The sequence below is a fragment of the Chaetodon auriga genome, chromosome 23 (assembly GCF_051107435.1).
Source record: "Chaetodon auriga isolate fChaAug3 chromosome 23, fChaAug3.hap1, whole genome shotgun sequence".
NCBI lineage: Eukaryota > Metazoa > Chordata > Actinopteri > Chaetodontiformes > Chaetodontidae > Chaetodon > Chaetodon auriga.
In genome coordinates, this window is record NC_135096.1 from 14,636,690 (window position 1) to 14,750,390 (window position 113,701).

At 44.9% G+C, this 113,701-nt stretch overlaps 5 protein-coding genes and 2 long non-coding RNA genes across 28 annotated transcripts; 2 read left to right on the plus strand and 5 right to left on the minus strand.

Annotated features, from left to right (window-relative positions):
- Positions 1 to 32,455: 32,455 nt before the first annotated feature.
- On the minus strand, positions 32,456 to 51,488 carry LOC143315787 (uncharacterized). The gene is made up of 3 exons (XR_013076184.1): positions 51,384 to 51,488; positions 51,178 to 51,234; positions 32,456 to 34,308 (listed from the first exon to the last, which is right to left on the minus strand). It is a non-coding gene; the product is annotated as an uncharacterized LOC143315787 (long non-coding RNA).
- Positions 51,489 to 52,051: 563 nt separating this feature from the next.
- LOC143315786 (uncharacterized) lies at positions 52,052 to 57,596 on the minus strand. Of its 2 annotated transcripts, XR_013076183.1 has the most exons (6): positions 57,279 to 57,596; positions 56,879 to 56,969; positions 56,567 to 56,691; positions 56,263 to 56,362; positions 55,207 to 56,007; positions 52,052 to 55,174 (listed from the first exon to the last, which is right to left on the minus strand). It is a non-coding gene; the product is annotated as an uncharacterized LOC143315786 (long non-coding RNA). The 2 variants fall into 2 exon arrangements; XR_013076182.1 differs by having other exon boundaries at positions 52,052 to 56,007.
- Positions 57,597 to 57,608: 12 nt separating this feature from the next.
- Positions 57,609 to 65,047, minus strand: LOC143315785 (nuclear receptor subfamily 0 group B member 1-like). Its single transcript, XM_076723207.1, has 2 exons — positions 58,655 to 65,047; positions 57,609 to 58,433 (listed from the first exon to the last, which is right to left on the minus strand). Exons 1-2 carry the CDS (start codon positions 59,277 to 59,279, stop codon positions 58,192 to 58,194), a joined length of 867 nt encoding a protein of 288 aa, XP_076579322.1. The 5' UTR covers positions 59,280 to 65,047; the 3' UTR covers positions 57,609 to 58,191.
- Positions 65,048 to 65,216: 169 nt separating this feature from the next.
- Positions 65,217 to 103,887, minus strand: LOC143315782 (peripheral plasma membrane protein CASK-like). Of its 17 annotated transcripts, none has more exons than XM_076723189.1 (28): positions 102,993 to 103,887; positions 92,978 to 93,090; positions 88,986 to 89,091; positions 87,761 to 87,838; positions 87,560 to 87,632; positions 82,505 to 82,607; positions 81,325 to 81,500; positions 80,548 to 80,670; positions 80,018 to 80,101; positions 79,679 to 79,778; positions 78,667 to 78,684; positions 76,919 to 77,040; positions 76,639 to 76,716; positions 76,351 to 76,431; positions 74,706 to 74,894; positions 74,451 to 74,529; positions 74,035 to 74,120; positions 73,697 to 73,765; positions 73,542 to 73,625; positions 73,190 to 73,225; positions 72,601 to 72,639; positions 71,567 to 71,763; positions 71,257 to 71,372; positions 69,629 to 69,709; positions 69,285 to 69,365; positions 68,752 to 68,954; positions 68,316 to 68,399; positions 65,217 to 67,125 (listed from the first exon to the last, which is right to left on the minus strand). In XM_076723189.1, the coding sequence occupies exons 1-28, from the start codon at positions 103,055 to 103,057 to the stop codon at positions 66,949 to 66,951; spliced, it is 2,841 nt and encodes a 946-aa protein (XP_076579304.1). In that variant the 5' UTR covers positions 103,058 to 103,887; the 3' UTR covers positions 65,217 to 66,948. The 17 variants fall into 17 exon arrangements, with proteins under 17 accessions (XP_076579304.1, XP_076579303.1, XP_076579307.1 ...); XM_076723188.1 differs by having other exon boundaries at positions 76,919 to 77,043; XM_076723192.1 differs by having other exon boundaries at positions 73,542 to 73,610; positions 102,993 to 103,886.
- Positions 84,235 to 88,350, plus strand: gpr34a (G protein-coupled receptor 34a). Its single transcript, XM_076723206.1, has 2 exons — positions 84,235 to 84,626; positions 85,049 to 88,350. The coding sequence occupies exon 2, from the start codon at positions 85,076 to 85,078 to the stop codon at positions 86,354 to 86,356; it is 1,281 nt and encodes a 426-aa protein (XP_076579321.1). The 5' UTR covers positions 84,235 to 84,626; positions 85,049 to 85,075; the 3' UTR covers positions 86,357 to 88,350.
- Positions 103,888 to 106,664: 2,777 nt separating the features above from the next.
- Positions 106,665 to 109,045, plus strand: cenpl (centromere protein L). 2 transcript variants are annotated; one of them, XM_076723211.1, is made up of 5 exons: positions 106,665 to 106,698; positions 107,612 to 107,774; positions 107,887 to 108,141; positions 108,249 to 108,824; positions 108,902 to 109,042. In XM_076723211.1, exons 1-5 carry the CDS (start codon positions 106,679 to 106,681, stop codon positions 108,974 to 108,976), a joined length of 1,089 nt encoding a protein of 362 aa, XP_076579326.1. In that variant the 5' UTR covers positions 106,665 to 106,678; the 3' UTR covers positions 108,977 to 109,042. The 2 variants fall into 2 exon arrangements, with proteins under 2 accessions (XP_076579326.1, XP_076579325.1); XM_076723210.1 differs by having other exon boundaries at positions 108,249 to 109,045.
- A 681-nt stretch (positions 109,046 to 109,726) lies between these two features.
- LOC143315789 (FUN14 domain-containing protein 1) lies at positions 109,727 to 113,190 on the minus strand. 4 transcript variants are annotated; one of them, XM_076723215.1, is made up of 5 exons: positions 113,136 to 113,190; positions 112,548 to 112,713; positions 112,365 to 112,440; positions 111,570 to 111,698; positions 109,727 to 111,120 (listed from the first exon to the last, which is right to left on the minus strand). In XM_076723215.1, the coding sequence occupies exons 1-5, from the start codon at positions 113,158 to 113,160 to the stop codon at positions 111,043 to 111,045; spliced, it is 474 nt and encodes a 157-aa protein (XP_076579330.1). In that variant the 5' UTR covers positions 113,161 to 113,190; the 3' UTR covers positions 109,727 to 111,042. The 4 variants fall into 4 exon arrangements, with proteins under 4 accessions (XP_076579330.1, XP_076579328.1, XP_076579329.1 ...); XM_076723213.1 differs by having other exon boundaries at positions 111,564 to 111,698; XM_076723214.1 differs by having other exon boundaries at positions 112,548 to 112,716; positions 113,136 to 113,178.
- Between the last annotated feature and the right edge of the window lie 511 nt (positions 113,191 to 113,701).

A 113,701-nucleotide genomic window follows, 5' to 3' on the forward strand; every position in this document is an offset into this window, starting at 1 on the left:
CACAAAGCCTGAAGCTGCTCTGTCTCTAACCGGCAGTGTGGGAACGCACATTATAATTGTTTGTTCAATTATTTTTCTTGGACGCCGCACCTGCACTTCACCAAGTGAACTCCTGAGACCGAAGCGCAATTAAGGCCCGCAGAGCAGCGCTGACGCCTGTTTAAACAGCGGGGAGGGAGTCAGATAAATACCTTTTTAGTGCTCAAGGTAACAAGCAAAGGGTGACAGTGAGAAGGCTCGCAGGGAGCAATTTCCTATTTATTTGTCTTCTGATTTGACCTCTCTCTTGACAAGGTTCCAGGGCTTATTACCGTATCTGTCCTGCGCTCCGTTCGAGGCCCATTACAAATGTTCAGCAGCCTGGAAGTGCCAGATGTGGGCGAAGGATAAAGGAGGCAGCTAGTCCCCCTGACCGGCGTGGACGCCCTCTGAAATGTTTCGTGAGGTTCGAAATTTCACGGATAAGTAGCTCAGATGTTTGCAGAAATTGTAAATTGTGTTTTCTGACCCCAGCCGGCCATTTTAATGAGAGTTTCTGCAAAGTGAAGTGCAGAGGTGTGAAGTTGTTTCGCAGGAAAGAGAAAAAGTTTACGCTTTCTGCTTCTGTGAGAAGTCCTGCAAAGCTTAAAGCACAAGAAAACATGGTGTGTTTCATGTTAACTGTTCAAGGCTTTGAGCGGCTGCAGTCAGAACTGGGTCACAAATGCAGTGAAGTTTCCAGAAGTTTTGCGATATGAGACCAGAAGCTATCCTGAAATAGACAGTTTCATCTAGTTCAGTTGTATTTTATCTGCTAAACTGCACCTAAAGGCAACTTTCTGTCAATAGAGTCATCCATGCTGACATGATTCCACTCCAGCATGGACCTTAATGAGCAGCTGGCGGGACAATCTCCTACTTTGCTCCCAGAAAAACCAAAATACTGCGACCTGCCTCTGCGCTAATCTGATCTGAGAGTCGCACACAGGTGGAATTTAAACATTAAGATCGATGCTCACAGATAAGAGCACAGAACCAGTGACGGGGTGAACAAACAGGAATTCATATGTTCTTATTCGAGGCCTTGACTCTGCTGCTTGACAAGCATGATCATTTAATGCACATTTTGCATCTTTTTGGCCATAAAACAGGTTAAACTCAGGTATTCAATGGCTGCTTCCATCAACTATAAAATGATTAGTTAATTGACAGAGAACAAATGTGGAACATTGTCTTCTTGGAGCCTCTTAAATCAGACAAGATTAGCGATTTGAAGATTTCATACTTGCTTGTTTTTCTTATTTTTTCACTTTTTATAGACTGAATAATCATTCAGGTGATTAAAAACATATTAGCATGAGTTGCAGCCCTGCCAATCAAGACCTTTCATGATATTCTGAGCTAAAGTTTTTGACGTTGTGCATTAAAAACAGTCACTTTTATTTCGCCAATCAATCGCAGTACAGGGGACGTTCAAACTGCGTCGCGCTGATGTCTGGTGGTGTCGTTGGGACTGACCGTTGACATTCACAGCGTATTCGCTGCTGGCAGTCAGCTCTTTATGCACGTAGATGCCAGTCAGTGTTTTCCAGCTTGCTCTGCTTTACACTGCCTCTGTCTTCAGTCACACAGCTATCATCCCAGCCATGCATACCTCCCTCTACGCTTTCCATGCTCACAGCCCTCCATGCATTATTCACAGCCAAATTAAAATACCGGGCCGAGAGTGAGAGTTGCATGTTAAGGCAGCTGAATCGGGGAGGTGCCGTCACAACAGCTGAAAGTGTCTGTCACAGAGTTATAACTTTTTTTTTTTCCCCATAGTTCCCCGGCAGTGCAGCTGCCTAAATGAGAGGGATTAAGTTAACTCCCTGCTTAGAGGAAGAGCAGGCCCTGGATTAGGGCACTGGGCATGGACACAGAGAGCATTCAAGCAAGAGCCCCAGCTTTTTAAAAAAGAGACGTGGGGGAGAGAGGAGGCAGCGGTGCACGGCCCTCGCAGGGGCTGACGGCCGAGTTGCTTGAACAAATACATTGACAAGTGTAACGCCGCGCCCGCGACATGGAAAAGTGTGTCGGGGCAAAGAGGGGGAACACTGGCGGACACGCTGGCAATCACAAATGCTTTTTTTTTTTCTTCTTCTTCTTCTTCTTCCTGCCTCCCTCCTCCACCCCGCTCACTCCTCCATCTTCTGTCATAACCTGAAACACTGGCCCTTGAAGACACACAAGAAATATCTCCTCTGGTCCACAGCCAGGAAATAATAACTACTAATTACACGAGACCCCTTCAGGTGCTTTGATACACACAAACTGAGCCCATTTTAGTTGTTTTTGCCTAGTTTGGGGGTTTACGGACAACTTGTAGTCATTCCTGCAAGTCTGCAGACAAATGAAAGCAAACTGCAGCGTCTGTTCTCAGGAGTTACCCTGTTCTGGCAAAATCACACCAAATATTCAGATTCAGCTTCAGTGCAATGAGCTGTGTTTTCACTGTAATGTGTTCAATCAGGCACATTTTTTCAGTCCTTTGAACAGTAATATTGCAATGCCAAAGTTTTTTGGGTTTTTTTTTTGGTTTTCTGTCTGTGATATAGTTCAGTTTGAGACACGTATTCATCTGCAGCAGGACAAAAAAACATGAATAAAAACAGAATTCAATAATTAGCAGTGACCATGCAGTGACACATGCAGTGTGTCACGTTACAGTGCTGAAATAACGCTCGTGCAACACTTCATCTGTCAGTGGTGACTTTTAAGTGTCTAAAATCTTGAATAACTGTTGAGTTGTGGGGTCAACAGGGGCCCTCTGCGTAGGCTAATCAGGCCCCTGGTGAAAAGGAATGCAGGGAAAGATCAGCTGTAGCCACTTTTTCTTAGCAGAAGGGAGTGGATGTCCTGCAGTCTTTGAATGCATCGCAAAATCTTTTGCTCCAAAATGAAATCAGGATTTAAAAATCTTCTTCTCCAGCTTCCCAAAGATGCTTTCATCTGATTTTTAACTGCTGCATTTGGTCAAATTGTGCAATCATCGTCCTTCATTATATTTTTAAAAGGGAAAGAGCAAAAAATGTTTTCAAATGTAATAAATGTAAAACTGATCTCTTCGATCTCCTCTTGTTTCACGTCATTACATCGTTTTTCCCTCTAATTCCAGTCCACCTGATACAGTCATAATCAAAGCGAAATGTGTGCACATCCTGTTTGCTGAGGTCTGAGAAGCTCTTCACAGAGAGAGAGGGGAAAAAAAAAAAAAAAAACCTGGGACGGAGTAGAGATGAGAACAGGTGGCGAAACAGTGTGAGAAACACGAGGGAGAAAAACAACAGACACCTGCTCGTGAAACCCAACCTGGTGCCTCCATCACATTCCAGCAGAGCTGAGCTCAGACAGCGGCTGGAGAGGATGCGTTCAGGGTGCTGCTCAGAGTGACGCTGCTCACTGTCACACACGAGCCAAAGAGCTTCTGTAAGGCTGATGAGTCTGTATACACTGACGACAGACACACCGCTTTCATAGCTGTGACTAAATACCTTTATGAAGTGGCTTTTAGGCGATCCATGGACGCTGAAACCTTTGGTAATTTACAAAATGATATAATTCAACGCATTTTACTCCAGTGACCTTTTTATAAGAGGCATATTTACAGTGTTATCTGAGTAATTTTGCATCTTAAAATCAGAAAAATCTCCCAGATACAATGTTGAGTCATATGAGTTTGTCCAAATGTAAAATGTGAAAATTAAAAGATTGCAGTGCCAGAAAGTACAAATTCACAAAAGTAACAAAACTGATATTAAGGAAGGTGTTTGATGAAGAAACAGAGGAATTTAGGCCATTATAGCAAAACAAAGGATGACAGAGTATGATGGAAAGGAGTTTCAGAGACTTGAAGTCAGATGAAAAGGACGATTTTGGTGTCACTTTCCCAAAAACCCGGCGTGTGTTTTCCGCCTGAGTGGCATCAACCTGGATTTTGGAGTAAATAATTAACGGCCCCTGATACTGTCTGTCTTGTTCTGGCTGCAGGGAGAAGAACCAGGCCTCGGTCACGTCAGCTCCGTGACATCAAAGCGACCGTGACACCGCGGCAAACCGGCGATGACGGATGCCTTTTTGTCTTCCGCAGTCAGGCCGGATCGCGCGGCCGACGGACGGCTGTAATTGCACCGACAGGTGACACATCTGTGGAAACCAGAAGATGATGGGGGAGACTACTCGGATCATGTGACCTGCACCTCACATGCCTCCTCCAAGTACTGTAAGTGCCCGAAGACTTTCACTGTGACGCAAGGTGACATTTATGGAGGAAAGGGTCTCCTGAAACTGCTTGGTTTCCACAGCATGCTGCATGTTGAATGAGAAGGAAGCAAATGATTAAATACCACTGAAGGTGTGCCGCGCAGGCATGTTCAAAACGGTTTTCAGGACTGTGTCTGCCATTTCTGTAGCATCCTCTTTTTAATGTGTGCTGCTTACAGTCTGGCACCTCTTTGCTGTCTTATAAAGGCTGGACCTCACCTGTGAGCTGGTATTGGCCGGGGGCTGCACACCCACCGCCCAGAAATGTCCTGAACGCAGTAAAATAAGAAGAAAATCCCGACAGACTCTAAACACAGCACTGCACACATCTCGCACCTCCTTGTGCCGACAGTCAAGTTCATCTTTATCTGATTTAAGACCACATTACCCATCAGCCTCGCTGCTTCCTGTCTCCTCATTACCCACATTAACGTTTGTTTCTCATCTTCCACAAAGCAATCCGGCAGATTTACTGTAGATTCTGAGCCGTTACAGAGTGCAGCATGAAGGCCATGACAGGCTCGTTTATTGTAATATCACTGCTGCATCACAGCGAACGTGATGACTGATCCGTCAGTCCATCCTCTGAACTGCTCAGTGACGCCCAAACAAAATGAAGGTGCAGGTTTAGTCTCAGGTGTGATGTTTTCTTGACAGTGAAACACAAGGAGCCCTCAGCAGAACGCTAACTGTGTCACAAATGTGGCAGCAAGACGGTTTTTAAAGGAAAAAGTTCACTTTTAATTTGTCCTTAAAACATTTACTGGTGACAGAGTTCATTTAGAAACAGCCAGTAAAGTCTTGTGTACTGGCTACGTTAAAAATAAACGACTGGAGCGACAGAGAGTCGTCACTGATGTAAAATGCAGAACTGTCACTTTATTATTGAAACTGTGATTCTGTCTGATTTCTATCAAATCTGTGTGGTTTTCATATGAAGCAGATAATATAATGTTCTACTGTTATAGAACATAGAACATGTATTTTCAAAGAAAGCAGTGTTGCATTTATTGTTCAAAGTACAAAGTAAAGTAAAAGTATTTGGATAATGTAATCAGTGTCTGTACACATTAGATATTACTGAGTGTATACAAATACTGTAGATGAAGGTATCAGACTACACATTCTACAGTATTTAGTCGGATGTGCGTACTGCTGCATACGTGGACAGCAGTAGAATACACATACTACATGGCCAAAAGTATGAAGACACCCAAAATTGACATATCTGCTGCTGTAAAAACCCTCCAGTTCATCCCAAACCTTCAACAAACTGGAACCAAGAGGCCTGAACCAGGAAACCGAAGGCTGCAAACACAAAGGGGTGTCCACACACTTTTGGCCATATAGTGTATTAGTGCAGTAGTGTATTAATCTGCAGCTGCTGTGCAAGGATTGAGGTTTACTTCCTGGGTGTTTCCAGGTGGATTCAATGCCCGAACAGTGTTTTGGACGTTAAACCGCTGCCGTCACGGCTCGCTCCAGCTGACTCTGATCTCCGAGGAGTATCTCCCTCACAGTGATCAACGAAGTATCACATTTATGAGCTCGGTGCACCTAATTATGACCAGTTCCCCTTCAATTATTGTTTGAACCTCGACAGCGGGGCGGCGGTGCAGAAGTCCGCTGTTTGAAGCAGCTTTTTGGATTTTGCTTGACAAACTTCACAGAAACTTTGTCGAGCTCTTCGTCATCTGTGGCCCAATTAGCAAACAAATTTCCCAGCAAAGGGCGAGAGTGAAAAAACACATTGTTCGAGGTAGATCATTAGCTGGAAATAAATGAAAATCCCCCTCAATGCTGCGTCCTCACACCCCGACTGTTACAAAGAGCAGCCGCTTGTTTTGTTCTGTCGAATCCCCTCGTTGTTTATTAGTCGGGGCGTCCTCGATGGGCGCCGCGGAACCGAATCTCAAAATCTTTGCCCCGGCTTCTCGTCTCAAACGCATCTAAGCCGGCGAAGCTTGTGATAGCCCCTCTCTCCCTTTAAACAGAGCAAAAGACCCACAGGCCGAAGAACGAGACGCGGCTCGGCCTGAGCCCAGGGGAGGCGGGATCCGGTCCTATTTGTCAGAGCTTTCCATCGTCACTTCTCATGGACGGGCGGGCGGGCGGGCGGGCGGGGAGGCGGCGGGGGGCTCTAATGTACTCACGCCGTCTTCTTCCCCGCATGAGTGTTTTCTGTTTGGCTGCTGTCACTGAGAAAAGACACATAAGCACTCGCTCTGTATCTTCTCACACACACTTTCTCTCTCAAACACACACTCGCTGGGCTCTCCAGGGCTGAGAATTTTCCCCTCTCTGTCTTTATCTGCTGGTAAATGTTGACAGACCACTGAACCTTGATGTCGGACTGTGACAGGCTTAGCTGTTTGTAAAGTGTTGGGGTGAGGAAAGAGGGAAACAAAGGGGCCTCTGGTGTGGTGGTTAGCCATCATGGCTGCTCAGCTCGCAGTGAAAGGACCTCTAACACCATCCCCGCTCCACCACGGAGGCGAGCGCTCGGCTGCGCCCGGGTCGGCCGGCTCGCAGACCATTAGGGAAATGGCTGAAGGGTTCTCGTGTTTCAGACCCGGCTGCACCGTTCAAATTAATGAGGGGATTGTCAGCATATCAGAGTTGATGGGTGTGACGAGCGAGGCCCCAGTACGGATCCTGAAAACAAGAACGCTCAGGACAAAATCAGTGAAAAGCTGAAGTGACTGCTGTCTTTGGCCTAGTTTGTGAGAAAGTTTGCAGCTTCGGATGCAGAAGAATGCTGTTTTTTAACTAGTTTGCTGTCCTATTTCACACCTGACTGTGTTTTAGATGCTGATGGAGGGACTTTATCTGCACCTGCTTTGCACAGAAAGTTACAGAAACGTGAAGTTCAATGACATTTGTATTGCTCAGATTTATTAGGGAAAAATCAAGGTGATATGAAGCTGACTGTGGGGCTTTAGATCAGCTTTTTACGGCAGATAATCATATCTGCAAGGTAGAAAACTTTGCATCCAAAAGCAAACATGTTTCGCTCACAGCTTTAAGTGAGGGGAAATCTATATGTGTGTTATTGTAGGTCAGTGATTGGTTGAATATTTTTTGATGTGTTGGCAAATGATAGAGGCAGAGCTGCTGTCAACAAACCAGGTGAAGGGAGGCCGTGCTGGCATGAGATGAGCTGAGGAGGGGGATCATAAGTAGACACTCCCTCGTTTTTAAGGGGTCAGGAGCGACAAAGCTCTGGTCTGAGAGAGTAAACCATTCCGCTTCCAGATGAGCGACATCTCCCTGACCCCCTGAAGCAGCAGGACAAAGCTCACGCACACAAATCAAGTTCAACACGAAACAAGTGCGTTGAGACTGAGGATCTCATTATTTTCCTTTTTTAAAGCCACCAGCTGCAGTTCAGCTGCTGGAAGTGTCACGGGCGCTCACCTCTGCTTGTTTGATATGCTCCCCCCGCATCTTTCCCCCCACCCGTCGTCTTCCTGTGGGAACAGCGTTTGTCGAGCGGCGTTTCCCCCGACGAGCCGGAGCGGGTCACGTCTGAACGACCCGCCGATGCGACGGTCTGTGAAGACACAAAGACACAAAGGTGAGGACAGACAATGAGGTGCGTCGCTGGCGGGGCCTCGACCCGCCGGGGCAGCGAGCTTTGACGCTGACAGGGTCTTCCGGCGAGGATGTCGCCCTGACACATGCGGAGGAACAATGGAGGCCGAGCCGGGAGGATGTAACTAAGCAAATTAAAACGGAGTCACCGGGGCTTCTTTGAATGAAGATGAAAATGTGTCACACCTCTGGATTGTGTCTCTGTGCCACTAACACAGCCCACAGGGACCGAGGAGAGAAAATTGGATTTCAGCTCTGATGGACAATTTCAGCGTGTCCTTGGTGTCCATCCCTGCCCACGTGCCCTTCAGCAAACCCTGCCTGCTTAAACTGTCAAGAGTTTCCCAGTGAGAAAACGCTCAGAAGAAGCAAACCTCGTTCAACATCTTCTTTAACTGTATTAAACAAAGTCGAGCCAAACAGCATTTGCGGATGTGTTCAGGCGCTCTGCTGGGTTCCTTTATCCACACTTGTGTGTTCTTTACTGAATTCGTCTTCTTTCCTCTGTCAGAATCTGCCACCTGTTGTTTCAGTAGGGATTCGAGTCGGGCTCACTGTCTGTGAGCGCCGTCTCCTGTGTGCGCTGTGCTGTAGTCATCAAACTCACAGTTGCAGAAATACAAGTGAACGCACCACAACCACCGACAACGTCATGAACAGACCCTGAGCGCACCACGGCCGACAACATCAGCTGACACCGAATGCACCACGACCACCAATGACATCATCAGTGGAACCTGAACACACCACAATCACATCATCATCAGCTGACTTCATGATTCACGAGCTGTCGTCTGATTATAGTCACATGCAGAAGAATGTGATTACACCGCTTTGCATCCACTTGTCAGCCACTCTGTGGCTTTCGTGTCATGTCCACGTGAACTGCTGAAAGGAAGAAGACAGGAAGGATGAATCAGGCTCTTTGTAAAAGAGTCTCATCGCCATCTTTAAATAGTTCAGCTGAGGATTGTTTCAGGTTTCGGTTGACATCAGGAAGCGTCCTCCCAGGAGAAAATGTCTGCTCGTTGAAGGCAGGTGATTAGAGACAGTGAAATGTGCAGTAATGACTCGTGACCCTGTTTGATCTGAACTCTCGCAGTGGAAAAACATCCAGGTCTTTAGAAAGCGTTCACTGCGCTGATGAAACTAAAGCTGAGCTCATCGTTTCTCCTTCCTGAAGGAAGCTGTTTTCTCTCCTCGTCCAGGCCTGTCCGCCTGTTTTTCCTTTTTTCTGCCGCTCTCTCTCTCTCTCTCTCTCTCTCCCCCTCCATCTCAGGGAATTCACTTCACTTTAATTGTTTGACAGTCTTTTCCTGCCTTTATGCCACGGCCGCAGAAGGTGCCGAGGATTTTTTCCTCCTTTTTTGAGGCATTAATAACATTCCGCTCGACTGATTCCCCGGGGCACAACCTCATTATGGCTTATAGGCAGAAAAAATAAACTGTCTGTAGCGCCTGGCAGCTTTTTTCCCTCCTTTTCTCCGAGAAATGAGGAGTTGGTGTAAAGTGCCTGCTTATAAAACAGTCTTCTTGTCGCTAACTAAAACACATGTCCAGGCTGTTATCTGCTTCCATGACAGGAAGTGACTGGCTGCTGAGAGACGGCTGCTGTTGACGGCAGTCTGCACTGGGTGGCAGCACTGTGGGTGAGATTGCAGAGGAGATGGGCTCAGGGCTACTTTCACTGAGGGAATCTGTGAGCCAGCGTGTAAAATGGGCACATTTTAAAGGGAAACCTTTATTGGAGTTTGGTGCTAAAGCTTAGCTTGACCCTTCCTCCCCTGTTTAGCATTTGGAAAAACATTTTAAACACACTTTAACCTTCTGTAATGTCGATGCAAGCATATTTTATGCGTGAATATATTTGTCAACAGTTATATTTTGCTCATATCAAACAGGTAGAACGGCTATAATCACATTCAGTGATTGATTACACACATGCACAGATCTTTAGAATGTATTAGAAAACGTTTTTGAACTTTTAGGACACGAATAATTCAGACTGGTCTAAAAGAAATGTGTTCAAAACTAAAAGAGATTTTTTCCCAGTGTGGAGAAATATGCTGTTTAATAGCTGAATGAATATTGTGTGATACCTTTGAAAGCTCTGGGAAAAGCTAGTAAGTGGAGCTTTTGTCAAACTGGTGTTTACTGCGTCTCGACTGATGTTTTGAAGGTCAAGGATGAACTTTCATGCTTCCGAAATACAAAAAAATACATCACTCATCAGGCTGAAAACCACACAGCCTTCCTGAATTTCTAATTCATTTTGAAGATAAGATATGAGCACGCAGTTGGGGTTTTAAAGTGTGAAACAGGACTAATGCATAAATTAGCCGGACTTTCAAAAAAGGGCATTGTATCCAAACGTCTCCCAGATGTAAAGTGAGTCTTCAGTAAAGACAAATGAACAATTTTAAAAGCATCAAATCATCTGAGGGTCGAAAAAACTCATCAGTATTTTCATCTCCTGGAGTTTATTCAATCTGGAAGCCGGCCAGTCCTCTGCTGCTGGACACACAGCAGCCTGAGGTCAAGTGCCTTGCCCAAGGGCAGCTGGGCAGCAGCAGATTGAGTCAGAGAGTACGTCCTCATTGACACAGAGCAGGAAATATGCTGATTTAACACTAGAAAGGCCAAACGTGCTGGTCGGCTGACAGCGGCTTTGAATTTTACAAGTGAAGTATTTCAACTTTCAAAACGTCACCTCCGTGACTTTTTGGAGAAACCGCCGACATCCATTGACCTTCACTGCGACCCTCTGGTCAGAAACCTGCATCTTTATAAACTCAAGTTCGAACAGCTTTATTAAACAAAAAGCTTTTCCTTGTTTGAGTTTAAGAGCGTCAGGAATTTCTGCACGTTGTTAGAGAAAATGAAGTTTCATCACGCACCAAATTCCAATTATAAAACAGCTTTTTTATGATAGAACGTCAGTCAAAGAAGGATTAAAATAGCAAACACCTTAATTATACTATCAATAATAAATATCAAAGATCCCTTAAATGACTCTATGTAGGAGAGAGAGGCAGCCAGAGATGGTTCTCTTATGACATGACCGAAGTTTATCAGTCACACATGAGGGCAGATGGGACCCCTGTGTCTGTCCAAAGATTTCTTCTGGTGTTGGTTGTGAATGTTGATGACCTTTGACCCCTTTTTAGTTATCTCCCAGAAACTGAATGATGCAGTTTATTTTGGTCTCCTTTGCATGATAAATCCCTCCAGAATGAGGAGATTATTTTTCCTAATTTATGAATTCTGAATGAGAAACTTTAGTGCTCAGAATTGAAGCGAAATGCACCCTAATAGTCCATAAAACAGCATCAAAATGGAGAATTTAACCAGATACGTGCCGCTTAAAGATGAAACTTAACATGTTTTGAGGCGCTGACTTTATTTTCATCCACGTTTCCACCCGACAGCACTAACACAAAATGACTGATCCGATGCGAAGCGTAGAAGTCTGAACTCTGCAAACCCTCCTCAGCGGCGGCAGCAGCCACAGTTTGTTGCTGCCTGAATGCACACAGTGATTGAATATTCAATATAAAGCAGATTTATCATATATATGCTATATGAGCCGCGTGCAGTCTGCGGCTGTACGGTCCGGCCTCTGGAGGGACATTGTTTGACTTGTCAGTGTTCCTGCTTCTTGTTCACTGAGACAAATTCGTGTACGCTAAATGTAGATTCTGTTTCTAAAAGCTTTTCTTACACTCAATTTATATTCATTCAGTTAAATTAAGGGTTTGGTTTTTGGAGAGGAGTTAAGCGTCAATACGACTTCAATCAGCCCGCATGAATTTGAGGCAGCATCCAGGCAAGGTCTGCATCAAATCCCACTAATGTGCCTCCCAAACAGATTTTAGTGTTGCTCTTATTGAGTGAAGGGTTGTAATTAAAGGCAGGTTCCCATCGATGAATATGGGTTATTTAGCTCAGAAGATAATTTCTGGTGATGCTTTACATAATCCTTTAAAATACACAAGGAAGCCCTGCTCTTGAGGAAAAAATATAAATTAATGGAAAAGCTAATGGACATGTTGATGGCATTTGGGCAAACCTAATAAGAATTGATTCTTGGTTGTGAGAACATTTTCATTCCTCAGACCTCCCCCGTGCTTTACATGTGTAATGAACCTGCCTGAGCATTGATCAAAAACAAAAATTGGAGGAGTAAATCTGCTTAAAAAGCCCGTCTCCCCCTCGTCTGCCTGGGCTTTGTCCTGGCAGCAGGCTGGCCAGCACTTACAGAGGTGCTATATGTCTCTTAAATTACTAAATTGCCTTCTGGCCCCCGTGCTTTTCTCCCCCTACGATGGTTTGCGGGCATTAGTCGAAAGTTTTTCCCGCAAATATTTAATCCTTGCCGTGACTGACAATGTTGTCAGACCTCCGGACGGGTTTTACGCCGTTATTACAAGCGCTCCTCCGTCCGTGGCACTTTGGATTATTCAAGATTATGTTGTAATCCCTTTAATCCTCATTGCATTAAGATTTCAGTCAAAATACGGCAACAGTAAAGTAGCACTCAGAAGCAATGAGGTCTTAAGCATGCGTCATGATTGGGCAGCCGCCTTCATTTCCTTCCTTTTTCTCTTTATTTATTCTCCGGTCTCTCCACATTGTCAATAAGCTGAGCAACAGATACGTATTTGCTTTTCAGAAGCGACAATGATTTATTCCAGGCGGTGAAACCCATCTCCAATCACTGCAGAGGAAAACACATATTTACCAGCTCGCGGTGTCAAGGCGAGGCAAAGACAAACTGAGGGCGTTCACAAGCACACTGAGCATCCGAGTCTCCTCCAGCCTCTATCTGAGAACTTTTCTGATGAAATATTTGTCTCCGGCGGTGCGTCCTGCGGTTCCTGTTCAACTATTTCTCCCCCATCTGATGTTCTCCTGCTGCTCTATACAGCCCTTATCTCTCCTCGCTTGACTTCCCGCCATGCCAGAGAGCTTCCATCAGACTCCTCTGTCTGCGTCTTGAAGCTACATGAATAAAAGAACCTCCCAACTTTGAAACTATGGCTTGTTTTGCCGTGTCTTTATACAAATAAAATCCGCATCATGCAGCTGTGTGAGTCTTTGCAGGATGCAAATCCATGCAAATACGCCCGCTTTTGGAATGAGTTGAAGCCACTTTATTTACAAATCACAAGGAAAGCATGTGGCTCCTGATCGAATATTCAACAAATGAGCTCCTACCAAGCCTGATCAGAGGCGGAGGTTTGGCTCCGTCACCTCCCGGCGTCTCAAATAAATACCAGAGGACGTTCAACTGCTGTCACCATTTCTACCGTCGGACTTGAAACACCTTTATCTTCCACCTCTTCTGTGCATGTCACGGTCTGCACGCCGTTGTGTTTTTTGTTGGTTTTTACAGACTCAACAGAAACTGGTTGTGACAAACATTCTTGGCTCTGGTGCTCAGGGGGCCTCGAGGTGCCGAACATGAACCACAGCGACCACAGCTGGTCTGTCCCTGGCAGACATTTGCATTTCTCTGTACTTAAACTGACAAAGGCAGAACAATGGTGCCCAAAAATGATTGAAAATATATATATGACCTAAGTGGTGGTCCACTGAGCGGCCTCTCTCGTCTTCAACAGCAGTTGGAGAGAACGTTCTAGCGAAAGCTTGTGAGGAACCTTGTGTAAAGTTTTTTTTTTCCTTCTCAAACTGAAGAACTTTAACCTTCAACTTCTTCTAACAAAAAAGTTTGAACCATAAAGCACCAAACACCAAATACACCAGATTGAACTGTAGTAAATATTAAAGAATGCAAGAAATTGCAGCTTTATCTTTAAGTAGGTGTACATGTTTAGTGGAGAGTTGGAACAGCAAAAAAGTTTGAATGCCAGGGGAAATTAAAAAGAAATAATAGGATAAAGTAAAGTACAACCACAGTTGATGGACATTTGACCCGGTTCATAGCTGTATGGGATGGAAGATAATGGCATACTGAAGTGGAAAAGCTTGTGAAAAGTTAAAAATGGCTCATTTCAAAGGCAAGAAAGTTAAGTAACAGCTTCTTTATTTATTAATGTTAGAAAAGGCAGCACTGAATGAGAAGAGCTTTATCAATAACGCTAAAGGAAATTCCAATAAGATTTAATTGAATTTCTTCAGATTACAGGAAACACTGTCAGGTCGCTCTTCGGTCGCCCTCGCCGACTGACCACCGGCTGCAAGCGGCTCGTCAGTTTCTGATGCATGTGCACAAACTAGAAAAAGATATGAGCAGTAAGTTGTTTTTTTTTATTTCTATCTGTGCTGACATGTTTTTACCGGTATAGAAGAGCTTCAAGGCCCAAGAAAGAGTCTGATCAGGTCTGAGGGAGATTTTTAACAGCATCATCCTTAATGTGATCACTGACGCTCCACTGATCCTCACCAACCACAAAAAGAAACCGTTTTTGCCTCCTGGAGATGCTCTGTGTTTTTCCTTCCTCCTGCTTGATCTGGAAGATACTTGACGATTTTGTTGCTTTGTTTCTGGGGGTATGAAGCGCTTCGAGGTGAAAGGAGAAGCGGGTACTTGTCGGTGCCGCGGCCCTCGACTTCAAACCCTGTAAGATCTCTAACGCGCCTCAGAGTCAGACTTCAAACTAGCAGCGAGTCGTCGAGAGAAGACGAGCGGGATGATCCTGAGTGGAGCAGATCTCGGTGCTACGGGCCAGTCGTGTCTCTGTGTGTGTTCGTGTTGGTGAGTTTTCTTCGTCTAGATGCTGCACTGAGGTTAGCGGGAGGGTCGGCGGCCTGCGGGGCAGCAGCAAGGCGCCACGCACTACAGAGACGGAACAACCTTGTCTCTTCCAAAGTGCTTTTATATTCTGCTAATTTCCTTTGCCAGATGTGTTTTGGAAGAGAACTAACTGCTGCCTGGACAACTCTCGACCCAAACCAGGACGTTCTTGTCCCACACAGAAGTCTTCAGGAGGTGGTTGGACGTACAAATGTCAGGACCAGAGTTTACGTCCTGCGGCCACATTTCGTTGGTACTGAAAAGAAAGGCCGTTGATTTTGTTCAACACAGAAATAGTTTGATGGCGGGATCAGACGTTGGGTGCAGGACCTGGGATCCCTCGCGACAGTCCGGACTAGCGTGCCATATCTTTTTTGCCTTCTTTTGCCCAATTTGCTGACTTCTTTGACACACTCTGACGTTGGCCAACACAGAGCAGAAGTTACGAAAGATGGCGAGCTGTGTGGTGATTGGTCAGGGTCCAACATGTGGTCTGTGATGTCCCTCAGCCAAGGCTTTGCAACTGAATGATCACCAAATCTGACAGAGAGACCAGCTCCGCGTCGTGTGGGCATAACTTAAGATCAGCGTGAAGCTTGAGAGCGAGGACAGTTCAAAGACGATCAGTAGAAATGTTTCCTCACCCAAGTTCTTGATAAACATTTTCTGTTTTCCTCCTCTGCTGCTGAGATTTATAAAGCTGGACATTTCCCATGCAGAGAGGGTCTAATGAAAGATGCAGTTGAGTTGCATTGTGGGAAGTGTAGGATTGAGTGTTTTTGGAGCCTTACCACCAATAATAGGGACTCAAATTCAGATTATCTGCATCTGCTGCTTTGTTTTTGACCAGTCCCTCTACTTTTTGATAGTTTAATGTTAAATCAGTGGAGTTCTCCTTTTGAAAAGTATCAGAATTAATTAAATCTGTTTTGGGACATGAGGTGTCACTTTTCTGAGCTCTTCAATCTTTCCCCTAAATGCAAATAAGGCGATTTTCAAACTTAAAATCGAATCCATCGTGTAACACCATCATCGTCTTGCTATGTGAAATGTATATTTTAGCTGCAGTTATGCAAATGACACCAACACTGCGGGCCTGAGGGATTGGAGCCACCCACACTGACACCAACGGCACTCTGGGAACTGTGAGGCACTTTGGTCGATGCCCCAAAGTTTGGCCAACTACCTCTTCTCACTTGTGGCCTTTTGACTTTGCAAAACAGACAGAACGTCAAAAGTGGACTTCGTGGCAGGATGTCTGACTGGCTCACTGCAGCGTGTGTGTGTGTGGTGTGTGGGGGGTGAAAGTAGGTTACTGTTTGCTTTTAGGACATGTAGCTAACCCCCTGACCCTGGCTTGGATCCCGCTCACAGACCCCTTCAGCAGCAACACAAGCAGACTTCTCCCTGACGGTCGAGGCCTCCAGGACTTGGCTACCGGTGTCAAAGTGCACGGGCAGCCCGGAGAAGCTTTCACATAGTGGCAACACTCAAACAGCCGCCCGTCCCTTCCTCCTCTTCCTCCAACCTCCACCCTACAGATGTGGTTTTTCTCCAGCTTGTCCCCAAACGCCATCCTCATAAAGATCATCATCGTTGTCGTCTCCGCAGATGAGCGGCCGCTCTCGGCCGGTTGAGGCCGAAAAGGTTTGAGTTTCGTTGAGTCAGAGCTGCAGCGACGCCTCCTATGCCCCTGACGTTTTGCCTTCGGATGACCCCGTATCGTGTTGACAAAAACAACCGCGGCAGTTGCACCTCAGAGACACATAAGTCACTCTGAAAATGTCCCTGTGATTACGCTGAAGGGTTAAACTGACATGAAGACAATTATAGAGTGTGTTTGTGCCCAATGTGTCCAACTGTATACAGTGGTAGCTTCCATTTTGTAATGCATTGTGCCACCTTTCATGAAAGTCATGCCTTGTGTATTCATCCTGAAACTTGTCCAGTTCAGCCACCTGCAAGTTTGTGTGAGATGTGAAAAAAATCTGGCAGTGAAATGAAATGATGTTGTTATGTTTCCAAATGAGTTTCACAGATTTCTTAAATCAAATTCTTCCTCTTTGTGTAATTTTGGCCATGCACAGATGGTCTGTTTTGACCTTTAAAGCCAAGTAGATGCAGAAATTCTAAACAATTATAAACTAGGTCAGAAAGTCACAAACGCTAATTTCTTTAAGTTTTGGAACAAGTTGATTACAATAGCAGAGATCATTTCTATTAAGAAAACAAGGTTTGAAGGCTCAATGTGAGGCAGAAAAGACTCAGTAAACCTCAGTCAGTGTGCTGCTGGTCACCACCTGGGCTCTGTCTATCACCTGGACAGTAGGTGCAACTTTAGGTAAAGTCTCACTTCATGTATTTTTTTCCTAAATCCAGCCCAGATTTCAAGAACACTTTTTGACATCTACTCACTTGAAAACAGCACCAAGACAACGTATTTAATGTTTGACCGACTCAGCTGGTAAAACTGTGAGAAATGGCTGATTTCTCAAAGTCTTGAAATGCAGTGATTGATGTATTATCCTGATCAAATTAGCACTTGCTAATTCTTGTCTTCCCTGGTTGTTTCTCGACAGCTTTCACCTTTAAAGGGGTCAAATCTGACTCTCTGAGACTCGTCTGTCGGAGAGCGGAGCAGAAGCGCAGCACTGCTGCCGTAACTTTGGACTGAAGGTAAGACTTGATTTCTGCCTGAGGCTTGCAGTGAAGGGAAACACAGGTGGTCAGTGTTTTTAAGCTGGTATCCGGAGAGCTTTCCAGGGAGTGCTTCCATGAAATGGGCGAGATGTTCCCGCCAGCGCACTCGTGTTTCTTTTCCAGTTTACACGAGTCCCAGTATACACATGCCATAACACAGAAATATTTTGTCAATAGGCATATACAAAGCACTCTTTGGGCCACAGGAGAGCCATGAGAGAGTGTCCAATGTTTTTAAGAGGTTGATTCTGTGTTAAAAACAATGGGCAGTAAAAAAATCCCCTCGCCGGAGGAAAATAGCCACTTTCACCGCGGCTCCCAGGATGAGTGTTTACACATGCTCAGCTGGATCCGTCGGACCCCACCTCACTGCCGACCTGCGCCGCCGTACAAATAAACAGGAAGGCCGCAGGCACTTGGATGAAGGCCACACTCATAATTCACCAAAAGCAGTATATTTTACAGAGGAGCGGGGCGCTTTGGTGTGGCTCCAGCAAAAGGAATAAACTGTTAATCCATAAAAAGGCACGCTGGTTATGCGATACAGCACTTAGGTGCCATCTGAAAGCTCCATATCCTTTTAGCACTGGCCCTCTGTGAGCAGCGCCAGTTTATTTGGATGGAAGTTAAAAGAGAACTGTTAACAATAGGGATCGTATAACATGGATGTTATGGTTGTTTGTTAAAGCATATTTATGTGAAAGGGGAAAACTGCAGTTATGAAAGAAGCTGGGCATTTTATTGCCGGGTTCAGAAAATGCATGAATGTAAAAATGTCCAAAACAGCTGGCAGCTCAATGAAGTTCTCTCCACAAAATTACTATTTCCATCAAGCACCGACTGTTGCCACATGTAATTTTGCTCGATGTTGAAATGTGTTACCTTTTGGAAGACGCTCTGATTGACAGAAAGTGTTTATCTCGTTAGTGAGAAACAATAGCAGGAAATTGCCTCTAAAGCCGCCGTTTTCAGACGCTTCAAGTTGTCTCAGAGCCGAGTGACTTCTTTTTTTTCCCTCCGTTGAAGAAGCCGAAATGTGCCACAAAAGAGAAAACCGACCAGATCTTCTCCGCTACACTTAGACGCTCAGACAAACGCAGCGAACATGAAAAGCAATCTTCAAAAGCTATCTTTATCCCTCTGCGGTTTGAAGTGCTGAAATTAAAGTTGCATATGGATGCCATCGAGACGCGAGCCACTCGGGGAGATTAACGACAACACGAGGCATCTGTGCATTCCTAAAGCATGTGTGTCCTGGTCGTATCCGCACACAGCTGACAGTGACGAGGGCCGACACATCCGCGCAGATCAGGCCACGATAATCTGAAATTGCCTCTTTTCAAAGATCTCTAAGTCCAGACTGGGTTACAGTGGAGAGTCACAGCAGCGGCGTCATATGGTCAGCGTTACACGGAGGCTCTGTGAATAATCCCGCCAATCAGTATCAAAGCCGCTTCCTTCTGAACAAAGTAAAGGCCGTAGAAATAAATCTTCAGGATCCCTTTTGATAAAATACCACCGTTTAAAAGAGCGTAGTTTGGAGGGAGTCTGTAAGCTGTAAATGGTGTTTTAGTGGGTTTAAAATTAATGTTGAGAGATTATTTTTCAACTTTATAGATCAGTAATCATTTGCAAGGAAAACTTGGGGGTTGCCAGGTCTTCAGCTTCTGTTACTGTGCTGGAAGAGTCCTTAATTAATGACAGAACAATTATTGATGAAAGGCTTATTGATTGAAAACTGTCTGTCATGGCTTTGTAATAGCAACACAGGTGTCTGACTTTCTAATTTTTCTGATTTTTCTGATCTTTCTTATCCATAGCCGTCGTATTACCTGCAGTTGACGGAGGTTGGCTCACTCCCAGTCTGGAGAAGCCGTGTAGGAAGTTAAGCGATGTGCTGCTGTGGACGAAGTCAGCAGCAACGTGAGTTTCAGCCACCAAAGAAACGTCCCAGAAACAACATCTGTTTAAGTAAATGCTATATTTAGGATATTTTCCCCTCTTTGCCTCGCCATCAGACAGCCCTTTGTGGCCGAAACTGAAATCATAATGTATCCATCTATGCTAACTTCAAAGCCACCAGACTCCTTTGAGAAAAACAGCAATTTTACCTCGCAGAATGTGGGAGCTTCTGCGTCAGTTGGCTGGTTTGTTTGTGTAACTTTGCTGTTTTCAAGGGTTAGTTCAGGTTCATAATATTCATGATAACTCATACGGATCTTCTTAGGGGGCTTTTTCTAGGTCGCTGAATTTGCCACAGCAGTACACTGCTTCTCCAAACTGGAAGTGAGACAGCCTCCATCTACTGTAGGTAATACACTGACATTTTTAACTTGTTAGAAAGTAATGACAGATCTGTAATAAGCCTTTAAGAATAGTTCTGTCACCACAATAACAAAGTCTTGGGAATATTAAGAAGCTGAAGAATATACACTTGGCAACGGCCGAGTTTTGCTTACAAATGAAGACTGAACTGCACCGACACTCCTGTCTGCTTCTCTAAAACTGTGCCGACCACCATCTAATGTAGGTAAGACACTGACTCTGTGTGTACTTCATAAAACCTGAACTGTCCCTTTAAGTAGTCAAAACGTCCATTGGGGGTGTTTTAAAGATGAATTAAAGAGCAAAGTCAAAAGACAGTTACGCTCAAAAGCAGAACTTCAATACAGGCTGTAAAGTTGTGTATGTATCCAATCAGATGAGACATTAGACAGACATTAGCTCAACCTGCGCATGGATACTTTGAGATTGAGATCAGACAAATCAGTTTTATTTATACAGCCCAAAAACACATAATATGTGTGCAGCATATGACAGTCTGAGAGTCAGGAAAATTAATAATGTCAATACATGTGAAAAAATTAGACCCAATCCAAAATATGGGGGACACAAACAGAGAGAGCACAGCAGGACTGACAGCAGCACGATGATCCACCAAATAACAAGCAAAAAGACAAGTTTAAACTCTCCGTCTGGCCTCTAAAAACACAGAACAGACCCTGCTAGACCCAATTACACTGGATAGAATTTCGACGTAGCCTGACTCTGGTCCTGGGTCAGTTCTTAGCACACTATTCCTACAAATTATGTCCGGCTGAATCATTTTACACCTGCGTGATTTACACCTGATGCCAACAGGAAGGTGAGGTTGAGGATGTCGGGGTCATAGATGGACGTGTGGCGTGTTGGACAAATGCCAAAGTGAGTGTTTCCTGTTCCTAATCATTACCAAGTTATTTAACCCCTAATGATCCAAAACATACATACTGCACGCAAGTCACAACACACAAGCTGATATGTATTTTGATGAATACATCTGTGCACATGAAACAATCTGAACTAGATAATTGGAATTATTTCTGCATTTTTTCAGGTAACATCTTATTTGTGCTACATGTTTTAATTCATGCACCATAACCACAGTCTTTACTATCATTGTTGTTATGCAAAGACTTTAAAAAAGTTTTGCCCCTGAACGCAACCTGAGATTGAACAGGGTTGCAGATCTCTGTTATCAGGAGCCGAGTGGATCTGCAGAGACCTCTGAGCACGGCCAGGTAATTAATTCAAAAAGGTTTTTCTTTCAAAAAAGACCTAAAACGCCCCGCTGTTAGCGTTAGCTTTGAAAGGAGTCAAGGTTAAGATAAATATATGAGCAATGGGCACGATGACTTCAGCAGCAGCCTTGTAAGAGGCCAAACGTATCTGATTTAAAAATCATATGAATGATTTATTAACCATTAATAAATCCATAACTCATGACCTAAAGTACACCTTATTAGAAAGCTGTACCCAATGTTCCGACATATAAATCCACAGCTGAAGGTGCATTCTGGGATATATTCGTCTGTCAGGACATACCGGCCGAGCCGCGACGGGGCAGCAGGAAATATTTCACAATTAAATATACAACAGGATGGAGGAAAAAGGCTTACAAAATACACCTCTTTTGCAATATAAACAGGATTTTCATCTAAATTGTGTACACAGCCGCAATAGTTCAGCTGGAGAGCCTCAGGTCTTAGCTCACTAATATGGCAAACAGCATCGATGCGGATATCACTCACGCAGACCCCAAAGTAAATACAACCCGGCGATTCATCCAAGGTAACAATTGAGGTTGTGTACGATATGATGGAATGCACAAAACCCCCCCATTAAACGCTAGTTCAAATATTTATATTTCTTTTTGGTGTAAATATAACAGAAAGTTTCACAGTTCTGGCATTGTTTGGAAGGCCAAGGAACCCGCTCGCGTTATAAATGAGAGCTCGGTGACAGGTGGCGATGCGAAAATGAAGAGCGTCGGGGCCTGAAGGTAAACAGAGCGCTGTAACAATACGGACTGATGTGTTTGGAAGCGGGGCAGCGGACCGCGGCGACGCGGCAGCATATTTCACGAGACTGAGTCAGAGTTTTATTGCCTCGGTCAGGCTGTGGAGGAGAGGTCCACACACTGAGGGAGCGGCTCTGGTATCCCCCACGTCCACACATTTCAACACTTCCAAAGGCGTAAATGGGTGTGTGATAGCTTGTAGTGTAAGGTCTACACACACTTCTCGCCCTCACTGGCACACAGATATATTTTCAATTCTAGATTTATGGGGGTCTTTACAAACTGCACCAATCCTCCAAGTCTGAACTCAAGCCACAACCCTGCATAACTTTAACTTCACCAAACCTGAAACGCATAAAAACTTTTTTCGCATTCAGCTCGTCTCCAGCAAAACTCCAATTTGGCAACTGAAAACTCGACTCTAAACGTCAGATTTGAGTGTTAATCCTTCCAAACAAAAACAAAGACTTCTGCAGCTATTTCCCAGATGTTCCTCAGTCATAAAACACAGACTGTATTGTATAAAGAAACACAGAGACCATTTTTTTTAAGACATAAAAGAGCAGAAATGGACCAGAATGCAATGCTGCTGCGACAAGCTTGTCGTGTCCCAGTTCAGGTCGACGAGGCCTGTTGAAATCCCTCCGTTCCTCCAAATGCTCACAAACGCAGCCTCCTTTTGCTCAAATTAGCTGCTTTCAGTATCCCATTATCCAGTGTGCAGCTGTGCATTGTTTACATGCTGTTAATCACAGCTTGTTACAGGAAAATGAAAGTTACATGAATCTATTTGCCCTTTATGTCGAATAGTTTGCCACTGTCATGGCGCAGGTGGTACTGGAAAAATGATTTGTTATTTCGAGGGGAATTAATTAACGCTAAGCCTCGCAGCTTATACGAGGTATTAACAGGCCATCGGTGGCCTCATTTCAGTTCAGACAAAAACCAAAAGTTCTTCAGGGATGAGGGTTCTCGGTCATGTTTCTCCAGCCTGCCAACCTTCTGGTTCTCTCTCTCTGTCCCCTTAGTAGCTCATGTTAGATAAGACCCGCCTTCTTGATGTTGGGTAACCAGTTAATTGGCACATTGACAGACATGTGACAGACACACCAGTCATCCTTCATGTGGTGAACTCGTCCTGTAAACTAGTCCCAGTTCACCAGGCAGATTTAACCTGCGTTGCCCTAAATTGATCCCTGAACTCGGACCTAAAACCTGTAAATCCTTAAAATTCCCCTAAAAGAAGCCAGAACTGTTGACCTCTCCTCACTTCTCTCACCTTTAAACCCTTATGTGAAGTTTTTGACCTTTTAAATTACAAACGCACAGATCTCTCCTCCCTTGAATCGGGGGAATAACCACGGCGAATGAGCGCAGGCGACATCCTGACACGCGTTTTCATGGTGCCTGGTCCCCATAATGAACCGGGGCTGAAAAAGTGACTTAAAAAGCCGGTGCCTGACTGGCCAACCCCGCACGAGAGCGAGATCAATAAGAGGCTGCTTTGATAATTGCTCAGCGCTTCATTAAAAGCACGGCGAGCTCGTGGAGGATGCCCCTTCTTCCCGCCAATGACGGGGCCACGTCACATCAGAGGCCAGATTAAAAAAAAAAAAAAAAAAAGCCAAACACACACATATACACACACTTACAACTTCTCCCCTTCTCTGGCCGTGATGGTAAACATGTTCTGATTGGCTTTAGGAGGAGCTGAGCGAGGTATCAAAGCCAGTTAATTTGCCCAGTTAGGAAAATCTGTCAGCGCTTAGAAAACCTTAAGGAGGAGGAAACACTGTCGGCTTAAATGCGACGTGACGCGTCCAAAAGCCATGACCGACCATCTCCATCTCGCAGAGCGGCACACGCGCCGGAGAGATTGTCTTTTTGTGGCTCAAACACAGCAGCATCGCTTTAATCAGCTCTCTAAAGAAAATTTAGATTTCATGTGTTAGATTAAAAAAAGGAAAAAAAACTCAATCCTGCGAGCTGCGAGTGAAATGAGCTTCATTAAGGTTTTGATGTGACTGGATAATCACCCCTCAAAATATAAGCAGCGCTGGTAAACATGAATTATCAGGGGAGGGGGGGGGGAGCCAAGAGCAGCAGGACCTCATTGGTAATGCAAAACTTTAATACTCAGGACTGAAGAGGCTTGACGTGCCGAGGTGTAATGTCAGCTATCGATTGATCGGCGCTCGGGTGTCTCGGTGTCAGGCCCCATTGACATTCTCTCATCTTACGATGGAGGGAACCTGTTATATCTGTTTACGGCCACGTGGATGTGCCGGGAATGCCTCGTCTCAGCGGCAGCTCACTCTTCTTCTTCTCCCCTTCTTCTGGGAAGGAATCGTAACGGATCTTATGGCGTGTTAGCCGCGGCTCGGGCTGTTGACTGTAAGTGCAAAGACAATTGATCACCCTGCTCTCCCTCCGCGACACACACACCGAACGCTCGTAATCACATGTACAAACATGCACAGCAGTTTCCCCTGACAGAGCAGCAGACCTTTAAGAGCCAATGAACCTGAAGACTCTCCCAGGGACCAGTTTCTCTGCAGGTTTTGGAAGGTCAGAGCTGATGTTTTAGGGCTTTGGTCCTGCAGCGTCTTTGGATTTTGAACAGTCTGATGCCAAAAAATGACAGATATTCACTCGTTTTCCCCCGATTTTTATTCAGCTTTACGTATGAGTTAAGATAGATCATAGATATGACTTTTCATTTTGAATTTTGAATCCCATCAGTCAAGCTCCAAAATCCTACATTTCCCATGATGCATCTCGATCTTTGTCTCGACACCTGGCTCCAAAGCCAGTCAGAAATGTGACTTTCTATTTAAAAGTATGAAAAAGATGTTCTGTTCTGATTTCGTTTTCTCTCTTTGGTCAAAATTGAAGCAGAAACATCAGAAACACTGAATCCAACACTTCCCATAATGCATCTCTGCAGCATGGCATCAGATGCTCTCTCCAAAAAATTTTAGATGAGCGATTGTTTAAGTGATCATTTTGATTGATTTTTTTGTTTCCTCTGCTTTGACTTTAGGTTTCTTTGAACTCTAAAACAAACATATTGTCCCAATCAATTCCCAGAACTTTACTTTCAGCATATTCAGCTTTTTTTCTTCCAAAAGGGCGGTATCGTTCAGAAATATCACTGTAAACATTTTCTCATTGTTTCATCAATACGTCTCTGTATCCAGTTTTGTTTAAATGCAGCAGTGGATCCGACCTTTTGGCCTGTGACACCTTCACACTTTCCATCTATGAGTTGCGGCATTTCAAGTAAAGAGTTCTCAAACAAAGATATAGAAGTGAAACTATCTGGGATCACATCCCCAGCAGCCAGGCCTGCTGCTCTGTTCCTCCTCTATCTTGTTCCCTCCCCACCTCTCTCGCCCCAGACGCTGACCTACAGTTCGTATCACACCTCCGAAACTCGCTCTTCATGCATGCATGCACGCCTGCACACGGCGCATATGTATTTTCTCAAAACAAACTCCCAAACACCCGCAGCGAGCGCATGTTGTTAGGTGACAACGCCACCACCCTCCCCTGCCACCACGCCTTCCCCCGCTGTACAAAAATAAAAACAGAGACGTGGGGGGCGTCTACACCCCCCCAGTCCATCGCTCTCAGCAGGGGTTATTGATTGTGACGTGCGCTCGCAGTGCACCTTCCCAGTCGCCTGTCAGCCAGATGCATGCTGGCAGGTCCAGTCCTCCCCCCCTTGACAGCTCCCGCGCGGCAGGGAGGTTGCAGGGGTGGCGATGGTGTTGGAGGGAGGAGGCGTTTGTCAGACAGCAAAACAGAGGGAGAAAAACAGCTGGCGGGGGCCCGGCCCTTCATTTCTCCTCTCTCTGATCTCCCTGAGCCCGCAGAAGGTGAACCCCGACCCCTCAACCTCTCTCTCGATTGCGTCGCGGTCGCTGCGACGTGAGTGGAAATGCCTGCGTGGGTTAGCCTCCGTTTGGGGATACCCAGGTCTGTCACACTGCATTTTTTCCGCTTTTTCTCCCCATAAAACCCCCCCAGGAGGAGGATGAACCGTTTCAGTCCGTGCCCTGCATTACTGTCGCTTTTCACCGCCACGTTTAGCACAACAGATCCTCCCCTCCTCCTCTTCCTGCCCTCCCTCTAACAACCAACCAACCCCCCACCTGCGCAGCTTGTTTAACGCCAGCGTCTCCAGAAGGTGCATCCTGTGCACGCTCGGCGGCTGAGACAGGTAATGAGTTAGCTCGGGGGAGGCCGACATGACTGCACGCGTGTGAGAGTGTGAAATTACCTGACACAGCTTTCATCGGCGCAAGGTGCTTCCCCCGTCTGTGTGTTCGCAGCCGTGGGATTTGTACACACATGTTCACACAGAGAGAGAGTGCAGGGAAGGAGCTGGGAGAACATAACATATGCCATTTGGTGAACGCTTTAATCCAAACCGCCTAATGGCGACATTAGTGCACCAGGCTCTAGTGGCAATGTGAAAAGGGCCCCGTAAAATCTCCAGAACGCTGCCGCTAAACAAGTCACACTATGATTCATCACTGTGCAAACCCCCCCTCTTTAAAACTTGAATTGAATTACATGCAAATTCTCCATTGTTGTTCCTGCGTTGAGAGATAGCTGCGAGATAGAGTCGAGGATATTTATTCAATCAGGTGTTCTCATCACAATTATGTCTTCTGCAAAACAGACCTGAACACAGCAGGGGAAGTAAGCAGCGCTGCACAGAGGAAACAAGCAGCCAGTTCAGGCCAACGTGTTTTACACAGAGAGCACGAACCTCTGAATCCAGGACGAGTGGCGTGGAGTCGTTTTCTGCAAACTTCTCAGCTCCTGTTGCGTCCGTTAAAGCTGCTCAGCATTAAATCTGCTGTGCAGCATCAAAGTGCTTCACAGAAAGGTGAAGAAGCCGCGGTGGACTCAGAGTAATAACCAGCACGCGTCAGGACAAGCCCCAAATACTAAATGGATCATAAGTAATAATCACCCCAGGGTTGCAGACAATAAGCCCCCCTCCCCCCTCAGTATCTCAATCCATTCGTCTTGGGAAAGGAAATTACTAAATCCAATACAGTTCGATAAAAATCTGGCCTGTCTGGATCGGCTGCTGGAGGATAATGCGGCCTGATAAAGGTGCTCGTTTCCGGCTGCGCGCCATCCGTCATCCGGGGGTTGCACCCCTGGTCAAGCTGTCTGCTGCTCCAATAGATGACTGCAGCAGTTCAGCTGCTCGCCCGGCCGCCGCTCGGCCTCCGCCGCCGAGGTTACAAAGTTTAGTTGTTTGTTAAAGGCCGCTCTGCGCTGTGCAGACCGGAGGAATGATTTAGCTGCTTCTCACAGCGCTGGCATGGCCCGGATCACAGTAACAACCTGCTTTTTGAAAAATGAGTCACACCCCAAACAGGGTCACTTTCTAAAATGCATTAAAATCGTGACACAAGAAATACGTAAAAGCCTAAATCATAGATGAAAAGGACATAAAACTTCAAATATAAAAGCAGATATAAATAGACGCTGGGTCAAATGTCAGTGCGAGGCGGATCATGATGCTGTCAGTGCTGTCATACGTCGTTTCTGGACGTGAATCTTTTGATTCCTCGTGCAGTTTTCATACGTTTTGTCATCGATCTGCTCGGTTCATGATTCTGGTTTGGTGTTTGGTTCAATCCTCGCTTCTTCCCCTGTTGTGGTCGTTGCTCGTGATGCACTAACGTGGACTCAGCGGTCTGAATCAGTGCATGTTGTGAGCAGTCAGTTAGCATGGTTTGATCTGGTCTTGAGAATCACCTCGTAAGCGTTTGTCGGGGGCTCGATCTGCAGGGTGGGAACCGCTGAACTGATGTCCTGGAATGTAAATGTTCTCAGAGACTTCCAGTAATCCCTGGTGTTATCCTTTATTGCTTTTTGTTGGCTATATTTTGCTTGACTACACTGTATTGGATAGTCCTGCGACCTCTGACCCTTCTAGGTCTCATTACTGCCTTGTTTTTACGGTTTACATTCCAGAAATCTGAGCATATTTCACTGTTCCAGCAGTTTGAAGTGGCTCTGGACGAGCGCTTCAGCTGAATACCTGAGATGTAATGTAATCCAATGTGCTGTGCGTCCTGCAGTCCTGACCTCCGAATCCTCGTGGCTGTATTCATGTGCTGCTGGCAGGAGATCCACTTTCAATCATCACTGGATGTTTTTGCCGAGGAACCTGTTAAGTCCTGAGAAGCACTTTGAAATCACACTAGGATTCAGCTTGTAGAAACAGGACACAGAAATGAATACTAATCGCCCATTACGATGCAGATTAGCTTAACGAGTCGCTCTGGATGGCCTGAGGGGGAACAGGATGTGTCGTCTTTTACTTAAGGTGCTGCGTGACCTCGGTGCGACCCGCTGTTAAAGGGGGACAAATGTTGCTGCTGTTAATGAGCAAAGAGCAGCGGAGCTCATAAAAAGGTGCAAATATTGGGACACTATCACAGACGGAGGGAAGGAGAGGAGGAAGTGTAGCGTTAGCAAATTGCGGCTTCACTGTATGGAATTAAGGAGTAACCAGCACTTCATTATAATATAATTCATCCACGTGGAGTACAGTACGCTCTACACTGAGTTTCATCATTTCGTTAGCCTAATAGCATAATTGCCTAAGTCATATTTTAAGGTTTTCGGGAAAGAAGAAAAAACACATTTTTCAGCAAACGTGTAAAACTTTTTTATTAATACTGTTATAATTAGTTCGACCAGATGTGTGAACACATGTGCAAAACAAAAAAAAGGCACAACAACGATTGCATAATAAATAAAAGTGACTTAGGCAAATCTTGCAGATAATATGCCATGACTTAGGCATTTTTTTCTCTTACACACATACAAAAATAAGTTGTTTTACATGACTAAATTCAGCACAGACAACAACCAATCTGGCCCAACTATATTATCTCAAAACAAATATTAAATGATATCAAACAAAACAAACTGTATAGGTCACAGTGACATTACCTGACTGCTGAGACCGATAGAAAACTGAGAAAAATGTACAACAGTTTAATTTTTCTCATTGGAGATCATTTCTTTGTGCACCAATAATAAAAAAAACCTGCTGCTTTTTGTCAACAACAGAAGGCAAGGCTTGTGTCTGCCTTACATTTAGTCAATGCAATATCATGTACCAAAGTTGTTTGACTTTCCTAAACATAACCAAGTTTTTGAACTTGCCTAACCATAACCAGGTTGTTTTGCTTGTCTCACCTCAACCAAAATCCCACTCAGGTGCTGTGTGAGCTCATTTTCACACTGTTCATGAGGGAGGTTGTCATAGTACTGGTGGGCCACTCTTGGTAGTACTGGCTTCATTGCCTGCAAGTCATTGAATTTCCTGAGAGTAATTGGTAATTGGGCAGGAAAGAGCCGGACCCACTGGAACGGTTCTTTGGGGATGCTGACTTGCTGAGGCAGGTCTTCCCAGTCAGACTCAAAGCCTAACTTGTACCGAATTCTACCATCTGCCAAGTACTGGAGAGCCTGAAGGTCACTGACTGTGGGGTCACCAACCTTTCTACCTGGCCGGATGTTGGTGACATAGGCCCCAGATGACTTCATGAAATTGTTGTGGTATACCTGGGTGACCTTGTATGGGGATGGATGCAAACGTGCAGTCTCAAAGATGACAATGTAGTCACGTGGAGTGTGAATTTCTTTCACGTTACGCCGTGCAATGAGGCTATGCATGGAGTCACACTCCATTTGTGTGTGCCCTGCAACCAGAAATTTTTGTTCTATGGTTACACCATGCTTTATGGCCAGATCTTGGTACGCGTTTGTAATGGTACAACATCTATTTTGATACCCGCAGCCATCACTCCAGACTATGACTTAGGTTTTGGTTGGCCCCTAGGACTGACTCAAAGTGTTTGAACTGCAGATGGAGAAGAGCTAATGCTTCACTTGTAGACAGCTGAGCCCTGTTTTTCGTCAGGGCCGCCATCTTTGTATGTAGCGTCAAAAATGCCTAAGTCAAAGAGATGACTTAGGCAGATTGTGATTTTGGAATGTAACAAGCTTTCTGATAGGCTGAGGACATAGGCGATAAGGCAGGATGAAGCAGCAGTGTCAGGAGAGTAGAGTTAGGCAGATATGTCAATTTGGCCAAAAAATGACTTAGGCAATTATGCTATGAGGCTAACGATTTGCTCACGTCCATGGGGCTTTATTATGGCTGCCTCTGATTGGCTCACCCTGATAGTCTTACCCAAACCAGTCTCACTGAGTGAGCGTCCAAAACATCTGTGCAGGTGCCGCTTTTCTTGATTCTCGTGCAGCTTTCTGCAGTTTTCTTGCTTCTTTCTAGATAAACACGCAAACCGTCCGGAGTCTCAGGCCTGTCGTCCATGTCTGCTGTCGTTCGACATGCCTTCACTGCAAGTAGAGGCGTATTTGTGTGGGTCAGGGTCAAAAAAACAACCCAAACATGTGCTCTTGTTTCGAGGTGTCAAACTGGGCGTTTTCATGCAACGCAAATACTCTTGAAGGTTTTGTAAGATGTTTTCTAAGCTGTTTGGTGAATTTCCTGTTTTATGCCACTGACCGTGGAGAGTCAAAAAAGTTGGAAACAGGTTGAAATCACGTCCCTGCTCTGGCAGATTTCTCACTTTTAGGCCTCAGTAATGGACGACAGATGTCCAACAGGTATTCAGTGTGTTTTCATCCATAACATTTGTCTGTATTTTAATAACTGAGGATAAAAACACTCCTGAAGTGTCTGAGATGAGGCCAGACTTCATCATATTTACAGCAGTTCTTTCACAGAGGTGCTGCTCCTCTTTCTTTCAGTCAATGTGGACCAACTCTGAGTGATTTGACTCGAGAGGCCACTCTGGCCGCCCGCCCGCCCTCCTGAAGCCCACCATGGCCGAATAATGTGAGCGTCTCAATTCGATTCACGTCCCTGCCGCGGCATTTCAAAAGACACTTAATTTCATACTTGTTTACGGCTCTCTCCAGAGATCTAAAGTTCAAAATCGCATGCATTTTTAATTCCAAATTAAGCCAGGAAAGGAGGAGGAGGAGGAGGGGGAAAATTCCATGTTCACGTCGCCACATTTTGACAAACATGACCTCCCCTCGCTGGGGTGGAGGGATTATGTGGAACAAAAGTTGGCCCACTCGCCGTACCAGGGCTTAAGGCTATTGGGGCGACAGATTAGAATATCTTTCACCCTCCCAAAGGAGATAAGAGAGACACGAGCATCAGAAAACGGTGCAAAACATAATGAACTGGTGATCTCCCACCACCAAAGAGCATGTGTGAAGTTGAGATTCATAAATCTTGCAGATTTGTGGGTTTTCTTCGCTGCTTATGCGTCTCCTAATGCTTAAAACATGATCTGGGTTATCAAAGGTTGGAGAAATCTTCCTGCTCATTGTCTTTTCCTCGAGGAGTCCACTTCCAGCCAAAACTATCACCCTCAGCTCGGCTGTTTTGTTGCCGCATTTCGTTTCTTATTATCCCAGATAATTACAAATATGTCAGGCGTGTCACCGCGTGACGTGTGCCGACGCCAGCGCGTCGGGAGCCGAGCGGCTGAAATGGCACGGTGATATATCTCAGCCTCTCCGCTCTCAATTAGCTCCCGGTGCTCCAGGTTAATGGAACTTTTGATTGGGGAAAACTCGGGTTTCCCGGACGCCCGGTTTCCTTGTAGATGGCGCGAACGGGGGGTCGACCCCCGTCCTTATCTGCCGTTGCAGAAAGCCCAGTTGCTGCGCTGCTCTTATTTTCCACTTCACCTAAGTGTACTCAACCATAATGCTTTTTATTTGGCCTCCTTTATGTTTTACTTGGCTGTTTGTGTCAAGAAGGCAACCTGGAAGTGCGCTGCAGAAGCGAACGTGGTAAGAACTATTAGGTAATGCAGCTGATTTGACAAAATGGGTCAAAAACGTAATAAACCTGCTTCAGTAAGAGATTTAAAGGTGATCTAATGAGCACTCACAATGTGTTAACAGACGAGCTCATGATTTAAAGATACTGATATCAGTGTTTGTCTCCAACTAGCAGATATAACCTATGATGTAACAACGGCTTCGTGATGTGACAATAACATATTGACGATGTGATTATATGCGGGTGCACATATTCACCATTAAGTAGTTTCTTATTAGCAGCAGATTGGGTCTTTCTTATTCATTAGAAAGCAGATGTTGATGCCTTATTCTCCATGAGCATTAACCAAGAGCTTTAACCAAACCCTCAGATTACTTCAGGTTGCTTGTGCACCTTTTCCAACCACACTTTGCCTTCCAGTCACCTTTCCTTGAACATGCCTTGAGCCTTTTCAGCAGCGATCTTCTGTGGCTTGCCCTCCTCATGGAGGGTGTCAGCGGGTGTGTTCTGGACAACTGTCAAGTCAGAAGTTCCCCCCATGATCGCCGTAGTGTGTCCTGAACCTGACTGAGTATTTATGCAGCAGAAATAGTGATAGACTCAAATTTCAAAGGAAATATTCAAATTTTCTGAGATGTTGAGGTTTTCTGAGTTTTCGCTTATATTAATATTTATATTATTTTTTTAGATGCACAGCATTCAACTATACCGATGGATATAATAATAATAATAATAATAATAATAATGTAGTAAAACTAATTTTAGATAAAACCTGAGCACTTTGAACCAAATATCCTGGTTTTTGGTCCGTCTGAGCTCCACTGAACGACCAGCAGAGTCTGGGCCTCGCACCGCGCCTCCTCCGGCCAGATTACTGGACACACAGTCAGCCTCGCGCTCAGCATCCCCTGCACAAACCTCCTCCGGCCAAACAAAAGCCGCTATCAGAGGATGACACGAAACACCAGCCCGCCGGGCATCCTCCTCCTCCTCCTCCTTCTTCCTCCACCGCTCTGGAGCAAACGCATCAGTGAGTTTCACTTCAGCTTGTTTGCGGCCATGTTGGAGGCAAGGTGACAAGAGCAGTACAAGAGAAACATTCCTGCAATTTCCAAAAAAGAGCTTAAGGTGGAATTGTTCTCCAAAGGGAGAAAGCTGCCACCTCTTTCTCCTTCCCCTCAGTTTACCTAACTCTCCCCAAAAAAAAAAAAAAAAAAAAAAAAGGCGGGGTGGGGGGATTTATCCTCACAAACACACACACAACCCTCCTGAGGAATGGCTGGCGAGCAGAGAAGAAATGCGCCCTGACAATCTCCCCTTCCCTCCGGCGGCTGGATGCCAGAAACGAGCGCTGTTTCTTCTGAGAGATCTTTTACTGAAGATGCCAGGGATTAAGAAAGAAAAGACTGCAGGACACTGCTGTGTCACCTAGCATTAAACAGCCCTAAACTCTCTGGTTATGAGATACTCTGCACAAAATAGGTCAGGCCGGGCAAAAGGAGAGAAAAAAGAGAGGTTTGATTTCTTAGCTTTTTTTTTTATAAGCGGCGGTTTGTTTTCCTTTTCCTTCGAGCCGCGATGCCTCTGCACTGTGATGTGTTGGTGGTCGTGCCTTCTCGCACACCATCACGCACATACATGCAAATCACAATCAGTGTTTCTGGTGAAGAGGAACTGGGCCGATTGAATTAGTTTTGTGAAAGAAGAGAATCTAACTCTTAAAATGTGACGGTGCCAAACTGATTTATTCATATAAACTGTGAAGCTTTGAACGTGTCTGATGTGGAGTTTTGTTCTCTTCACAGGTGTCAGAAGTTAAGGGGAATATTTTGGCGCTTCAAGGCATCAGGACTGGAGTGAAGGTGGGTCAGAAAGGAGGCCAGTGTGCAGCTCTGTGCCTCCGAAAGCATCTTCACAGGATCAAATCCAGATTGTTTTCATAATTACAGAAGAGAAATTCTGCTTCCTGTGTGTGTTTGTGTCAGGTTTGCAGCAGAATCTTCTGATGCAGTCAAACATACTATTCTGCTTTGGTACTGACAAAGGTGCACAGTCACACAGATTTCTTGATAAGTTTCATTTTGTGATTTGATATTTCAAGAAGCAGCTGCAACTTAAAGCTGCAACTAACAATTATTTAGATGACAGATTGGAAAACTGATTGTTGTCTTTCCTACAGTCAAAGCTAACGTCACCGAACATCTCCCCTTTCCCACCATCAGTGCAAAGAACATCATTTCATGAGAAAGTAAGAGCATTAAAAGCAGGAAATAGTCAAATTGGATCACATTCTGTGGGGGGAAAAAGGATTAGCAACCCCTATTGTTGAAATCTGCTCATTCTGAGTTGAGGTCAATGAAAGGTTTAAATATCTGATATTCACCTACTGCTTGAGCGCCTCCCTCCTCCCTCCAGCTATTTTGGGATTGGGTCAAACTTTTTTCCAAAATGTTTGCTGGAACAATGGTGCTTTGATTTTTCTGTGTGTAATTCCAGGTCCAGGTGAAGTGTCCTCTTGAGAATGACCTTGTGAGTTTAGATTTGAAAACTTATCATTTAAACATGTCAGACAAATGTCCCCTGCAGGACTTGACCTGCTGGGCCTTCATTGCATGTCTCTGAGCCCCCTCACAGGCCACCAGGATGCCCTAAAAAGCACGTGCTCGTCACCGCCGTCTGGTCCTGCATGCAGAAAGGAAAGCGGCCCGTCTTCTTTGTCATCTCTGCTGCTCGGCCCGTTCTGAATAATTCAGCTGCCGCCTGGTCGAATGCAAACAAACGGAATAAAACATAGATAGTTATGAGGCATAAATATGAAGAAACAGCATCTAAAAGCATTAAGGAAACACAGAGCGTCGGGCTTTGGAGCGACAGATGAGGACAGTGTGTTTGACTGGCTGGACGGAGCTGTTCCCCCCCCCCCCACATCTCATTCACCCCCCTAATGATGTGTGGCCTGTCAGAGAGACGCAGCCAAATTACATTCAGGACTACAAAGCCTTCGTCCGAGGTTTTCTCTTCCTGAGCAACACCCTGCAAAACAATAACTGGGATTCAGCAGCTGCAAATTGCACTAAAATTTCCCATTCTCTCTCTGTGAATTATTAATGAGAGCCCAACCAAAAAAGACAAAAAAGAGGTGGGGGGGAGAAATATCTCCAGCATGCCCGAGCGGTGGAGAATGCTATAAAGCCATAATTATGCCAGAGAATGAGAAATGGAACAAAGTTGTTGGAGCCAGAAAAGGAGAGGCAGAAACTGAAACTAAGAGCTGGAAATTTAGAGCTCAGAGGGTAAAAAAGAGAAGTCGTTTTATTACATATGCAGAACGGCAAAGCCGCAGGATCGACACACAATTAAAGCGCGGATGAACAACAGTATTTGCATTCGTCTGTCGAGTTTGTTCTGTGCTGAAGTGGAGAGGAGAGAAGAGGAGGGTGAAATGTCCATCATCAGTATGGAACCCCAAATATGTTGACTTTTTAGGAAATGTGAATTCATGGCAACATGCTACCTGCTGCTGGGAAATCCAGCGTCTGAGCGAAGGTGAAACAGCAGCTTTAAGTGGCGTTTCATCCCAAGTTAATCAAAATACTAAATAGTTAATGCACATTTTGGTCCTTTAATCTGCAGCAGTGTGCAGGAGTTAAGAGCTGATCGCATGTTCAGATCATTGAAGGCTGGAGTTCAGGACAAGTACCTCAAAGTTGTATCTGAGGACAGTAATGGAGTATTTAAAGGCAATAAGTTGCTTTGAAAAGTAGCTTTTTTTGTTGAGTGTACTCTTTAATTTTCAGTGAGACATGATTTAAAAGTCATAGTAGCAGAATTTGAGGAAAACCTTGCATGTTTTTTGTCAGTTTTACTGTTTTTTGCACTGTTTTTCATCAGTTGGAGCCTCTCAGGATATCGAGGCCACAGTTTTCCCGACAGTGAATGCAGCGTAGTTCAGATATATTCATGTACTGATGCGTCGTATGTGCATGAACATAGACTTTAAACCTCATTTATATCAGAGTGAGCATTACGATTCATATTTCTTATTGTTAAAGTTGGCTTGGCTGCTCTCCCTGATGCGCTGATATACTGAAACCACACACTGTTCTGTTGTCTTTGGGCGCATGTTTGAGAAATTGCCAGCCAGAGTATCTCCCTCTGTCACACACACACACACACACACACACACACACACACACACACACGGCTCGACCGAGGGCCTGGCATGGATCCTCTGCACACAGGAGGCAGCGGCGTCCCTCAGGGATCCATAACCAACCAAATAGCTCCGAGAGAGCAGCTCGCTCGCCCAGCTGGGCCTCGGCACTCTCTCACTCTGCGTGTGACCAGATGACACCGTGGACTCCCAGCGTACTGTGGCCGAAATGAGGTCGACCTGATCTGGAGACACAAAATCAGCATTTTGATTGTGAAATGTGAGTGTCTATATATGGCCAAAAGTATACGGACACACAATCATTTTGTTTAAGAAGTGTTGAGAAGAGATAATTAAAAGATGATTAACAGTTTATTTTTCCCTCATGTGACTCTGGAATCATTTGTAATGCAAATATTTGACTTGAAATGGTTGAAACTGAGCTCATTTCAAGTAAATATGACGTGGACTTTCATCACATGTGCTTCAGCTAAATATGTAAAAGGCACTTTGTGACATTTGACCCAATAGGGCTCCTGTTAACTCCATCCAGTCGGGGTTAAAGGCCACCATGACAGTGTGTTTGTGACTCAGGATTTCAGTCAGCCTGTGCTGGATGCTGAGACACACTCACGTCTTTCCTGATGCTGTTCTGCCCTCTACTGGCTGCTGAGTGGAAGTGTGACCGGCTGAGTTCCAGCAGGAGGAAGTGGTGTTTATTTTAAAGCTGCACGGAATCACGGCTATTTGTTCAGAGCACAAAGCGTGTTGTTGTTGTTTTCTTTGCGCCTGGTCTGGTTTGCAGGTTTTTTAAATGTCTTGTGTGCTCTCGCATGTGTCTGTAAGTCAGTCTGAAGCCTGCTGACACAAATGTTTTGGAGAAGAGTTTTGTGAAAGTGTCACCGTGGATGTTTAGATTTCCCCAGGGTTGTACAGGACTTTGTAATGGGAATTCTTGTTAGTCATCTTCTCTTTTACTCAATCATAAGCATTCGCTCTTTCGTAGCAGTAAAAATAGGCATCTGCCCGACCATACACACACTTTTTGAGCTTCCACAATGTTCCTACAGTCTCAGCATGCTGAGCCGTAAGTGAAATACCTCAGTCTTTATCTCTGTATTTCACTGTTTTCAGATTGACATGTGCTCCCTGCTGTGGACCACAAGGTGTCACCATATTGTCTTTTGTGTGCTGCTCTTGTTGCATCTCAGTGACGGTGTCTTCTGTGGCCTCCACGTTATTGTCACCAATCTCCTGTCCTTGTCCGACGTCTGTGTCATGTCCATGGTTGTTCTTCATGCCATTTGACCCGATAGGGCTCCTGTTAACTGCTGTTAATTGTGTTCCAGTCACTACAGTGGCTTGTCTTTACTGTCGTTGTGATTTCAGTCAGTGTAGATAGTAATGTGTGGTACGTGCCTCCTCACGCCTTACTTCACCACAGTTACTGTCAGTCACCTCGGGGATCACCTGTGTCCTCACCACAGAACTCACCTGTTAGGAGACAAATCACGCACGCACACAGAAAATAGTCCTTAAGGCCTTTGATTTCACAGGTGATTTGAAGCCCTGTGTTGACAGCATGTCTGTTCTGTAGTGGCACATGTGCACTTTCCAAAATCAGAATATGTGGGTGATGCCTGATTGATTTCAGACAGAAGCTGATGTGTTTTCTCACCAGCGACTGTTGAATTGTGGCAAATGAAATCCCAGGTGACTTGCACATTTCATCAGGTCTGTTTGGCTTGCTGAGTTCATGTTTCCATCTGATGACAGCCTTGTAAAAGGGGCACTTCATGGCTCCATACATGACCAGGCCAAATCCCAAAAAAAAAAAAAAATATATATATATATATTACTTAAGTAAAGGATCTGAATATGTTCTCCTCCACTGTATGCAGTGTGTGTGTGTGTGTGTGTGTGTGTGTGTGTGTGTGTTGCAGATTGGATTACAGCGGGCCTTCCAAAGAGTTCCTTTTCTTCTTGGTTTCCAGGGAGCTTTTCAACCCTTATTACGGTCTGAGTACTCTGCCAACGACACCTACACCGTCCAGATCGGCCCCATGTCCGCCTTCATGGACAATCACCACCAGCGGCAGAGACAGCGGTAACACTCAGGCATGTTTGTTAGTATCCTGATTACCTGAATGTGTGGTCATGTGTTTGATGTGTGTTTCAGGTTCCGCTTCAGTGGTGGCATTTTGGGTTTGGCTCTGATCCACCACTACCTGCTGGATGCCTTCTTCACCAGACTGTTTTATAAAGTCTGCGCATGTACATAAGAGCACGTTATTTCAAACTAACTTGACTTTAAGTAGGACATGAGAGTACTGTTTTCCTCAGCCAGGTCCCACAGGCACACCTAAACCTACACACTGTCATTTGTCATCATGTAGTCCCTCGACAACGACATAGAAGACATGCTGGACCTCACCTTCACCGTCAACGAGGAAGTGTTTGGACAGGTTAGACCTTATTTTTCCCAAATAAACTGTTTGGATTCCTCATGAGGGGCAAAAAAGATGAGCAGAAGATTGATTTAGTGCTGTTTTTTGTTTGTTTCTTTTCATGTGTCTGACCACAGATAACAGAAAGGGAGCTGAAGCCTGGAGGGGCCAACATCCGTGTCAGAGAAGAACAAGAAGGAATGCAGTGAGGGAATCGTGGAGGATGGAAAGAGGAGTGGTCTAGCAGACAGAGCCTGCTCAGAGGCTTCTACGAGGTATGCCTTGCAGAAGCTTTCCTATGTTGCATATACACTATTTGAATGGATCTCTATCAAAGTGCAGTGTAGAAAACATGTCACTGATGCATTTGTATGTGTTTTGCAGGTGGCGGATGCTCGGCTGGTGTCTGTGTTTGATGCCAGGGAGCTGGAGCTGGTGATCGCTGGGATGGCAGAGATCGACTTATCAGACTGGAGGAACAACACAGAGTACAGAGGCGGTAAGGAAGAAATGTAATTTATTTTTGCAGGGGTGTATCCCACTTCTTGCTTGATGTGCGATTTCAGCCGCTCAGCATTTCCTTAGCAGTATTTAAAGCTTCATAATGCACAGCACATTTGTAACTGGTGACAGTGAGCACAGCGGGCAGGCCAGTTCAGCACCTGGACTGGTTCACTCCACAGTACATGCAGAATGTGGTTTAGCATTGTCTACAGCATATGTTGCTCCAAGAGCACTTTGCAAAGTGGTGGCAAAGGTAAAGTGTATGTTTGTGAAGGCACCTGTAACAATATAGACAGGAAAGAAAGGGGAAAACATTCTGCTTTCCAAATGACAACAATCATGTGCTCAGTTCCTAAATGCTTAGAGTGTTAAAAGAAGAGGAGACACAGCAGAGTGCTAAACACGATCCTGTCCCCACTTTATGGAAACACGTTGCTGCCATCCCATAGTAAATAAGGAAGTATTTGTCCAAACCAAAGACATTTGTCAGGTGTAACATTTGATGTGCTGTTTTTGCCATTTGTAATGAAAAATGGGGTTTCAGAGTGTTGCCAACCAACACTTTTGCTTTTTCCCAGCAACTGTAACTTTTCTAGAACCAGAGCTGCACATCCAGCCCTCAACTCTGCCTTTGTGGCACTAGGGGGCACCAAAGAGCGGTGCAGTACAAATATGGAAAACTGGATCCCATCATGTCCTGTTTTTGGGGGGGGGGGGTGCCAGGTGATGAGAATGCATGTGAAATGGAGGGATACAATAAAGGACTTTATTGTAGTTTAATTTAAAGGCAGTTTAATGAAAGTAGTCACAATATGATGAAAACAGGAGCATGTTTTCTGTCTTACAGTCATCCTTCACAACACAGAAATGCCATTGATCAATGAAGGAAAAATATGTGCAGTGTCACATGTTCACTGTAAATTGCCACATGACCAGAGCTGTTTCCATCCTGGCTGTACAATGACAAAAGGATGGCTGCATCAAAGCTCCCACAAAAATGGTGAATAAAGTATGTTAACATAAAGATAAGAAAACCATGTTTGTTATACATCATGCTGAGGGTGTCTAGTGTTTATATATGTATTTACAATTATTCAAACTTGTATAGTGAGTGTAGGCCTAGTCACACTAGAATGTCATAGAGCATTCTAGTGGTAACACGGGTGACTACCAGTCACAGAATAGTACAAATATTATTAACTGGGGTGGGACATATGGCAATTTTTCTGACAGCATAGAATAAATATTTAGTGTTGTCTATAAATGGCAGATACAACACCTTATCCCATTGGTCACCATTGTGACTGAACATAAGACACACTTTTTCACCTACTTTTCCAATGAAAATGGAATTTAATTTAGCTTTCAGCCCTTACAGTGTGCCTGTGTGTTTGTGGTTCATGTAATACATGATTGAACCTGCTTCATGAGCCATCAGTTGTTATTTGGAGTCAGAAACTGTGGTTGGGCTGCTACACTGTCCTCCAGCAGACCTGGACCTCAGGGCCTGAAGGCTGGCGTCCAGACATTTATGTATATGTTTCTTTGTGTAAAAGTGACATTTTGTGTCTAATAGCTCGTGAGCGGGATCTCTGTGGGAGGTCACCTGTTGTCACTGTGAATCTGTTCCAGTCCAGCAGGTGGCGGTAATGAAGCCTGTCTGGACAGCGCAGAGCTGATTGAAACACCTGCACAAACTGTGGAGCGTCATGGAAGTAAGACGGATAATGAACAAGTCTCTCTGCTGTTTAGAAGAAGAGATAAAACATGTTTCTGTGGTTTGTTATCATGTTTGTTTGGGCTGAAATGTGAGTTAGTCAGAGTGTTATTGATGTGAGGACTGTGAGACTTGGTGGTGAGTTCTCAGAATCACATCAGTTTGCTTGTTAGTTAGTTAGTTAGTTAGTTAGTTAGTTAGTTTGTTTGTTTGTTGTGTTGATTGTACCTGCCGTGGAAAATGTCAAAAGTAGAAGATATATTCAAGTAAAGTTCTCCAAAATAATATCAGCTCAGAAATACTGTATTTCAAGACAATTTAGAGGTAATTGTACTTAGAGTATTTGTGGTTCCTGTCATTTTACTCTTTGTACTCCACACATTCTGCTGACAGACTATCCAGCTAACATCCAGAATCAAATAAAGATTCGAAATCTAACCAACAAGTACATTTATGATGAATATGTGGAGGAGAATTCACAGATCAATCAGCAGCTTTATTTATTTGACTGTGCTTGTCCTCCAAACACTGCCACCCTGTGGGCAGCTGGCGGAAGTGCAACAGAAATGTGTCAAACCAAGATGGCGGATCAGCTCAGGAGCGTCTTCCTCGTCCTTCATCAGCAGCTCTTTGTGTCAGTAAGATCTGGAAACTCCAAGCAATGACTACAAGAAAGTGGAATCAGAGAATTTTGACTTTTGTGTAACTTAAAAAATAACTGAAACCAATAAATCAGTTATCCAAGTTGTTCATTGGTTTGTTAAATGTTATCATTTTAGAGCTGAAATCTGTGTTTATTTATTTCTTTGATTTCTTCTCCCTGAGAGCAGAGCAGCAGCGCACTGATCCAAAGCAGCATAAATGAGTCTTAATAAAGGAAAATGTATTTAGTGTCAAGAGCAGCAGGAAGAGTCTTTGTGGACGGTCCTGTGGCGTCCTCTTGTGTCTCTGACTCCTCTGTCCCTCCCGTCCTCAGTACACCATGGAGTCTCAGGTCCGACCCTGAGGACAGCATGCTGGTGTCTCCCAGACTTGATCCAGACTTGACGTTTGATGTGTGCTGCTGATGGCTGGAGAACTGAGGACGTCCTGGAGGCGATGGAGGAGGAGGAGGAGGAGGAGGAGGGTGAGTCCATCACTGTGGTGATCAGCAGAGTTCAGCGTCACACCAGTCCGGTCAGCTGTTCAGCATGGCCGTCATCAGCCAGGCCGTCCAGAGGAAGGTACGTGCACAAGTCACAAGGGGTTCAAAGTCATCTGCAGAAGTGTGTGACGTGTTTCCTGTCAAGTTTTTGTGATTTAGAGGCAGGAAGTTGCTTGAAAATTCAAGTGTTTTAGCAGAATTTATCATTTAATTGACAGTGACGTGTTTTTAAAGTCACAGTACCAGAAATGGTGGGAAAAGGCTGTGTTATTTTATTTGTTGGCCAGTTTTACAGTTTTTTCATCAGTTGGAGGCTCTCAGGATGTGGAGTGTCCCGACAGCGAATGCAGTGTTGTCTTCAATGGCTGTTTTTTTCTCCTCATTTTTGTCTGACAGACACTTCAGCCCACAGGCTCCAGTCACAGGACAGTGGTTCATATGTCCTCATGTCCTGATGTGTCCTATGTGCATGAATATCTGTCACTTCTGTTCTGCGCAGAACGGCGAGGAGCTCCAGAGGCGTCTGACCCGGTCTGGCTTCACCAGCAGCTCGTAAGTTCACCGTGCCTGCCACAAAGAGGACGACCGAGTCCTGACTCCCAGCTGTCAGGAGTAAATGTACGAAGCTCGGTCAGGTTGAACTCAGTCCAGTGTTCCTGGTTTTTCTGTGCAGTGACTTTAAATCAGCCTTGTTTGTTAACGCATAGCATTTAATGAAGCATTAAAGCGAACACGGTGAGAGTGGGAGCGCCTGCAGAGCATTTAGTGATCAATGAAGAAGTATTTCCTCCGACACTGAGTGCTTCACCTGCAGCAGTCAGCTGAATGTGAGTGACTCAGATCCAATAAAGGTTCAGGCTGCCTGTGTTGTCCTCTGTGGCACATTCATTCCATGAACCAGTTCCTTATCTGCATGCATTAATTGTCCTGCTTTGTTGTGTTTGGATGAGATGCCACTGAAAAAAAAGCAGAAGGGGACAATCCAACCTCCTCCTCCTCCTCCTCCTCTTCTTTGTAGGTGGGTGAATACTCCGTCACACCTGCCCAGCCTTCACACAGGTCACAGGCACATTTCATCAGCTATAGATGGCTTCCACACATGTAATGAAATGAGTATGTATATAGTACTTCAGCGCTGGAGGAGAGTACGAGAGAGAAGACGTGTGTGTTACTATGAGCTCAGGACAGAGGAAGCTAATGTTAGCCTAAAGTCATTAGCATCCAGGAGAGACCTACACACACTGAGCAAACACTAAACTGTGGCTGTAACGCTCATTAATGTCACCCCACAGAATAATGGAGGTAGAGAAGTGAACAATGTGTGAAAAGAGTGGGATCACATTAGGTCAGGTGAGGCCTTTGCCGTGGGAACTTTTTTAAACGGTTGGTTTGGATGTGTTTGTGTGTAAAGACTTGCGGCGGGTGGCGTGTAGAATATTTTCTGACAGTGCGGTGTCTTGATGAGTAACAGAGCGGTAACCTCACGGTGTCAACAAGCTCTCTGGCCGCGGAAACCTAACGGTGACAACGGAAGCGGCGCTCATCAACTGGACCAGTTGCTCGGGTGAATTCCATACAAACTGGTTGGCCACAAGTCGGAAAATGGGGATGCCTAACAAGCGTGTTGGAGCATAGCAAACATGGTGAAGAACAGTTTAAAAACCCGAAAAAGATTAGATTAGATTCAAGTCAGGGAAGGGACTTACTGGGAAAAGTAGATGTAAGAGCATTAGCGTGTGAGGGTGGGCTAAGTGCACAGCATATGACTCAATGTGCTTATGGACTAGTTTTACAAGGTGGGATCCCCTCCTACATCAGGTGTATGGTTAATGCAAGGAGGAGAAGCAGTCTGCATAACACTCAAATCATCATTCAAGCCACACCAAAGACAATATCCATGGAAAGGTGAAGCTGAAGCAGGGACAGAAGCTATCACGAATGATGTGATTAAAGCAGGAGTCATGGTTGAATGGCTTGACTTGCCACATCAAACTCGAGTAATCCCCGTTTAGAAAGCAATGCCCTCTACGGGGTGTACGGAGAACGGCGTGAGATTTTGAGGCAGTGAATAAAGGTGTCGTACCAGGGGCGCCGACTGTGCTGATCCACATGGTCTGTCCAATCAGCGAAAGGCAGAAGATCAATCTTTGACTGTCTGTCATATCAGTGTTTTTTTGTTCTATCCTAGCATGTGAAGATGATGAAATGTAGTTAGGATGGACTTCCCAAAGGCAAAGATATACTTATACAGGCATTTGTGGAGGTTATTGTGAGAGTCCAACAATAATCTGTCAGAGCACGTGTGCAAACCCAGCAAAGGTTGAGTGTTGAAAATGAAGCCATGTTTTGTTGTGTGTAGATGATGTTCTTTTGGCCTCACCCACCAAAACAAGCACGTTTCGAAGGTTCAGTGGCTAACGGTGCAATTGTGACCTCCCCACTGTCGGCTCTCATCTCTGACACAGTATTAGCTGCATCTGAGGCATGTCTATGTGTCTTTGTGTGTGTGTGTGTGTGTGTGTGTGTGTGTGGTGTGGATGGCGTGACCCTGGTATGTTTTAATGTGTTTTGAAGGTGGCGGACAGTAGGCTGGTGACGGTTGGGATGGCAGAGATGGCAGAGATGGACTGATCAGACTGGAGGAACCCCAGCGTCCAGAGGTGGTAAGGAAGCTTTCTTTACTGTTTGCTGGGGTGTATTTTTGCAGCCCCTCTGAGGAGCAATAGGACATGAAGGGAAAGACCTCCATTTTGTGGTCACATTTGGTGTTGTTGTTGTTGTTGTTGTTGTTGTTGTTGTTAAAGGAGGAGGAGACACAGCAGAGCGCTCCACATGATTTTGTCCCCACTGTCCTGAAATGTGTCTCTCTGATCACATATTAAACCAGGATGTGCTTTTTGCAAACACACCTCTGTCAGTGTGAACTTTTGATAAGTAAAAAATGGGCTTTCAGAGTTTAGCAAATCAACACTTTGGTGTTGCTGAAGCATCCCCACCTTTGTAGAAGCAGAGTAGCGCACACTGTGGCCAAAGTGTGGAGCAGTGGATCCCATCCTGTCCTGTTGCTGAGGAGAGTGCATGTGAAATGTAGAGATACAGTGACAGTATGATGAGAACTGAGGCATGTTTTCTGTCTTACACTCATCCTTCACAACAGCCAATTGCCATTCATAATTGGAGAAAAGTGGCTTTCAGGGTGGGACAAACAATCCTTTGAAGCGATGCACTGATTGATTGATTGATAAAGGATGTTGGTTTGTATTGGTGGCCATTCTGCGATGATCATCACCTGGGCTGTGTTACTGTCTGCAGTCTACTGTTTATCATTGACACCAACCCACTGACATTAGTTGTTTCTTAGATTAGATTGGTGTTTTTTTTTTATTGGTTTTTTCTTTTTTGTCCAAGGTGGTGTGAGAGTGTCTGTGTTAATGGGGGGGGGGGCTGCTGGTGGACAGAGTTCAGCAGGGTAACAGCTCTGGGGAAAAAGCTGTTCCTGTGGCTGCTGGTGTGGGAATGGAGGCTCTTGATACTCCTACCAGATGGTGGGGGGCAAGCAGTCCACGGTTAGGGTGGGAGTGTCATCGCTGATCCTGCGTGCCCTTCTTAGACACCTGTTGTGCTGCAGTTCCTCGATGGCAGTTAGCTGGGCAGCGGTGATGTACTGGGCAGTTTTCCCCACCTGTTGCAGGGCCTTCTGCTCAGAGACTGTGCAGCTGCTGTGTCATACTGAGATGCAGTTGGTCAGGATGGTGTCAATGGTGGAGCGGTCGAAGTTGACCAGGACATGATGAGCCAGGTGAACTGTTCTCAATCTCCTCAGGAAGTAGAGGTGCTGTAGAGCTTTCTTTATCAAGGTGGAGGACTAGAGGTCTAGGGAGGTCACCTGAAATGTACAGGCAGGAATTTGAAGGCAGAGACATATTTGATCTCTGCCCTGTTGATGTGAATGGGGGTGTGACTCAAGCTTTTGGTTTTCTTGTAGTTCACGATGACCTGTTTGGTCTTCTTGGTGTAGCACATCAGCAGCTGCAGAATGTCATCCTTGTAGGCTGACTTGTTGTTGTTGTTGTTGTTGTTGTTCAGGTCTATCACTGTGGTGTCATCTGTGAAGTTGATGATGGAGTTGGAGCCATGGGCAGGCACGCAGCTGTGGGTGAAGAGGGAGTAGAGGTCTCAGCGCATGCAGTCCTGTGGGATGATTGTGTTCAGGGTTGGGGTGGTGGAGGTGCGGTTGTATAACATGACAGAGTGGGTCCAGTTGCAGAGGGAGGTGCTGATGCCAAGGTCACTAAGTTTGTTGACCAGAATCCTTGTGTAGGTGTTGCTCTTGTCCAGGTGTGTCAGGGTGGAGTGCAGTACTGTGGAGATAGTATTCTTGGCTGGCCTGTTTGGATGGTATGCAAAGTGATGGGGTCCAGTGTGAGGGGGAGACAGCCTACTACAGCTGACTGCTTCTGTGCTGGCATGACGGTGGTGGTTTTGAGGCATGTGGGGACTGCTGCCTGGCCAGTGGCAGGTTGAAGATGTCAGTGAAGATGGCAACCAGCTGTTCTGCACAGGCCTTGAGCGTGTGACCGGGTATGCCATCAGGGCCAGCAGCCTTATGGCTGTTCACCGTGCTGAGTGCAGAACTGATGTAGTAAGTGGAGAGCATTTTTAATGGCTGTTTGTTTGTCTGTCTGTCTGTGTGTCACATTGTTGGAGTGAGCATAAAGGTTGTTGAGCTTGTCAGGGAGGCATTGCTGGTTGGTGGGGCTGTGGTTTTTGGTCGGTATTGTGTGATAGCTTGGAAGATCTGCCACGTGTGCCTAGGGTTGTTGTTGTGGAAGTGTTCCTCAATCTGAAAATTTTGGGCATGTTTAGCTTCCCTGATGGCCTTTTTCAGGGTAGCTCTGGATGAGCTGTAGGCTGCTGTGTGGCCAGATCTGAAGGCAGTGTCACAGTAGTTTAGTAGGAGGGAGACTTTGTACTGTTCATCCAAGGCCTGTGGTTGGGGAATGTTGGTTTTTGTGGGTGGCTGTTTTTAATGTTCTTAATGATCTAACAAGTTTTTGAATGAAATGTGTACAGTGAGCTAATTGCTAATGCTAATATAATTGTGATTTTTGTGCCGTCAGGCCAGTAACGACTGGGCAAATTGGATCATCGGGTCAGCTGAGGCGGTCACGCCCTCTCTCCGCGCATTGGACGAGGTATGGCCACAGGGCCGGGGCTTGAGCCCCGGTAACGAGCAGCGATGGGGAACAGCTGCGCTGGGGCAGTATAAAAGTAGACAGAGTCCGCTTGAGCGTCAGCGAAAGCGGCAGCATTTTGCGCGGCAGCCTTTTTTGTGCGAAGACCTTTTTTTGCAAAGACCTGCGAGTCTACCTGTGCGAGTCAACCGAGCAGAGGCACACGAGGAGAGGCCGCACAGCGCTCTGCCCGGTCACACAGGTAAGCCGCCCTTTACTCTTTCATTCTCTCCCACCCTTCCTTTCTATGTCTCCGCAAACCCTCACCCTCTTCTAACACTCACTCCCTTCCAAACACAAACTCTTCCTTTCAGTATCTCCACAAACATTGCTCTTTCTCCAAAAATGGACTCTCTAATCTTTCGGGAAAAGCTAACACTACACTGACATTCTTTATTAACTCTATGTGTAACCTTGGAGCACTGGCATCCAACTGGACCACTAATGACCATGACGCCACTCGCTCTGGTTGTTCTCTGCTGTCGGCAACCTTGCTTGTGACATGTATGTTTGTTGCCTAATGACTATTGGTTAATATCGCTTCTTGTCTGTGGTCTCTCTTCAGAGCTCATGCTGTGTGACAACATGCTAACTGCTGGGGAGACCAGCACCTTTGGCGTGGACTCAGACCCTGCACTGCCATGTGGTGGACACTGCAAAAAGCTCCAGTTGTTCTTTGTGTTGAATTTCCAATCACCCACATTTTACAGCAGACACTGAGAAGCCCTGTGAACCTTTGGCTAACAGCTAATTTGGAGTCCAGCTAATTAAACTTGTTCACCTATGTTATGTGACCAATTAACACCCTCGCTGCCAGGGTCTGACCAATCAAAGACTGGGAGTTTTTGCATTTCTTTTTCGGTGTTTGTCACTTTAATGCCTCAAGATTTAGGTGGAACATATGTAGATGGAAGGATGCTCACAGACTTTGAATTGGACAGATTTCAAAACGACCTTGGATACAGGTCTCCACTCAAAAGATGATCTGGAAAAGTAAAGTGGAGATACAAACACACAGTGTGGCAGACAGGCTGAACAACATGCACTTTGCTCTGACCTCCACTACACAAACAGGAAACTCATTTCTGCCCTAAAGCCATTTTAAATTGGAGGAGCCACTAATTAATCAGCAAGGATCACTCAGTGAATATTGAACATGATCTGAGGTTTACACCACCCAATCCCACTCCATTGAAAACACCCCAGTCACATTTCAGAACTCATTATACTCAAACAAACAAACACTCTGTCCATTCAACACTGTCCTCCCCAGCAGACCTTCAGTCATTCACAATGATTGACAGCAGATCCATAATCACTCTTTAATGCTCACTAAACTACTTTGGATTATCCAGACAAGACTGACATAACAATGGGTTTACTACCCACATCACTCACTCATGATTCACCAGGCCAGGCACGCTGTGAGGCCACACTTCAGCAGAGTCGTCACTGAGATCCCTCAGTCCACACTATGGCTGCAACAACTCATTGACTCTAAATAAATGATTACAAACATTACAAAAAATACATACATCCAAATAATTACTCATTTCATCATGGAGAGCAGACACTGTGCAGCTCACATAATGAATGGTGACAAATTAGGCCAACTGCTTTGTCTCTGGGGGAAACAATTTGCACAAACACATCAGCAGGACACACTGACAAACCTACAGTCTGGACATGCCTTACTTGACTCTTTTTCAATAAGCATTATTGATTTCAGTCCAAAAAAAATAGATCAAGAAGTATGAAACAAAATAAATATGTGAAATACATACATTTAAGCCATCATCACATTAGTGGTCAATGTGATCACTGATTACACATTTCCCATCACTACACACACACACAAGGGTCACATCTATGAGAATGAAAAAAACAACAACAATGCTGAGCTTTCAAGTCCCATCGGTAGTCTCCAACAACACCACACAGCACACTGGGTTTCACTCATGAGTTTAATTACATGCAAACTGCCATTAGAAACAAGGTTCAACCAGCTGATCGTGACCCTGATCAACCACCATCACTTAGCTATGACAACACACATCATTACACTGGAAACCATTAATCAAACCAACCACTGACCGTGTTCACTGAGTGTCTGAGAGCCACATCAAACTTTATGGTTTCTGTGGTGGCAGACCAACAACACACAGCATCTGAACTAAACACATGCTTCTCCTGTGCTCTACACACAAATTAAGATCATGACACCTGACACAGGTACATACCAAATTACACACCCACTCATCACACTGCTCATTCACCACATCACATCAGGTTAAACACAGGGGGAGTTAACTGCATCCTTCAATGTGACAGTGTCAAATACAGATCAGGGGGAATGCAGACCTCAGCGACATGTCACCTCCACGTCAGATTTAACACTGCACCAACACACTGGTAAACTTCAACACACACACACACACACACACACACACACACACACACACACACACACACACACACACACACATACACACACACATGTATTCACTCTTACACTGCAAACGTGTTCACTCAGTGGCAAATATGGTGGCCTTGAGGCTGGAGTGCTCACTGAAATCCATTAACCAACATAAAGGATTCAAACAGCTGGTTATTATGAAACAATAAGGATCACACTCACTCACTCACTCACTCACTCACTCACTCACTCACTCACTCACTCACTCACTCATTCATTCAAAAGGGATCTCTATAGGAACCCTTTCCATAATGTGGACACAAATACACACACCTCAAACCGCCATCTTAACCTGTCAGTGGAAAAAACAAACACACCACAATGGACATAGACAGTGTGCAAACACAGGGACAGATTACACTGAGGACTGTTTTACAGCTTTTAGTCAATATTGGACCACTTGCACCAATTACTGTCCATGTTAGTCTCTCAGAATAAAAATGTTGGGACATATGTTCAATAAACACAGATACTTGAGTGGAAATTCTCCCACTCATGCAGTCCAACATGGTCCCAGTGCAAAATGGACCAAATACTTCAAAGCTAATGGCTGTCACACTCTCAAAACCTAAAGTTACTGATATCCACATATTAGGTCCTCAGCAACATTAACCACAAACACAACAAACCTGAAGATCTGAAACTCCATCAGGTAACATGCTGCCACGGTTACTTCATCTGAAGGTGTCTTCTCATGATCGTCAGCCACATTTTCTCCTCAAAACTACAAATACAACCAACAACACAGCTGAGCTCCACTCACTTATGGGGACAGAAGACACTTAACATCAGCTGCCTGAGGTAGTAACATAGAAACCTCAAAACAGCATTTTGGAACTTCATTGCAACTCCTCTTTCTTGGAAAACTTCTGCTGGGAGGGGTTTTCCTTTCATCTCCCCCCCCCCCTTACAAGTCTCTGATCACCACTTCTACTGTGCTCAGGTGTCAGGGTATGACAGCTGTAGCATACCCTCCAAAAAAGTAAGAGACTCCACTGATGGTTACAACATCTATTGCTGTTCCACAAACCAGCTCCATAACCCCACGTCACAACTGACAAAAACAAAAAAAACACAACACAAACACATTTCTGTTGCCACTTCTGTCTATAAAAAATGGTTCATAATCACAGCACTTTCTCAGACAAATCGGCATTATACCACACTATACACCACCAATTCACCAAATAAGCAGCAAACAATCAAGCAATGACCATAAGCACAACACACACCAACCTTGTGCCTCCTCAGCCGTTACTAGAATACACTCAGCCTTCGACATTTTATCATTAAGTTGCCATTTCTGCTTTGTTGCCTTATTTTCCATTGTTTTACCAATAGCCCATTCATTCCATAGTCCAGTGGCTTTGTTTTTTTTTCCCAGCAATACAACACAGGAGGGAAGTAGGAGGTAGTGGTCTTCAAAATAAAATCTCACTATGTAAAAAACATTACCATTAGCATCCAAACAGGTGAAAATATACACATAAAAGCATAGGACATGACATTTTCTTAGAAGCAACTGAAATCAGGAATTTCATACATATGGAAAAAAGGTCAAAAATGCATCGAAAGCTAAGATTTCTTTTGCAATTTTAACCTGTAAACAATGCAAGTTGCCCTCTGGTGGACCAAACAAGAAACAGCAAGCGCACAAAAAAAAAGGGGGCTTGCTGCAACAGCCATCCACCACACAGCAGCAGGTACTTTGCAAAGCACACCTGAAGCCCACGTGCTGAGGACATCAGCCTTTCCCACCAGCGACCCCACAGTCTGACATGTAAGCCATCTGACACCAGCCAGCCATATCCACTCATGACTCCTCTGTGATATTGATTATGGTGGCTCTACTTCATCACTTCTTTTTCTGGACCAAAAACTCACAATTTTAGATGTTTGTATGCTTTCAACATGAAACACAGCAGCTGGTAAAACTGAGGAAAAGCTGTCCTACCTCAGAGCTTCAGCACAGACAACACCTTCCTCTTCATCCTCCTCTGAGGCCACAGACCTACAAGTGTGTGACAAAGACAAGTCTTCACATCAACACAGCTGACAGGCAAAGTCTAAATCAGACAACACTGGTTTTACAGAGTGTAAAGTTATGTTTACAGTTAGCATTAATGCTGAAAAATGGCTCATGAAGAAACAGATACGTACCATCTGGACAAACCTGAAGACCACACACCATGTCCACACCAGTCCATCTGCACAATCAAACACAAAATCAATGATCATTAATGTCTACTTCAACCACAGTGAGCACATTCAAACCAACCGAGTGTGTGAAATAAAAAGGGTGTCATCTAAACAATGTTCTGTCCTTTGTTTCATTTATGTCAGCCTTCATTTTTCACTTTTTCCCAACACTGTGCAGAAAAATACCCTCACTTTTTATGTCTTTACTCTAACTGCACTACATTTACATTTTACATTGTTTCATGTGAACTAACCCGAGTGGCCTAAATAGCTGAAAGATTGGATCCTCAAATTAATTGGAAAAGAAAATGAGGCACTCAATAAAAAGTGGCCAATATGGCTAAATGTTCTATCGTATTATTCATCATTTGAAATAAATACTCATTGTATATCATGGGAACAGTATATACCACAATAAGATAAAACTTTATTGATCCCACACCAGGGAAATTTAGTCATCACATCCAGCAAGTTACTCAAAGCAAGCACAGTGGCATAAAGAGGACTACGTAAAAATATACAAGTATACTGAATACAGAATAGAAAATATAAACATCTACATATATGTACATTTGGACAAATTAGATAAATAGAGTATATGCAAAAGAATCCTACAGGCCACAAAAACAAAGTAGTGTTTCTAGTAGTCTGTGCTGCAGACCGACACATCGGACACGCAGTCACAAAGTCTCACATGCTGTGATCTGTTGGTGAGGTCGTCGATGGTCCACGCAGCCAGGTGCCAGTCTACGCCGGCTCCTTCCGGCTTCCCCCTGAGCAGTGATGGCTGGACCGAGTTTAAAGGGCTGGAGAAGTCAAAGAACGTGACCCTCACCTTGCTTCCAGTATGCTCCAGATGGGAAAGACATCGATAGAGCGGCAAAACGACTGCATCCTCCACACCGATGCTTGGACGATATGCAAACTGTAAATATAGTAATTCTTCTACAAATTCAATTGAGAAACGGTTTAATAGCCAAACCACACTTGCTCACTTTTAATTATTTTCTTCATTTTATTCTTCCATACAAACAAAAACAACTGCCTCATATGAGACAACAAGCAGTTCATGACAGAAGATTGAAACCAGTAAAACTTTACACCCTCTTTCAAAATGGAAGCATTAAGGCTCCAAATGAGAATAGAGGTGCATTAGCACCGCCAACTGTTACTCTCTGAAAAGGAAGCTGGAGTGCTTCATTGCGCTGCCTGCCGCAAATACATCGGAAAAGCCATTTTCTCATTTGAACTCGGGACAATGTCAACAGAATCATGTCTGCAAAATGTCAAAAATTGCCCTTTCACACAGACACATACAGGAGGATGACAACAACTCATCCATAATGATGACTGTTTGTACATTGACATCAACATCGCAACGTCAATCAAAGTGTGGAAAGCAATACACAGGCGTACAAAGTAGCCACACTCCATGCAAAGTCATCAACACCCGCTAGCTCACTGTGTAGCACGGTAACAGTGCCTACGCTGTTGATGGCAGTGTGTAAATACATCTTAAGAGATACCTTCTGCCATGGAAACAGTATGGAAAATCTCTACCAGTGGACACGTTTCTACCATCATACAGTATATACAGTCATATCACCCTACCTAAGTATCTAACCAATGGGAAGATTATGAAAAATATATCATTTTCTGTGGAAATAAACAATTCCAGCCACTAACACATGCTTAAAGATGTGAAGAGGGACATGTTATTGTGTGTTTAAAATCAAAGTAGAAGAAGCTGTATTACACCACATAATACATTCAAATGGAACCTACATGGCTGAATCATCAGTTCCATCAACAAAAAGGACAGAGCAGCGCTTCCTGTGCCACCAAACACAGCACAAACAGAGTGTGACACAAAATCAGGACAGCGAGAAAAGTCACCAGTGTCAACCAGCCCTCCGTTCAAGACTTGTACATCTCCACAGTCAGAAAATGGCCAGGATCACTGCAGACCCATCACACCCAAGACACAACCTGTCCCAACTTCTGCCCTTTGGTTGTTAGCTACTATCAAAAATGCCAAAAACAAACAGACGCCTGAACTACTTCTTTCCACACCCCACCGCTCTGCTGAACAGTGAAACAGTGTCACAAACACCTGTGCAATTGAGCCTGTTAACACTACACATTCACTGTACTTAGAAACAGATTGTGCACAACATAATCAACAATGGCACACTGTTGTGTCATACGGACCACAATCATTTCGATTATCACAACTGACAAACACCTCACGAGTGAAACGACAGACCAAACATGGGTTCATGTCAACAACAGCAATACTGAACATCTTTAAGTGACTGAGTCAATTGATATTCTATGACGACCACATTTCCGGTAGTGACAAAATTATGCTTACCACGCGCACAGTTTAAGCAGTTGGCAATTTATGGTTGAGGCATGGCACAAATAGGTGGAAAGTGTGCTGGAATGACATCCATTAAAAATGCGCCATAACAGAACTGCTGCTGCTGAACATACGACCTAAACCACGCAGTAAGGGCAACCAGAAGCACCACACATAACAACCAATAAACCGCATGCAGCTTTGCTATTTTCACAACTTTTAAAACTCATTTTTAAACTTCATGTGAGCACCGTGTTTATCTAAGTCGCCACTTCTTCTCTCCTGACGCTCGCGACCTGTTGGCGTGTGCCTTTAAGAGCCGGTTGACAGGTGGCGTTGATTACCGCTAACAACGATAGTTGGAAAACTACAACAAACACTATAGAAAGTCCTGATTTTCTTCCCCTCAATAAACTATTACTTTCACCTCGTATCGTTCGGGCAAATTTGACCGATGTGTCGTTTGTTTATTCGCTGCTAACAGTCACTGTAAGTTCGCTAATTACCAACTGCACAGACATTAGCATACTTGACATTTAAGCTAACAAGCAACGGGCGCGTCCATGTTTTGTTAGTGTGTGTTTGAGTGACCGTTGAGCCACTGACTGACCTCATCACTCACGACGAACTTCTCCACTTCTTTCTGTTGTTGTCTATCAGTGTATCTCATTTTTTCTGCCGTCCTCCACACTTCGTCCCGAAACAGCTTCTTGCCGAGCCACGAACTGCGTCGAGCGTCAACCGTCGACCACGCCCCCTCAGCTTGTTTAATTTTTTTTTTTTTTTTATTTTTTTTTTATTTGCCCCTTTTATTGAAACGTAACATAAACAACAAACAAAATACACCAGGCTCTACTTGCATATTCGCCAGGGGGACCATCACACAGCAATATAAGCTCCATAAGACAACTTATAAAACATTGTGTGTTATACATGTTATTTATTTCCTTGTGCTTTTATTCTTATTTTTAGATCAGGTCATCATGATCCCCTGCAGACTGCCAAAAAAGCTCCGCATCAATTATGTTGGAAAGTAAAGATGAAGAGAGTGAAATCCTAATTGACTGTGCCTTTTTAAACACTTTATGACAGACTGAAATGTTACCATGATTACACCCTGCTCTGCGCACCAACTGCCCATCATCAGTGTCACGAACATTTAAAAAGACTGTGCTTTCACTTTTACATGTAAAAAGCTTACATCACCTGGTCTTCCAATGGAGAATCCCATTCAAGTACTGACCAGGTCCAACCCTCCTCAACTTCTGAGATCTTCTGGTTGTAGTCTTTTATCTCTCTGAATCTTCTGAAACCCGCTCCTGTGGAGGACCACTTGGCTCCGATCACCAGCAACGGGCAGGAATCAAACCGGACTCTTCATCAGCTGCCGCTCCTCAGCCGCAGATCTTCCTACCACACCACCGGGTCCTCTTCTCACTTGGAAGCACGGGCTTTCAAAAGTCACCCAGCTTCATAACAATCAAACACACAACCTCCAGCCCCCCCCCCAAATAATCAAGTGAGTCTCACTTTGGCCATTGCTTTGCTTTCTATTAAAAGAACTTGGGTTTTAGGTAAATATTAATGATTAAATCAGGATTCCTGGGGACATTTGCCACAATTTTCTACATTTACAAAGCAGGTAAGTGTTTCACTTGGCGCATATTACAACTTTGTAGTTGTCTGGAAATCCTTCCATGTATTACATATATAACAGCATGGCATCCCTAACTGTTATTGGTACCACTTTCGTGGATAGTCGACATCACCCTTCGCAGCACTGTCATTCAAGCATTTTAAATTAGAGCCCCAGGTGCTCCGCTTACCCTGGACACCCACTGCCACTTCTTTCACACCCCACATCCCCAATTTATACACATTTTTAGAACAAAGTGAGCCGTGACTCAGATCTGTCAAAAGAGCCACCTAGTGGCAGCTCAAGGTATGCCAGCTTCCACAGTCAATACACCAAAATGACACCTATGACTGTGTAACGCTAAGTCACGAGCCCTGTGACTGGACCATGCGTCCTTACAGGAGTAACAAAGTTGTTTGTGCAGAAATGATGTGTGATGGTGCAGTGATTACATGGACAATCTGGCTGTACTCCTTCTTTTCTCTGAGGGTTTATTGGTTAGAAGCTGGCTCAACTCAGTGAGGAGTCTCTCCCAGTAGCAGGAAACATCTGGCATCAGCAGGTGGTCCAGGATGAATTCCTTACCCCTGTGAGGAGGGAGAGACACACTAAGTCAGACTGGCTGTACAAAAACATCCAAATTCAATCACATAGCGTGATCTGTCACCTCGTGGAAATCTCCTGTGCGACTGCATCATTCTCTCTGACAAACTGCAGTCACTCCCTAAGGAGACGCAATGTGTAAAAACATACAACACAAAGGAGATTCAGACCAGCCAATTCCAATAATCATGACTGCAGAGTCTTTGACCCTGGAGTGGTGAGGGTTCAGTATCACAGACCTTCTCACACTTCCAGGCCTGGTTTTTAGTGTACTCTGCATCCACCAGCTCTGGAGCTTCTCTGGACAGAAGAATCAGGGGGTCACGTCCTGGACTGGTTCTATCAAAGAATAAAGAAATGAATAACAAAACAGAGAAAGCAAATCATTAACATGGATCATTAATAGTCAGTTTTTGTGATAAGTCTGAACTTGGCAGCCATATGTGGGAAGAGGATAGCTGAGTGAAGATTTACTTCCAAGGAGACATTTAGATTGTTGTATATCAGCTAATTACAAAAACTAATCAATGAAACAAGGCTGACCGTGAGCCTCTGAGGAATCCTCTGGACTCCTCAGAGGCTCACGGTCCACCCCTCTTCGGAGAGTCGCAGTCATGACTTCCTCAGAGAATTTCCCTTTGAAAGGCCACAAGTGGTGTTGAAGGAGGCTGAGACACAAATGAAGAGTGACAGAGGAAAAGCAAGAGAGTGATGATCAAGGCCCACGCTGTGCAATGAATGCTTAAAAATCTACATCTGTACGGTGTTACTGCAGCAATAACTACTCGTCTGATTGGTGGAAATCTGTGTTTCGGTCTATGAGGACATGCAGAGACAGACTGGCATCACACCCACCTCAGACGGCAGCTGCGGCTGACGGGGTTACACGGCGTGAACCCTTTAACAGCATCACTAATCGCGTCTGTCAGTTTCTTCCATTGTTTCCCTACAAATGATGCCAAACGATGTCAGAATAGGCTTTCACATCGAACCAACCTCACAGTTTACCGCTGGGTCAGGACCCCCAATGAGGACACCCCAACAATAAATGTCTTCCTTCTAACCCACTTTAACAGAACTGTTGCCAACATCGCGGCCAGTTTAAAGAAGTTAAATCATTTTATTCATTTCCATCTTATGACCAATGTCACCGTAAGCAAACGTGCTAACTTTTAGCCGCAAATCATGCAAAGCTTAAAGTTAGCAAACAGTTAGCTTAGTTGGGGTGGCTTTTATTTGTGTAAAAATGGATTACCTGATAGCGGAACCAAAGACTAATCATAAACCTGCAGCACTATGACATGCCTCTGCAGCCAAAAGCGCTCCGTTTCTCTCTCTATCCTTCAGCTAGGTCTGAAGTGGAGAAACAAATCGCTGATCTGTTACTTCTGCCTGAATAGGGTCATTACGGTAACACGCACCACGAAATTCATTTACAGGGCAATATCAGCTACCGTAATGTTTGAAAGATCGGTCCAATCGGCATTAAAGGGAAAATCTGTCTCTTCAAATTCACATTCATGTTCTGCCAGACTAAATCAATCAATCAATCAATCAATCAATCAATCAATCAATCAATCAATCAATCAATCAATTCTTTATTTTACAATGCATATACCCAAAGCCCGACCACCTTTCCCTTGATATGCTGTTTAAATGGCTGATGGAATCCCCACAGCTTCAGAATTTATTTCAAGGGCATGCATGACTGTCACATGGATGATTCGTCCCATAAATAGATCGTTGAGGTGAGTTTCTCAGTCAGGGAGAGAACAGGAGGAACGGAAGACACCCTCCTCACAGATATGGGACAATAACACTGAGTGACAGAAAAAGGAGGAGGCAGAAGACAGGTGGAGAGGGAGAGATATCGAAGGAGAGCAAATGACAGACGCACAGAGACAACAGTCATTAGAAATTTGTGAGAATATTTCATATTTGCGTGAGAACTAATAATCAGCTGATTATCCAAGTGTCCTTACAAAAACATGTAAAAAGTCACGATGTGAAACAGTTTTCATCCAGGACAATTCATCATGTGCCGGTGATGCTCGGAGCAGTGAAAGCAGACAGCAAGTCCCTTCAAAGAACACTCTAGACAGATGTGTTAATACATGATTTCATGAAATTCAAACGCCAGTCCCAAACGTCTTCCGTTCTTCACGATTCTACCGCTCATGAAACATCGCGAGCACGTGTTCGTCTGTGCTGCTCGTCCCCATCACGGGTCTGAAGAAGAGCCCCGCCACGGTGTCCGGGTCCATGGTCCGCAGCGCGTTCAGGACGGCGCGCAGTTTGGCCACCCGGCCCGCTTTACCTCGGTGCGCCGTTCGCACGTGCTCGTAAAGCGCGCGCTCAGCCTCTCTCTGGAGCGCCTGGATGTAGTCCCGACACTCCAGCTCCGTCACTTCTGCGGGACAGGGACAAACGGGGAGAGAAGACAGAATGACAGTGTTAAACACACTCAGAAATGACGCACCGGACGACTCATGGAATAAAGTTACTGAAGTGATGGCGGACACAAAAATCCACTGCAGCGTGGGCCAGTAAAGCCGCGTTTGATTGTCATACAAACCAAACATTATGTGCCCAAATGAGAAACTTTTAAAGGCGTCGTGTGGTGTGTCTTACCCGGGGTGAATAGTATCGCTCCTTTCAGAAACGCGTATTCTTTGACGCTGATCCTCAGTCCTCGACACCGGACCACACACATTCTGATGCCCTCTGCATCACCGACGGGAACCCCCGGGTCTTCAATCTCGGCCGGATGCTCTTTGCTGTGCGTTAAAATCGTGTGTAACAGACTGGGCTGCTGGGTCTCCACCGTGTCGAAGTCCACGGAGTCCTGCACCATTCCCAAAACCAGCAGCGGCGCCCAGCTGTTGCGCACAAGCCGGAGCTGATCCTCCGCCGGCAAACCCCGAAAACACGGTACATTTTTCACGAAGCGGAAAGTTTTCACAAGCACCTGCGAGGCCGCTTTGAAAACTGCTCGCGGCGCCCGAATCGCCACCAGTTTCGACTTGGACGCGCAGGTGCAAATCTGTTGCGCAGCGGCGGTCTCCAGGTGTCCCTGCGGGCACTGTGCGCCTCTGTTCAGGATGCTGTAGAGGATGCTCCCCCGTGCCGCGTCCGCCCGCTCTCCACACTTACAGCACGACATGACGCTGCTCACAGCCGCCCTATTGATTATAAAATTATTTTGGCGAATATCATCTTTTTTATAGACAAGACTTGGGGCACCAAAAACAAACATCCGGCCAGTATTTTCATAATAAAAGCATTACCACTTTGTAGCAAGTAAATGTGCAGCAGTAAGTCGGAGAGTAGCTCATACTTTAGAAACAAATCATGTGAAAGTGTGCGTCTGAAAGTCTGAAATAGGAGATTCACATTCTGTACAATTTAATATGCAGAAAAAAATGAATACATATGGGCAAATATAGTGGAAAGAAGCCCAGCATGACTGGAGAATGTTAGCCATGAAGAAAACAGCTGATCGAAGATTTACTTAAAGTACATCTCTGCAAACGTGTCATTTCAACTCACATGCCTTTTCTTCTTCTTTCTGTGATCCAGTACTTTGATATGCAGCAGATATGAAGCCTTAATTTTGAAAGCTAAATCAGCCAACATCCAGTCTGACTCTGGCTATCTGCACCTGGCTTGATGCAACCTCCAGATCGGCTTACTGTAGGCTAATAAGGCAAATCAGGGCTGACCCAAGACACCGAGGGGCCCTGAGCAAGACTTATCTGGGGGCCCTTGCCTCATTGAGTATATGCCCGAAACATCAATCACGTGTGTGTTTTGCACAGGAACACCTCGTGTTTGTTTGCAGTGACTGCAACAGACCCGTAACAGCCAGCACACAACACACCTTATTGTCCCGTCTCTCGTTGCCTGTTGCCTGTTAGACCCACACGTGGATTATATGTGATCAGTTCTCGCAGTTGGAGTAACTGTTGCCATCTGGGGTTACAAGTGGAGGTGGGCAATATGGCCCTGAAGTAATGTCCTGATACTTCAGGGTATTTCTGTGATCATGGTGTTCTTATTGATATGACAACATCTAAGTAGAACTTGCCAAATGTTCTGCGATGCTGTGCTGGACCGGTGCAGTTTGTCTGCTTGGTTTAGAGCTCACAGTAGCCGGCGAGCTCCCCTCGTACTCAGTCCTTCAAGCGGTGAAATGAGTTTGGTTTTGTCTCGTCTCGGCCCCCCTTTTGTTGTTCTAGTCTTGTTGCACTTCTCACACATTGCATACCACATCTGACTTTTTTTAACCAAACCACTTTCTCAGCTGTTCCCTTTTGTGGAACCAATTCCTCCACCGTGTAGCCGATAGCAATGTTGTTTTCGCTTTCAGCCACACTCTGTGTTGCTGGCCATAAGGGTACGAGGCAATTACGTCAACAGCTTGGATCACTGCCATTGTCTCAATGCGATTGTTTTTTTGTTATATGACACAACAGTTGTAATAGTTGTTGATGGTGACAGTAAAAATGAAGTACTGAATTTAACTACATGTGCTGTCCCGTGGACTTGAACGGAAAACGCTGAAGAAAGGGAATCTTTGTGGTATCTGAATGACCCAGTGGACTCTATTACTGTTTTCTTGTGAGTTTCCGTTTTGCTTCAGCTGAAGTGAAATCCCCTCATCTCTGGCCATCTTGACATTTTGGGCTGGTCAAACCCTTTGAATAAATCATCAGGTAAGTAAAGTAAATTAAGTAAACCTATGGTTTGTGTGTCTGGTTCAGCCAGCAGCAGCAAATTCAGCTCGAACCTCTAGAATCTACTAATTCCTTCTGTGAAATTCCAATATTCTAATCATTCTAATAATGGCCTTGTCGGTCATGAAAAGCATTTCAAGGTGAACTCAAGGGAAGGAAAAATGTCTTATTGTCAGGTGGTGTGGAACAGACATGTTTACTTCTTGTCACATTGTGAGGGACAGTAAATATTTTCCCACACTGGATCTAATCATGCAGCCATTACAGTTTAAATCCATTTCCTCAGCCACTGGGTTTAAAGCAGCTGGGTGACACGAGCACAAAAGGAAAGCTGCCCTCAGTGTGTAATGACCTGACAAGGCCAGACATTTCTCCTTGTACAGGAAACTGTTTCTATAGTAACAAAGCGCGGCAGAAACCACGCGTCTGAATTCAAGCCTGAACAAATCCTGACGATTATACAAAAATCATTGCGGGACATAAAAGGGATAAATTTTATGTAGAATTCTGAAGGACAGAGACGCTTTTCATCAAACTTTTTGCTAATGATCCTTTACTGTATTTCTCAGGGTTGTTCATGAAGAGTTTAATTCATCATCAGGGCCTTTCGCACCTTTTCAACCGCACTTAAACGAGCTCCAATGCCGAGAAAAGCCTTGAGTCAAAACAGAGATAACACCTTTTGTTACAGTTTTGTCTTTATATCCACTTTGTGAGAGCGGGACCTTGTGTTGACTTCTCTCAAACTGAGAGAAACCTATGACGCAGTCCGTTCTGAGACACTTGCGATTTAACAACACCACTGTTGCTACAGATCTGCTGCCTCAGACAGCCCAGATATGAGGATGTACACAATTGGCCGTCCCTTCCGAACAAACTCCTGAGACATTACCACGAGGTGAAAAGGACATATTTGAATCTCTGTGGCCATTAATGTCCCATGAAACAACAGCGACGACTGAGAGAACATTGTGAGAATTGAACACCACAAAGCAGGAGAAGGCTCTAAGAAGACAGCAAAGCGTTTTCAGGCAGCCGTTTCCTCTGTAATGTAATTAAAGAACAGCATTTAAGAGGAATGACGGAGGTCAGGCTGAGGTCTGGTACATCAAGAACACAGCATTTTGAACAGATTCGATTAAGCTGCACCAAATAATATGGGAAGCAAACATCACAGCGCCTGTAAAGAAGCCGAAGTTGAAAAGAGGGCGGTTTGTACAACAGGACAATGATCCTAGACACCCTTCAGAATCCATAACGGCCCACCTCAACAGGCACAAGCTGAAGGTTTTGCTGGAGCCCTCATGGTCCCCAACTTAAACATGAATGAACATCTGTGGATGGACCTCAAAGGAGCTGTGCACGCACAGGCCCAAGAGTCCCACAGAAGAAGCAGAAGGAAGGAAGAAGAAGAAAATCCCCCAAATTAGAACTGAAAGACACTTGGCTGGCTCCAAAAAGCCTTTTCAAGCTGTGAGTAGTGAGCATGCCAATTTGGACCAGTGGTACGTACTCTTCAGCACGCCACTGGAATCATGTATGTCCACACAGTATGCTGTGTTTCAACTCATCTGTATGTTTGACACAATTCACTTTTCTCAGACTTTGTCCCCAGAAATGTGTTGTGAAATGATAAATAACCGACTGCTTGTTTACTCCATTTCCTCTTGTTAAGCTGAAGTCTTTGGAGACGCGTTGTTACTGTCGGTCGGACAATACCCGAGCGAACAGAACGACATCCAATATCCAGTTCATCAAAGCAAGACAGCGGTGCGTGAGTGGCGACTGACCTCTCATCGTATCACAGGGTGCTTTCTCAGCTCAGAGCAAGCAATTCATAACTGCTGGAGCAAGCAGTGACTTATCTGCTCTTCAGAGTCACAAGACAAGAGTCAAACAGCCATCTCTGCAAACACACGTGGAGGGAAAACAACAGCCTGCCGCGAGGCGAAGCCCCGAGATGAGGCAGCAAGCTCCCCGCTCCATTTAGCACGCCGCTATTCCACCGGGCCCGTCTGTCTGTCTGTCGAGGACAGCAGGCGAACGGACAGACAGCTGTCAGGGGAAGACGTTCATCTCCAAACTGTCAGCGTTTCAGGATGCTTGAAAAACAGCCTTTTAGGATTTCTGGTTTAACATGTCAACCTTCTATTTGTATGTCAATGAAAAATCAGATAGATGAGATTTCCAAGCTTTTGGCCCATCAGTGAGAAATGCTGATGGTTTATTAAAGCACAGTTTGTGAGACCTGGAATAGTACAGAATAAAAGACCAGACCAGTCACAGTGTTTGTCATCTGGCCATGACGCTGGCTGTGCTACTCACTTCACTGGTGTCGCTGCCAGAAAATCCCCTATCTCTGCTCACCCCTGTACATGTGACGTGCCTCTTCATCTGAACTTTCACTCATATCTACACTTACTGATGGTCACATGTTGCATGACATCGCCGGTGTGCAGTCAGTGCAGAACAAATGTGGTCAATCTGCATGTGTTGTCGTGTTTGTTGTGAAGCTGGCCTGCTTCAGCAAACCTCAATGGCCCAGTTTATTTGATTCGCCACTGTGTCGTCAGGCTGCTTGTGGCTGCCCTGTTTCTCAGGTTTACCGTTATCGCTCACCATCTAACCGTTTGATCTCTGAGTCCTCGAATGAAAGGTGATCAGTCAGTTCACCTCGGCTGCAGAGAAATCCAATAAATGTAATTTGTAGGTGTGGAGATATTGTCTGATGTACTTTCTGCCTCCACCAGAATACAATTGAATGTCCGCTCAGCATTAATGATGGCATTTCAAATTATCAGCGCCAATATCTCTTTCCATAACCAGTGTTCCCATCACTCTGGATACTCCACAGAAAACACACGCAGTTATTTCTTTGGTGAAAAATACTTTGAATAGAAACTGTTGACAGTGAGGTCTGTGGATTATCCAGAGAAGTGGATGCTGTTTCAATGCAAAGAGATATTTCATGTCATTTGTAAAGCTTTCAGTGTCAGAATGAAATTCCCTTCACCTCCGCTGTCCTCAGGCGGCAGCAGGAAACCACAAAGCATCTACGTGGCTCCATGCTGTGCGAGTAGAAGCAACAGTTAAAGGGTTGTTTTGCTTGTCTGACTGTTTCTTTCCACGCCACAGTCCCAGCCGTTTGTAGGGTGTCAGAGCGTTTGTGGTTTTAACCAGAAACTGCACAGCTTGTATTGTACAGATTCTTCCAGCACATCACTCACTGGATTGAAGCGCTCGGCTGCAGGCAGATACTCAACGCGTCCTTAATGAGCAGATCTCAGTCTGCAGCTTTGAGATTCATTATTCTGGACTCGGTGCGAAGTCAGACGTTCTTTACGATCGTACTTTAAGGCCAACCAGAGTGCGTGTTTTCAAAGGGTAACTTGTTGGTAGCCTTTGTGTCCCCAGTTCAACGTAATTCTTACCGGCCAGTGAGGCGCAACCAAAAAAATAAATATCAAAGCGTAGCTGTAGTCACTGCAGTTTTTTACTGTCATTGAAAGACTTTGATGTACACTGATGGCGGTTGGTGTGGAGATCAGCTGGGACATATAATCTATGTCGATATGATGAAGAGTAGCACAGTAACGTATGAGCTGCATTATCTTTACGCAACTACCAAAGGGTGGTTTCGATGGCACAAATTTGAGGCAAATCTGCACAAATGATGGTATAGAAGTTAATCTACAAGTTAATAAATTGTGTAAACATCAATCTCAAGGGCATCTTAGCAGCGCAGCCTTGGATCGAACCTGTAAACCTGAGCAGATTCCACTGAGGCTTTTCAATCCTCTTTTAATGACCTGACGCTCGTCTCTCCTTGAAAACCGCCTCAAATCAATGCAGACGCAGAAAGCAATTGGTTTATTAGGTGTTCCTGCGTTACTTAACCAGGGCCTGGCAGCTGTCTGAGCAGAGCCATCTTTTTACATGAGGATAGAAATGAGTTTTCAAAGCAGGGGGCCGGTGCACCGAGTGCACTTGTGACTACAGCAAACAATGCAATGTTGGATTATTTATGAGAGGAATGTGATTTTTTTTTTTTTTTTTAGATATATAGACCTTCATTAGGCTTCCTCGCGGGCACGGCATTGAATTTGGAGCAGATTTACATGGCGGCGTCTTTGCGAGTGTCTCATTAAAATCAGATCATTGAGAAATCCAATAGACAAATCTTCACTCAACGCAACGAGAAAATGACCAGAATGTGTTGGTTTTCTTTTAAAAAGAAGTTCTGCAGTGTGTGTGTGTGTGTGTGTGTGTGTGTGTGTGTGTGTGTGTGTGTGAGTGAGTGAGTGAGTGAGCGAGCTCTGTTGGATTAGTAACTCTGTCTGTACAATTCTTCTGCCCACATATGACTGGGACACCACACACACACACACACACACACACACACACACACACACACACACACACACACATCAGAAAAGAAACGGAAGGAGGACAAGCAGTTTACTTTAAACACGTAAAAGGAAATATATTTTTTTTAAAAATGAAATAACAAAAAAGAACAACATTTCATACAGAAGAGCTGCTTTAGTCATTTAGTAATTTACACAGGACTTGAAATGAAACCACTTTACCTGAAGTGAAACAACAGCAACCACACCACACAGTTGAAAATATTGACTTTTTTTATTTCAGATTATTTTTTTTTAATGACCCCTCAACCGATGTGCCTGCGTACTGAGTCAGTGTCGGCGGGGCGGCGTCGTGCCACTTCTGGTAAAGCGTGAAGAGGTTATGTCACATACTGAGCTTCTTTTAAGGATTAATATACACTGGCTCTTGGTAATTCACTCGTATGACGTACGCACCATTGAAACATTTACACACAAAATTTAGAGTTATTTTCTCTCCCTCCAAACAAGAATACTCCCGTATATTTTTCAAGACAACAGTTAACAGTTCCAAACGGCGGCCGGGGGATCGGATCGATCCCACCTCGGCGAGGCCCTCCCCTTCCACAGACATTCCCACGAAGACTCGAAGAAGCGCGGCTCACCGTTTGAGTGCGAGGAAAGAAGAAAACTGTTGTCGTGGCGCTCTGCCCGGCAGAAACCAGGGGTGTGCATAGGTGTTGGCAACTTCCTCCCCGAGGCTCTGATGAGGCAGTTTATTTTTCTCCTTTCCTTTTGTCTTTTTTTCTATGTGTATTTCATTTCATTTTTTATTTTTTAAAATTCGAGTTCAGGAGCCACGTCCGGCGGCGGACGCTAAGTGCTTTTTCAGAGCCGGTCGTGCCCCCGAGAGCGACGTTCCACCGATTAGCGTTTCACGTACGGAAGGAGAGGGGTACGGCCAGAAGAGAGCAGGCGAGGCCAGACGAAAGCCGCGAGGTGACGAGATGCGGCGCACCTCTTCTTCATTGTCCATTTTGTGCAAACTGAGATGTAAACAAAGACCGTCAGAGGTTGGGAGGGGAAGCACGGTACAACAGGCTACAGCAACACACAGAAAGACAGCGTAGAGGGATGCAGTGTGCTCCTTCACAAACCGACAGGCACCGAGGGCCGGCAAAATAAATAAAGGGCCGGGGGCGGGCTGGGGGCGGGCGGGGGAGAGAGAAACCGCCACGTTTCCTGTGCTTTTTGCTTCACTCCGACCTGCATCGGGAGGCGAGGGAGACGCTCGTCACCGCTCCGGCGGCGTCCGATGTGCTTCGAAGTTTGGCCCGTTTGTCACGGGCCGAGGAGATGGGGGGGGGGGGGGGCGTTTCAGGGGAGGACACAGAGTACCACGAGCGCCTTTAAAGGTCAACACACACACACAGGCACCCACATAAGACTGCTTTACGGTCATGCTCGCTATTGCCTTTCCAATGTTACCACCCATCCATCTATTACAAAAGAAAAGTACAAAATATCTACCACACTGCCCCTCCGCTTCCCACCCTTCAACTATGTAAGGACAGAACCATATTCACTATTTTTTTGATCATTTATATATATATATGTATATATGTACACGACAATATGCTTTTGAGGCTGTTGCAAAAAAGGGGGTCGGGGCAGGGCGAAGTGTCAATCAATCAGTCATTAGCGTCTTCACGTCCCTCTTTTTCGACAACAGAGTATCTACAGAAACGGGCGATTCCAAGGGATTTTGACCAAAGTTTAGCATCCGCTCCGGATTGGAGATGAACGGGGTCGGGGCGACGAGCGGGTTGCCGTCGAGCGTATGTCAGTAGACCCAGGAGACGGGGACCCACTGAGGAGCGGTGGACACCAGGTCCACGGCCTCCTCCAGCAGTCGGATAGTGTCGTCGATCTCGTTGTTGACGACGGTCTGGTCAAAGTAGTGAGCGTAGGTCCGCTGCAGCATCTCCGATTCCTTCTGGAGTCGCTGCAGAGAGTCGTCCTGAAGGCGCCACGGAGAAAATAGAGAGAAGAGTTTAACGAGCGGTTTCGGGGGACGTTCGTCACAGCCGATGCGATTCAACGCCGCCTTTGCGTTCCAGTTCAACATGTTTGTACATATCAGTGGCTTTTTGCAAAGGGCAGAGGTAAATGTACCAATTTGATTCATATTTTGGCAGCTGGGACTACCTGACGTTGGCCAATAAGCACGTCTTGAGAAGAGCACTACTTTGTATTTGGCTGAAACCCAGCTCCAGCAGAATCCTTATTTTTGTTTAAATAGCAGCACCGAGTTAGCTTCTGACACCGAGTTACTGTCAGGCAACAGTTGACAGCTGTCAGTTGTTGAAGGTCAAAAATACAGTGCTACTTTAAAAAGTTGTATTTTGACAATTATTGAGGAACAACAAGTCTTCCAGTAATCTGATTTCATACCAAAAGTCAGTTACGTTGTTCTGTCAGGCAAGTCGCTGCAACACATAATCAACGTGCAGCATGTGTGATTAAGATTGGTACGAACTGAATGTTTTAACGGTGGTTTGTTTGGGTTAACAGTAAACAGACCATCAATGCTGGAAATAGCAATATAAACAAATAGCAATATCAATTAGACGTTTCCCCCAAATTGTCCAGGATACAGGAAGGAGGAAAAAATGGTATCAACAGGCAGGGTTGAGGCAAAGGAGACGACGACGCACAAGGTTGCGTCATAAACGAAGGCGCACCACTGAGAGAGCACACAATTAAGAGGATTATTAGAGGGATTAGAGGATTTCGAGGAAATCAAGAGGAACGACAGCAGACAAAGCTACACTACTACTGAAGCTACACAAACAGAGGCCAGACATGCTTTTCTACACTCTCTACACAAGCTCAAGTCACACCATTTCAGCAGTACTTACAGGCAGCTTCCTGCACCACTTTGGAACCTGGCGTGCGAATGAAAATGGGCGTGCCAAAGGAAATAGAAACATGCTTAAAGCACACAGGGCACGTGCAGCCACAGAAACATTGCGCCAAGCAAAAAGGAAGACAAACAGAAACGGAGGCAGTTTTCACACAGGGTTTGTTTGAATTGGCTCTCAATTCAGACCGAAACGCCAGCGCAGAGTAAACCAGAGTTAGTACGTGCAAGCAACGTAAAGCGGAACCAACGGCACGAGCGAGAGGAGAGGTTGTTAGCGACAGTACCTCAGTCATGCCGGGGGTGATGGTGGGAGCCGCGATGAAGACGACGTAGGGAGCAAACTCGGCCGTCCTCAGGATCTTGAGCGCCTGATGAGAGAAATGTTTGGACTGAAATTGTGTAGCTTTTGAACTCAAACCAACCTTTGAAATGTGTGGAAAACTACAGTAGCTTTCAAAACACCAGAACCGACTTTGATAAAAAGAAAGCATCCAAACCAAACAACTGAAAATGTAGTTAAGGAGGCCGAATATGTCTGCACATAGTACTGCCGCTGGTCCGTTATAGTGGTGTGATAGTGATGTATTTAGACATGAACTGCTTTTTACTGCAGAAGAAACATGGCTCCATCCAAAGCAGTGTGCTTTCCATCATGATTTGACATGAAGCGACTGGGGGGCTCATGGAAACAGAGAGTTAGGGCATCTAATTATTTGTTACCTGCGGTTCAACATCCAAGATGGAAATCATGCCCTGCGAGTGGATCTGTCTGATAGTCTCCAGCCTGGTTCCGTACATGGCGTCCTCATGGCTGCCGTACTCCAGGTAGTCGTTGTTGCTGATGTCCTGCATCATCTGGTCATGAGACACAAAGTAGTAGTTCTTCCCGTTCTCCTCGTCCTTCTTAGGAGGCCGAGTCGTGTCTGAGGGGAGAGACGGAGGGTTAGGAAGAGCTAAAAATGACCTGAGAGGTAGAAGGGCTTCCTCTGTGTGGCAAAGGGTTCTAAATCAAACTGTGGCTACAGTTTAGCATCCACTGACCCTTCAAATCAGACCTGTTGAGTTTAGTTAATGTCCCCGCTTTGACCAATATTCTAAATAGACATGTTTAAAAACAATTCCTTGAATAAGAAGGGTGCAAGGTCATTCTAGTGAACGTGTCCAGCTGGGGCATGCAGATATGTTTTCAGCGTGACTCAGCTAAGCGTCATCACACTCGTGCAGTTGCTACATGAGGGTGTGCGAGTCCTTACGAGGAATGGGGTAGGCGAAGCGGTCAGGATGTTTGGTAATGAGCGTGTTCTTGATGTGCCTCCGACCGACTCCGTGCGCACCTGAAAGAAAGGAGAGACGATGGAATTAGAAGACAGGTGGGCCGACGCAGTCGCACAAACTTAGCCGCGTGTTCACCGACAGCTGACGTTTCATGTTGTCTTCGCGTTTGTGAGCCACGGCAGAGGGACAGCATGAGTTGATAGAACAGTGGCAACAAAGTGACACGGGGCAACCAGAAGGGAGATGCACATTAGATTAGTGTAAATCAGACATCTACCCGGGCAGCACAGACGAGAGGAGCAGTAGGAGCGAGCGGACTTACCCAGCAAAACTAGCGTTTTCCTCTTGAACGACGGCAGTTTGACCACTTCCTCGTACGTCACCAGATCTAGTTGGTCGAACACTGCAAAACGGCAGAGAAGGGTTCGGTTAGGGGGGCCGGAAAGGGCTAACGCGGTTAGATTGAAGTGTAAAATCTAAGGCCAGTACATGGTGAAGTCCTTATTTCCAAGGCAATATGTGCTTCTGTCCAGATAATGTCTGTAGGAGAATTGTGAAGTGGCTACATGAATACAGCGTGATACAAGGGCCTTGCAATCCATCCCCCTTCTTCACCAAGGTTGTGATGAGGAGTTTTAGTAGAGGCTGTGTTAATCTTGTCTATTTGCAGCCTTTTTAAAGAGTTTGTCACAGTGATGTTTGGAGATGGTGACTGCAATCAAAGACTGAAATGCTCAGAGGCTAAACTGTCCAAAGAGAAACCAGTCTCTGTATCTGCCTGCCTGTCTGCCTGCCTGCCTACGTACCTGTTGTCATACGATCTGACTGTACTCCTAAGGCGCACGGCTGCAGTCTCCCACGAGGCTAGGCAGACATAGTGGTAAAGCTTAAGGCTGTAGCTTTTGCTATATGTTTCTGATTTTATGGTGGGTTACTTTGAGTATGTAGGTTAATGTTGCCGGTTTGCTTAATGTGACCAAGGCCAGCTGTAATAGTGTTGTTGGTGTGAATGAGTTAAACCCCCCCATGCAGTTTTCAGCCTCTAATATGTGTTTAGAAATTCAAGGTCAGATGTCCTGCAGGGCCGTTGTAAGCTACCATACTAGTTCCCAGTCCTAAAGTGAGTGTACATGGTCCACAATAGTGCAGGGTGAAAGCTCTGTCCAGAATGAAATGCCATTGTCATGGAGAATGAGAGGGGACAGGAGCAATGGCAATGCAAATGAGATGACCACCGGTTTCAATGTTTAGTCCTTGAGGCTTTCATGAAGTGCGTTAAATGTGATGGGTTTAGAGTATTTGAAGGTGAGCTAGTAGAAATAGCTGGAGAAAGCATTGAAAGTGGCCTTATTTGCACTATCTTGGGACAGGTAGGAAAACATAGGCAAGCAGCACGCGGTCAATTTGAATGACAGTTTTAATGCCACAGCAAAGCAAGCGAGCTAGCATCATTGAAAAGGCAAGGAGACATGAGGAAGGCTTTAGAACACAGAGAGAGTAGGAAGAAAAGCCAGAAGCTGGACATCAGCTGTCTGGAGTTACTTACTTACATGCAGCCACGTCATTGGGTAAGAGACAGCATGAAATATGGACAAAGGGTGGGAGCGGAAGGGTTAATCCAAAGACAGCATAAAAGAAGAGCAAAAAGCATCAAAAGCTGTCAGCGGCACACCGTTAGTGAAAAAGGAGGCCCATCGAGACAGCGGGAGGAGAGGTTTGTCAGAAGGAAAAGAGACAGGCATGCAGCACTCGTACAGAGTGGACATTCCACAGACGTCATCTCACACAATCACACACAGACAGTTTAATCACAGGTGACACTGAAATGATCTCGTCTTCCAGTCTAGTCTAGTCTCGAGTTGCAGTGTATTAGCAAAGTTATCAGCTGAGCTCTGAAATGACATGTTTGCAGAGGGTTGGTTTGGGGGTGCGGCACTGTTTGTGGCGTACCTGCATTGTGCTTGGCCAGGTACTTGTCTTTATACTGTTTCTTCTTCTTGCCAAACCAGGTACAACTGGCCTGCTGCTCCTGCTTGGTCTTCTCCATGGCTATACATGCGACACGCCTGAAAAGAAGATGTTTCCCCATGAGCATGGGCTGTGCATGGGCTTTGCATTGGCTGGGCTGGAGGAGCTGCAGCATGTTGTGGGGAGGCAGCTGGCTCCTCCTTTGCTCAATTTCTGGTTTCAGCCAATGCTCGGCCCATGCTCAACACACAGTGTGTGGACAATTTCTGTGATTGGCGAGTGTTCCACTTGCCACTCCTGCAGCTCCGGTGAGGGGATGAGCCCTGCGGTGCCGTTCTTGGTGTTCTCCAGCTTGCCCTGCCACCAGTTGTGGTCGTCCTTGGAGATGATCTGAATGATATCGCCCACCCGGAATCGAATGCCAGCCTCCTTGCATGGGATCAGGTCATCCTTGGCCGGGTCATACTCAAACTGTGCACGCACATAAATCTGTAAAGGTGAGGACAGTCAAACAAAAGAAACACTTGTTAGTGGCAGACAAACACACAAAAGAACCAGAAAATGACATTAAACTTTGAAAAAGACAACATTAACCTCGAAAACACTACAAAAAACATTACACCTTAAAAAATAATTCATGTTAACCTAATTAACAACTTCAAACTGAAAAAAAAACCATTTACTTAAAAAACACTAAAAACAACTTTAAACTTAAAAAAAAAGTTGACTTAAAATACACAAAAAACTTTAAAAGACAGCAAAAAACAAAGTTTACCTTTAACAAACCAACATTAACTTAAAACACACTCCAATAACTTTAAGCTTATTAAAACATTAACCAAAATAACACAAAAACATTACACTTGAAAAAAAAAAACATTAAATTAACCTAAAAAACAACAATAACATTACACTTGAAACTAAACACTACAAAACTGCATTACAATGAAAAGCACAGCTGGCCATGTGAAACGACACTGGCTGCTACAATGTCAAGTACTTGCAAAAGCTGTTCTGATTTTAGAAAGACATTCAAAAAGAAAAAGACAGCGCAAAGAAAATCCAGACAGAAGGAGCACGCGCATTCACACTAATAAACAGCCCAACACAAAGGCTCAAACTCAGCACTTGACCGCATGTCTGCCTGTGGCCGCAGCCACTTTCCCAGCCCTTTATGCCCGCGGACAAACCAGCTATGAAGACTGAACCTTGATACCTGTTGTGGGATCAAACCACGCAAATATGAAGAACTGCACTTTGCCATGGGGGGGGGGGGGGGCAAGTTGGGATCTACTTCTACCAAGGGTCCGCTTTAACGCATCTTACCTTGATGGACAATTTGGCCTTGATAGCAGATCTGGACATCTATGGGGTTGAGAGCATCACACACACACAAACAAACGCTTACACGGATATCATGCACTACAAAACTCTCAGGGGGGGCACAAACAAACTAAGGAGGTCTGATGAAAAAGCCCTGATTGATTGATTGATTGATGGGATCCTGATTCTTACCAATTTCATGTCCCACAGTTTCTGTGTATGCGTGCAACATCTTGCAGAGTTACAAACACACCATGAGATGGACAACGACTCTCTACATCAACTAAGAAAGAGTGCATTAAACAGGACGTTGGGACCGAGTCTCGGCAGGGTTCCAGACAATTATTAAAAATTACGCCTTTACTTTAATGAAAATAAATATCGCTGTCTTTCAACAACCGCGCAGGAATCCTTTCCCATGTTAGACAGACCCCTAAGCACCCTTCATTTAAGGCCCGACGCTGGAGAGGAATACTCGGTGGATACTGAACGGATGGAATGGGAATGGAAGGGTGCCGGAGTGCTAGTTGCTAAGGCAAAGGGAGGAGCGTACTGTCAAAGTGCAGTTGTGCCGGAGAGAATGACAACTCACCAGACGGCCTTTGGGCTGGATCGTCGACGGCAGGTCCTGATTGGGATGACGAGAGACAAACGGAGCAAAATTAATTCGAAGTGCGCCATTCTACGCTTTTACTTTGACAGTCACCAACTGGGAGAAATAACATGTGGCGCTCATTCCACCTCTCCTTTACACCTGACATGTATAAATGTATGAACCCTCCAGCCTGACACACTAGCTTACCCCAACAAAATGCAAAATAAAAACACACTATTTAATTTCATGTCTTCTTGCCTGCATTTCTTTTAGCTTTACTGCATTGCCACTACTGTGTGTCTGTCTGTCAGAGACTGTGTCACAACGAAGAGCAGAGGCAGAAACGTACCAGGATGGAGCTCGTGACGCTGGCGTGACCGTTTGCTGGAGACTGTCGCGACAAGTCGGGTGACTCTTTCTGCAAAACACAAGACTAAATGACCCGTTTGATCTCCCTGTACAGTAAACACCAATGTATACAGTGGTGAGTTCTGGGTTCCCTACCTCACCGGACATGGACTGGGACCTGTAACTGGGCACTATCTTGAAGGTGATGCTACCTCTCATCTCCCTCTGTGTGGACAAGGAAAAGACATACGTTACAGCACTTTTTCATGAAGATACTACCTACGACAAAGAGCAACATCTTAAAAAAAATAACATATTAAAGCCCTGTACCACAGCTGCTGACAGAAACATAAACGGTCAACTTAAGGTGCATAAATCAAGTCTTACATTTTATAATGGATGCTATACAGAAGTGCCTGCTCACAATACTGGTTGGATAAAACATATTGTAGTTGAAAGTTTGTGAAGGACAACATCTGATCCGTGTGACTTACCAGCATCTTTTGGAGCTGCTCTACCGTCTGATTGGCCACGCTGATGCCGTTGATCTCTCGGATCTCATCTCCTACGTGCAGAGTCCCTGAAACGGAAAAACAATGAACTGACAGAGGCTAAAAATGAGGCTCTCCGGGGTTTCAACATCAGCACTCGCCAAAACCCCAAACGATGACTGTATGGCTCCCAGGGAACAGAACACAGCTGATGTAAGGACATTACATTTCATACTTATTTCAATTACTGTAACTTAGCCCAATGACACACAGCAACATGCTAATTATTCCAAATGATCGGTCTTATCCCGCTGTCATCTCCACACCTGCTTGAAAATCTGATTTCAGTGGCATCACAAAGGGCTTCATGTGCTCAATTAAGTCTGCACATGTGACAGTTGTTAGACATGGAGACGTACCTTGTCGATGAATCATTCCACCGTGCATGATTCGGGCCACGATGCAGTGGTTGAGGTCGTTCATTTTCAGAGTGATGCCCTAGAACAGACAGACACAGCTTCTGTGACTCCGTTACCCCAGCTGAGTTGTCTTCCTAAACCCCCTGTCTCCACCTACACTTTAGTCTGGCTGGCATCTCACCCCCTTCCCCTCTTGCACTGTGAAATTTAGTGCAACCCTCTGCAATACATGCATTTATCTTTCTCCTTACGCACCATCGGCTCATCCGTGTTCTTCTGAAACTGGACCAGGCGAACCCTGGTGACGTTCTCCAGGTCCATGTCTCCGTTGGCGCTGTCTGGGGAGTCTCCGTTCAGGTACGGCGAAGTGGGCGGCGGAGTCACCCTCAGCGCCTCGTCGCTGTACACCTCGTGGGCCACCACGTCGTGGGTCTGCAGCAGAGCCTGGAGGGGAAGCCAACGGTCACCAATGTTCAGCCGTGGGTATGGCTGCACAGTGTACCTGCATCCCCTGCCTCCCTGTTTTATCTCTCGGTGGAAACAGTGGAAATGAAGCCCCTTGATGCTACCGGGATCAATGCCGTGCTGTGGCCGCAGGACAACGCTTTTTGGCAGCCATAAGCACAGTAAACAATTGCTGGTGGGCGCTCGAATGTGCAGAAAACAGAGTCAAACTTGTGACTGGAGTCCCTAATTGCCCTTGAAAAACTGGAGAAGACACTGCTCCTGTGTGAACAGCTAATAAATAAAACAAACTCTTACAACACAAACCTGTGTAGCTGTACACACAGTGTCGCTGGGTGTAAGCTCGTGGCTCTGATGTTAGAAAAAGTGTGGCTTACCCTAATCCTCTTTGGCTGCTAATCATGTCACTGACACAGTGTGTTTTACCAAACACATCTACTGCTTCATTTGCCAAAAGATCACATCTGCACATCAGAGCTATGTGTTTGCTGATGGTGCCTGACAGTCATCAACACTTGAAACAGCTGCCACTAAAGGCTGACAGTGAACAACTTAGTAGAATAACTTCAATAAAAACAGAACATGAACAAAAAACATGTTCAACAAAGGCATCCACAATGGATTCTAAGACATGTTCAACACTGAATACCAACTACAGCACCGCATACCATTCTAATGACTCCTGAAATCAAAGCACATCTCCTGCATTGCCTCATCAATGCGGCCACACACTGCGAAGTACAAGGTGCAAAATGAAAGAACTGACATGTTACTTCCCCTGTGTTACTGTGCAAAAGCCCTTCACACCCATGCGAGCAGCAACACAGCATGACAAACTCAGCCGGTCAGGTCAGGGAGCAAGACGGTCTAATTGGATTGAACCCAACCTAAGGCGTGACTGCTCCGGTAACTGTCACAGCCCCGGTTGGCACAATGAAACGCCTCAAATTCTAACTTCTATCGTCCTACCTTTTGAAAATAATGAGAAATCAAAAGAGCACAAAATAACTACTTCACTCAAAACAGCCGTGGTCGTTACAGACTCTGACCATGTCATACCTTGACGTGAAATCTGACACCCGCTCGCTCTCCCTGTCCGTTGATGATGGCCCAAATTATCCTCCGCAGCTCTGGGCTGTTTCTCCCACTAAAACTGTCTGACAAGCGTGGTGCTATTGACAGCTGCTGATAAAATAACTGAAGACAGGCTGAAGCCCCTCAGCGCTTTTGCTCCTCAGCTCTACTACTGCTCTAAAGCAGCCGTCTCAGCCCGAGGGCTGGACAGCCTCAGGTGCTAAGCTGCTTTGTGTCCCGGGGACTGTTAAGTGTGGCTTGTCAAGAGAACCCTGCCCCTGACACATTACCTGCTAAACTCTCATGTCTGGACCAAAGAATCTGCATGTGTACGTGGCTGTGTGTTTCTCTCATATCCCACCATGAAGTGTGGCTGTGTGAGGATCCTCCTCAGCTCCTTGGCCTCCATGTTCTCTGGATAACATGAGATGGTTTCCAGGACCTGGTGGACGAAAGCAAAGATGAGGAGAACCTCAGTAAACGCTGCTCATTGTTTAGGACTCAGCCGCTGGAAAAATGAACAGTGTCACATTATTAAATATCACATTAGTGGTTTCCACACCACAGTGAGGAGACCCCGCTTTGTGAATATCTGTTCACATCTTAAACTGTCCTTTTATTTAGTGAAGGTGAGCGCCGGCTTCCTCACCTCTTTGGCTCTCTGCACTCCATCGCTTGGAGGATTCCTGATCTGAGGGGACGACCTGGTGTTGATTTTGTCGTAGAGCTGAAACCAAACACATTCGCGGAGAATTAGGCCCCGTTCATGCGACCTTGAGGATGATGAACCCACATTATGGTGTGTGGGACAGTAAGAAGCTACGTGTAGGTCAAATACTGTATGTGGCTGACTTTTGACTTGGAATGACACCTGCTGGGGATTTTGGGAATTACAGAGGCGGACATTCCTGACATTGGTGTTTACTCACATCTAACAGGGTGTGGAGGTGCTGATCCTGGAAGACGCTGTGGAGGAAGTCCATGTCTTTCTCGCTGCAGTCCGTCAATGCGTGAATCTCCTCTAGGCTGTCCAAAACCTGTGATACTGCCCCTGGACACGCACGCGCACGTATTAAACACACAAAGATAATGCATCGGCAGCACACACGTACGATCACGAGTACACCGAGCAGTCCCTGCAGACATTCCACACCGCACAAAATGCAAACACTGAACGTGACACGCTGATCCACAGACACGCCACCTCTTACACATCTACAAACAGGCAAAAAATAAATGACAAATGCCAAAAATGACACCAAAAGAAGACAAACAACAAAAGTCACAAACAAGAACACAGAAAACACACACAAACACTCAGAACTATTTAACCCCAAGTACCTGCTGCATCGCCCACACATGCAGCAAAACCAGAGAAACAGCGGTACATGGCATCAATACAACATCAGAAAAAAGACACTTCAGAGCGTCACAGTGTTCATGATGGGTTAGAATACACCCAGGAGAAAAAATCTCAATAGAAAGATACTAGATTAAAAAAAAAAAAAGCATATGCAAAAATATGCATAGGAAAATGACAAGAAGGACTTTGAATCTGATATACTACGTCTCCAAAAAAAGGCTGCCTGATTAAAAAGTGCAGCCTTTCCACAAGTGAAACATTCACTGTGAGCAGTCGTATACCAAATTCAAAGTCTTAAAAAAAAATGTGTCGCCTGCATAGAAGGGAAAAAAAGTGGCATGGTTTCATGACAGAGTGTGGTGTGGTCTCTATACATTCTCCTCTCCCTGACAGGAAGTCTAGTTTCGAAATCATTTAGAAGCAAGCCTCAAATATCTCGTGCAACTGAAACCACGAGCTGACCGTCCAATGAGCAGAGAATTAAGTCGTGGTAGCTGAGGTGACACTACGAGGCTCTTGCATATGATTTCAGAAATCCTTCACGTTTGGAGACGATGCATTACTCCACCCTTGAAACTTTGGATTCCTGCACACTCCCGTGATTAAAAGGGTTTGGAACAGGACAACGCTCAGCGCTGCCTGACAAGACTTCTATTCATAGGAAACCCACAGAAAGAAGCCCTACGTGAACAGATGAAGGATGGATATGGAGAAAATGATCCCAATTTCAAATGTGTATAATTCTGGGCTGAGAATGGCCGGGGACAAAACAACAAAGAACACTTTGATTCCACTATTACTGTGAGGCATGAAAGAGATATGGCACAGGAGAAAACATGCTATTTAAGCTGGGAGCAACTTTGGGAAAACTTTGGTAGAGGTCTGTTTACATGCATCGTACTGCTTCGAGTGGGGATGCTCATTTGAAACTAATTCCTTCGTGGACGTTCATCGTGAAAAGCTTCAAAAATACAACATATGTGGTAGTCCTTCAGAGCAATTCTGTGACAGACAGTATGCTTTGTGTGCTACTAAAAAAAGTGTCAGCAAACATCTGACTGTGACAGAAAAAACCTTCGTTACTCAGGACCTTTGGTTTAGGTTTGGTTCATCTCACGAGCTAACGATGCTATATTTGGTGTTTGGTCATTAGACTCGGTGACGGGTTCGCGGAGCTTCCCGTGACTGCAATAATGAGGATGCATGTAAAACAGAACATCATGTAGACAGGTCAAGAGGAAGCATTTGGAAGAAAAGCACACTCATCAAAGCAAATGGGTTTGGGATTCTACAGGTGGGGAGGGGGATACGTACTTTCGGCGGCTAGCAGTCCTACAGACGGCACAGCAGAAGAAAAACAACACCAAAGAAAGAGAGGCTGAGATTAGAGGAGGTTTACAGCAGCTATAAGGTCATGTTTTACACCTCACAGTGAGAGGGACAAAAACATAAACAGAGTCAGAGAGCCGGCTGTAGGAGCAAGCGTGAGGGCAGGTAGGAAATAAAAGGAGGCAGAGGAGAAGTAAGAGGAGAGAGGAGCAATCCAGACAGAAAATCAGCAAAAGCAGCCAAGCCTGTAAAAAATCTGCCAAGATGCTGCAAGCGTCTACTACACGGCACAAGACGATGACCGCCGACGTGTCTGGTTTATTTTTGCCATCGTAGACCTTCAGTCACCAGGAAGCCCGCCTGCAGCAGACTGCCAGACTCAGCGGAAAAGATGGACGTGGCTGCGGTGGCTACATTTAAACCCGAGCAGACAATGTGAGGACTTGAGCTCGGGACGCCGCTTATTAGGCCCCAATGTTACACGCTGCTCATTTTCCACAGTTGATAATGCCAACGCCTTGTGTCGGTATGATCTTTATTATCGACTGATCGAGCTGATGCTGTGCTTATCGCAGGAAGCGAAAGTGGGTGGCAGAGACGGGGAAGTGAGGCTGTTGAGCAATATCTGTCTTCATCCACACAGAGGAAGTTCTACACAGACAGCTGGAGAGCACATTAAGACCCTCAAATAGAAAGCACAAGAATAGTAACCGGGCAAGAAAGTGAACGTATTACTAGGTTTCACCTTTCACCTTTCCAGAAACACAGAGATCTACGTCTTTCCGTGGGCATCGGTTTGGACGTGAACTACCGCGTCACTGCACCGTAACACCGTTGGATTCTACGTTACACCATTTTAGTGTCCTTTAGATAGCATTTTGTAACAATTAGCTGTGTTTTACATTAATCCTGCCTGTGGCCACTGTTGACTTCATCTCTCTGCTCTAAAGACATCTGAAAGAACCAAACCAGGATAGTGCTCTGTTGCATGAGTTACCTGAGGAGGTGGGGTCATCTGAGAAGTCATGAAGCTCCTCTGGGGGATCGCCGTAGTATGAGTTAAACTTGTGGCTGGAAACAGCAGCCAGCACTGCACCCTGAGATACACAATAGGGAGAATGCAGCTATTAGAGAAAGCCTCAATGGAGCTGCGTGTTGGGTTGTGTATATGCGTGATTTGTACTGTATGTGAGGCCTTGAGAGGACAGGCCTGTTGACAATACTTGAAAACATTTGACAAGAAATTCATCTGCCTCGACAGAAGCAGCTGCACACTGTAGAGGATGTGATACTTCCTCCACAAATTGCATTTTGACTTGAGCATCAATCTGCTGACCTTCAGCTTCCTCCTGGCGTTGAACTTCCTCAGCTGCTCCACTGTTTCGGGCAGGTGGATCTTGTAAGCGTACCTGTCCCTCTCCTGCACACACACAAAAACACACAGATGAGCACAAGCAGAAACTATGAACACAACAATGAGGACCTAAGTGTTGACTCCCATTTGTATACACACACATCAGGGCAGTAACAAAACGGATGTGAAAGCAGCACTGTGGTTCAAAGCAGAAGGAAGTGTTCTTGAGTCAGCATCAGTAAGGCCTGTGGTTAAGAGGTGACTTTAAATTAGTGAAGCTCATTACATTAAACCGCCAAATGTACACATCTCATACAATATTTTGCCTTCAGTATTACAAAGATCACTACCATGGAAGCTCTATCACAATAACCTGCTTAAGTCTGAGAAATCGACAGTGAGAGTTCTGAACCTGAAGTACTTTTATTTAAGAAAATGAGCAATAGGTGTAGGTAATTAAATAACTAAGTTGGCGTGTGTGCGTATGAGTGACTGCGAGAGAGTGATCTTGCCTTCAGCCAGGGGTGGTTGAGGGCCTCGTAGACGGTGATTCTCTCAGCAGGGTCCAGCATCAGCATGCGTCTGACCAGGTCCTTGGCGCTCTCCGAGATGTGGGCCCACTGGCGCGGGTTCATCTGGACAAGCGCACACGCACGTACACGTGCACGCGCACAAGAGAACAAACAGAGGCTTTCAGAAGATGCAGAGCAGTGGCAGCCAAGATCCGTTTTTTGAAATCTGCATGTTTAGAAATCCTCGTTTCGAAAACATCACTGTCTCTGATGTCACTGGAAAACACATTTGCAGTGCTGGGAGAGCTCATTTTTTATTTTGCTAAATGAAATATGGAAATTTAGCTGCAGCTTCTTTTTAGCAGCAGCAGCAGCAGCAGCAGCAGCTTGATGGTGTCGTCCATCAACCTGCCTGCCCTGATTGCATCTGCCATAGATTAGTGCATCGAGCAGGAAATTCAGACTCTCAGTTGAAAACAGAACATGTTGCAGGCCTTTATCTCAGGATCTTCCATCAACGAACAATAGGTCAAAACAGGTTATAATTACTAAGAGCTGTATCTCATTAGGCCAGCTTGGCAAGAGGAACCAAGACAAGCAGAAAAGACGTGTTTCTTGTACGATAACGGTGTCATTCAGTCTTGCCTCTTACCTTTAAACAGGTTACAATACATTAACGAGACGTCGCTCTGGTCTTTCTGAAATAATGTGCAGCAATCAACACATTCGGCGTGTACGCTAGCAGACAAGTACCATCTCTGATAGATCGACTCCTACCTTGTATTTGCCCTTAATGATGGCCTCAAACAAGCGCTCCTTGGTGCCATAGAAGGGTAGGCAGCCGGACAGGAGGATGAAGAGGATGACGCCGCACCCCCACACGTCCACAGGTTTGCCGTATGGCTCCCTCTTGACGACCTCTGGGGCCATGAAGTGGGGGGTACCGACTCGACCTGAGGCGAGCAGCGGAGGAGAGGTGATTTTAAGAGTGATCAGCTACTAGGAGTATGAAGCACTCATGACAAATAGAAGCACAGTAGAAATCTAAAGTGATAACTGGTGTTTACAAGGGTATAATGATATGACAATGAACAAGCTGTGTGTATATCTACGGCTGTAACTAAACAGTTTTGGGATTTGTGCAACAATAGTTTAGTCTACAAAATGCCAGATAACGGTGGAAAGATACTCAAGTTACGCTGTCATGAAACTGGTGTGTGTGTGAATTTTTTTTTGTATCTGTCTTCATTAAATGACATTTTGGGATGCAAATATCAAATGTGATACTTGAAAAATAGAAATCATTGTGGAAAGCTTCTTTTTTTTCGGTCGAAAATTCATCTAATTCTGTTTGTGCTGCTTGATCTCCTCCATCCACTGGGAGAAAGGCGGTGCAGACCCTGGACACCCAGGGGCCAACACGCCACACCCATCCATATCTCATTTACAATTACACATAAATGTTCTATTTGGGCCTCTATTTGACAGTGACAGATAAACAGGCAGTCAGGAAACAGGGAGACAGAGATGGTGGTATGATGTGCAACACATTGGCCAGCTAGAATCAAACCAACAGCAGTTGTGGCGTGCGGTGTGCGCTGCCACCATTCGGCTACAGAAGCGCTCCGCATGCACATTTTGTGATTCACAGAATCTGTAGACTGTGGTAACAAACTGTTAGAGGAAACCCACTCAAACGTACTTACTGGAACTCATGTCTAAAATATTGCTCATCTTGTCTCCGTGGTCTCAAGTTTTCCCTGAACAATTCTTACTCAGCCAAAGTATCTGTTTTGTAGTAACAAGGACATTCAAAGGAGCAAGCTAATCCTACATTCACGTCATAATCGATGATCAAAAGTTGCATGGCATTTCCATCCTTTGAGTGTCTCATTCTTTCAGTGTCTGTGCGTGTATAGTGGAAAGGCATGCGTGGAAAAAAGCCTCTGGACCGTACCTCCGGCTACTAAACCAGACTCTCCCAGCTGGATTGCCACTCCAAAACCTCCCAGCTTGACTGGAGCAGAATTCTCCTTTGAGGCCAACAGCACGCAGTGAGGCTATGGAGGAAGAACACAGACGGGTCAAACAATGAATGACAAAGATCTCTTGTCCAAACATTTCAAGGTTTAAATGGGGGCCGTCCTAGTAAACCTTACATTTCATTTGCTCATTCAAATGTATGAGGCACTGCACAACATCTACCATCAAATATGACAATGATTTAGCCTTTTTACAGACAGGGAAAAAATTTCTTTGCAATCTGCTGTAACTGTGGTGAGCATTGCTTTGGTCTTGCAGTGCAAAAGTGCAAAATCCTACATGTTCAATTGCTGGTGAACCTTGGTTTCACAATGACACCTCGCAGAACTATAACCACAATTTATGATGATGCTGATAGAGACAGGAAACAAGTACATATGGAATAGCTCGTTGCGTGAGATACATGACATTTTTCTGATCACACAGATAGGGCTTTCAGAGAGCACTGGAGCACACTGAGGAATTGCGTTTTCATTACCACATACATTAGAATTGTTCTGGTTCTGCAAATTGCATTAGTGGCAGTGTTGTAAAAGTCAATATTACAAAACCACCACCACCACGCTAACAAAGACGAAGCAGGTCACAACCTTGCCGCAAGAGAAATGTAAACAAACGCTAAAGAATTACTCACAGAGAGGAAGCGAGACAAATGTTGGAGGACAAGCAGCAGATATGTAGCCTAAAGTCTATTGTCTGTCCTGAAGTATACGGTAACATATGTCCCTGATATCGCTTTTCTGTTTAAATATATATTTGCTCTTAGATGAGAAGACGTATTCACATTTAACCCTATTTGTGTGCGATTAATACTGCAGGCGGAGGCAGGTGATAAAATATTTTCAGTGCTCCGCGGTAAGTAAAGCCATTGTTCAGGGCGGCACGAGACGCTGCTAAATGACAACAGGTGGTTCGTAAAAGAGGAGGATATTCACAGAGAAAAGTGTGATTAACGTTCTCCAGCGGCCTTACAAAATGACTTCCTTGACATTACTGTTGAAGTTTATTTAGTGTCAGCTCATTTCAACACACGGTTGCAAACACTACAACGACTCGCCAAAATAAGAAGGACACATCTTCACTGGTGTAAATGGACTGGGATCTATCGGGGTAGCAAAAAGCTCCAGCACACAGCTCAAACTGAGCTCACTGCACTACAGAAAAGGAGACAGTGTTTTGTATGCAAATACTCAGACATGCAGTTTAAAATACAAAGCGTCTCTTGGGAAAAGACTTCAATTAGAGAAGGACCACTGGGTGGGCTGAAAAACAAGCTTCTCGGACTGCGATCAATTCTGAATATATCACATGCTCTCCGCGGGGGATCAATGTCACTGATCTGCTGTTGCAATATTAAAACACCCCACCTCCCTTCCAGGAATTGATTGTTTAAATGCAGTATTCTTGGAAATTAAAGTAATTTTATTCTGAACAGGACAGTGCAGGGCAATGCTGAGTGGAGCTGTGTGACAGATAAAGCTCAGCCACAGGGTGACAGTGTGAGCAGCGGTGGAGGGCTCACTTCCTGTCTTCACATTTTTGTACTTCTCATATCGGGGGACCGAAGGGGTGTGGAGGATGTGGACTGAGTCGGTGCGAGATTGCAGAGATGCAGTGAGAGGGAGGGAGGGAGGGTGAAAACGAGAGGCAGAGGCGAGAAGACCAGCAGATGACACGGTTGTGTCCGTGAGCGGCAGAGAATTGAGAGGGGACGAAAGATAAAGCGAGAAAGGACAAAGACGGAAAGAGACTGAAGGAGAGCTGTGGAGGACAGCAGAAGCAGGTGCTCTCAAAAGGATGTGAGAAAAGCAGTCCACGGGATTTATGACTCATTCAGAGGCTCAAGACAAAGGTGAAGACAGCAAAGGAACAAGTGTGAAAGGACTGGAGCCGGATAATATGGTATCACACATGTAACTCTGCAGTTTGATGGAGGAAAACAACACAGCCGACTGCAGCGCTCTCACGCCTCTCTGCACATACCCACACGTTTAAACTACAGCTGTGCCCGATCTCTTACACAAGGAAAACTGGTGGTGAGTGTTCGGCTTTCATCCAAACATCTGTGTGTAGCGGTCACATATGAGCGTGCGCTGCACTCGCGCTTCCTGGCTCCACTGTAATACGATGGGACTGCAATTGATGTGTTAAACAGGCATGAGACTCCAGCTCCCACCGGAAACAAAACTAAATCAGTGAGCTCTACAAACACACCTGTTGTTCAGAGGGAAATTTGATTTACAGTCATTTTCATTTCACACTCTGTATTACAGGTGTGACCTTTAAAGCTACAACCCACATATTACTCACCTGTCTATGCATTTCTCAGACAATATGTAAATGCACTTTCACAGTGACTACGCTGACATTCTAGCAGGTTCAAATGTCTTTGTTTTGAATATTTGTTCTGTGTGAAACAATGTACTGATTGAACTTTTTTCCCCTATCTTTCCCACAGCTGAATGGTGAACAACCTTCAGAGGCTATGACCACCTTCTCCACCGCCTCTTCCTTCCCCTTCACTCTTTCTGCCTCTGCATCGTCCAACTCCTCTCTTCCCATCTCCACATCACCCCTCCCCGTTTCAATGTCATCCTCCTCCTATTTTACACCTCTCTCCTCTCCTTACTCCAACTCCACCTCCAACCAAAGCATGTGTTCATTTGATGACACGGCCCTCCGTCTGCCGCTGGTGGTCCTGTACTCCCTGTTCTTCATCTTTGGACTCGTGGGGAACCTCTTTGCCCTGTGGGTCTTCGTTTTCCTGCATTCCAGCCGCAACTCTGTGCGGGTCTTCCTCATCAACTGCGCTGTGGCTGACCTGGTCCTCCTGGCATGTCTGCCCTTCAGGATTTTCTACCATGCTAATGGAAACAAGTGGGTGCTGGGATCTGTGGCCTGCAAGATGGTGGGCAATCTGTTTTACATGAACATGTACATCAGTATCACATTGCTGGGGCTCATCAGCTTGGACAGATACTTGAGGCTAAAGGGGAAAGGAAAAGTGCGGAGAGGTGTGAGCTTGACCCTGTGCGGGCGCGGTTGCCCATGGAGTTGGGTGGCGTGCGGGGCTCTGTGGGGTCTGTCGCTGGTGGCGCTGGTGCCCATGATTGCCACAGCAGAGGACAAAGAGGACGGTGGCAAGTGCTTCCAGTACAAGCAGCGTAGCAGCAAAGCCAAAGGGAAAGCCTACTTCAACGCCGTACTGGTGGCGCTGTTCTGGCTCGTCTTCTTCATGCTGGTGGTCTCCTACGCAAAGATCGCTTCGCAGTTGCTGAGGGTGTCGCGGGACAAGCCAGACCTTCCCAACGCACAGAGATACGAACGGACTGCCAAGAAGTCCTTCTTTGTCCTCTTCCTGTTCACCGTCTGCTTCGGGCCCTACCACGCCTTCCGCCCCTTCTACATCCTCTCCCAGCTCAGCGGAACTGTATCTTGCGACTACTTGCGACTGGTGGACCGTACTAATGAGGTGATGCTGTTATTTTCGGCTTTCAATAGCTGTTTGGATCCAGTCATGTATTTCCTCTTATCTGGCTCGGTACGCAAAACCGCCATCCGATCGCTCGGGCGCAGACTCGGCAACCGGCTTCTCTTCCTCGCTGATGGGACATCTAACAGCTCCACCACAGAGTTCAGACGACCGTCTGTGCCGATGGCTTTAACGAACACCCCCTCGGTCACCCCCAGAACAAGTATCTGTGCCATCAACTCCACCCTCCACCGGTCAGGATTGACTGTGCTCCCACCTACTGGCCAACAGTGATCACAAATAATGTAAACCTGAAGACTGGTGGCCAGTTCTCTGTAAAACTGAGCAAAGCATTTCTAGACTACTTCTTTCTTAGGTTTGAAAAAAAAAATTTTTTAACTTGTAAAACGTGTAAAATTTATGTTGTACAAATATGTATTTTTAGCTACTGAACCATACTCACTGTATGTGCTTCTGATAATCTATGTTTAGCGGAGATCATTGTTTCAATTCTAGTTTTATGCCTGAGTGAGTGACTGACAAGACAGTAAAGCCTGAGGAGATACGGTGATGACTGTGATTGCAGCTTTTCTAAGAATACACGTCATGTTAATTTCCCCCTCAGAGAGAGTGCTACAACGTTTCTGAAAGAAGTGAAAGTGTACATTGCCGATCATGGGTTGAGTGTGCTGCTGAATAATTTTGCTCTAACAAAGACGTTTTACCTTCTTTTCTTGAAAAAACAAGAAAAAAATGGGGTACTGATATGATCTTGTCTATTTGGAAGAATATAGACACACAGACAAAAATACAGACCTAAAGAAACCCACTCAACTCTTTCTGAATAGTCTAGATTGTGTTAAGAGCCAACCGTCTGCAAGTTCAAACAAGCACCAGCAGCAAAGCGCGACTACCCAGGCTTGACCCACCAGCACACACGGCTATTAGTTCAACACTGAAAACAAGGCTGTGTTGATCCCTCTGGGGAGTGTTTGGTCAAATGGCTGGTGTGTGGATCAACGGCCTGGTTTGGGGCTGCTCCATCTGGTCTGGTGGTTTTTCTCGCCTGCGTTACAGGGCTAATCCTGCTACAATCGCTGGTTGACGCTAATCTGACTATAAGAACTCTTAAAGGGCTGGCCTACCAGTTAATATGCGATACAACCCGGTGTGTTTCACTGGCTTGCAAAGCAGAGGGTGCGCACGTGCTGAAGGCATTTGTTCTAAATGCCGCACACCATCTAGAAGCTAATACAAAGAGCGGATGTCAATGGGAGGGTTTTCTGGTAAACACTGTAATGCCTCCGACCTTTATCTCCCCACAGACAACAGATAACGATCTTCTCAGAGTTGAAGAAACGTGCGTCAAAGATGGTGGAAAGCATCTCTATTGTGCTTGTTATGAAAAGGTTAAACATCTCAGTTAACTGGTGTCAGATAAATGACGCATCTGCCCGCTTCAGCAGCTCAGTCTGGGACACGCGGGAAAGATCTCACCTTTACGTCACGATGAATCACATTGTTGTCGTGGCAGTACCGAAGGGCCTCCAAAATCTGCCTCATGTAGTGGCTGCATGGACAGAAAAGAGAAACGGACAAGGGGGAAATCATTTAGAGCATTTGCTGATTGTTCTGTATTTCAAGCTTTGTCTATATTTTAAATGTTCTTCCCACAGTTCCCAGTCTGTGCGTTCCTACCTGGCCACCGCTTCGCTGTACACAAACCCGGCGTCGGCTCTCTTCACGATTTCAAAACACAGGTCCGCTCCGTCCATACTAACAAGAGTGAGAGAAACAGGAAGAAGAGATCGGGGTTATAGATAGCAGTTTACGAAAGAGCAGATGAGCTGGCCACTCTCAAAATATTGTTTAAAACAGAGTGCAGAAATCTGCGTCTGTCAGGGAGCAGTTTTATGACCTGCTGTCACTGGCAGAAACACAGAGGCACTGCATTTTCATTATTTCACTTTTCAGCCAGAACAATCCCAAAGAGAAGCTTTCAGAAGGAGACGGGACACAGATTTACGACATAAAATCCACACAGAGGGAGCAAATTAAAAGAGCGAGTTCATTAAGAAATTATATTTACAATCAAGGCAGCGGGGAGAAGCAGAGAGCTGGTTCTCCTGTGTCCCCTGTGGATTTCAGATTGAACGCTGATGATTTAGATCACATCGTGTTATTCTTATCATGACTGTGCCATTAAGCGGAGCTGCAATCTAACAACATTTGTAAGATTCAGTGTGATTTTGTCGCTTGCTGTCATATAAAGCTCTCTTATTTCAGCACATGCAAATCACTCAATCAATCATTTCCATTCAAAATAAATTACTGTCAACAAAAAAATACACCGCTATATATAAATAAAGGACTTTAAGTATCCCACTATTTTGTATCTTTTTGGAAATATATAATAGTTTCTTCTTTTATTCCTCTCCAACTAAACATATGCTCATACACCGTTAACATTTCATCATTGTCATAGATCTTAAGATGTACACCGCTGTAAACCAAAATGACAGCGAGCCTCACACCCTCACTCGTCACATTTATTTTCTTTCCGTCAATGCTCCTACCTGATAAGTCCTTAACCGCTAAAATGAGGAGGCTGATGGTGTTGGCGATAAAGTGTGAAATTACCAGCAGCAACCATCTGCCAACTGTTGGTAAATTTAGTCTGTGGCTGTTAGATTTGTCCGCTTTCCAGCTACTTCAGCAAGTAACCACATGCCGTCTATATATCGTTTCTTACTCTTGAAACAAAATGTGTGGATGTGGGTTTGATCAGCAGCTGTGGTGGTGGATAAGGCAGGTGTTTCCTGCCCTGGTAAGACCAAGTAAAGGACCAAAAAAAAAAAAAAAATCAGATCCTGAAATGGTGTGAAATGCATTGCAGTGGGCAGAGCGTGCAGCACAGACTTACAATTCAAAGACCATGTAGAGCATGCCATCGGAGCTGTAGGTCTCCAGCAGCTCCACGATGTGAGGGTGCTTCAGCATGTGGCAGATACTGGCCTCTCGCTTCAGATCTGGAAGGTAGAAATTAGTCAGAGGGGATGCTGAGATACTGTTCTCACGCAACAATTAGCATTCCAGCATGATGATACTTCTGCTACAGGCTTTATCTCAATCTTCCATTATAATTCAGGTCAATTCACACCTTTTCACAGCTACTGTCAAGAAGTTTTGTTTACTGTTAGCGTTCACAATATCTGTTGTGTCGATGTGTGGTCGTGCTATCATTACGGTGACCTTAATCCTCGATTTTGAAAACAGACACGGACCTGAACTACATTTAATGCAGTCAACATACTAATCCATTCACAAAACATCGCTCATTAGAAACGGTTGAACTCAGACATGCTTTTTATCAGGAGCTGGCTGGTTGAAGAAACGTGCACATTGTAAGTCAGGATTTATCCAGTGTACACTGTAACGAGGTGATTTATCCCTTTAATTTCTCAGTGCTCGTGCATGCAAATAAGCACATTTCACCGTGATCGTCCTCTACTGAGTCATTCGAGGACTTTATGAAATTAGAGGCGTCGGTACTTCCGGTGATTACCTCTGAATTCTCCTTGTAGGAACATTTGCCATTTTCAACCCACTGACTTGATTTGAAACATATATGCTATTAAATGTCAGCACTGAGGAAGAGATGTGGCTCTCTGCCATTTCCCCCAAACATAATATGCAGAGATGTGAACTGAAAAGGCGGGAAGTTCTGCAGTAATACAAATTTCTAAAGCTCAAAGACATTTCATGAAGATAACGTTGTGGTACAAAATAGTGTTAGAGACATAACAACTGCTGAACAAATGCACCCATAATGTCAGTGGTAAAATCGACATTTTAGCTTGATTTTTATTATTATCTGTGTTTTTACATGGAAAGTACCATGATGAGGATGCATTACGTAAAAATCATCCATAATTTAGAAACCATCAGATGACCTATGGGTGAGAAAGAAAGACAGCGGCTCTGCTGAGATGCTGATTTGTGGTTGGCTGGTGCTTTGCTAAATCATTCTGCGTTGCCCTGTGACGAGTTAAGGAGATGAAAAGCAAAGAGGACGTGCCTGGCACGCCACCCTCATCCTTTCACACCTCAACAGACCTGCCGCACCTCCACGTCGCCACCAGAGGGAGCTACAGAGCATCTCATTTGCAGACACAAGGGATTCTATTCTCTATAGATACTGAGCACACAAGATGACTTTTCACATGCTGCTTTAACATGTGAGGACTATTTTAATTGCACATACAAATGCACATCTGGCTCGCGCTCATCAACATCATCCCCCCTCATTATCGCCACGTCCAGATCCACACTGCGCATACAATTAGGACGTGACACACTGGCCTTCCTCGTCTTTTGGCTGCCTCATTAAAGAAAACGACACTGATGGGAAAACGCTCCCGTCCTCTCTCTTTAAAGAAAAGGAAATGCGCAATATTGAGCGGAATGACCGACGACTGTCGAGACAAGCTGTAAGATACAGTCGCGGCCTGCGGAGGAAGGCTGACAGACATAATGTGCTGTTGTTGAGCTCCTCGCTCCATAAAAACCTCATTTACACACTCCACTCCCCATCTGTGAGTCTACTGATCTTTGTGTATGTGTGTGTGTGTGCTCATTGTGTCGTGACAGACCAGTATCATTATGCAACAGAGAGAAATGATGCTGTGTCCCCACTACAGAGCCCCCGTTCGACTGTTCCTTTGCTTTCATTATTTCTCTCCTCTCCTCTTTACACTCGTCCTCAGCCTGTCTCATCGAGTATCTATTCTTTAACTTAACAATGCCGCCCAGTGTCCGCACGGAAACAAGGAAACCGCTCAGCCAGAGGGAGGGAGCCAGAGAGGCCTGGAACGGTCTGAATGAAAGCAATGCCATTCACTGGGCCTTTTCCAAACCAGCTCTTACATGCAAGGTTTTGTGATGCAATGTGAAATAATTTCACCCAGTTTTGAGGAAATGCCTTTCTGTTTGCATCTGACGCGCTCCTCGTAGCTCAAAAATGCTTGGTCATGCGTTGGGGTTAGTTTGTAAGGGGTACTGATGCATTACATTTGCAATATGTTCATTACCTAAACTTACAATACACGTTTAATACTGCAAACTGCACGATTGCATTCTTCTCCAAAATCCAATACCCATAAAGCTTCAGTGTTGATTGAGGGTGCTCACATGTTCGCTCTCTATATTCATCTTTATTTAATTCTACAAATGCAGACGCTCTTAATGACACTGTTAGTCATTTGCTCGTCCAGCTCCCTCTCATGCTCGCACACAGATGTAGCTGTGTATGTTTGTTACGCAGCTTGTAGCAGTTCTTTCTCCTTTTCCTTTTCACTCACATTTATGCTGACGCAGAGTCTTTCTTAATAAGGTATGTGGTCTCAGGAAACCACTTTCCAAATCTGGCTGCACTCCAGTTCTCTATCTTGACACTTTGAGTGCCCCCTTGCTTCTTTCTTCTCTTGTGACTTTTTAAAATGTCAGAAATGAGGGTGTCGACTAAATGTACTTTCCTCTCGCCTTCGGTGGAACTTTCACTGTGTTTCACTCTTTCCGGTGCCATTTCGATGCCTGTGAATCCTCAATATTTAGGATACTTAATGTTAGTGCCATTTCAGTTAGTGCCAGCTGAAAAGCTGTTATGAAAATGAAGTATTGTCATAAAGCTTGCTGCTGTGGGGAACATCTTTCATTGACTCAGTTAGCAGTTAGAGACAATGAACTGTAAATGAAAGTCACAACAATGCTCATTACTAATAGTCCTTTAAACCTTCGAGACAGTCTCACAACGGCACAGCTGTCAGTGCCGAAAATAAATGGTTTAGATTGATAATCGAATTGTGACCTTCATATCAAAAGCCAAATCGAATCACGGATTTGGAGAATGGAGACACCCCGGGGCATTCTGATCATCACGTATACTGTGGCCGAGCTGTATGCTGCCATGCTTGCTGCAACTGACTGCAGGGGTGAAGCAAGCTAGAAGAGACTCTGGAGACCAACAGCTTTATTCCAAACTATTCTGTAGGCCAAAGGTAAGAAAAACATTTATTCCACGATTCAGGAGAATAAATTTAGTCTTCGGATAATAATAACAACGTTCTCACATCTCAAATTAAGTGGGACATTGCCTTTGTTTGGGGAAACACTGGTGTAAATCTCTGCGTCTGTGTTTCTCCTCCCTTGGGTCATTTCCTTGTCTTGCTGTTATTGGCTATCAGGCTAATCTCTGACTGGGGCATCACAGATGGCACATGGTGAACGCCAACATTAGCACCAACGTGCACACACACACTTTGTCGCTGCCTCTATCTCTCGCTCTCTCAGACACACACACACACACACACACACACACACACACAGACCTCAGCATGACGAAGCACAAAAACACATGGTGAGACATGGCATGCTTCAAGCTTTCACGCATACTCACTGCCGTAACCTATCCAAGATGCACATGCGCACACACAGACACGCACGGAAATGCCGTCCCAACATATTATTCATCTGGGTGCAGCATGTGTGACATTATGGCTCATTTATTTGTGTGCGAGAATGCCATTATACACTCTGTGTGTGTGCCTGGCTGTTTGATATCTATGCCAAACAGTATTTGCAGATTATTCCCAACATTTGTTTTAACCCACAAGGAGAACAAGGTGGGCGGGTTTGCATTGGAGCACAGACAATGACTCACAAGTTAATTCAGCTTTTTAAAGGTGGAAGTCACTCTGTTTAAAGGAGTCATTCTCTGTGATTGACAGCATCCCTGACAACTATCCTCTCTTGTCCTGATTTCATTAACCCCACCCATCTGGTGCTACAAGTGCATGAAAACAAACACTGAGATTCCACTGCAGTCACGGTCTGAACCAGGTCTGCTGTATTTCTCACCTTCTGTGCTGAGGCCAGGGCTGGAGGTGAAGCTGGCCACATCGACGATCTTTACGGCAAACTGCTGGCCTGTGTCCCTGTTGATGCAGCGCCTCACCACGCTGAAGGGACCCCTGCAACACAAACACACAAACTGTTACAGACACATACAAAAAACATAGACACCGACAACAAATGCACACGCTAATCGGAAACAGGGTTTTTGTTTTCCGGATTCAAGCAGAGGAAAAGCCCCGGGTTCAGCTGGCACTTACCAGAAATACATGTAGACACACACAACCACACACACACCAGCCCAGTGCAATGGGCAGACGCAGAACCATTTTTTAGAATATGCATCGTAGCCTCTGCGCTCATGCCAGTGGGAATTATAGAGTAGTGGTGTACTGCACAGCTGTAAAAGCTAAAATAAAAGCTTTATTATAGAGACCTGAGCAAGGGTGGCCTACCCTAAAAGGTTTATTTCTGGGCAGATGAGGTGGCAGACATTGGAAGGTTCTGTTTCCTAATATAACTGCAACGAGGCGAACGTACGGAAGCTGTAAGCCATGTTTTCCTGTCCTGTGGCCAATAGGATGCAAGTCATTCTCAAGATTTTGTATGAAAAGGCGAACAAAGCGGTCCAGTCATGACATAACCCAGACTTTAACTTCACTCAAGGTTTGTGTGGCACTTGGGAGACTTTTTTTTTTTTAGAGATTTTCTTAGACTGTTGCACTGTTTGTCAGCACAGTCTGTCACACAGTGAGACAGATTCTTTGCAATTCCCAGAAATGAACACACCTTTCTTTCAACACCATGCACAATGTGAACTGTTCCGAGAAAACTAAACCTACATAGTTCAATATCTTGACAGATGTGAGGCCTTTTTTTTGAGGTATTTTCTGAAAACACTCTGGGTCAAGATGAATAAATACACTATTAGATAAAATTACAACATGATACATGACTTCATTATTGATGTTTAAGTTGAATCTCTGCTCTTTTTAACTATTTTACTTGTTCTCATGAGAGTTAAGATGAAGTATGCCTTACGGGACTTACATTTCTCTCCAGCACAAACTACTGTCTGAAGTGTTTCCCATACATACATTTTTTTAGGATATGTCACTCAAATAGATGCGCCACCACCCAAAAAGTCTATTTGTTGTAATTACAGTGTCTGATCTTTCTTTTAGAAATCTGCCTGGAAATGCTTTTGAAACAGAGGATTTATACGCAGCCCGTCAGTACTGTGTGTACATATGTAACCGTACAGATTGAGAAAATTACTTTTCTAGTTTGCTATCACAAGTCAGGTTGTAACAGCTGCTGTTTTATGGTGGGCTGTGAAGTGTTACCTGTCAGACCACCAGGAATAATATCTCAACTCAAAGGAAAGAGTGTTGTCCAGTGCATCAGAGTCCACCCAAAGCCTAGAACACTGCAAAAAATGAATACTCTATCAAATGTAAAAGTACTGACATACATGCATACACTACAAATCAGATCGAGTCTTTGACTCATTTTCTGTTCATTGATTTACAGATCAAATAATCATTCGATTAATCATTATAAGACGACTTTGGAAAGAACACGCTCACTTGTTGTGTACCACTATGGCCCTTCCGACACACCTCCTATGAGTGTTTGCAACTGCACTAAGCGACACTCCCCACATGAACACAAAGGTCAAGTCAATGCAGAAACTATAATACCTTGTATTTCATTAGTTTTCACAGATGTTTATGGTAATTCTTTCTCATTATGCCAAAGCACAGATTAAATCAGTAACAAAGTGGCGCGAACAGGCACTGCAAGCTGAGACATTTGCACATATTCTGTCTCCTCCTAGCCCACTGAGAGTTACACACACACACACACACAAACACACACACACACACACACACACACACACACACACACACACACACACACACACACACACACCCCTGCCGTGTTACAGCTGTCTCAACATCTCCCAAGTCTACAATCCACAGAGGCGGAACCAATGCTAGTGGAGACGCACACACATACGACCAGACAAAACGCACACAGACACACACACAATAACACCCATTTTGCTCAAGCAAAGTGGTGGATTAACAGACGCTGGTTTAACTGAACGAGCAAATAAACTTGCCCGATAATGTCAGTGTCAAACTAACAGTAAAAGCATTCCAGTTTAAGCGTCTGTGCGTGTTGTGAGAGGGAGCTGCAGCTGATTTGCTCTCACATCTGCTGTAATGATTAACCCATACAAACAAACACGGGCGGCGTGTGCGTGCTCAGTGCCGAGAGAGGCGTAAAATGTAACGCTCTTGCCTTCAGAGTCGGCAGGGATCCTGCTGATGATCTGACAACCCCGCTGACCTTTGCCCTCCTGAAATGATGTGCTGCAGCAGCTGTGTTTCCTATTAAAAAGAGAGCCTCAGAGGCGTGGGGTGCCTCTTGAGTACTCGACCGAACCCCATTCCAGCCTGACAAGAGCTTCAGATCTGCGTTTGACTGGTGAGGGTTTTGGGGGAGTGAAGTCAGAGGCTGCAACCACAGGGATACAAATGATGCAGTAAGGGTAAGACCATCTTGGCACTGATCTAATGTGTGTCAATAAAACTCATTACCGCCATTAAGCAATGAGGTGGGGTTGGGTGAACCTGCCAGATTTTATGCATCAACCCCATTTGTAATTCAAGGCCGTCAATTCAAGGGAGCTGCATGGAGAATCAATTCCCAAACGGGGGTTGTTTCTACAACAGTTGTGTATTGCAAGTGAAGGGGGGTTGGGGCCGCTATTTAATTTAATAAATTAGATGCAATTCATCTCATCATCTGGAATAAAAAAAAAAAAAAAACTAAATGACCATTCAGCCGTGTACAGTAGCTATTATAGAGGCAATGTAAGAGAGCAAGAGAGAGAGAAAGAGGGGGAGAGGGGGAGAGAGGGAGAGGAAGTGGAGAGGCCGCATTCCGTACTGACATCACCGCAGCTGTGCTGAGTGGGCTCATACAAAACGCCCACACATGGCTCACATCCGACAGCGGCAGTCATCAAACATTAGCCCAAAGTGGCAATCTTTACCGACTGCTCCTTGGCTCGTTTCAACCCGCTGCTCTATGGCAATCAAAGACTGGATGTTAGGTGCATTTTGAACATCCATGCTGGCTGTGAGCCAAATCTCCTCTCAGGTTTTCTCTCCCCCAAACAGGGACACATCTGTAGCTGCAGAGTCAACATCACCAGTACTGCTCTCCTGAGAGAAACCATCTTTGCTTAAAGCAGCATTTTGCTCTTTAGCTGTGGCAAGCAGCTAGCATAATTCACTTGGTTAGTCTGTCCCTTGTTAGTCTCTCTGTATGTGTGCGCGTCAGGGGTGCTGGGCGGTGGGGGCGGCTTGTACAGCTGTACAGCCCCCCTCATAGAAACATCATTTCTATGACTCTGTGCTGTTCAGGGGTTCGGCTTGCTAATCAACTGCAGATGACGTCGTTGTTTTGGACGGAAAAAAAAAGCTAAAATGGGTCGACAAATATATTTTGGCGCTGTTAATACAACAGGGGAACCCACCTAAGTTAAGTGTAAACCCTGCCATGTGTCTGAGAGAGAGAGAGAGAGCAGGGTGCACAGCTCCAAAAATCACAATCAATCATAAATATGTGGCAAGCAATTAACGCAAATAAATGAATGTATGAGAAAGGTGATATGATTTTATAGACCTTTAAAAATGGCTGAGTTAGAGGTGATACTTACAGATAGATATAGACACTTATAGAGCTCACAACTGCCTATTCATACATTTGCACTGAGGCATGCTGAGGCTTTGAAAGGGAAGAAAATAAAAACTGATTCCAACAGAAGGCTTCGAGGGTAAGTGCTGTTTGCCCTGCTGCCCAAGCCGAGCTCAAGTGCAAAGCTGCTCATTTAACAAGTCCAACAAAGTTCAGCGCTGTTTAACGGTAGTCTGTGAATCTCCAAGCAACAATAAACTAGAGTGCTTCCTTATGCAAATTAGAGAAACAACCCTTTGAATATTAGCACGGAAATTAGTATTCCGGGTTGCGAGCTGAAATTTAGAGCAGAGATACCCTCCGGAGGTTCTAAGGCTTTGGAAGAAAATCCTTGCCTCTACATAAGCCAGAAAGGGATCCAGGTTTGTCTGAAAGAGAGCTTCAACTTTACACCAACCATTCACAACTATTGATCTGCTGTGTGTGGGCAGCTCGAACGAGCATCTTCTACGCTCGCAGAGGAAATTTCAAAAGAGAGACGAAAAAGGAAAGAGATGCTTCCGTCAAAGACAACAATTAAGATTACTACACTACATACGGTATGCAGGTCTACACGGCACCAGCACCTGGCACAGGTATCACTGTCAACACATTTTACTGCTCAAGCCAAAGACAACCTGACAACAAGCTAACAGCATTACTTTTAAATGACACAAACACTGCTCTCTCTTGACATCTTCCTCTACGAAACAGATGGGAAGATGACACATTCAATAATGTGATACTTTATTGATCCCAGCAGGGGATCGGTGTCTTGCTTCAGGACTCCTCAGCTGAGTGGATGCTTGCCAAGCTGGGGGCTTGAACCTTTAGTTTCCCATCTGAACGACAGTCTCTCCAAATCCATTTACATAAATGAGGACACAGAAAACTGGAAAGACGTCTTCAAATGCAGTCCAAAAAAGCATAAACACCAGCTTTGGCCAAATCACTGCAGAGATGATTTGAGACAACTCAGACACAACAAAACCTGCACATGATGATGCCTGCTATTGCCTTAAACTGCATACAGGTGCACCTAATTAACAGGTAACTCAGAGCACAATCATCCACATGAGTTGAATGAAATTAAGATGCCCATATCATGCTACATTCTGACTTCTCACACAGGCTGTGCTGAATGTCATTTTTTTACATTTGAAGCTCGTAATGACGTTCTCGAACGGAGCTTCAAATGTCTGTAGTCACATTTTATGACGTTATCACCCTAAAAAATGAAACATCCTCAAGCAAAATCCTCATTTTGAATAAAGTGATTCATTGGATTATGGGTCTTTTTTTCATTAAATCAACTTTCTTTAATGACTATGACTCTTCAGTTTGGTCAACATAAATACATGGAGGCGGCAGGCTAATCCAATAAAGGCATAAAATAATGATGAAATAATAATCGCACCCTGAGGCTTGTTTATGCTGGACCGCCATTTATACAGGTGCGTGCCTCCCTTTGTATTCGGCAAGCAGGAGAGCAGTGAAAACTATGTTTTTTTTAAAGGCTAAATGACAAAAAGTATGGTTTGTGGCAGAATATTTCCTTCCATAAAAAGATTTAGTGCCTATCTGAAATAATTATATCTTTTTCCAATAAATTCTGACTTTTCCACTTTATACTGGGACAAGAAGACGCTGACACCTACAAAAAAAAATCAGTGAACATGATGAAGGCTGTATCAAGCTGAAATGGTAATATTAAACATGTTCCTCAATATCTGTGCCTTCTCTATTATGCTGGTTAAATCAGAAAAATAGATACAGCACAGTTAATGTTGATTAAAAAAAAAAAAGGAATTGGCCTTCCTGCAGCAAAGCACTTTGTGTAAGATGGGTATGCTAAAGATTGCATCTGTTTGGGGAGATACTTTCATTAAACCACTAAAAACTATAAACCAATCAATGAAAATTTGAGATTTAAATGCATTGCAGACCTAAATGTACGAGCTATTTAATTATCCGACCCAGAATAAGCCAGAGGACTGATCACTTCATTGGTTTACAGTGAGTTGCACATCCCAATATTCTTGGCTGTAATGAGCACCCCAGGGCTGAAATAAAGAGCACTGTGACTCCAATAGTGCTTCTCCACAACCTAAGTCCCATTCAAACAGAATCATTACAGACAGAAATGCATTAAATTGCTTCAACGCTTTGCCAACACTTCAACTAGAGCTGAAATCTCAAAAGCAGGCCTGTGGTTACTGCGTTATGTTCACATCACATCATCATCACATATTTACGATGTAAACGACAAAAAAATGAGCCCATGATGAGCAGGGCCTGCACTGCCTACGCCTGCTCAACAGCTCGGGTCATCTTTCACCGCAGTTAATCCAGTCTGAAGTCGAATTGACACCTGACCTGTCTGATCTTCCTCTATTGAAAAAAGGCTAGTATAACCACAGGGGAGATGAATGAACATTTACATGCATGAGCTGTGAGATCAGACGGTCCACGTGCCTCAATGCTACGTAGACATATGCAGCTCTTGCTGTTGCCATGCAACTATAAGCCCAGACGAATAAGGGGTCTGATTTGCTAAAAGTCAAATACTTTGGACTTTTTGTTCTTTGCCTCTCAGCTCTGAAACCTTGCTAAGCTCTCAGTGACGCCAGCAACGCGAAATCACATCTTTCCGACAAAAATAATAAGAGGAAGGCAGCACTGAAAGGGGAGGATCCCGGTGGACGGTGAACTGATCTTGGTGCCTCTGTGTGCAGTCACACAGTGCCTTAAAACACAATGTCAGACCAGATACATCTTTTAAAAAGTCACCATGACGATGAAGGAAAATAAGGTCAAAGGGAAAATGTCAATTCAATGTCCATAACTTCATACAAAGAAATAAAGTATGCTCCGTCTTTGAGTAGAAATCATCCTAACCATGGTTCTCTTTACACTCCCAGTTTAGAGGAGATGATTACTGGACAGCGACAGCGTCCCCAATGCTCTCAATCCCACCCAGCCAGGCTGCTCCTCTCCGACACAAGCCGATCAGGGACAATAATAGACGACTTCTCTGGGCAACAAAGGAAGTCTGAAGGAGGGACGGACTGGATAATAGGGTTTATGTACAAGTTTGAAAGGAGCTGAGGTGGAAGGTCAGCAAGAGACATGCAAGTACACAAAAGCACCGAGCTCATTCAGTAATGCAAGAAATGAATCACTGTGACAGCTCTTACATTGTGGCAGGAGGTAAAGAACAAACTAATTACATTAAACTTATTGGGATTAGTTCATTTCACCCACTCTCAATTCGAGTATTTTCTATTTCATGTGCCCTGATCGGACATTATTGGTGAAACATTCATCTCAGTGCCAAAATTCAACGACAACTTCTTCATGGTGGTTGGACATCTGTGGACAAACAGATAAGTCGCTGATTTAGTCAGAAAAAGTCAGTCCAAAAAAAAGCCAAAACCCGGATTTTAATTTAAGCTGGAAGAAGATGAAAAAGCAAAGTAATGAAAGCCTAGAGGAGGTCTTCATGGACACAGTATTGCCAATCCATTTAACCAAATGAACAGGCAAATTATCATCCTGCCTTCAATCCATTTTATGTGGAGATAAATCTGGCTATCCCTCTCATGTGCCAAAATGGCCTTGCTTCTGTTACAAAATATACTTAGGCTAAAACTTAGGAGCAGGAATATCCTCCAACCAGAAAAAGATAACATGGAATAAGGTTCTTATGATGGTTTCCTGTGGCTATAATGCCTTTCCATTTCAGATTTTAATTAATTCACCTCCTCAGGTTTCAGCTGTCTGCCATGTTGTCCACTACCTACAGTAGTGCTGACAGTAAAACATGAGGTTAAAAACAAAGTGGGAGATGGCAGAGTGCTGCAGTCAATGTCTGCTGGCATTATTTATATCCTTAGCCTCAGGGCCATCCCATTCCCAACTCCACTTGTCTCCATTGATCTGCCTCTGCTTCCCTTCCCCTCCCACCTCGGGGCTGAGGAAAAATGATCCTCCCCTTCTTCCTCCAACACATCCCAAGACACCGGGACTCAACGCACTTGATCCATCAACTCCAGTTTCACAAAAGAACTGACAGGATAAGAGGGATTTTCTGGTCTTTTCTGTGACATAAGTGTGCCATCCCACTTCTTTACTGAAGCTTAAGATGTGCTCCGGACTATTGTTCACTCATGCGTTACTCCTCTACTGACCTGTGCACAACTGCTCAGCACACTCACAACGTATTTGCAAATACTGTCTATCTCAGTGGCTGCTTATGGCTGCAGTACGGGATTCAAACTGGTAGTGGTTTCTACGTTCTAGCTATAAGGGAAGCCTGGATGTTCCGTGTCGGCTGTGCAGGTACCACCATGTAGGTTGATATTTGCAGGAAAGACATTATGACTGTATGGAAGCCGCCATCATTTGCACAGCTTTCACGGCAAACTCGTCCTCATCTGACAGACAGATATTTAGATAGATGTTGTTTTACCCAGGCCTGGGGTCAAGCAAAGTAAATTAAAATAAGGAAATGCACTTTTTCATCTGTCTGTCATAAGGGCCTGAGGATTAGGGGTGTGCCACATTATTTTGTCATGAAAAGATCTGTATATTTCCTTTTTTTAAAGAGTTCATTTTCCTGACAAAGCCAATATTCTGACTTATTGACGTAATCAGGTCGTAGCGTTAAGGACAGCAACAACAAGCATGACTGAAAGCGAAAGTACCGCTGTTACTGGCCACACTGTAGTAACAAAGAAAGGGGAGCACATACACAAGTGTGGAAGTGGTTTGGTTACAAAACATGTACAACAAACCACAGCGTTATGTAAGAAGTGCAAGACAATGAACAACAGAAGCGGGCAACACAATCAACTTATTTGACCACCTGAAGCAGAAGCACTCGGCTCAGCACGAGGGGAGCCAAAATTCAGGCGAGGGCTGCTCAACGACTATTGAGGGCAAACTGTATGCTTATGCTGACATACAAAACTATAACACTCATTAATAATAATAGTAAGAGAATATTTTCCCTCATATCACTAAGAATACCATTATCACAGAAATACCCTGAGACCCTGTGATAGTATTTCAGGGCCATATCGCCGACTGTTACTGTGGATTCAAAACAATCTTTCCACCTCCCTGTATTTACTGCCCTGGTTGATTTGTATTGTCAAATTAAACCATACAAACTTACTGATGGTTTGCACTGTTTCCATACCACAGCGGCTACTTGTATTGGTTAATGGGATTCCTAGGTAGTGGTCCTGGACCGACCATCAATTAGTAACTAAGGCAACAGGAAGTCTCAGGATAAAGGACAGGGCCTGAGGGTCTGGAGAGTGTGCCTCTTTCTCTTAGAACAAACTTAATGGACCCTCAGACCTCCAGTGAGTGAAGCTTGCAGGGGGGGAGGGGAGTTACTGGTAGCCCAGGACTGTGATGGGCCTGTCAGCCTTCCTGCCTCGCTTCCATACAGAGTAAAAAAGCCATCTCTGACCACACAGAAGTGACATGCATGCGAGAGCAACTTTCAGTTTGAACAGCACCTTGAACCTTTGCACCTCATGCTTTACGTGAAGACATAACCACCTTGTTGCTGTAATTAAAAAAATGGCTACGCTTCCTCTGACAACTTCGATGAATGTTTAACCAGTCTCCCGGTCTACCTGTCAGTGCATGCAGGTATGGCGACTGCCAAACAGGGGACAAGGAAAATCCAGTCTGCAGACATTGGAGATGTGCAGTTAGATGATTCTTCCACATGTTCTGTGTTAAAAACCAGCCTGTCAGCTACAAATGAGCCATCGTTTCTTCACAGACTCCAAAACATGGCATTAGTGCAGACGTATGGTCAAATCTTTGCCTTCTCCAACTGTACAGTATATTTAAACAAGGCACAAGGACATCCGGATCTGTTCTACTCAGCCTGTAATCAAAGAAGTTAATGTCCACTACACGTTCCTACTCAGCCATGTAAATTCACTGTCCTGCATGGAGGTCATGCACAGTCTGCGGCTCTTAAATTAGGAACTGATGTGCTTCATATTAAATTCCAAGTAAAGTTAAATAGCACTGCACTTTGAGGAGCGTCCTCACCTCACCCACCCACCCACCCACCCACCCAGGGAACTTTCCCCTTGAAAAACCTGCAGACCTACACACAAGAACAGCCAAGTTAGACACGGCCCTTGCTGCTCAACTGTGTGGCAAAGGGAAGGGATACTGCAAAACACCCAAAAGAGTCAAATACTAGCAAATGCGATGAGCTGTAAATGATACTTACTTGCCAATCACCTCACACAGCTCGTAGACATCCTCGAACAGCACGTCGTCGTCCGCCATGGTCATACAGGTAAACGAGGATGATCTCCTCAAGATATCCCACCCACACGGGCTTTGGATGAATCAATGATAACGTATTTCTTGCTGTGTGTGGTTACAATTTTGCCAGACTGCACACGCCTGGTAACTGAAACCCTCCCAGTGTCAGTGACAGGAAAACCAGTGGCCACTCGAGAGTCCAAGTTATCCGGCTAGCCACATTAGCTGGCGCCCAAGGCTGTCACTCCGCGGCCCCACCTTCGCTCGAGCTAGTCTCCCGGTAGGCTGGCTAGCCAGCGAGCTAGCTAAACAGTTACCACAGAGCAGACCCCAGGGCGTGGAGATTTCCTCGCTCGTTTGCAGAAAAACACCTCTCTTCGCATGCCTCGGGTTTGAATCTCACTGTCGGGTACTGTTAGCTCTCCCTCGGCGGCAACCACGGCAGACACTTCCCGCACAGACCAAGATGCTCCCTTCGCCGCAAGCTAACTGGGCTCTGGAAAATGGTTGGCTAGCTGGGTTAATACGAGCTAGCTGTCGAAGGAATAACCGGTTGGCTCGCGCCGTTATTGCGCTGTGCACACCCAGTGTATCACAGATGGCTTATCCCACCGAAAACGTAATGTGACCGGGCTGCAATACGCTTCAGCTTCCCGAGCCCAAACGAAAGACCTTCCCGTGCATGTCGACGACTCGTCTGTTGCATACACCGTCTGTACTTGGGTTTTTTTTTTTTTTTATCTGAAATCGTATTCCAACACTGTCGACCCTTCGTCCACCGTTGCTCTAGTTCCTACGCTGGCTTAGATGCTGGCTGGCTTTGACTGGCTGTTCCTCCGACTTCCAGAAATGCCAGGCTCCTCCCTCTGTCGTGCAGGAAACTGGTGCGGTCAGAGCCGAAATGGTCCGGGAGAACGGGCCCGGATGTGTGTTCGCGAGCCGCTCGAGCCAAGATGGCGTGCGGTGGGGGTCCGATTATAGGCGCAGTTTCCTAATCTCTTCCAACGGTTGCATCCAGTGTGTCCCGCGCAGGCGTCGACCATCAAAACCCCATCACCTTACGTCAGCCTTTCCCCCTTCTTATCTCCATCCTTTTCACACGCTATTTATCCCCCTATAGATTGTCTCCTCTGACAGTAAGAACATATGTCTGCCAGCTGTACGATTAAACTGGTGTATTTTCTCACATGCAACATAAAAGGAGACGACTGTGATTTCCAGTGATTCCTAAACTCCCATGGGTCCTTAGGGAGGTTCCTCAGCAAAATGAGGGACAGTTTAGTGTCTTTATAAATTTGACACTGACAGCAGCGTAGTCACACAGGTGATCATGGCATCATCTTCACCTCTGCCCACTGGGATTTGTTTAATCATCTACCTAATCTCAAGCCTGTTCTCATATGAAATGGGTACCATTTTTGGCCAAAGGCACTGGAGTGCCGTGTTACTGAGTAATAATGTCAGCATTAAGTCGATGTACTGTCACGTGATCTTTGTGCAGGTGCAGGAGAGCCTCTGGTGCAGGTGGCAGGTGGAGAGACGCAGGTGGAATCGTCTCAGGTGTGGGAAGTCCTGGGATGTGCTGCGTGATGCCCCCTGGAGGTGACGAAAGGAAACATATACCTCTTACTGCCCCATTTTGAACGTCCTCTGATGAAGTCCAATATCAGACAATATGAGAAAAACTGAAAGAAATCAAGGTGTAGCTCTAACTGAGAGAGTACAGAAAGGAATAACATCACTTTCTAATAGACCAGTGGCTAAACTTGATCCTTATTACCTTCTTTAAATCTGTTTATAAATGTTTATTTTTCTGCGAGATACTCCACAGAATTAACCAAACATGCAATTATCGCTCAGTATTATTTAATAAAGCGCCCAAAGCTACGTGCCTGTTTACAAGAGGAATCCAACTTTTTCACTACCTACAAAAATACACTATAAAATATGTTTCATTTAAATAAAAGTTTTGCTAGAGTGGTTAAATGTGAAGTTTTGAGGTTTATTCAAAACCCCAGGTGAACCCAAAATAAATTCATTCAGGATCGAATAATGAGGACAAGCCAGCCAGCAGTTTCTCCAGTGGCCATGAGAGACAATAAAAAAAGATAAACAAATAAATAACCAAAACATAAGCTGGAGCTGGGAGACGACTAAATAAGCACCACAAGGCGAGAGACGTCCTCTCAAGCAGAAAGGTGAACTCATCCATGCACGCGGGGATAAACAAAGACATCTGGTGCCACTGGAGGGCGCTGTTCTCTCATGGCACCCTCTGCAGTTTCCATGGCGCTGCATCCCTTCTGCGCACACATCATCTGCGAGCTTCCCCCATTGGCTGAAGCCCACCAGCAGCTAACGATAATCCGATTGGCTGTTGATGTGGTCATCGTGCTGTATGTATGGCCGTGTATGTGCTGTGGAGCAGTCTTCCATCCATCACACAGGCACTTGCAAAACGTACTGCTGCATATGCACAAACACTTAGACGGTGGCTTACACACACATACAGATAGGGTATGGCCACATGAAACAATAAATGTGGAGCAAAGCAGATGCTAAAAAAAAGGAGAGAAAGAAAAGACAGAAAAAAATGGGAAGCACTGCACGTGGGGAAAAAAAGGAAAGAGCACAGTTTCCATGGTAACAGGGAGGGGAACGGTTTTGGTGATTGCTTGTGAAATAGGCAGCTAGTGAGGCATGCACGCACACACACACACAGTGCAAATACACACTCCTGTTTTTGTCACTTGGGAGGATGATGCACTTCCTGACCATAATCATGACACACCTACCGAACCCCTTACCTGAACCTAACCCTCACCTGAATCAGAAACCAAGTCTGAACGGCAAAATGTCATGATAGTGCTGCAGGGAATAGCTTTTCGTCCTGTGAGGTGAGTTTACATAATGTGCATAACATGCATGCATATATATGTACACATACACACACACACACACACACACACACACACGTATCTGCACAGCTTTTCCTTCCTTCATTTTTTTCCTCTTGTCTTCTAAAGCTAGTTGGAATCAGTCCTATTTGTTATACTTGAAGCCTTTGCTGCTCTGCCATTAACCATTTCCTGTCTTTCCAGGCTGGTATAGAGTTCTCAACAATAAATTTACTGTATGGTACTCTACTATAAATTCACTCATTCTTTGTTGTTGAGATACAATCTGAAGTAGGTGACAACTGGCAACATTTCAAAAGGATACAAGAGGCAACACTTTAATGGAGAAAGATGAGACATTTAATCTCCTCAATTTGTGCAAATGCTATTTATCAGTTTTGAAATTGGTGTTATCTTGATAGTTCAATGAAGATCGTATCTAATACTTACAACGAAATGGTTTTGCATAAAATCAGATCGCCAGTTCCATCAATATTTTTCTTTAATTTGTGTCCTTATTCCTCCCCCCTCCCGCTTTTCTCTCTCACTTTTCGTGTATTTAATTTTGCACATTACGTAACACGACGTATACTTTATTAAGTGTAAGGAAAAAATAAATAAAGAAATCGTACCCTCACTTCCTGTTTGGCTCCATGTGATTGGGTGATTCCTACCGCGCAGACTCCTGGGAAAGCGCGATGTTCAAATTTGCTTCCGGTTTTTTTTTTCTTCTTCGGTTGCTAGACTAGAAATGGAGCGACATTATGACAAGTAAGTCAGAGTTCTGTTTACTTCGTCTCTTTATTTACTAAAATTTTTGTTTTCTACACTATATTTGCCTTCGCGACAACAAAAACAGCACAGTTTTGTCAACGGTTTCTCATGGCTCATCTAGCCCCGATACTTGCCGTTCTCCTCCGCATGAAGGGGCGAGTCACGCCAAATAACGATCAAGAATCGAGTAGTTTTTTATTTTGCCTTGCTTGTCACGAACTATACCGATCTGGTACAATAATGTACAATGCATGTTGTGAATCCTTGACTTCCATCTTTGAATTCGGCAAATCAAAATTTCATATTTTGTAATGGTTTTGTCCTCTTTTTCTCACAATGGCCTTCCTCCACAATAAAAACATGGAAGGGAATGCGTGCTGAAGTTGTTTTGTATTCAGTTCCACTGACAAAGTCAGTAGTCAGCGGCTTTAGCTAATGTTTCGTTTTAAATTCCCCGTTATGTTTTCTCTAAACACGAAAAACGTGCACGTACAGTACCAGGGCAGTGGGCTTTCTATGTTGTTTCGAACGGAGCATAAGAAAGCAGTAGGGTTAGCGGAGCTTCACTTTGTGTATGCTTGTTTGTGTATGCTCGGGGCTAGCTGGTTGCTGCTGCTACTGTCTTTTTCATTCAAGTGGGACCAACTGACTAGTTCTTTAAGTATTACTCCGAAACCTAACTTTATCAAACGCCAGCCCTTGTGGGATTGATATGTGGCTATGAACCTATTAACCGAAGTTAAAGAACATGGTCACTACAACTTTACAAACAGGGATGGTTCGTTCGACTCAGTCTCGATTATTTGCGCCACAGTTTGGTTCTGTAAAAAGCAATGCGATGACTATCTGTATTAACTGGAACACTGAGCACCAGAGGAGGCTGATGTGATGATCCGTGCATGATTTCCAGTGTCACAAGGGTTCCTCTAGTCCAGAGGAGGAGCAAAAATAAGAGCTACCGGCAGTCGGACCGCAGCTGCTTCAGTTCTGCTTCACGACTCAACACCATTCCGACGTTGACGCCACGGAGGCTCAGCACCAGCAGAAGGGCTCCAAGGTTCCACAACATCACTGTGAGTCACTCCAGGCCATTGTTCTCCATGTTATCAGTAGTGATTAGCAACAGGCTCATTTCTGGAGCGACAGAGTGGTCATCTTCTCCATCCTCTCCTTTCCCTGTCAAAGGAGAAGGTGAATCCAGAGCAGCTGGCCTTACTGGTGAAGACGGAGTGGCAGCTGTCGTACGTTACTCCCCTCTATCAGTTCAGACACACCCAGCTGAAGAGCTACTCCAGGCGGCTCTCAGCGTTTATCGCTGCAGAGAAGCAGCAAGGTTTGGCAGTGGAGGTGGAGGGAGCACAGAGCGGCTTCAGAGTCTCCTTCTCCTTGGTGCAGGGGCTGATTGAGGAGGAAGATGATGCAGAGACTGTCCTCATACAGGTGAGGATGGGAGTCCAGAGAGGCATAGGGAAGTTTTTCAGGCTGATGGTGTGAATTTTGTCCTTGTGTTTTCTGTGACTTTCTAATTGTTCCCTTTCCGACTACAGATCCATGCAAAGCCTTTGTTTGCCAGGCAGGATGAGCCACAGAGGCCAGTATGGAGCGGCTGGCTGACCTGCATCAATGGCAACTATGACTACCTGCACTCACTTCCAGAGGACTTTGTCTGCCTGCCGCTCTTCGGCAGCAGTGGGGCTGAGGGTCTCACCACTGCGGTCAAATCCTGGTTCCAGCAGACCTTCGACTGTTGCTTTGGCCCCCTGGAGATCAGCCATACGAGTCTACAGTGGCTGTCGGCATTGTGGACTGACTGCCACGCTGAGTGCAGCATCCAGCACCTCAAAATGATTTGGACCCTTCCAGCGGTGCCGCCGCTGCAGGTCACCTACACAGTTAACCCCCAAGATGCCTGGGAGCTGTGGAGCACTGTGAGGAAGGACGCACAGGAGGAGAATAAAGGAGGGGAGGAGGTGGAGGATAGTATCCATATTGAGGAAGTGATGGGGTTCATCCAGGGGTTGAAGAGTCATTTCTACAGACACTTCAGGCTGGATCTGTCCGCGGGAAACCTGAACCAGGTCTCCACAGCACTGGGCTCGGCCAAGTACAGCGGCAGGATCAAGGTACCGTCTCAGTCACAGTCTTTCAACACACACACAGCAAAATATAATTGCTACATCAATGTCTCCTTTTGTTCCAGATCTCCAACAGCAGATACATGATCACCACCCTGACGCTACTCACAGAATGTGCCCTCCTCAAAATGCCCATATGACCAACAAGAGTAAAGACTTTTTATACCACCAGGAAACACAACAATACGACAGCAGCATTCACTTAAAAGCAAAAGACTGAATTTTTAAAATGCAACTTGCAGTAGAAAGCTGCACAGCTTTCTACTGCAGGTTGCATTGAAAAAAAAATCTAGTTTCTGGTTTTTTATTTCACTCTTTTAAAAACATGAAATGAAAAATATTTCTTACAATACCCTCAATAATGTCATTTCACATTCCAGCATCTAAACACAGGACATCTTGTGGCCATAATTATTGGTGACTATTGAGAAAAACCCCAGTATTTACCAGACTCTCTGCTTTGTTTGCTTAGGTTCCACCTCCTCTTGTAAATACTAAACTGTACATATTCTTGTCTAGCTGTTTATATATTTTTAACATTTATAGTTGTAAATAAAAGCAAAAAGGTTTTCAGTGTTGTCATTCATTTAGGGCTGTGATTAATTCTTCATTCTGAATTCATAGCTCAGTCAGTGATGTCATGGTCCCAAGGGGATTTTGTCAAATTGCCTACTTTGTCTGACCAATACGTCATAATCAGAGGGCTCACAATATTTTTGCTTATCAAATTAAAATCATTACAGCTGCTACGTTTTCTTTGGTTAATCAACATTAACTAAATGTTCCAGCCTTACCTTTTTACACCATCAAGTGTACAAATACATAACTTAAGACAAAAATCGACTCAAAGCAGTGTTCCCCCCCTCTCCTAAAAACACACTTCTTAAATGTCGTTTAAAACAAAATCAGGCAACTTTATTTTACAACAGACATCCAACCAAAATCATACAGTTCAGGTAACAAAATAACATTACATAGAAACAAATAGGGAGCATACATACTGCCAGTCATCGACATAACGAGCTCTTCAAGAACTTAAGTCTGAAACGTTACTGTATATTGCACTGGTAAAAAAAGGCAAAAACAACAAAATAAGCAACTTGTGATCAACTTAAGCGGCCTCCTGCGTGTGGATGACCTAGATTGAAAATAAGCGTGGGGACACGACTCTGCAGCATCGCTGTTGCTACGCCGACGCTGCTAAATGCACAATGACAATAGCGAGGGCGTAGGAGTCACAATCGCTGCTCCATTATGCTCTTTCATGACAGGACTGGCGTCTAGCTTGTTGATGGTGGTAATTAGGGTACAGCAGATGCTCATCCTGTCATTAACGGGCACTGTGGAACTGAGGTTTTATGAGAACAAAGGATCTCACTTTAATACTCTTGTCAGTGTGAAGGGGTGAACATTCACACACGTAACATTTAGTTCTGATTTAGGCTCATGATATGTGTTGTATATCAATAACATCTCCTGCTCAGAGTGGGAAAATAACTTTGTTTAACCCCCCAGTCAGTGCGACAAACTTTAAAAACTGGATTGCTTACCTGCTTAAATGGCACATGAGCTCACCAAACTTCACAGCTACATAAAAAAAATACCTCCAAGCACTAGACTGGGGGATGGTGTTAACTTCCCACTGCTGCCTTCCACGTTGTTTATGTAATTTTTACTCTTGTGTGGGTATCTACAGCACTGAAAGCGGGTTGGCTATACGTTTACAATAGTGCCCACACACGCCAACAAAACTATTTGCGATCAGCATCCGCCAGACAAATGCATGAGGGCAAGCTACACTGAGATCAGTGTTGAAAAAGCAATGAGGACTCTGTGCTTGTTTGTGGCAGCTTGACATATTCAGCAGTTTGGCAAAGATCCATCATGGGTCCCACACAAGAAAGGCTTCACAGTATAATCCAAGCACCCCCATTCCCAATGAGCCACACACACGCACACACACAGACTTCAGAATGTGCACTCAGGATTGATTTAAATCAGGGGGGGTTAGTTACACAGTTAACACCACTGTCACAACAGATCATGCTATAATGTTCAACATAACCGCCGTCCGCCCTTCAGTTCATCAAAAGGTGAAATCAATGCTCACACGCGGGCTTAGAGGTAAACGGCAGAGAGGAAAGTGACCTACAGTATGTAGTGATGCGATTCACAGTAAGAGGAGCCTGCAGCGTGTGCAGCTGCTTTAGGAGGCCAGACCCAGAAAGAAGCCACCGACGAACCCGCTGGACAAGACGATGTTCCTTTTGATGAAGTCTGTGGCCTGTGTGGGAGGGAGGAATAAGGTGGAGAATGAGTCCATAACAGCTTAAAAGCAGCGTGCTGTATTAACCAATGAAGATGTGTTAAATGTTGCTGAGAATATTCTGAATTGCAAAGTGGAGAATTAGATAAAATGGTAACCCATTTACTGTATGTCCCATCTCTCTCAAAACTGTCACAGTGGGTGTAGTATTGCTATCTGTACACTAGAGGGCACTGCTGCTTTGCAGATAAAGAAATAAACCTCTCCACCAAACCCAGGAAATCAAAGACATGCATTTAATTCTAATCAATGACATGTCAGAGCTATGCTGGGTGTGGTGCTTTTCAGTAAACAGAAAGTATATATTACAACTCAAAAACAGTTTTACCAATTCTGATAATTACTAGAAAATTCAACTTAAGCAAAAGCGTGAAAGAAAGAGCAAGCTTTGTCACAGGTACCTTTACCTCCTCAATGAATGTGTTTATTTCAGGAGCTGCTTTGTTTGCTTTCTTCTTCAGGTGCTTCTTTGCTTTGTTGACATCCTTCTCCACCTTCTTCCAGTCCACCTGCACGTAGCCACTGTGATTGGCTATCTGTGGGGGGGGGGGGGGGGGGGGGGGGGGCAGGGGAGTCATGTTCAGATCTAATTCTGCAGAGAGGATTTGGAAATATTTAATGATGCCCTGCATTTGTTTATGTCCCAGCCTCCCATTGTGAAGAACAATTTACTTTTTTGGAAATATTCTGACAAAAACTGCCCTCAGACATGACAAGCTATGCCAGCATAATAATAAAATAAAATAAGAAAGCAATAGTTGTTTTGTTGGTGTTTTTTTTTTTTTTGGTTGCACACATGAAATCCTGGTGAAATAAATGTTCTGCTCAAGGGACATTATTAGCTTAGCCATGAACCACATCTAAACAACTATTTCATGCATTCAGCCTGTGTCTCTGCTGTGATCTACTTGTAAAACTGTTGCAAGAACAGTTGTAAAAGCCAAAACATGACACCGAACAGCACTGCAACACCTGATAAGCATCCAGATGGCCTACATCCATCTCGAGCCGGCTGACACACAATGCTCGTCTTTCTACTGCAGTGAGGAGACCAGCTGAGCATCACGCCGTACAGCTCACATGCTCACTAGGCAATGAAGTTGGCAAAATGTGAATCTTACAAAGAATGCATCACTTGTGTGTAGACATGGTAAATTTCTATTTCTTGAGAGTGCATGAACACAGTGTTACGGTTGTCTTGCCTGCAAAAGAAGGAACCCTCCTCCAACAGCTGTAGCAGCTATCTTCCCGACTCTCTGGAAGAGGTAACCGGCACACCTGTGTGTTGAGAGGAAGTGTCATGTGATGTTCTTGAGTCAAAAGGTCAAAGAAAATGTCTGTTGGCTTGGATGTGACCTGCGAGCAGAGAGATCTTCATGCCTTACCATCCAGTCACCCCTCCCATCATGAGCTGGGTAGCCACGGAATACTTCTCAGCAATGGGGCCGGAGTTGTTCCCAAACACCCGACTCCACCACTGGTGACTCCGGGCATATTCTGTCAGGTCCACGACCTCATAAACTTCATCTTCACTCTCTGGGTCGTCCTGACCTGCTGTGAGACAAGGATATGCGCACAATGTATGACTTTATGACGTTATCTCACTTCCTTTCATCTCTTATCTCCATCACAAACACTGATGAACGAGACATTTTTCCATGTGAATTGACAGCCACCAAAACGTAAAAGTGACCCTTCATATTTATTAGTGTAAGGGCACCTCAGCTACCACAGCCTCTGACGGCTGCACATTTATTCACCGTAAATGATTTAGAAAGCTAATATTAGCTGGCTAGCGTCAAATGGCTACCAAGTCAATATGGTGCTCGCTATGGATTTGCTTTTCGGACTCTTATGAACAACGAGGTCGAAACAGCATCTCAATTTTACCGCCGTTGGTGGAAAAAAGGTCAAAATTCCGTCATTAATTAGGCTAATAACATCGTACTCTAAAAAATAACAAAGTAGCTCACCTTCTCTATGATCCGCCGTCGCCATTTTGGAGAAACTGGTTATGTCACTAGGATGTTGACAATGCTAAACCCCGCCCACAAGGTGATGCTCGGTCACGTGCTTTCATTTCGCCTGATTATCCTCAGCAATTTAGCAACAACATGACCAAAATGCTGCAACTTTTGCTTCATTTGAGGAAGATATCATTACGACGGAGTATTAGGGCCACATTGAGGGAAAAACAAAATCCAAGATTTCGAGATTAATGTCGTAAATTCATCAGAATAAAGTCAGAATATTATGAGAGTAAAGTTCTGTCATAAGAAAAAAAAATGATAAATTACAATAAAAAGTCATCATTTTACGAGAATAAACTCAAACTATTACGAGAGTAAAGTAGTAATTTTACGCAAAAAAAAATCGTTATAGTATGAGAATAAAGTCATAATATTACGAGAATAAAGTTATTTTACAATATAAACTTGTAATTTTACGAAAAAAAATCAACATTTTTAGAGAAGTCGTAATGTTACAACAATAAAGTCATAACTTTTCGGGAATAAAGTCGTAATTTTATGAGAAAAGG

What these genes read in the sequence shown, in the direction of transcription:
- LOC143315785 (XM_076723207.1), bottom strand. Translation starts at nt 59,279, where the DNA reads ATGTTTGTTTTTGGTGCCCCAAGTCTTGTCTATAAAAAAGATGATATT. An exon ending in AGCGATACTATTCACCCCGG is followed by an intron (nt 58,434 to 58,654) that starts GTAAGACACACC and finishes CCTGTCCCGCAG; the next exon opens with AAGTGACGGAGCTGGAGTGT.
- gpr34a (XM_076723206.1), top strand. Translation starts at nt 85,076, where the DNA reads ATGACCACCTTCTCCACCGCCTCTTCCTTCCCCTTCACTCTTTCTGCC.
- LOC143315782 (XM_076723188.1), bottom strand. Translation starts at nt 103,057, where the DNA reads ATGACCATGGCGGACGACGACGTGCTGTTCGAGGATGTCTACGAGCTG. An exon ending in TCACACAGCCACACTTCATG is followed by an intron (nt 74,895 to 76,350) that starts GTGGGATATGAG and finishes CTTCCCCTCCAG; the next exon opens with GCTCTGCTGCAGACCCACGA. An exon ending in AGAACACGGATGAGCCGATG is followed by an intron (nt 74,530 to 74,705) that starts GTGCGTAAGGAG and finishes TGTCTGTTCTAG; the next exon opens with GGCATCACTCTGAAAATGAA.
- cenpl (XM_076723210.1), top strand. Translation starts at nt 106,679, where the DNA reads ATGGAGCGACATTATGACAA. An exon ending in CAAGGTTCCACAACATCACT is followed by an intron (nt 107,775 to 107,886) that starts GTGAGTCACTCC and finishes TCCCTGTCAAAG; the next exon opens with GAGAAGGTGAATCCAGAGCA. An exon ending in CAGAGACTGTCCTCATACAG is followed by an intron (nt 108,142 to 108,248) that starts GTGAGGATGGGA and finishes TTCCGACTACAG; the next exon opens with ATCCATGCAAAGCCTTTGTT.
- LOC143315789 (XM_076723212.1), bottom strand. Translation starts at nt 113,160, where the DNA reads ATGGCGACGGCGGATCATAGAGAAG. An exon ending in ATGGGAGGGGTGACTGGATG is followed by an intron (nt 112,441 to 112,547) that starts GTAAGGCATGAA and finishes CTCAACACACAG; the next exon opens with GTGTGCCGGTTACCTCTTCC. An exon ending in CATTCATTGAGGAGGTAAAG is followed by an intron (nt 111,121 to 111,563) that starts GTACCTGTGACA and finishes CCTCCCACACAG; the next exon opens with GCCACAGACTTCATCAAAAG.